Source organism: Cheilinus undulatus, linkage group 22 (genome assembly GCF_018320785.1).
Source record: "Cheilinus undulatus linkage group 22, ASM1832078v1, whole genome shotgun sequence".
Taxonomy (NCBI): Eukaryota; Metazoa; Chordata; class Actinopteri; order Labriformes; family Labridae; genus Cheilinus; species Cheilinus undulatus.
In genome coordinates, this window is record NC_054886.1 from 11,873,867 (window position 1) to 12,017,533 (window position 143,667).

The window sequence follows — 143,667 nt, forward strand, 5'->3', positions numbered from 1 at the left end:
AGGGGGTGGAGATGCATGTCTGAGACAGATAGGTATAAAAAAGATAATTATCACAAAAATATTCATTTTTGTACACACAGATGGGATGCAGTTCATCTGTAAAGAAATATGTGAGCTTTTTTTTTTTTTTAATTGATGTCAGCAGGTCAGAACAAAGGGTTAATAGATTCTCTTTAAAAAAAAATAAAGATTTTCTAAAGGTATTATTCCCAGTGTTTGGTAAACTGAAGGGAAGATGAGCTCCAAAAGATGTCAGATGACTTTCAGAATAATACAACATTCAGCATGATTCACAACCTCCCTCTAGTGTTCAACACAGCTGCTGCAGCATCAACCTTTTCAATGGGGAAAATGTACTTAATTTAATTTAGTATATAATTAGTTAATCTCTAAAACCAACAACACATTCAAAGAAAGTGATGCATTATTCAGATGCAAAAAAGGATACTCCACTGTCAGTTTTCTCTTGCACAGATATTTCCTTTTGTGTTTCAGCCAGAATCAAGGATCATCCCTTTTAATGCTGCTGCAGACATCTGCTCAATCACTCTAGAAGTCCTACCAACTCCTGAAACTGCACTGAAACTTAAATTACCTCATCTCAGCAAGACTGCAGAATACTTCACTTCCACTAAGAAAGACAACACTCATATTAAAATTCTTTCTGTATTAGCAGAAATATACTTTTGAAACTTTTAAAACTGTTTCATGTGATCAAACTGACTCTGCATAGACTTTAAAACTCAAAGAACTGTGATGTAAATCAACCTTATGCAGACGTTTCCTCTGTTTTTAAAGCTACACACTTAACAAACAGCAGTTTATGGTTGTTTAAAGATAAAACGTCTCACCTGTTGGCTGAAGATCTTGCAGGGATTTGAGCTGCTGGATTTCTGTGTCTCTCAGCCTGGACAACAAGCAGTGAATGGAACCAATCTGTCCTTGTTGTTGTTTTTAGGAGGCCATTAGGGCGGACGGACACTCTGACATCATCGCAATTACAATGAAAAACCATTAGAGACCCCAAGCCAGAAATAATGGAGACTCCCTGGAAAAAACGGATGCTTGTCTATGTTTTCTTAAACTCAGTCTGTATCTGTGTGTGTGCTCTCAGTGATGTGAGGATTGCCAGTGCTCCACCTGATACTTACTTTAACAAACTGTTGCTGGGTAATTAACTAACACACTTTAATCACAGATAAGGTAAATTGGTCTTTTTTTTTCTTTTTGCACAAGTCCAAATCTGTTCCACTTTAAAGAAACATTATGTTGAATTTCTGAACTGAAATTTCTATATTAATTTTAAAAATGACCATTCCTATATTATGTACTTTTTTCAGTTGAGGTCTTACAGTGTCTAAATACTTCCTGAAGTTTTCAAAGATGGAAAAAGTCTAAATATTAATAATTAAATATTAATAATTGTAATGGTACCAGTGCTGAACTGGGAAGAAAATTTGGCCTTTGCATTTTTAATGCATGCCAACCTTTTACTTCTGGTCAAACATAACTACTCTGTTGCTTTGGCTCCTTTAAAAGTGCTACCAAATTATTCCCCCAAACTATTACAAAGTTGAGTAGTAAATGCCATAAACAAATAAAATTAGGAGCTTTCACTCGATTTTCTCTGACTCTTTTGTTGTCAGAGGTTGACATAGTGGACATATCTCACTCAAGTCCATGAATATAAGAAGTAAGCAAACATTAAAACAACAAAATAAAATCATACCCGCCCTAGAGTGCATAGACCCACTGGGAAAATGCCCCATAAACCAGATTACCAGTCCAGATCTGAATGGGGCCTATTTAAGCTGCCATAGGTTGCGAGTTCATTCACCCAAACTCACCTCTATACGATGGAAACCCCTGACATAAGGCATTTCCTGCAAATTAAGACCAGCACTGCTCAGCGCCACCCACCGCCTTGGCCTCCTTCCCCATTCTACCTCTTGTTTTGAAGTGAGGATTCTGTTCAATAAAACTGGCTCCTCGTAAGTGGTCTCAGAATGCACTCATGTGTAGAGATTTACATTTGTATTTGCATTCTGGGGCCGCTTCCAGCATGAATATGGAAGTGCCTTTTTGTTGGAAATTTATGAATGAAAACAAAATGTGGGTTTTCTATTTGGTAAAAACACCTTACAAAGTAGGGATGCGCACAGTTAAACGGTTAAATTCCTTTGTCAAATTAGCCAACGCCAGATCTATGAGTTGGTTGAACTAATTACCGATCATTTTTTTTGTAAACATGGGCTTGAAATCCCGGTCTATATTGCTCTTTTAAACTGTGATGAAACTCCCGCCACTAGAGGCCGCTGTAGCTGCAGTTAATGGGTGCTGCCTTCCTGTCCGAACTTTCCCACTTAAATATGAAAGCTCAGCGGTAGCTTAGTGGTTAGCATGTAGTGGGAACGCTGCTGTATGACTGTTTATTAAGTAGTAAATGGGAATAAATTGGTGTGTAGGCTGTCGAGGGTTGGACTCACGTATAACCACTCAACTGAAGTGAAAAGACGCCACATATCAAAGCACGTTATTAATCTGCAAAGAGTAACGAAGGCTGATGGAGCTAGCTTGTAATGTTAGCCATGCTGTAGAGCAGTGGTTCTCAACCTTTTTTCCTTTGAGCCCCCCTACTTGTATCTAAGAAAACTAGAGCCCCCGCCAGAACCCACATGAAAAAAAAATAGATACTTTGTAGCAAAATTAACATAAATTTTAATTATTTTTCTGTGTAAAACCAAACAAAGTATCCCTAAACACAAATTATTTTACCCAATAACCATTGTATTAATTATTTGTGTTATACCTTGATTTTTGTTCATATGTGCAAATCTAATTTTAACAACCTCAGGGCAGACAGAGCCTCACCGCCCCCCTGAGATCTCTGGCGGCCTCTTAGGGGAGTCCCAGAACTATAGCCTCAGGGGAACCAAGGCTATAGAGGGAATATCAGGCTCACCACACCTGCTAACACAATGACCCTATGATGAATTTGACTGTTTTCTAAGTATTTTCTACTCTTTAGACCAGTCGGTTAAACGAAATTTAAAAAGCGTTTAGACGCTTAGGAACATCCTTACAACAAAGTAAAGTTTTATCAGAGTCCTCAATTCAAAACCAGACTTAAACAGCATGGCTGGTTGGAGCTGTTCTGTACGCATGATACTGTGCTATTGTTTTGGTTGACAGCCCCCTGGTGGTGGAATTTTACATACAGTCATTTAAATGAAATGCACTATACCTTTAAACCAAAGTTTCAATTATTATTGTACATCAACATAGTCAGAAAAATAAGATTTGACACAAAAACTGCACAGACTCACAGAGTGTTTTCTCAAAGTGAAGTTTCATTTTTAGCACATAGTTTTTTCTCCATTCTACACCCCCTGTAATGTTACGTACAGTAGTAAGCCTCTCTACATTCAAACCCCCCCCACCGCTGTGTTGGTCCCCAAAATATACATCTTCTTTTCCTCTGCATCGTCTTAGTCATCTTCTCTAAGGTATTTCTTCAACACAACAAACACAGACCATTGGGCAGACAGTGCAAATCTAGAAATTCAGTGAAATTGCTACGTAATGCAGTTGTAGGTTTCGGTAACATTATATTCTCACTCTGTTACTGTTGCTCTGACTTATTGCCATTCTATCATGTCTAACTCTATGCCTTTTCTTTCCTCTATCTTTCTCCTCCTCTGTTCTTTACCTTTACCCACTGCTGTCATTCAGTCCATTCACACCACCTCTCAGATTTAAAGCATCTGTTTAAATTCGGCGTTGTAAAAACGACCACAGAGTGGAAATGTGACAGTGAATGAAACCAGCGTTTGATGGCTGTCTGTGAGGTGATACCGGAGCTCTCTACGGACACTCTCTCTTCTCTCGCTTCCTGTTTCGAAGCAGTTCAACAAAGTACAGCAGATTTCATAAAAGAGGAATAATCAGTACATTTGCTTGAACAGTGGGAGTTGGGGTTCTGGTTTTCTCGAGTCAGCTGACCAACTGACGGTAACAATCAAGAGGGTTTGTGAGAAAACTAGCCAAAAGGAAAAAAAAAATCATGATAAGCTGAGTTTTATGACAGCGAGGTCAGGTTTTGTTTATTTTCAGTAGTGTTAGCCTTTTTCTTTAAAGTGTGTTTTGCCTGAATCAAAAAGTGTTTGAAATCCAACCAAATGATGGAGATAGTGTGTGCTGGGGCATACATAAAAGACAGGCATTTAAATTTATCTTTAAAATTACACATATGATGGTGGTTCCCAACCTAAAGTAATAAAAGTATTACATTTTCTTATTTCCCTCTATTTTTCACATTTTAATTAAATTTCTTGTTACATTTTTGCCTCTGAAATTCTCACAGTTTAAGAAAGGTAAAAACTCTTTGGTTTTTGTAGTGAGGAGATAGTCATTAGTTCTAAGGGATCCAAGTCAAAAGGCCTTCATTTTTCAACATTTCCCAGACCTTTCAGTTGTCTTATTTACCAAAATAATTTTAAATGGTTGCAAAGGAGATTGAAAACAGACCTAACCGACAGAGTCTTTTTTTTAAGATTTATTTTTGGCCCTTTTTTAGATAGAGGAGGACAGTGGATAGACTCGGAAACAGGGATGAGAGAGTCGGGGAGAGACATGTGGCAAAGGGCCACAGGCTGGATTCGAACCCGGGGCCGCCCTCACACATGGGTGGCACCTTGAACCACTCGATCATCTGCATGCCCACCGTCAGCATCATTTGAGAAGAACGAGGCTGTAGCTTCATGTGGGGTTTTGTTGTACTTGGAGAGGGTAGCAATGGCTGCTGCCGGTGTAGTGATAGGCTTGGATCATCCAAACTCATCATTGAAGTTGAATGTAGCTTTAGTTTTATCAAAATTGGGCCACGTGTCTTTATTAGGATCAAAGAGCCACACGCCAAAGCTTTTCTTGACAAACTCTGCTGTTCATAAACTACGGAGGTGTCTGTCTGTCGCACTCAGGATACTATCAGAGCTTGCTCTGATTGGCCTGTAATGAATGTGGTCTGTCCAATCATCTCCTGAGAATTTTTTAAAAAGGCCTGCTCTTCCCAAATGCTTTGAATGGGAGTTTTCCTATTTACGTGAATAATGTGAAATATATCCCATGCAATGGCGTGTAAAGTTAAATATTCACTGTCCTATGTGAATTAAGGCATAAAAGCCACAAACAGTAAAAAGTGCCAATTTTTCACCTGTATCTTACTCTACATGAAATAAATTAAAAGCTGTAGTGTCAGAACAGATAGATAAGGTGAAACAGCAGCTTTAAAGCGTTAGACTAAATGTAAAATCCCTAAAATACTTCTAACTTGGACAGGGCACAGAAAGGATGGCTCTGTATACAAGGCTTACTAAAAGCTAAAACAACTGAATACCAGTCTAAACTCGACTGGTTTTAAACTCTTTTTGACTCAGGCGTGATTTGAAGTGAGCGTTGAAAACTGCTGGTTTGAAGGGTTTTGGATGTTTGGTTACGAGGCAGGTAGCTCTGCGTGTCATTGTCAAAAGAAAAGAAGAAAACAATCGATTCATCTGATGATACATTCGGATTCAAACCCTGTCCCTCAGGAAGGAGAGAAGGAGAGAGAGAGAAAAAGGAACAAAGAGAGACCCACAGTCTCTCGTTCTCTATCACTCTGTCTACACACGTCTCCTGCTCACTGATTCACGCACTGGATACACACCAAAACACACACTCACGCACGCACACACAACCTGACCATCATCTTCAAATAAGGTTACATTTCCTGATCAAATAGAAAATAAATAGCATCAGTATCAGTTTTCCACAAAATGAACAAGATCATACAAAAAGAACAAGAAAAAACAACATAATTACAAAACAAAAGTCATTTTTCATCAAATAAATGTACACAGAAAGTACCTTTAAGACAATGTGAATATCAAGGACGCAACAGGAGTAAAAACAAGAGTGGGGGGTAAACATTTGAGTGTGACACCCACTTCCTGTTTAACCCCCTAAAACCACAAAGATTATCCTGAAAGAATGAAAATATTGCTAAAATAATTTTTTTCAGTTTTTTCCCCCTCTCTGTGTTCCATCACTTTACCGTAATGATCAGACAAGAATAAACTGATTTTTGTTGGTTCACACCGAAAAAAAGTTTTCATCATCATAGTCGCCTTCTAGCAGCATCAGGTCTGCTGAGCCTAAAGGAACAGACGCCTCAGGTTCAGAAATCCAACTGGATCACTGGGTTTTTCTTTTAGTCTGAAACACTCGTGGTGCGCTTTTTTGTCCCTTAGCAACCTTTGTGTTGACTTTTACAAGTCTGTTGGATACATTTTTGGTTTAAGTTCGAAGTTTTACTTCTACTCCTAAGGAAATTTGTCAAACATTTAGGCAAAAAAAAAAAATCTCAGGATCAAAATGAAAGGTAACCTGTGGAGTTTATGATCAGTGGCACTGTAAGCAATGTTTACATGAGTGGGTATCTTATGCAATCATAATTGACACTTTACATTTATAACAACAATATGATTCAAATCATCCTGTAAGTTCTACACTATCAACATAAGAGCTTATGGTGGCAGTAATGTGCATAGAACTTATAAATACCCAAAAAGGCTATAAAGAAGAAGAATGCTAAGAAAGGGAACAAGTATGTAAACTGTGCAAGGCTTTAAAAGTTTAAAAAATGGCTTAACAAAAACATCTTAAGAAAGGAAATACTTTCAGAATATCTTTCAAAGACACATAATGCATTCTGGCCATAGACTGTGTATTAAGATAGACAGAGCAAGAGCTGTCTGGAGATGAAGCCAAAATATTTAGAACTCTGCCTAGTGACTGGCTGCAGTACAGGTCATAAACCTCGCCTCTGACAAGTTGGGCTGTATAAAGTACTTGGTTATAGTAGTGACATTAGCCTGCAGTGATTTTAGTGTGTGTTGCCCCTTTAAGCATGACATGCTTTGGGAAGCTAGGCTATACAGCGCTACAGACAGGTACAGCTGCTCTGCAAAATTAAGCAAGTTTTAGGTAAGGGGGGGGGGGGGGGGGGGGTTGTTTGATTGTGCGCTATATTGAAATTTTTTTAAATGTTTATTTTTTACTCTTAAAGCCTCTTGGCTTCAGCTACCGGTTATGTGCTCTTCTGCCTCAGCATACCTGCACAGCCGTTTGGGTCTGCTAGCTTTGTTGGAGAAAACAACAGCAAATGGCGCTTAAATAATGAGCAGTTTCAATTCAAGTGTGACAAACACAGAGACTCTCTGGGTGGAAGATAAAATTGTAAAAAAATTAAAAATGAACATTTGATATAGCCTACAACTGAGCCGATTTTTAACTAAAATTAGCTAAATTTCACAGAGCAGTTGTACTCATATGTACTGTTTGATGGCCTAACTTCCCCAAGTGTGTCAGGTATAAATGGGCAACACTCACTTTAATTGCTGGAGGCTAATACCACTACCCAGGGGCGGAGCTAGGGATTTAGGGCCCCCAGAAAGAATATTACACAGGGCCCCCCTTAACAAATGTTGCATCATTTTTACAAATATGTATGCATTTTTTTGTATTTTTGAACCATAATTTCCCAGTTTATGAGCAATATTTTACTATGGTCAAATTCAATTTACTTGTTTTATTTTGCACCACTGGACTACACCATTTGGACATTTTAAAGGGAGGAGCAGGGACCCCAGTGTTGTATTTTACTCTATCTGATACAAATTTCAGTTTGTTGAGCGGTTCATTTAGTCATTTTTAAGGGCCCCTCCCTACTGTGGGCCTGGGTAATCAATAACCCACCCCCCCGTGCCATGCCCATGCCACTACCATTTCCAAGTACCTTATACAACCTAGCTTAAAAAATACAGCAATGCCCCTTTAATGGATAGAGAATACAGTCAAATAGAGTTTTATTAATTTAGATTGTGTTGTAAAAATCTTAATCATGCTGATCGAAGTGTTAATTTTTTATTTTTTAAAATGCAAAAAAGGGAAAATATTTATCATCATGAGGAACAGCTTTATGAATGAATGCTGACCTTTGTACTGAAAAACCTAAAGAAAACAGACAATAGAGTCCTTGGACTCCCCACAAAGGTAAATGTGTGCTCCAAACCAATGCAAGGAACCTGTTTTGCTGTGGACCGTACCAAACTGAGGGATCTTGGACATTTAATTGGTAATTTAGTCTTAAGTTTGGCTCCACTAGCCCGCCTTCTGTGCATGTCTTCACTCTGAGCTCTCACGTCAGTGCCTATAACGAGGCCTGACTTTAACAAAGAAAGGAGATGAAATGTGTCACCCATATTATTATATGGTCGTGGTTTCAGCAAGTAAAAAATAACGGTGTATCTCCACAGGACTCACCAAGAAACGTTTAAACATGGAATGTTTTTGGACTTCACTGGAATTTCCTTCACATACCCCGCACCACAAAGATCCAGAATTCCAAAAGAAAAGAAAAACTGCAAATCCAGTTCATTCTTCCCCTCTTTAAGGTCTGTTAAAGGGGAACGCCGCTGAATTCCAGCATTCACATTATGGCCTCATACAGTTAACATGTGGCGTGAATTTGAGCTGGCCTTCCCCTTTATGGTTTCTGCTACACTAGTGTTTCTCCCATAATACACTACAGAAATATCCAGAGACATATGTATATATATAAAAACATTATCATCATCATCATCATCATTATCATCATCATCATCAGTAGTACTTAGAGTAGAGTAGAGTAGTAGTAGTAGAGTAACAAGTAAGAAGAAGGAACAGTATTGTACTTATATCATTATCATCACTTTTTCAGTGGTTGTTTAACCTTGAGGGACTTTAGGCTCATCCTTTGGTGGAACCCGACAGAATGGGAGAGGAGTTAGCGCCAGAACCAGCTGTGTGTGTATTTTGTGTGTCACTGGATGTGTTTGTGTGTGTGAGTGTGTCTCTTTGTCAAAAAGAAACGTGGGATTTGTATGACCTGGATACTCTTTCTCTTGTTAGCTCTGTCATCTCATATTTACATTAAATATGTACCTGCTGTTTGTGTGCATGTGAGGGTCAGTGTGTCTGGTTTATGTGGCAATAGTTTTGGGACATTTGTGTGAAATTGCTTCCTTTGTTTATTAATGGATTGTGCTATCCACGCATGACATAAGCATCTCTGACCAAAAGATAAATACGAGGCCACAGTACAGACTCTGACTCCATTTGTTAAATATCAAGACAAGTTAGACACATGTTGAACTTGGATTGTGTTGCACCAAAAAGAGATTTTATATCTCTTATTTTCAAGCTGATTTGAAGTGGCCAGCTACCAGTTTTGGGTACTGACCTGCAGTTTAATAAACCAGTTGTTATTTCATATGGCAATCTGCACTTTTGGACAATATTCATCTGCAGATCTGCAAAATAATGTGTGTACAGCAAAAAGTGAACCAGTTTCACACAACTATGTCAGAAAAAAAGGGTTTTTACCTTGGATCACTGAGACTGTGCTTTTTTTTTTTACACCTTCTCGATGATACAAGATAAAAAGAACAGCTGTGTACCTTTTTTATCTGAACACTCCCAACACTTCACCATCGACCTCATGTCTTCTCCCTGTCCCCTAACCCCTGTGTTATCCCATCTCTGTGGAGCAACACCTAGGTGGCGCTCTCCCCTGCTCCAGAGGAGGCCCCGCTGGGCTTTGGCTCAGGCTGGTCGGAGTGAGCCGTCTGTGGGGATGAGGGAGTGGGCGGATCCCCTCTCTCGCCTCGTTCCTGTAGGTTGCGCTGGTTTCTTGCAGCCTCGGTGAGCATCTGCATCCGGCGCTCCTGGTGCTCCTCAAGGCCTCGCCACAGCTCTGCCCGCTCCCTCTCTCGCTTCATCTCCCTGGAGAGGCAGAGAACAACGGAAAGAAGATTGTTATTTTACAAGGAAGACAACAAACTTCTAGGCACATTAATGAAGACAAAATGACCTTGCTTGCTTATTTATAATCATAACTGATTAGACAAAATAATCATAAAGTCATACATATAAGACTAAGAGATACATGGGAGCAAAATATTAAGCCATGCATACATTGCTGAGTGAAATTGTGAGTCAGCTTGTACCATAAATAGGTCATAGGAGTGTATCTCTCCCATTGCTCTTAAAAGTGTTTTGAAAATTCAAAACAGCAGACACAACTGTTAGTACAACCCCTGTTTATAATGTACTAAAATAAACCATTCTGCTAAATCTGAATTTTTCAATTTCCTCTAAGGAACGAAGGTTATTTTTTGATCACGAGGCAAGGCCACTGACATGACTTTAACTCTCTAACAATTAAGTTCAGTGGAAAAATAATCCAGAAACATGACCATCAGAACATTCCCCGTATGATCAGACGTATAAATAATGCACAGTCATTTATCTGTGCTACTAATTCCACAAGGCTCCCTACTTGGGCCCTTTTCAATAGCACGTATGTCATTGATCTCATGGCTCAGACCAGTTGTTCTCAACTGGTGGGTTGGGACCCAAATATGGGTCGCGAAGACCTTTTCAGTGGGTCATGGATGTGAGGAAAAATGTGCCAAATTGTCTGAGACTCTATAAAACATGCATATTTTGTCCTATTATATTGTTTTGTTAAAAAAATTAAAAATTTGGGTTGCAATTCTCCTTGAGGAGGTGATGGTGGGTCCCGTGACTCAACAAGTTGAGAACCACTGGTTTAGACCAGGAATGGGCAACTTTGGGAACCGTTATAATGTCATAAACAAAATCGTTAATGGTTCCTTTGGTATGTTTTACTCACATACTAGTTTTTTATATACATATGCATTTAATGTTTCATGTAAGAGATGTTTACAACAACAAGTAAAACCAGTTGTATCTGTAATCTTCAATTTTCCTTGAGATAAACAAAGTTTCTGTCTGTCTCTCTCTTGACTGGTTCAGTCACACTGAGTGTTATATATTAAAGGTTGTGTGTTCATGCACAACTACTATAAGTTTCCAATAAGTGACATCTTTAGTTCCCTACAGATACTGATTAAATGCTTTTGCTAAGGCGTCAGAAAATTATTAGCTTAAAAGTTGAACAATGCACTACCTTGAAATTTTTGGTTAAATTCAGGGGTGGAAAGAAACGAATTACATTTACTCAAATTGCTGTAATTGACTCGATTTTTGTGTACTTGTACTTTTTTGAGTAGTTTTTAAAAACACTGTTTTTACTTTTACAGTATATCTCGGGGGAAGTGCTGTACTTCACTACAATTTAAAAAGCATGAAGTACTGAGTAAAAAATAAACACTAAAAGCCAAAATTAGAAGGTTCAAGCTTTCTGTCCACAACAAGAAAATGGTCAGTAGTTTGATTTTCACAGCATTTGACTGTCAGTAGCACATAAAAAGAAAATGAATCCAGGTTTCATGCCAAAATCGCAGTTGCATTTCACTTTTAGGTTTAGTCACACCTCATAATAAACAAGATGGATATCCCTGTGTTTTTGTTGTTATTGCACATAAAGGAAAGATCTTATTTCAGTGTACAAGCTCCGTTGGTATCAAAAGTAGACACTCAGTATTCAGCAGTTTAAAAAACTTTAAATGACTTACTTTTTACTTTTACTTGAGTAGATTTACTTTTACTTGTACTTGAGTAACACTGCGTGTCACGTGCACGCATGTTTGAATGGCACAAAATATTTTGTGAAGGCAGAGAGGATGTCCAAGACAAGATTCACATTCTGGGTGCCCATGCCCATCAAAAACTTCTGAAAACACTCAACAAGTCAAACAAACCTTTCAAAATGATCGACTCAGCATAAAAATAGTGGCAGAAATGCCCTCCATTGATAAACAGACAGTTTGGCAAATGGCAATAGTGTGTCAAAGTTGTTCTAAAACTTTTGACTCCTGATCTAAAGAAAAAACACAGGCAAATTTGTGCAGATATTTTGGATTAAACTAGAGGAAACCGATTTTTTTAGAAAGCTAATCATTTGCTGATGCCTTGGCAAAATCATGTGCATTTCATCAGTTGCAAGCAGTGACCTAAACTTACAGCAGTTGTGTGTAAATGCACAACCTTTAATAAATAACCAAAGATAATCATTGAAATGTTTCTGTTTTTCATTGCAGATTTGATCATGCTTTCCTCATTTTTGCAATTTCTTGGTATTTGAAATTAACTTAAAGGCCACGTGTGGCCCCGGGCTGCCAGTTACCCACCACCGATTTCAAAAGATAACATCTTACTGAACACTATGGCTAGTCAGACCTCTCAGAAACACTTAAAAACACACTGACAAAACAATATCTGCCCTGAAACATTTCAGCATAAAGACTGCAGTATCTGTGGTCATGGGATTGGCTGATGAGCAGCTTTTCCTGGGCCACAGGAAAAGAGGCGAGGGGACATTTGTTTATTGACTCTGTTACTACAGAAGAGGCATCCCTACAGGTTTAGTGCAGTTCCGGGAGCTGGTGATGACTGTGGCGTGATGATTCAAAAATACCTCAATGATTAAAGTATACAGTAACTTCCTCTGCCCAGTGGTGGGTGTATGGCTTCTGCCTAAGTAAACACAACACTGCAACTCCACTGTGCAACCCAAATCAAACTCCTGGTCTTAAGATGCTTCTATATGGCTTTACATTTTTAAAAGCAGCATCAGAATGGTTAAAGACATGCATTAAACTACTCTACCTGCATTTTTTGTGCTGGTGTATGTCTTAATCACACAAGACAGACTTCATATACACTCACTGATCATTTCATTAGGTATACCTCTTTACGACTGCTCATTAACATAAAATCAGCCATTCAGGCGTGCAGACATGGCTTTAAACATGGCACAGATGTTGGCCCATAGTTTTTCCTGAGTATTTCTGATCCACTAGGATTTTCACCACCTCTAGGATTTACACAGAATGTTAGAAAAAGAGAATATTTCCAGTAATGTCTAGGCTGCTAATAGAGAGGCAACAAAAACTTGAAATAACCACTCGTTACAGTGAAGTTGTGGAGTTTAACACATCTACGGCAGCAACCACAGCGCTTTCAGCTAAGAGCAGATAAAAAAGGATACAGTTCGCACCGGCTCACCAAAATTGGACAGCAGAAGATTGAAAAAAGGCTGCCTGGTCTCAATTTCTGCTGCAGTATTCAAATTTCAAAGTCAGAATTTCGCATGAACAACAGAAAAGCTTCCCACTCCCCCAACAAAAACAGCCTGTCACAACAGAATCTAAATTTATAATTGCAATTCTGGTGCTTAGCTTGAAGTATGTCTACATGCCTAAATGAGCTGGTCGCTGCCATGTGATTGGCTGGTTAGATATTTGAGCTAATAAGCATTTGAAGAGCTATACCTTATAAAATTGATGAGAGTATACAAGTCAGTCATTTTTTAATGCTGTTTCCCCTGCCAACCATGAATTCACAGTCATGGGACTGATTAAGAAAGAAAATAAAAATATTCAACTTCTGCTTCAACTTAATTAAAAAATACCCACTATTATAAGACTGAAGCTGTATTATAAAGAGTATGTGCTCTTCAACAGATGACTTAAGCAATAATTCCAACATGAAATACAAAGTGATGCATAATGGAACAAATTCAGTTGAAAACATGACTTAAGAGTCCTCTATTACTTCCTCTTGTTGTCATTGATGTATCCAGTGACACAAATAAACACATACAAAAAGAGAGTGAGTCATACTCACTTCTGTTTCTCCACTTTGTAGGAGGCAGTGAGGTCATCAAACAACTTGCTGTTCATCTCCATGAAGGTCTTCAGCACGTTGTAGATCAGGGACACGATGGTCCTGCAGGGCCAGAATGAGAGGATAATGAACTTTGATGTTTAGTCCAGGGCCAAGAGGTGAACGTCAAAGAATAAAAGTCAGTTTTGGGAGGGTTAATTCACTGGAAACTTCATGTGATGCCTGAATAATTACACTTGGGTCATTCACGGGTAAGCAGCCACTGTTAAACTAAACGGTAAGAAATATGGTTCAGTATGAGAGGAGGAAGGACTGCGGTTACCTGACCCCGACCCAGTAAAAAGGGTTTAAAAGGCTTTAAAATTAAAAATTTACTTTTAACCTCTTTAAAGCCTGATACCTCAAATAATAGCCAGAAAATTCTAAATTCTATTTTTTTGGAAATGTGGAAATGAGATGTTTATTAAACTGAAATCCAGAAAAAGTAATAAGGCCATACAATTTCACATATACATTTTTTGTACCACATTTGATATATTAGGAATTGTTTGAAACTGAGAATCCACCAGAGGGCATTTTTATAATTTATATGATTGGATACACTTTTTTGGGGGGGGAATTGTTCATCATTTTGATTAAAGAGAGGTATCAAAAAAGTGTATATCAAATATTAAAGGGTTAAAAATAGTAAAACTTTGTACATCTTAAAAGTATTATTGTTGGTTATAAGATGCAGATGCAGAATCTACCTCCCACAGTGCCAAAATTGAGTGACTAAAAGACTGAAACAAGAGTACATTATGGAGAAAATGGCTGCACAAGGGATATCTTTCTACATAGATGGGCACCTCTGACTCTGTACTTGGCTGAATAGAGAAATATCTTTCATTTTTGTTATCATGATTATAGATTTTATTCACATTTGCTACTTATCTAGATATTAATTTTCTTTCTGAGACCAAAAAGTTAACAATAATTGAAAATGTTGGTGTTGGAAGAGCTCCTTTTGTCAAGGAAGGTTCAATACAGTATGTAATAAATTTTCAACTTTAATTCTAAATGAAACTAGTTAAAAAATAGTAAAACGTCCCATTCATCATGTCATTTGCTTGTAAAGACATCTGCTTAAATTTCATTCTGTTTGCCAACAAGCTAAAATTTACTCACATGAAGTCTACTGTTTATATATCTCAATTACATTTATTCAGTGGCTAAACAACAGGTGGAGTTATGAATCAAGATTAGATGGAGGACATATGACTAGCTTATGAAACAAAATTTTGACTGATGCCTTCGCCTGCTGACAGTAAAGTTTATTTTGTCATAAATAGAGCCCCCAGTATGGTATGTTCAATACGATCGGAAGAGTTTGATATTAAAGTATTTATTATCCAAAAAGTAACAGAGCTGACTTAAGCTGACCTGAACAGTTATAAATCTGCAGCTCATGAGTCTCTTAAGTGAGCAGTTTTGGCTCTTTAAGGTTGACCTGAAAAATAAAAAACTTCCTTAAAACTCTTAGAAAGGTAACAACTGTCATCAGTAGAGATTCATTGCAAGTCACATCAATAAATTTAATGATTTGGCTTTAATTGCCAAACTTAATGATTTTTTTAAATCTGTATATTATTACTGTTGGGTGAAAATAATGTGGTTAAGAGAAAGAGAACAGAGGAGGTCCAGTGGCAGTCTCTTCAGTAAGTTCATTCATTGAGCTGAGCTGTCTTGTGTTGAAACTGAAGCTTCTTATCTCGTCGTTTTAACAGTTTTCTTCAGTGGCTTCCTGCTGATGCTCTTCCACACTTGTATTTTATGACGATTATTGTGATATGGGCCATCATCGGTGAGCCTAACACACACGGATCATATGCTGAGATAACATAATCGCTTGTGACACTTGTCCAAACGTGGGTGTTATATTTATTCACTCTTTCATTTTATTTCATTTCAGCCATGGATCAGTTCATCTATGGTTTTACCTTTCATCCCTGGTTTTGGATTGAGGCTCTCACAAAAGTATTTTCAAGACAATATGGCTCTTGCACAGAATAAGGCTGAGCACCAATGGACTAGAAACTTAAATCAAAATGTGTTACACATCAGTTGTATAGATTTGCGTGTTTATGGGTGAGCCACTGACTGGTTCCAGTGCTCCTTGGAGACTCTGTAGAGGGTGGCGAATACGAGCGGCAGGATGACTTGACAGTTCTCCTCGATCAGGCTGAGGATGTATTCGTTGTTCCAGAAGTAAAGAGCCCGCTCCGCTACCTGAAACAATCACAGAGAAACATGTGTTCCTTTTGGAAATCATGCATCTCACAGACTTTTCTGTGACTCCATTACTGCACTGATTTATATGTCTTCAAGTCAGGTACTGTTATCAAGATTATTGTTTCAACAACTATGTATTCCACAATGAGGTTTAGGCCTCCTTTTTTCTAATTATTCAGTTTTTAAGTGTTAATCAAACGTTCCTTTGTTTGTCTGAGAGAGGTGCTGTTTACCTGGAAGTGAGGGCTGGAGATGCACGCTGCAATCTGTTTGAAGAGAGGCTCCTGGACGCGGATGAACTGAGACGGCTCGATAACATCCAGGATCTCCTCAATCTCCCCAAGGAACATAACCTTTAAAACACAGACACAACAAAGCACATACTTTTGTAATTTATACATAGGGTTGGACCATGAAAGACTACTTTCTGGAGGAGAGATTTTAAAATGGGTTACAAAAATAGAAGTTCTTCAAGAACAACAGAATTTTAAGTAATCATCTGTAGCACTGCCAAATATTTCAGCTGATTTTTATAAGTGAATGAAACCTCAGCGTGAGAGCAGCCTCACCTCTTTCTGCGTGCAAGTTTTTGGCCAGTACTTGAGCAGGCCTCTGATAATCTGCAGAGAAAATAAGCAGTGCATTAATATCAGTGTACACTACAGCCATTAGTTCAGCAGGGTAGCTGGCTAGCATCCATTTATGCCATCTTCATTAGCCCCTTTTATACTCTGCCTCATGCATTAAAAACTACGTTATTAGATTGGTACTGAGTCTTATTTCTACTGTACTGATACTTAACACAGGCACACTGTTTCAACCTCAGACCACCAATTTAAATAAATATACGTTGGCACATGCTGAGGAGGGAGTTCATGTTTTTTTTTTAATTGGTGCTACAACCAACCAATTTTTAAACACAAGGTAAATACAAATTCCACCACCAGGGGGCTTTCAACCAAAACAACAACAAATTATAAGGAGTACAGTCCAGGGCTGCCCAGCTCCAATGTTTACTTCTTGTACCTCAGAACAACACCGTTATTTTTTCATTCATAATTCTCATAATGAGGGAGGAATGCCCCAAAAAATGGCTCTTCCTGATTGCGCTGGAAGCAGTCTCAGAATGTGCATGTGTGCTGGGAGAGACTTTAGCAAGCATTTGAAACTGGAGGTACCTTTTTCAGTGCATTTCATGAGATACTTATGGATTAAAACAAAATGTCTAATCTCTGTGAAGTAAACTCCCCTCATGAGATGCTCAGAAACTTAGCTGCCTTATGTGTGATTGGATTCACTTTCTTAGGAAGCCTCCATTAAAAGACACATCCCAAAACCTTTCTAAAGATTAAGAATTTCTCTGTCTTTGAAAATTTTAGGAAATTTTTGAGATACCGTTAGACCTCTGTTGAAAAAATGTGTAACATAAGGAAGGTCAATTTTTAAATTAATATAGATATTTTAGTGCAGAAATTCTACATACTGTATCCTAAAGAAATGCCAGCTTTTTAAGCAGAATCACAGAAATGATGGCAAACAAACATTTCAAGAACATCATCCTTCAAATCTAATGAGCAAATGTGTGATTATAATAGATTAAAAAACTCTTACATATTCAGTCACTGTAGCATCTTTCTCCATAAACTGCACCACACAGTAGGCCAGCTGCAAGGACAGAAGAGATGAGGTTAGAACACACACACACACCATCACAAAAATCACACACATTCCCTGAAGCTGTCAAGGAGACAAGAGGGATCTTAGCGCTTATCCCTCAGGATTACACACTGTTAAAGATCGGAAAGACAAGTTTTCCAAGGGGGTGTGTGTGTGTCAGAACTGTGTATGTGTCTACTTCTACATCAGCTCTTTCTCCTCTTATAAGATCTGCAATCATTGGTTATTATTCAGGAAGTGTGTGCGTTCATGCATGTGTGCATGTGTGTGTTTTTGCGGTTGCCCCCTCCAACCAGGCCAGTTACCTTGGCAAGTGGGCACCGTGGCGACGGTGACTGTGTGTGCGTGTGTTTACTTCGGAAGGAGTGATGTCACACATGAGAAGTCCCTGAAGGCAATGTGAGATAGAGTTTAGACCTCTTGTCTCTGACTCTGCTGCTTTCCTCTTTGGTCCTAATTTATGCCTTTTGTTTAACTTAGGAATGCACATTTTCTGGCTCTAAATTTAACAAGTTCCAATGTCATAAAAAAAAGCACAACCCCAATTCCAAAAAAGTTGAAGCTCTGTGCAAAATGTAAATAAAAGGAAAGCAATTACATGCAAATCTAAAAAAAAAAATCCATTCTATTCACAACAGAACATGAACAATTAGTAGATTCTTAAACTGAGCATTTTACCAGCTCTAAAAGATAGCTAATTTTTAATTTGATGGCAGCAACACATCTCAAAAAAGTAGGGACAGGGCAATAAAAGGCTGGAAAAGTAAGTGATACTAATAAAAAAACAGCTGGAGGAGCATTTGCAACTACTTAGGTTAAGTGGCAACAGGTCAGTAACATTACTGGGTATAAAAGGAGCATTTTAGAGAGGCGGAGTTTCTCAGAGGTAGAGATGGGCAGAGGTTCACCAATCTGTGAACTGCATCTAAAAGTTAAGGAACAATTTTGGAAAAAAGTTCCTCAGTTTCAAATTGTAAAGACTTTAAACATCCCACCAACTACAGTCCATAACATCATCAAAAGATTTAAAGAATCTGGAGAAATCTCTGTGTTGAAGGGAGAAGTCTAAAGGCCAATATTGGATGCTTTGGGCCCTCATTGCATTTAAAACAGGCATGATTCTGTACAGGAAATCACTGCATGGGTTCAGGAACACTTCCAGGAATTATCACTGTCAACACTGCTCACAAATGCAACACAAAGCTGCATCATGCAAAGAGTTATATGTAAAGACAATCCAGAGATGTGCTGTTTCCTCTCATTTAAAGCTCATTTAAATGGACTGTGGCAAAATGGAAAACTGTTCTGTGGTTGGACGAATCAAAAATTGAAATTATTTTTGGAAACCACAGACACCGTGCCCTGCAGACTAAAGAGGAGAGGGATAATCTAGCTTGTTATCAGCTCTCAGTTCAAGTCTGAACAGCCTGGGCAGCTGGAATGCTACATCAAACAAGAATGGGACAACATTCTTCTCCAACACTCCTCATGTCTCCTCACTTCCCAGATATTTACAAAGTGCTGTTAAAACAAGAGAGGATGCTACACAATGGTTAACACGGCCTGTCCCTACTTTTTTGAGACGTGTTGCTGCCGTCAAATTCAAAATGAGATCATATTTGCCATGAAACGGAACAATTTTCTGGTTTTCATCATCTGATGTGTTATTCATGTTCTACTGTGAATAAAATATGAGTTTAAGAGATTTGCAAATCGCTGCATTCTATTTTTTTACACTTTACAAGGCGCTCCAACTTTTTTGGAATTGGGATTGTATACTACATATTCTGGTTGGACAGAGTTTGCAGAGAAATGACAGTATGTAGAAGTTGTGTACTGTCAGACTGTTGATGTGTGTTTTTAATCCCTCTGTAGGACAGTCTGCCTCTCATTCTCTTTGTAGTATTCTCCTTTGTCTCAGCTGTGACCTGAGGCTCCATTGTCTGTCTCTGTGTCTGTCTGGCTTTCACATCTTCCACAACTATCATCTTTTTTTCCCCTTTCTACTTTCTTTTCATTGTTGTGCGCCACCTTTTTTTTCTCCTCTCATTTCATCCCTGACTGTCCCGTCCCTTACTCGCACCACAACATAGTTACAGAAGGCTAAAAAAAGGGATGGCAAGCTTGAAAAGCAGGAAAAGAGAAGGATTAAAACAAAGGTGCTGATGGGTCTAACTATTTAAAGCATTAGAGAGGGATTAGAGAAACTGCTTGGGGTAAATATAGCGTTGGATTCTGTTGTCAGGCCAGGCTTTGTGGGTGCAGGAGGCCGTTGTTAGGCTAAGGATTATGGACACTGAAAACTTTAAGGCTGGGATTTTACCAATATTGATTCGTCAAGGTGACATGTCGAAACAGGGTCTATTTTTGGGGATGAAGTCACTCACTGCTGCTTTCTTGACTTTGAATTTGTCACAACCTGCACATGAAAAAGCAGCCTTTCAAGATTTCCCACCTCTTTTTACAACTTTTTTAAAAGAGATAATGTTTCTTAAAATCTGAAAAAATCATGCTGAATTATTCAAAGAGTTACAGTTTTAAGTTTCTCAGCTGCAGCCTTTTGCGGGGGTCCTAGCATACCACTGATTAATGCAGTGCTAACTTCATATTAGTTGTTTATTTGAGCGCTCTTAGCTCTGTAAAGCTGGCTTATAATGAGAGATATGAGAATACTTTTTAGCCTTTAGGTCCACAAATCAAAATATCTGCCTCTTTTAGGTTATTAAGTTAAGACCTGGCAAGCTAGCAAGCATGGCAGTTAGCTTCCACCTGGAAATCTGTAGCTTGTTAGCCTAGCTTGGTGGGCTTAACATTGATAATTGCTACGATATGTATGCTTAGTTATGCTATCTGACAGTACTACCTATTTAGAAACGAATATTTGTGTTCGTTTCATATTCTACAAACAAGTTATTTCAAGCTAGCATTAAGCTAGCTGTCTGCTTTGGAGTTAGCCTTGCAAAGCAGAAGGATTGGCCAGATTCCATGTCTGTCATCTTGCAGACTTCTGTCGGTGTAGCGTTTAGCTCTGATGTAGCTATAGTGCAGCGGCAGTGTTATCAGAACTGGACCAGGTCTCTTTAATAAATTAAGAGGTAAAACAGCACTGAAAGTTTTGCATGACAGAAAAGATGCTTTCGTTTTCCCCCTTACCTGCTTCAGCATGTATCTGTGATAGTTAAAGGTGGGGTTCACTTGCACAGTGGCCGGCATACAATGGCTGCTGCCAGTGTAGCATTTAGCTTGATCATAGCTATAGTATAACAGCAGTTTTATCCGATCTGGGCCACATATCTTCATTAAAACAACAGCAAAGAGCTGAAAGCTTCTCTTGGTTCTCTTGGTTTTATCCACCAACAAGCTCATCTGTTCATTAACAGCGGCAGATCCTGCCTGACTATCTCGTTTTGTCTTGTCGCTCTGATAGGCCTGTAATGATTGTGACAGACAAAGCAGTCATCCAATCACCTTTTGAGATTTTTTGTTAAAGGCCCTGCCCTTCCCAAATGCTTTGCATGGTAGATTTTCCAGATTAATGTTAAATATATCCATGCAAACGGTAAAGGAAACAGTCTATCTGGTGTGTCAGCTTACCTTGACCCCAGACCCCATTTGAGGCTGATCTAAACAGCATTCAAAAAGGTATTTATATCCTGGAGAGTGCAAATTTAGAGAGGACTATAACAGCAGAAAAATATTTATAACTAAAAAGAGATAAAATTGCAAAAGTACTGCGATTGCTTTTTGAAACCATACTGTGAAACTATCATGGTGGCTACACAATATATCCCTGACAGCTGTTACTGCAATTTGGTTACGTAAATATAAATGAGAAAACCCTTCACCATTTACAGGAAGAGTGATTCATCTGTATCTCATCATATAAGAAACCTTTAAGATGAATAAAAAGTGCTGCGAATGCTTTATATTTTAATATTTAGATCCAGAAGTGGGTCACTCCTTCGCAGATACGCCCACTGAGTGCAAAACTGCTGTCCACCAGCACTGTATCCCCTGTGACCCTGTCAGACTCAGTGTGTGTTTTAGTGTGTGAATAATGTATGTGTGTGAACCACAGGGAGGGAAACGGGGAGGAGAAATGTAGGGCACGGTGGTGCTAAGGCCCAGAACACACATTTACTCAAACACTAATACTCACATTCATATACATGGGGTTATATGATGGAGAATGAGTTCTATCTTGTTTTTAATCAGTCATTGCCCAAAAAATGCATGCACGAAAGAGTGGCTGCCATATGTGTCAACAAATCCTGCAAAAACTCAGACAGACATATAACCAGATCAGAGAAACCACACACTAGTCTGTTATTTAAAGGTGAGTCCATCTTTCAGCCATATTACCAGTGACTCAACTGCGCCCCCTAGTGGTGCATTTTATACACTGCAATCCCTTACTACTACTTTCATTTGAAAGATTTTTTTTTTAGAGTACATTAATAACTTTAAATATATCCTTAATTTGACATAGTCAAGCTAATTTAGACATTGCTATCCACAAGACCACAGACATTATGAGAAAATATTTTGGTGATACTGTCAGTATGATTGCTCCTTGAGTTTAGCACAGACTAGAACATGCAGAGGCAGCATGCAGAAGGTGAACTGTCCTCAGTTTGATTTTATTTAAGTTAAGGGAGTATGGTCTCCAAAGCTGACAGTAAAGCACATCTAACTCACTGGAAGAACTGCAGAACCATAAATTATTTGGTGTTTCATAGGTGCACTTAAATATAAATGTACAGTAGTTTCACAGGAGTTTGTAAATGCCTAGAAAACACACAAACCCGCCCAAAAATCAAGACATACTTCCAAAGGTAATTTTTTTTTTGTAATTGGATTTGTTAAGGTTAAAAATTGCGTCATAATGCCGGGAATTTTGGCTTACATAATAGCATCCATGATCAATGTTTACCCCTATAATCGATGAAATATATGTCTATGTAGGCACAAAATCAAGCCTTAACATCAAATTTTGGTGGTTTATAAATGAAAAGCAGTGCCAGTTGGCAGCATATTTAAAGCAAATAAGGTATTTGAAATTTATTTCTTAAAGTCTGATGGCTCTGCTCAGTTCATTCATTAATAGATATATTTTTATCTTTAAGGACGACAACTTTCCTGATTGTTTTACCTGCTAATATGGATGTCCCTGAAATGCTATACATATTTTCCTACCATTACAACTGGCTTTGTAGCCTTTTTTATTGTTGCTGCTTTGTCTCTTTGTCTCCATCCATTCATCTTTTTCTACACTCTCAACACAGTTTTGGCGGATGGCTGTTCAACATTAGTCTGTTTGAGGTCTTCACCTGTTAAAAGGAGGTTTTCCCTTCTACCGTAAGTCTACCAAATGTTTCTTAGGGCTGGGCTCATGATGGATTAATGTTGGATCTTCATAAATAATATAAGGAACACTGTCTAGACCTGCTCTTTTTGTGAAGTATCATGAGATAACATTTGTTATGAACTGGAGCTGCACAAATAAAGACTAATTGAAGATTGATGTATCACCTTCTGTCCTCATGTTTGTACGCTGAATACAAACCTGTACCTATTCTCCCAACCAGTTTTCCTAGTTTGCCTTTCTGAGTTATTTCTTCCCAGCTATTTTCTGGAGCTGGCTGACTCTACTTGATTCCTTGTTTTTGGGTTTATGTTCAGTAATGTGTAGTAAAGTGTGATTTGCAACTGAAAGACTCTGGGCCTCATTCACCAATATCTGCCATCTTCTTTGTATTTAGGAGGATCCTAAGAGGCAAATTCATTAATCTCTTTTTAACCCCCTGAACTGCTCTCATCTGTGTTCTTATATTGTCGAATTAGCAAAGAAAAACCCTGCAGTAAGAACATGAGACTGCAGGAGTGTATGCGTGAGCAAGAGACACACAGGAACTTAAGTAAAGTAGAGAGACATCAGGAAGTAATTAAAATCTAAAAACAACTGGGCACCAATAACTGTCATTAAAAAGTTCTGTAGTAAGTGAAGAACTGCTTAAAATTAAACTAAAACAGGCCAATCCATATACTCTGATATTTCATAGCCCCAGTTGTGGATTAAAAATATACAACAGAAAAAGACAGATGAGACATCACATCACTCATTCAAACAGCGACGACAATCAGTGAAAACATTATTCTTTCAAACATATTTTTTCTGCTAGTTTGTGGTCCAGTGTGTCACAATAGGAGCTTGAATGAAGATGTGCCTCTGATGGGAAAATCAGTGAGCTATGCCACCTTATGGTAAAACCTCACAATTAAAGTTTACACAATAGTGTGACAAACATGATGGAAAAAATGGCAAAAAAAAAAAAAAAACCTCAACAAGAAAGGAGTTTCAAAAATATGACAGCAGAGGGAACAGAAAAAAAACTGAAAAAATTTCTGAAGACAATGGTGTAAAAAATGACTAAAAAGTGATGAAAACAGCGATGAAAATAAAGACAAAAACCTTTAAAAATGCCCCCAAAAAATAGTGAAAAAATAGCTGAAAAAAAAGATGAAAAAAGGTGGAAAAAAATTCTGAAAAACAACAAAAAATTGTGGGAGAAAAATATGAACAAAATTGATTTAAAAAATGATTTTAAAAATCACAAAAGAAATTATGAAAGAAAGCATGAAAAAATAAGAAAAAAGTGAAAAAATGAAGAAAAAAATTACAAAACTAATGCAAAAACAAAGACAAAAAAATGAATAAAAAATGGCAAAAAGATGAAAAAAATGAAGGAAAAATGTTGATAAAATGACAAAACAAAGACAAAAAAATGATGCAAAAAAACTGAATAAAAGAATGACAAAAAGATGAAAAAACTGAATAAAAGAAGCTGAAACTTTTAGAACAAGATGTGTGACAGATTAAGTCATATCCTTAAATCTGAGGGAGAAAAATCACTAGAATCAGAAGAGACATGATGATTTAAACTTATATGAAGTTTCAGAAACATGCATGATGGTGCATTCATTCTAAAGTTGGCACTGAGAAACAGTGGAACATGTTTAGATTTACTAAAGTATTTAAATGTCTCTGTGGAGGTGGGTCATCATTGATTTGAATAAGTATTGCCAAAGTGTTTAGATTATTTCATAATTTTACATCCTGCATGTTATACTCCTATAATTAACATAAAGTTGACAACATTTAATGCATTTATTTACTTTATGTAATAATAGAAACATGCTAAATCATTTAAAATTAATCACATTTTCCCCTGGTACGGGCTATCAGCACTCGCAGTGGTAGGGTTTTTATATTTTTCTCTTATCTACAGACAAACCCCTGACAAGAAAACTGTAGAGAACGAGCGGATCTTCTTAAAAACTGTTATTAAGAACACATTGGTGAAATGATTGGTGAATGAGGCCACATGTTCTTTCTTTTGAACTGCACCTGGTAACCACGTTACATCTCTGTGTTAGTGTCTCTTGTCTCGGCCACGTTCTTTTTCATCAACATTTCAGCGTTCCAGTGTGTGGAATAATGTCACTCACCTGCGCGTGGAAGATGGAAAGAGACTTTGCCGTGTGTAACGGGATAAGAACTCGAACCAGGAACTGCTTGTGTTCAGCCTTCAGGGGCAGGGCGAAACCATTAATGATGCTGGAGGGAAAAAAAAAGAAGATTTTTAGAGTTCCACTTTGGTACTTCACTCTCCAAATCTGGGCAGAGAACTATTTACCTATCAGTCTAGCTCTGCTGTACAAAGAAAAACTCATTCTGTTTTTACTTCTTCTAGAAAAAGTCTTTAGAAAAGTTTTACCCTGCCACTCTGTTGATTTAAGTTGCCAAATGCTGGAAAATTATAAGCAATAATTAGATTACCTGCTTCCAGCTAAACATCTTTTTTTTGTTTTGTTTTTTTTACCCAGTAAGTATTCATGAAAACAACCTAAAAAGGGAAAATTACAAAATTTAATAGTGCTACATTTTTGAGACCATGTAAATTTAATGCACAATTTACTCACTGATACTGAGGATAAACAAGAATACTTAATTTTTACATTATAGTTCTGTAAATTATTTTGAAAGGTTGTTTTATAACTCTTAGATGTTCCCCAACACTCTTCTTGACAATGCACAGTACATAGTCAACAGCTCACTGCTCATGAAGATTTTAGACTATTGTGGATAGTCTGATTTGCAAAGGTTCCTGAGCCTTCATTCTCTCACTCTGGTTCAGTTCACACAACCACAATCATGGGGAAGACTGCTGACTTGATAATAATTGGCACCCTTCACAATGAGGGTAAGCCACAGAAGGTCACTGCTGAGAGGGCAGGTTGTTCTCAGAGGCTGTATCAACGCATGGAAAGTTGACTGGAAGGTGCACAAACAACAGGAATGAGCTCAACGTTCAGACGACTTCCAAACAAAGCAGATTCAAGAACCTACGGCAACTTTTCACAGAGCTGGCTGAGGCTGGAGTCAGTGTATCAAGAGCTAACACACATAGATGTAACCAGGAAATAGGCTTGTAGTGTCATGTTCCCAGCCAGTCCTAACCCTCAGACAGCATTATAAGAGTCACACCTCGGCTAAGGAGACAAGAACTGGACTGTTGCTCAGTGGTCAAAAGTCTTGTTTTCAGAGGAAAGTAAAGTTTGATTTCGTTTGTAAAATCAAGATCCCAGAGTCTGGAGGAAGACCTGAGATGTTTAGAATCCAATGTGTTTGAAGTCTAGTGTGAAGTTTCCACAGTCAGTGATGGTTTGGGGTGTCATGTTATCTGCTGGTGTTGGTCCACTATGCTTTATCAAGTCCAGAGTCAACGATGTCAACTGTCTACCAGGAGATTTAGAGCACTTCATGTTTCTATCTGCAAAGCGTCTTTATGGAGCTTCTGATTTCCTTTCCTACGGGACTCGGCACCTGCCAACAGTGAAGCCACAACTACCAGGAAACTAGTTTGCTGACCATGGGACTACTACGTTTGATTGGCCAGCCAACTGGTCTGAGCTGAACCCCATAGAGAATCTCTGGGCTGTTGTCAAGAGGAATATGAGAGACTCAACAATACAGACAAGCTGAAGGCTGCTATCAGAGCAACCTGGGCTTCATAAACCCGCAGCAGTGCCATGGACTGATTGGCTCCAAATCACAGATGCACTAACTTGCATTCCAACTGAGTGCTTAAAGCATAAATGAGAATAATTTTCCAGATGGTCAACATTTTTGCATCATAAATCCTTTTTTGACAGATGTTTTGTGATATTCTAATATTTTGAGCTTTCTGCGAGCTGTAAGATGCAATCATCAAGATTAAAGCAAAAAGATGCTGAAATATTTCACTTTCACAAGATTCAGCTAGAATATACAGTACTGTGTAGAAGTTTTAGGCATGTAGAGCGCTAACGGTTCTTCACAGGTCCTGATGTTCCACAACCCCGGGCTGAAGAGAGGAGGGAGGGCAGCCAGAGTCAGTGTCGACACATTTGACATGTACGTGTGCTGCTCAGCAGCCAAGGTCGAGCTTAACAGTATTTCTTTTCTCTGGGCCTTTGCACCCCTGGTAATACGCCCAGCAACCATTAACAGTTTTCAGGTGCTAAGAACATACACATGACAACCTGGGGGTTGTGACAACCCTCCTACCTGGCCTAACAGTACCCTGGGCTATGTTTAGGCACCACATCTACTCATAACTCCACCCTAAAGCTGTGTTTTTTTGTTTTGTTTTGTTTTGTTTTGATCAGATTATTTTCCCACGCCCTTAGTAATGTCAAAGACATCCAGAGCATGACCTGGGTTGTGTCAAGCCTCCTTCCTGCCCGATGGGTCCCTCAGGTGGGTGTACTCGCCATTGCACGGCTTACTTCAGCCTCAAATTTCAGCCCAAACATGCCTAAAACTTCTGCACAATACTGTATAGAAAGTGCCAAGTCTTGAATTAAATCCCGGGGAAACCTCTTCTTTGAAATTCTAATATTTTTAGATGCACTTGTATGTTAAAGAACCAACAAACTGGCTCAAATATTGCCAAACTATTAAAAAATGACATCATATTGTAAAATGATATCGAGTTCTTGTATTGGCAATGTTTTATGAGTGTAAGTGTGAGTCTTTAGGCTTGGCATCTGCACCCAACACTGGTATCAGTATTAGTGCATCCATATAATTAAGATAGCCTGGTTTGTTCAAAAACTGAACTTTAAACGTGATTAAGTCTGGATAAATGTTTGAATATATGATACTAAAATAATTACAGTCACCAGATAAGCATTTAGCATGTTTACTATATCTATGCTCTGAGATGTTCAGCAACACTGCAGTTCAGAAACCTTACCAATAAATCAATTACTCTGAAATCATTACAGATTTCCAAAGATTTTGAATGAATAAAGATGCTGCTTGACACTCGGTATGTTAAATAAGAAATGCTCTTATTTTGTCAAGGTCATTGTCATTTTTCTCCACTTAGGAGATAAATGATGAGCAGATATTTTTTCTATAAAGTAAATCTTAATCTTGCTGATCCACATTAAATCCTGCAAATCTCAAAACCTCTGCTAGAATCTTCTTGATCCACTCGCTGCCTTCTTGAGATAGCAGGGCTGATGTATTCTTTTTGCTCACAACTGATCTTTCTTTGAAATTTATTTTCTCTATAGCAGTCCAAGTGAAAAACACCAGATTGAGAGGGAAGTTTTGGCCTGAATTATTTATCAAATCTACAATTCACATGAAGCATACACATTTGTCTGCTAGGCAGGATCTATTCTTGTCCTCTGTCCATTTCCAAGTGACTGGACAAATGTGTGGTCTGCTCTGCTCACTACTACACTGACACAGAAGGGAGAGTATGAGCAGCTGTAGCGTGGGAACTAAACTTTGAAACATTTATTTAGCAGCACTCTGACCCGTTTGTCAGTTCTCATGAACTACTTATCCGTCTACGTCAGTCAGTCTACCTGTCCGTCTGTTTGCCTTCATTTCTGATCCGCTGCTTACTCAAACATTCCCTCAGAAGAATCTCCCTCCTGCTGTTTCTCTGATCTCCCTCTCACCCCTAATTCTGAATCTTTTTGCTCTCTTTCTCTCTCCATACAATGCATACTCCCTCGCTCATCTCTCTCTTCCTGTCTCCTTGTGTGGGAGGAGCTAAAAATACCTCTGTTACCACCAACATGAATACAAACCTCTCTCTCCTCTTCTGCTCTCCCTCCTCCTTCCTCCACTTCTGACTCACTGTTCACTCACTCAACGTTTCTCCATCTATGTGTTTATCTCTCTCATTCCTCCATTTCTCCCTCCTTTCTCACCTTGGATTCTTCTTTTCCCACCTACATTTTATTTCTCTTCATTTACAAAGAGTCTTAACCCTGGACGTCAGTGTCCAGTTTTTAAATTTACTTTCTGAACAGGTGAGATTGTGGTTGTTATTTATAAAGTTTTAAAGGTTTTTTTTACGTACACCATTCTGCAATGTACTAGAGCTAGACTCTGTCTACATCTTTGTGAGTAACTGTGGTGTAATTAAATGGGTAAAAGTTTGTATTACTTGTTAACTAACAAACCAAAATTAACCTGAAACATGGATAGGCCAGATTTTTCACCCATCATCAGGCAGATCCATCAGGCAAAGCTCAGGTCTAAAACGACTGTGCCCCGCCTGAAGAGGGAATGGACCAATCAGCATCATTTGAGAAGAATGGGGCGGTAGTTACCGGCAAAGTTTAGTTGTACTGAGAGCAGATAGCAATGGCTGCCACCAGTGTAGTGAAAGTCTTTAATGTGGCTGTAGTATAGCTGCAGTATTATCAGAGCTGGGCCACATTTCTTTATCAAAATTCTCTCAGCAGAGGTTATGTTTTTGCCCTTCTCCCAGCAGCTCTCGACATGAGTTAGGTTCATCAACAAACTCCAATACACTGATAATAATCATCAGCAGTGCCTGTCTGTCAAGCTCGGGTTACTAATGGAGCTGGGCGTGCAAACTACCTCATTTTGTCTTGCTGCTATAATTTTCCCATCATACATGCGGTAGACAGAGGTCCAATCCCATCCAAAGATTAAAAAAAAAACGTCCTACCCTTCCCAATTATTGTACATTTCTGTACTTCTATAGCACCCTCAAGTGGACACAAAAGGAATGACAGTATTTTCAAACTCAGCAGGCTTTATTATCGCTGAGGTTGCTATTTGTTTGTGTATTTTTCAAGCATCAATCTCCGGTCCTGAAAAATGAAGCTATTGCAGAAGTGCAAAACTTTGCAATACAGCGAGTGTCCGACAGAGGCAGGCTGCTGAAACACCGGAAGTTACATACACAACACATGTTAAAGAGATGTTTTGTACACTAGAAATAAACAGGCTTACAGTCTGGTTAGAAAAAACAACCCAGTCTCATTAGCTAGTGTTGTCATATCCTCACACTGTAGGAGGGGGGGTTGAACTTTTTTGTACCACAATCGTTTTGTTTAGGAAAAACCTCACTGTGCACTGATCGGCGCGTCTCATTTGATTGATAGATAGCTTGACACTACCACGAGAAGGCTAGCTTTAGTGATAGCTAACCTGACAGGAAGTCCAGCACAGTGGGCGGGCTCTTGTCTGCCGTTAGGTTGAAGTTAAGATGATACGGCGATTTCAATACGGAAGCCGTCATGGTTTGGTTTGAATGAAAGAATGAAAAGTAGACAGCAAGTCTTTTGCTCTATTTAGCTTCATAAGGCCACTTGCTGCCTTTAGTCCTATTTTGGCTTGGCACTAGAACGGCAAAACTACATGGATTTTTTTTCTTTGAGACAACTTAAGCATAGTGGTTCTCAATGTGGGGGTCAGGAACCCCTTGGGGGTTGCAAGGGGGTACTGAGGGGGTTGCCAGACACCTTGCAAAAAAAAAATGTAATAATTCAAATAGTACATTTTAGCCATTTAAAAAAAAAAAAAGTAAACAATTGGTCAAATGTAAAAAAAAAAAACATGATCACTGGGTGAGATTTATGTGTAAATCAAAGTAATGTTTAAAAAAAACATAAAAAGTAAGCCTGCACATGACAGGTACTGACAGGGTCCCCCGTTTCTGGCACCTTTATTTTGTGGGTCACTGTTTGAGAACCGTTGTTCTACCCAACAGCGAGCTACAGGTGTTTACACAGGCTCAATGCTAAGCTATCAAGTTATCTCACAACAGTCTAGCCGACATGTTCATGTGTTCATTAAATATTACACGAACAAAAATGTCTCACTTTAAACAGAGCAAGGCTGTTTTTTCAGTGCAGTTTTTCCTCGCTGTAATGCTAGCCATGTTTTGACTGAGTAAGAGGTTGATATTTATTTTAAATCCCTCAAACAAGTGAGCGATGGTATATATTAAACTATAGGGTAGCTGGGGAAAACAAACTCAGCAATTTCAGCTATCTTCCATGCATTCATCCTACTTTTTTTGCTCCTATTGATTTGTTTAAGCGCACAGGCAGAAGCTGAGACGTGGTTGTTTTTCATATTGCCTCTCTTCCTTACAGTCCCTTTATTTCCATCTCCCCTATATTTGTAACTGACTACATCTACAAAACAAGGGACTTCCAAACCTCTTAATCATCTTTTATTTATGACTTTATTCCTCCTCTTGTTTATTTCCATCTTTTCTTAACATATTTTCCTCCCTGCAATATATTTAATTTGCACACTGTCTTGCTTGCTAGCTACTCAGAGTTTTTTTTACCTGATAAGAAAGAGGGAAATATAATACAAATGCATACTGTTGTTTGAGTTGAGCAGCTGCAGACATGCTTCTGCTTTCTCACTATTTCTTTAGTGATATATTTCTTAAGAAGTCTGCTGCAGTGAGCAGAGCTGCTCTAAAGAGTGCATGAGTGATTACATACCTGCCGAGGATTTCCAGAAGCTCTGCAACTCCATTGAAGTGCTCAGTTTCATATATGAACCTGAATGTCAGGTAGAGCAGAGGGAGAGAGACTTAAAATCAATTATTAAAATGATTAAAAAATAATGATGATTAATCAGTACACTACGTAAAGCGTGTTTTTATATAACATAAGCAAGTAAAATAGAAATGCAATTCTAGAACAAACAGAAACATTCTGTTTTTCTCCTGTAAAATCATGAATGCATTAAAACTCCCAGCAGGAGTTGATGATTCATCAATATAATAATGCATCATCTATGAAATCCTATACTGTTACCTCAGTTATGATTTATGCTAATCCTGTTTAGCTCACACAAAAATAAGAAATCTGTGTTGGTTGACGCAGAAATTTGATGATACTGGCAATACTGCAACAAATCAACATCAAAAATACATCTAAAAGAAGATGAAACACAATGGCGTAAATCACAGCAGTCTTGTTGTTCGGAGCTGTTTGACAAATCATTTGAGGGGATTTGTGTCACTGCACAATGAATTAGCTCACAGGACGCAGCATGGCTGATTCAGTCAGTGTCATGACTACAAATGAGCACAGTCATGTTGGAGCATGCCTCGTCTCTTTTCTCACATTTTTAGAGCCAGAAAAAATTACATGAAACATTTTGTGCTTCCTGAAATGTGCCATTCAGAGATATCACTACTTCTCAGCGCAGCTTCTCATCTCTCATCCTCGTCTGCTTTGTTGCCAGTGCCGTATTTATATTTTTACAGGCTGTAATTACAAGCAGCTGCTAATGTCAGCCTCCCAGGTGTACTTCAGAGTTGGTAAAAACACTACAACAGAATGAATAAATACATGGAAACAAAGCCAACACCAACAGCAGTTAAAAATAAATGATATCAACACATATTTTGGCACAGCTAAAGAAATACGAATGTTGCAGGTAGTTAATTTTTCCTGACTTTTCATGAAATGTATGTAAAATCAAGGCTAAAGGCTTTCTACTTCCTCTTTTGTGCTGCACTGTCATGATGTATTTGTTTAAAAGATGCACCACACTAAGAAAGCATTGCATTAGAGAGACAATAAACTCAGCTCTTCTCCTTTCAGATGCTCTTTGTTTGCTAATGCTTCACTTATTGACTTTTAAACGCTAAAAATAGCACCTTTAAATCCCAAGCAATGGACTGATAGAAAGGCAGCCTGTACCTGAGGAAGATGTTGTTAATCTGTTTGCGGATGTAAGCTCGGAGGCCCAGTAGTTTTCCATAGACACGGTGCAGGATGGTCTTTAGGTACTCCCTCTCCCTGGGGTCCTCACTGTCGAACAGCTCCAGGAGCTACACAAGCACATGATAATTACAGACACAAATGCAGAATACAGGCTTGTGAGAAGCTCTCATAAATATTTCCAAACACTGAGACTCTTGACTGAAATCAGATAACAACCAAATGTTAAGATTGTAGATATTTTCTACTTTTTTTTTGTCCTGGCTCAGCAAGATTAATTTCACCTCTTTTATTTCACTACAACATCTAGGCTCAGTCCCATTTCTTAACTTTACTCCTACCCCTAAATTTTGAGTACCCCTGTGGTAAAAATCTCTCCAAAGAACTGGGACCACTGTCAAGTTTCTAACACATCAAAAGCATTTACATAAAAAAGCACTTAGTTGTAGGAATTCATCTAAAGGAGACCCCTGAAAAATGCCAAATTTGACCATTTTCAACAAAAATTGAAATTGGTGGACTTCCTGTTGGTTTTATAAAATGGGCCCAAGAGTATTTTGCTGGTCCTGCCATGTTATGTTAACTTGCCAAATTTTGCAATCATAGGTACATCTTACCTTTTGCCATGCTGACTCAAATACCTCAAATAATCCCAGTAATTTCTTAAGTGGGACCATTTCTACCAATATCAATGGCAGTACACGCATTTTAAGCCCTTCTTAAAAACCACTTCCTGTTCAAAATGAAGAAATATGTCATCACAGCGACAGCTTTAGTTGCAGACCTGTGGGGATTTACATAAGTAGGCATGACAACAATGCATTTCTACTAAGACTGATGTTTTTAAAATACTTTCTCAAAATCTTTACTTTAAGTTATTTTAGTTTGCTGGTGTAAATTTCAAATCTTATTTAGCCATCTTGCAGATGAGTCACAAAGCATTCTTGGAGAAAATCTTGGTTTTCATGAATCTGAATTTAAAGGGCCATGCATCCCTAGCACTTTAACCTCCATTCTAACAAGAATCACCCCTACAAGTGAATGTGCAAAAAGTCTAACTAGATGCAAGTGGCGTTTTCGGATTTAGCCTTAAGTTGTTTTCATTGTGCTCCCACCCAGGAGATGAAGTTTAGGAGTGCTTCAGCATGATCCTCATTAGTTTCTTCCTTACTTTATTCACACTTTTGCTGTTGTCAGGATTTTCGAAGGAGCTAAATGCTTAGGATTTGGAAAGCTGACACTTTCAGGAGGAAAATTACCTGCAGGACAAACTTCTGGTCGACGTAGCGTTTGGCCATGGAGGGCTGGAAGTCTGGGCTCTCCAGGAAACGCAGAAAGAACTCGTACACCAGCTAGAAGAGACACAACCAGAAAATAGTCAGGTACTGTCAGATAGGGCAGTGGCAGTGTTGATAATTTTGGAGTACGATGACCACATCACACCTCTCCAGTAGACAGTCAGGCTAATGATACTAAAGGTAGGGCCTTGTTTCCCAGGTTTTCACAAAGTACAAAAATCAGTTTGAAGGAAGCACAGGAGTTTGCTTCACTCTTTTTGAGCAAAACTGTGGTTAAAAACAATCCGATTTGTAAATGTGGTTGATTTAGCCCTGCTTTGTGTAACTTTTGCAGCCAGAGTGACAGCTAAAGCTAATAATAATTTAGTCTAGCTTAAAAAACTAGAGTGCTCGTTCCAAACAATTTTCAGACAGATTTAAAGGATTTATTATAATATTAACCTGAGAGGTTTTTGGCTTTGAAAGAGAAGAAATACTTTTTCTTCCTGGTTCTGCAATGCCAGCTATAATGACAAGATTTAGGTTGTGGTCGTTATTAATTGCATGTCTTATCTAGCTATCCTTAGTTGAGCAAAGCGCATTTTTCACAGTTATGAACTTTCTCATGCAGCTATAAGCAGGATGATTTCAGACGGTCACAAACACAACAAAATAAACCAAATTAGCAGGGAAAAGCCATCTAATGACTTGTACTTGGAACATTCAGGTTTCACTATTTTGGTCAGTAACATCCTAGCATCCAAATGCATTTAAAAATCTTAAAGATTTTTTTAACTATTCAGCTATTTCCAAAATTACTGTTCATAAATATATCACGTTATGCATCACCAGGAAGCTCTAGTCTCAGGATTCTGACCATCAGTTCCTGGCACCCACAATGCATTTTTCAAGCTACAAACATCAAAAATATCAAACAGAAATAACTTAGGTTCTTGATTGATGATTCTCTGATTTTTAAGCTTCATAAGGAGCAACTTTTATGCCACCGATTGATTATGGTGATGTTCTGTGTATGCATGTATCTTCTCACTGCCTTAAATCTTTAGATACAGTGTACCATGGGGCACTGAGGTTAAAACAAATCTAAAATCATCATTGTACTCCGTATAGAGTTGGTTGGCCTTCTTTGACCACATGTCAACTAAATAAGTGACATATCCTATTTATATAGCTTTATTAAACCTGCTTCCATCATACTAGTGTGATTTTTTTCATGGAAAGTTCTGAAAGCTACAGTATTTGCTCTGTGACTCAGTCATAGGTTTTACTTTTGTTCTCTGTGCCCAGCATCTATCTTGAGATGGGTAAAAGGAGTTTCAGGTACGCTGCTCCTGCAACCTGGAATCTCCTGTAGGAAAATGCATGCATTGGGGTCTCTTTAAATTGTTTTACAAGAATATTGAAGGCATTGGAGGAAGATCCTCCAGGTTGTAGATGTTTTGACTGATGACTATCTGACCTGTGACTCAGGAATGGCCAATCTCTCTCTCTGCTCTGCACTCATCCTATGTCGGGTGAAATAATCTGAGGGTCTGATCAGATGCTGTGGACAACAGGTTATCATTTTAAAGCCATAAATAGTCATGCTGAATGAATGTTTCTAATAAATATTCCAGTCTTGTAAATTTAGCATCAGTGGGTATTAAAAACATTAAAAATGCAAAAAAAAAAAAAAGCCTCCTGATACAAGGACAGCATGACTGACCTGTTTAGATTACTTAACATTTACAAATAAATCCTCTGTCTAAAGTGTAGCTAATTAAAACATAGTCTGTGTGAGGGTGTATATGAACATCCAGGGAATCATGTCTGGCCTTCGGCTTTCTGTCCTTGAAAAATGTCAGCCCCCAGGAAAAACTAACTGAGGACCCCTGCTCTAGTAGATGCGATCCTTAATCTCAACCAGGCTTTCCTTGGTAAATAAATCTAAATAAACAAACAAACAAAAATAAAGTGACAGCTCACCAGATGCTCTCATCATCATAAAATTGATCAAAACAGTCCTGCTGCATCAGAAAGAGTACAATCTACAATCTAAATCCACTTAAGTTTTTAGTCCAAAACCAGGATTATATCCATAAAGATCCATGGACTGGTTTTGTATCATTTCAAATATGCAGTTTTTGTTCTCAATAGTGCAGTATATTTGCTGCGATAATGTCTTACTCTCTAGAAAATGATTGGCAATAGAAAAACGCCTGCAAACAGTAATCCTTTTTGGAGTTTGAAAACGCCTGGACTTTTCCTCAGAAAAACAGGCGTAAAATACTCATTTTCTCGGGCCTCTGTTTCACAATACAAATTAAAATGGGGAAAAAAAATAATTCAATTTTTGTTGTATTACTCAGTAGCAGAAGCAGCTGCTGTTAGTGTTACCTTTGTAAAGACACCTTGTCTGTGCTTGCACTCCAAATGGTTCACACAGCATTCCATTATTTGGCTGTTCGTGTTTTTTTTTACTTATTTTACCCATAATTCTAAAGGGTTAAGGCAAAAATTTCAAGTCTTATTAGGAGATTCAATCATCTTGGGTATGATTCAGGGTGATAAAACAGATATACTTTTGCTTTAAGCAGCAGATTTAACTGACCTAAAGGGCCTGTGACTCAGGTATGGTATGCCTATGTGGAGATAATGCTGAACGCTGCATTAACAGCAACACCAGGTGGGAGTTGTGTGCATAATAATCTGGTCTGCCATCCCAAAGTATGATGTATATAATAGATACAGCAGAGCTCATTTCTCATGGCTATTACAGACACTGAACTATGTTTCACTTTAATAATGTAAGTACATAGCAACTTCGAAGTCCCAAAAAGCTTCTTAAGGAGACACCAAAGTCAACACAATTTTCCTCTTAAAGTTCACCTCTGCAGAAAATGTACAATCCACACAGCTATAATTCCACTAACGTACGTTTAGTTTAGGTAATGTACCTGCAGATGTGGCCAGGAGGCTTCAAGTGTCGGCTCATCTTCCTCTGGGTCAAACTCCGGGTTCTCGCTGGGCGGGAGAGTCCGGAAGATATTTACAGAGATCTAAAAAACACACATATAAAATGAGAAGGGTAAGAAAGAAAGGCTACCAGGTGGAGGAAAAGATGATGACCAGTAAGGGTTAATGAGGGATGTGGATGAAGGTAGAAAGCAGGAAGGGATGAGACACAAGTAGGAAAAAGAAATGGTATGCAGTACATTCTGTTAAATGTGGAAATTTCCTCAAAAGTTCCCAAAATGGAGATAAAAACACTTGAATAGAAGTATTTTTGAAAAGAACTTGATATTTAATGATTCATAGCAAGATTTCACCATGCTGATATTTTAACATGATGCCTATAGCTACACCTAATCAGGATAAATCCAAGCTCAGCTGGGAGGTTATAACACAGTTCAAGGTACTGATTTCAAGAGTCTTCTAAAAAATGGAAATAATTAAAATGTGTTGAATTAAAAAAGGTCTAACCATAGTTTCTTCTAGTGTTAGCCATATTCAATGCCGTTAGCAGACTGGCCTTAGAGAGGAACTAATAAGCCATGCAACATGACTGCTTGCTAAATCATGATTTATTCAACGAATGCATTTCCACTTGCCATTTAGTGCATAAACTCAGTTGCAAAAAGCAAATGTAGTGAGTTCCTGGGCCTTTATTCAGCATTATTTTCTCCCTCATTTTTCTATCTGTAGTCTCAACTGCTTGCATGAGTAAAACTTCTCACTGCAAGAGGACAATGCTCATTTGGCATGGAAATGTAGAAGTAATGAGGTTTTCAAAAGGTTCAAAATGTTTTAACACCCACTTAGTGTACAGTCATTCTACAACAGAAAAAGTGCCTGGCATAGAAGTGTCAAAAAGTCTGCGAGGCACTTTTAAATGTTTGATTTGTTCTGTCTCCTCGCTCTGTTAAAGCTTTTGAAACATCTGAGGTACACACTGCACATTTTTACACATTAGAGTGGTTGAAAAATATCAGAAATGTAGGTCAACAGTTGAGAAACTGCTTTAAGATACAGTCTTCTGGATATTTATCCCAAAGAATACACTTCTGCATCTGCATATGCAGCTATCTTCCCTTTTTGCTTATATCTTTCATTCCTCATTCTTTTACTCGTCATCTTTTATATCTTTACTACTCATGGGCACCCTACCACCTTTTTTTAATCCTCCATTATTGGCATGCAAGCAATATTGATCGAGATCCAGGGATTTTACTCTTACTGACTTAGTGTCTATGGCAGTTTTTTGTTGATCTAGAGCCTTGCTAGAACTGGCTCAGTCCTGGTTTTAAGCCTATAGCATCACAACTAACTAAGGGCTGGTCCTGACCTGAGAGATCCATAACTATAGTATCATAGTATTTCACAAATTGTTTTGTTGCTCATATCAGTTCACACATGCATGAGCAAAAACACACAGACATGCACAAGTCCAGGGGGAGGGAGACATTTGTGTATGAACATTTTTGAGTCTTAAAGTAAAAACTATTGAAAGAGTGCAGACTACAATCTATTTTGAGGCAATATCCATATTAATCCATGAATTATTGACTCACTCTATAACGTAATAAATTATTATATCATTAGGAGAAAAATATCTGCTTGTTCATAATGTTATAACAGACACAAAATGTAACAGCAGCATTTTGTTACATTATCAAACAAATATTATATTATGAGTTTTTGTTACATTTTTTTGTTACATTATGTGTGGTTGTTACATTATCAGCTGTTACAGGGCCTTTGTTAGAAAGGAGACCACGAACCTGACAGTTCTGGGCTAGAGTGGCTAGACTGAAGCTTCTCCTCAGTGTGAAATGCATGAAAAGCTTCTTTACTTCCACATGGAGCCACTCTGCCATAAGCCCAGATCGGTGGAGGGCTGCTGTGATGGTTGTCCCTCTTGAACTTTGTCCTATCAACACACAGGATCTCTGGTGCTCAGTCGGAGTGACCATTGGTCATCTCTCTTAGTGAGGCCGGCCACACACTACGGGATTTTAAGCCTGATTTTAGCCAAAATTTGCCTCCCCCGACGATTGTGGGGGCGTATCCCGAGTGGCACCTTGTCGCAAATGATAATTTCTAAATAATCTGCATGTGTGTGGTGTCAACACGATTATTTTACTGCACCAAATCATGACCAGCTGGGTCATACGAACTTTCAATGTTCACAACTATAACCAAACTGTAGCTTCACTCCAGCCAGGATTTCATCCTGAGTCTTTCCCTAGTTTTATGATTTTGGCTGTACCTGTAACTCATGCCAGGACAGCCTGTTGTGGAGGGACAGCAAGAGGATAAATTGACAGACATCCGTGGTTTTTTCTGAAGTCAGATGATCACGTGAGGTCTCTGGCAGGTCTGCAGGTGTGTGATCTCCAGTGATCTGACAATCTGGCTGACTTGTCTAGTGTGTGCGCTCAGAGGATTAAAGATGAAAAATTGTTTGTAATTGTCCTTACGTCGGTGGTCTCCCACATTCTTAAAATCATTTCAGGTTTCAAAATCCTCTAGTGTGTGGCCGGCCCTTGTCTTCCATAATTTCAGATTTAATCTTTTTAGCATGATAATAGCAAAAAGGTTATAATAGTTTTGGATTTTTAATTAGTTTTCATTTTATTTAGTTTTTACCTTTTGTTTTAAATTGCAGTTTAGTTTCTATTAGATTTTACTGCTGGTTTGTTAGTTTAGTTAAGTTTTTATTTTGCAAAAATTCCTTGTTCTAGTTTAGTTCAAGTGTTAGTTTTAGGTTGTTTTTTTTCAGCAATACGGTATACTTGTCAGGGGCCTGATTCAAAAGGGCTCTTCCCTTTCCTTTCACGTATTTAATTCGGATGTTTGTCTAACACTTAAGACCTAAAATTAACTATTGTGTTAAGTCTTCTTTAATCAAATCAGGCCGCTTTACTCTCTCCAGGTTTAGGTTTACATGTCAGTTAGCACCATCATAACTAGACTTTTGGCTTGGTTCAATGTAAATATTTTATTTGGAGGATATATCTATTATTTGTGAAGCTGACGACACTGATGTTAGTGCAATATTCACAACCTTTGAATGTGGGGACACATGACTATGATAGGTTTCAGTCTGAGTATTTTAACTCAGTCCATGTTTTTATGTTTTAATTGTGTTCTTGTTTTCTTCACACTGAATCACATAGCAACTTCAGCTCTAACCTACACACTAAGCCACACTTCTTGTCCTTTTCTTTCTTTCATCCTCTGTCTTATCAGCACATTCACATCCTCTATGTATAGAGACTCCATAACATAAGCTTTATTCCCTACTTACTTTAATTCCTGTCCTCTGGCTCTCTCTTATATATCTCTTTGGACCTCTGGTGCTCACTCGTGCCGTCCACTCATTTTCCATCACTTTATCTTTCTTCTCCACCCCTCTGTTCCTCGCCATCTGTGCAGCCTAGTGCTATTTAGCACCCTTTGCTCGCTCTCTTTTCCTCAAACTCCACTTATATATCCATTGCTCTCTTCCTTCCTCCTTTTCTCATGTTTGAAGACTCCCAAGCTTTTCAGTTGTCACCATCTGTCTTTGTCCCTTGTTTCTTTGCTTATTTTCCTGTTGTGTGCAATGCTCCAGGTGTTTGATTCCCATGTGGAAATATGTATACTTCCTTCGCTTACCCCCTATGGCACACAAGGGCGTAGCGGCTCAGTGCTCTCGTTTTCCCGTGTAACTTACATTTCCTGTTGTTACTTTTTATTCTTTTTTATTGTATTCTATGCGGATTGTTTGTCATTGTCTAGTTTTCAATCTTGTGCTTAAATATTTGGCCATTGGATACTCAAACAACCATTCATCTATCACTTTGACCCTTAACCCCCCTCCTACCATCTTTATAGCCTCTGGGTACAGCGGCTCTATGAGGACTCCTCTGCTCGTGGCCACACTCTCCACCAGCTCGTTGAGCGCCGCACGTTTGATCTCCTTCCCCTTCAGGTCAGCCACGCAGTCCAGGAAATCAAACAGCACACAGCACTGCTGCAGCTTCTTACAGAACAGGTCGTGTAACTCTGCCACCGGGGCATCTGCATGATTGAGAGGTGGGCAGAAAGAAAAGAGAAGAAGAAGAGAAATGTTAGACACCAAGGCTAAAGGACAAAAAGGTGACGCTGCTGAGCCAAGCCAAATGGATTTCCTGAAAGATGCTTTGTGTTTGGTGGTGAAGCGTTTGACAAAGTAGGAGTGCTGCAGTATACAGCCATGGATTCTACAGGCCAGATCTTCTCTCAAAGGTAATGAGGGAAAAAGAGCAGGCTATTACTCCACACACACATTTGTACACACCCACACACACACACACACACACACACAGGCTTGAATCCATACACGCAACTCCGCACACAACTTCCTCCAGAGGGCTGTGTTGTATCTCAGTCCTATTACCTGTCAGAATCGTTCTCCAGTCCTGTTTGTCACAATGAAACAAGCTGCTGCCGGCCGTCAGATTAAAACCCTGTATTTCCAAAAACACCACTTTTCACAAATGTAGCAAAAGTAGCTGATACCCACAGAGTACTTAACATATGCAGAGCTCTTTAAATTGATTCAGCAGACCTTGGGGTGTGTTAGACTTAATAGCTAAGCCTGCAAAGTATAAAAACGAAGAAAAAAAAAAGTAAAAAGATGATAAAAAGATTTAGAGGGACTGACAGCAGCCAAATGGGAACGCTTGGTACTCAAACAACCATGATTGATGACTATGCTGCTTACTATAGCTGCAAAATATGTATATAGTTTAGAAAATGTTAGTAAAATGCCTGAAAGTTTTTAATCCAAGTAGGGTTATACCAGTCTGTGTTTAGATAAATGACAAAAAAATGGCTTATTGTATTAGATAATGTTCACTTTTCAGGGTTTAATGAAGTTTAGAACGCAATAAAAAAGATAATCACACTCTTAAATCTTTGTTTTTGCATTCATGAAAGGTTACACAAAATTTTGAATTTAGGTTTAAGAATTTCTACTTCTGGGGTTCGGAAAACCAGGAGGCAGAAACCAAATATCCCTAAAAGCACATTATGAACCCAGAAGTCTATGTCAAAACCTGGAAGTCAGATTTTTCAACCCAGGAAGGAAACTTTCAAAACCTACAGAGAAATTTCAAACCAGGAAATGTACATTTTTAGCCCTGTAAGTAAGTTTTGCAGACCTGGAAGTCAGTTTTGAAAACCTGGAGGTAGAAACCCTAACCTTGCTGAACCCGGGAATAAGTTCTCCAAATCAGGAACAAGACTAACCAAACCTGGTCTTTAAACTTCTACAGCAGGGTTCCCATACCAAAACAGGGAGTATGTTTTCCAGACCCCAAAGAAATGTTCCTAAAGCAAGGAGCCTTGAAGAGTAACTCTTGAAATCCTAAAAGAAGAAATTCTGCCAACAAGATGTAAGATTTTCAAATGCAGCTATAGAAACTGTGCACATTTAAGGGGAAACACTTAACCTGGAAGTATACATTCTAAATCCAGAAGTAGTTTTCCAAAACCCAAAGTACAAATTCTTAACCCAAAATGAAGTTTTCCAAACTGGTATTAGTAATACTAATCCTAGGGATAAGCCCCAAAACTAGGGAGTAAGTTTTCCCACTTTTGAAAAACTGGACACCTAAATTTCAAGCCCTGACTTAGAAGTTCAAGCCCAAGTAGTAGGAATTCAAAACTTGGGAGGCAAGAACTTCAAACCTGAGGATAACTTTTAAAAACTTGGAAGTTTAAACCATACCTGGAAGGTGAAACTCCGAACATAAAAGTACCTTCCAAACCAGGGAGTGGAAATTCCATATCTTGGGATTTTACTCAAACCACTCCTATAAAACTCTGAAGAGAACACCTTCTGACACCTTGCCCACAACTGAAAGAAGCACCCTTGGTCCCTGGTGGAGGGTGTGAGTACTGCAACAAACATTGGGACAAACTGCCCTCAGGCCCATGGTAACAGTAATACAGCTGTGGTATTTTGCCACTTAAATGTATAACATTAAGCAGACTTATTACAATCATTTCAAAATATGGGAAAAAAACACCACATTTTTGTATCAGCATCTTGTGGTTTCAGTTTTTTAAAAATAGAAAATTCATCATCTCTGTAGCAGGTTATTTAGAAGTGAACACGGGTAGAACGGGCTGGATAGAGGACACATCTGACAATTTGAAATTATCTTTGAAAATTAAATTATGAGCACATGAAACTTTACGATAGTACTATTTAAAAGGTTAAAGAGTTAAGTTTAAGGATTACCAGCATTATTACAACTCATTTTGGGATAATGATATATGTTATAATTTCAGATAGTCTATCTGATAGTTGCTGAAAGCATCAAATAAAATTTCACCAGAGTCAGAAGGGATTCCCCCTCTGGGGAGAACTGATGTTAACAGTTGTTCTTGCATTTCATATGAAATTAAGTGTCACATTTTCTAACATACTGTCATTATCTTTCTCCTGCTCATACTCTACTGCAGGAGTCATCAACTGCATTTGTACAAGGGACAGCTTTTTCCTAAATGGGCACTTAAGGGGCCAAACTTTTAAATAAAAAAAGAATTTTCTAAAATTGTCTTATTATTATTACTTTTTATTATTATTATTATTATTTGCAGATTTTTATTTTCTTTTGAATGTATGCAATTTTTGGGCTCTAAGAGTGAGATCAGTCGCTATATCACAACCAGCCACAAGGGGGTGACTGAGATATTTTAGCTGAAAATTTCTGTGGTTGTCAGGTTGTCTATAACTTAGTTTGAAAACCCAAGAAGGAAAATTGCCTTCCCAAAATGCCTGAAGCCAGAAGTTTACATTGACAATGGCAGTTTTTTTGAAGAATGAATTGATAAATTTGTGTTTAACATGCATTATATTTGCTAATAATGGCTGGCAGGTGGATTTCTGAAAAATGGATGAAACATAAAGTCATTCATGATTGAATCGTTTCAATCTCAATTATTTTTGGAGTCGTTTTAATAACTGCAGGGAATAGAGAAAAAATTTTAACATAATTACGACAACATTTTTTTCTCCTTTGTACATTTTGAATTTGATAAGGTTCTCAGGGCTGAATGGGGAGGTATGGGGGGCCTGATGTAGCCCCCGGGCTGCCGGTTGATGATCACTGCTATACAGGATGAAAAGAGAAATCAATTGTCTGAGTGAATTGAAAAAAAAAAAGCAGATGATCTACAGCAATTAGTATCAAACTGAAACTGTCTTATACACAACACTGTGAAGTCTGTGGCACCTCAAAGAGAGAGAGGGCCTCAGCCTGGCCCATAAACAGGCCCGTCTAATTGACTAGTTATTCAGAGTTCTTTGACTCAGGAAAACAATACCGCTCTAGAAATGGCAAATGCAGTCTAGACTAGCCATAGGAAAGCGGATGATCCATTCTCCAACACACACTCACACATACACACTCACAGTGGGAGCAGATTAGATTTAACCCTTCTTAACCCCCAAGGTGGGAAAACAGGAGGGTAAAGGGGGGCAGACTGAAGCTCTTCCAGCAGCAGGACTCCTCACCTCTTTGGGACACACCAGGACCATCTGCTCCATTTGGCACTGAGCTTCACAACAATAGACAAGGACTGGCCTTTACTTCATGTGTCAAGAAACAAGATACAAACTCTAATAAGACTGGAGTGGCTGTGATTCCATTAAATACGACAAGATTTGACTTGATAGGAAAGAGATCTGTCTCACTAAAAGCCTGATGAAAAAAAAAACAAACAAGTGGCTTTTTGATTAAATTAATCTTACAGAACTCTAAGTAACTGAGACAGCCTTGTGTATTTGAGATTTAACCACAGCATAAATAAACAAGAATTTTCTGAACATTTCCTTGCTACATATGCAGATGATGGTGTGCGATTTATGTATCATCAAAATACCATGGATTGTTTTCCTTCATCTTTTTTCCATCTACATTCATGAAATGACATTTTCTTTGGGATTTTTTTTCAACCTTTTCCCTTTGCTCATTTTACATCCAGCGCTGGCACGTATGAGCTTGTCCATTGAGCAATACTGAGCGGTCAATTTGTTCTTGAGTCGCAGCCATTTCTCAGAGGCTCGCCAAATGTGTAAAAGGGAACGTTCAGACACTTTTCACATAACCCACCCAGAAAAACAAGTGTGAAAAGTTGAGTTACTTCTCATGACTTAGTTTTGAAAACAAATGTTTGGCTGGCATACAGACATAAGGATAGGTTCAACTGATTTTTAACATTATAATCCTCTGAATGCACACTAGACAACTTGGCCAGACAGCAAGTCCAAAGTCACAGTGGAGATTCCATAGACATGAGATCTCACAGAAACTTGTGTGATCAAATGTAACTTCAGAATGAAAACAAATGGGGAGTTGAGAAGCATTGCCAGATGGCTGTACTGTCATGAGTTCTGTTTTGCAAATTACAAAAACAAGGACAAAAAATTCAGCGTTTATGTTTACTGCCATCTTTGTCAGATGCAAAAGTATGCAACATCAGGTTGGTGACACTTCCCATTCAACCCGCTATCACTAACTATTGCAGGCATTCCAAAAAAGGCAGCCTGTCCTGGAAATGTAAATACACCATATGGACAAAAGTCCACCTACAAGTACTGTGGTTACATTGTATTCAAATTTACTTTAATATGGAGTTGGCTCTCTTTTGCAGCTTTAAGAGCTTCCACTCTTCTTGGAAGGCTTTCCACCAGATTTTGGAGGGTTTTTGTAGGAATTTGCACCCATTCCTTCTGCAGAGCATTACTGAGGTCAGGCGAGAAGGCCTTGCTCACAATCGTCATCCTAGCTTGGGGTTGAGGTCAGAGCTCTGTGCAGGCCAGTCAAGTTCTTCCAACTCATTGAACCATGTCTTTATACTCTTTGCTTTTTGCACTTGGGCAGTCACGTTGGTATGGAAAAGGGTCTTGCTTTAACTGTTGCCACAAAGTTGAAAGTATAGCATTGTCCAAGATGTCTTGGTATTCTGAAACACTAAGACTGCCATTCTCTAGAGATAAGGGGCCTAAACCAAACCCTGAAAAACAGCCCTATACATTATCCCTCCTCCACCAAACTTCACAGTTGGCACAGCGCAGTCAGGCACGTAACGTTGTCCCAGCAATCGCTAAAACCATTCCACAATCCATGTAGCTCCCACCACAGTTTTTGTGTTTGCATTAATGCCAGTTGAAGTTGGGAACCCTTCAGCTATGGAATCGTCAGTGTTGGCGCCTTTTACGCACCATGCATATTTGCAGTCGTTGACCCTGCTTTGCGATTTTTTGTGCTCTTCATGGCTAAGTTGCTGTTGTTCCTAAACACTACCAATTTCCATAATATCACTTACAGTTGACTTTGGAATATCCAGCAGGGATTCAATTTTACAAACCGTCTTTATTTAGGTGGCATCCTATCAGAGTATCAATAAGCTCTTCAGAACGACCAGTTTTGTTAAAAAATGTTTTCAAATGGGGACTGATGATTTTATACACCTGTGGTAACAGGTATTATTAAAATACCTAAATTCAATAGTTAACAGATGTGGCCAAATACTTTTATCTATATCAGTGGTTCTCAGCTGGTGGGTTGGAGGCCAAAAGTGGGCCATGAAGCTCTTTCTAGTGGGTCGTGAATGTGTGTGGCAGGGATAAAAAATGTGAAAAGACTCATCTAAAGAGGCCATAAGTGGACATACATTACATTTCATAAATGTGTTTTTTTTTTTTAGGTTTTCCTATAATTAAGAGTAAAATTCAGTATTTTTTCTACTTATTTATCTCCCTTTTGTTGGGACATAAAACTGGTTTACCAACTTCCATGCTGTCTCGGGAAAATTGAATAAAATAAGATGTATGCATGCAAATCCTTTAATAATCAGCTTTTCAAACGTGTTTGTTTTTTCCCATTTCTTCATTCACTAAGTTTTTATATTTAGGTCCAAACATTAACATTTTTAGGAATGTTCTTTTGTCTTCATGGTGTAATGGTAGCCAAGAATACTGATTAACCAGTGACAACTAATTAATCAACATTCATGAAATAAACTAAGAATTAAAAAAATGAGTCATGAGGATGCTAAAAACCTGATCTGGAGAGAAAAAACAATTTTCAAAATCACATTCTTGATGATAATTTGAATCTATCAATTTGTCTGACTGTCCATCTGTCCGTCCATCCGCCCGTCTGTCCATCTATCTATCTATCTATCTATCTATCTATCTATCTATCTATCTATCTATCTATTTTTTCTGTTATTCCCTCTCTCTTAAATTCTCTGTCTTCTCCCTCCCTCCATTCTTGTTCTGCCTCTGTAGACAGACTGTGAAGGTGAAATCTAATCCATTTTTAATGGAAAGTAATTGTACGAAGAGGTGCCGTGCTGGGACTGAGCAAAAGAAAAAAATATAGAGCAGAATGAGGTGAAGAGATGAAGGGAGAGAAAAGGCATGTATGTACATTCTGGAGACAGAGAGGAGGAGAGGAGGTGAGAAAAAGAGAGGGAAGATGAAGAGACTGAAGAGACTTGGTGAGTCGTATGAGAGAAAGTGTGGGAGAGAGTGAAGAAAAAGAAAATGATGGAGTAAAAAAAAAAGTGGGAGAGCATTAGAAAGAGCCACTGCACATTTTAAGGCAAGGCGCCAGTTTACCTAACTATAAGCAGGCAGAAAAAGTTGAATCCCAGTTTCTTTGTAGCTGTGCTGTTATTAGGTCAATGCAGGTCGGTTCAGACTCATTCATGTCAGAACAGTGATTAGAAGATCACAATCACAGTAAGTGAGTCATTTGTGCTGAGCTATTTTCATGTTCCTGACATTCAAATCAGTATCTGTGTGAGTAACAAGCTTGGCTGTGAATATATAAACTTCAATGAAGCATTAGTGAGTTAATTTTTATGTTGCTGTTTCTTCCTTGAGATGAGCTCATAGTTTAAATAGTAGACCATTACAGAAGTAGCATTACCAAATAATACAAGCACATCAGTGCTAATGTAAAATGCCCAAAGCTTTCCTTGTACATAGAGATACACTTGTTTAGGTGATGGATCTCATGGCCGTGCTTTTAGTGAAAGAGGTCACTCATCAGGATATACTCACAAAAATGACTCACTCCATGAAGCACTTCATTTAATATGATTTGAAGGCCCATAAACATATTTGATCATAAACCATATTTCCTACAAGGAGCATTGAATAGTACAAATGAGGGCTGGGATTCCTAGTAATGTTACATGAAAGACTTACAGAAACCAGTGCTGAGTCAGAGATGTGATTCAAAATCTGGATGCAGTTATCGTATATGTAGGAACATTTATACCAGGCGTCATCAACTACATTTACACAAGGGCCAGCTTAGCAGATACTGTGGGGGGCAGGCCCTTAAATGACCTAAATAAGAGAAATATTTCTGTCTAAATCAGTTTTACTCAACCAAAGAGCCAAATTGTTGAAAAATACCTTTGCAAGCGCCACAATCAAAGTGGTGAAAAGCGGCAAAAACGGGTTAAAGTGGCAATAGAAATAAGTCAAAGGTGGCAAAAAAAATTGTCAGAAATGGGTGAAAGGGACAAAGTGGGCAAAAAATGAAAAAAATGGGGAGGAAGAAGTGTTAAAAAGAGTGAGAAGTGACTAAAATGGACGAAAAGCACCAAAGAGTGGCAAAAATGTGAATAAAAAAAAGTGGCATTCATCGGCAAAAGGTTGCCCTAAATAGGCAAAAAGTGGCAAAAATGGCCAAAAAAGGGCTTAAAGCAGTAAAAAATTATTAAAAGTGGAAAAAATGGAAAAAAGGGGCAAAAAATTGCAAATAAGGGTAATGGAAATATATGGACAAAAAAAAATGTTGGCATATAAAGCCAACTCTTTTTTAATTCTTTATTTTTATGTCTATTATTTTTTAGTCTTATTGTTTTATCTAATTAATCAGATTTATTTCATTATACATTGATTATTTGTGGAATTATTTAATATGCAAATTTATATTATGTGTAAATATTTAATGCATTTTTATTTTTTACACTGCTTTGGCAGTAACTGATCTGTTCATGCCAGTAAAGCAAATTGAAATTGAAATTGAATTGAAATAAAGCCAACTGTGTATGTGTGGGAAACAAACTGATTATTGTGACTTGCAGTGGATAAGGTTTTCTGGGGTAATAATATTTCAAATTAAGACATAAAAGAGCTACAAATTATCACAAAAGAACCACACGTTGAGTATCATTGGTCTAAATAATTTTATTTTCTTTGAAATGTACCAATTTTTAGCCTTTAGCAGTGAACTCAGTCCCTGTTACTGATATTGAAGCCAGACACAAGGGGGGGAATTGAGATATTTAAGCCAACTATTTCTAAGATTGCCATGTAGTTTGATGTGAATATGCTGCATCCTGATTGGTGGAAAAAAAAGAACACATTAAGAAAACGTTGTTCTGATTATCAGGCAGTAAAAAATAAACTCTCAACACCCCTGAATTGTTTAATTTACACAGAAATCTGCTGCTTCAAGAATGGACTTAAGAGGATTTAAGAGATTGAAACTATTTTTCAAAAAGTTTCAATCTCACTTATTTTTGGACTAACTTAAATATCTGTACGGATTAAAAAAGGAGAAAAGGAAAAAGATAAACTAAATCCAGCAATATATATTTTTACTCAGCACATTTTCTAAATTTAATCGAGCTTTTGGGGCCAGATGGGAAGTTTTGGGGGGCCAGATGATGATCCAACCTAAAGAGGCCACACATTAACTTGTTTATTTGTGAACCCCATTATTCTACACATTAAATCTCTCACTGGGTATAAATGCACACCAACGTGGCTCCTCATCAGCCCTGAAGACCATAAAAAAAAATCTCTTGAGTGTTTGGAACAATAATGTGAGAAACCTCAGGAGAGCGGACTCTAAGAGAGACTCAGTGGAGGGTTCATGGTGCAATAAGAGCAGTAGATGGTACAACAGCAATCACAGAAAATTAAAGAGAAAGCTGTACCAACATAATATCTACTGAAGTCAGCAGTCTCATTTTGAAAAAGTGTAACAACAAAAAAAAAAGGATCGATAGAGAGAGGAATTTGTCTCCATAACCATGAATCAAACGAGCTTAGCAGCCTATTCTTCTTTTAGAATCTCAGATATTCAACACGAATCACAACACGATGAATACAAAACACCAGATTCTGGCTGATAAATGTCGTCAGAGATAATAGTGGCAGAGAAACTCAACACTGCATTGTTAAGTTCATGCTTTGTTCCATGCTAACTGTGGTTACCTTTGTCAATGATTCTTTAATGTGATAAATTATCTCCCAAATGGTTAACGGATTGAATGAAGCTGGTTTAAATGTCTTAAGCTGTTTAATTTAATAGTTACTAAACTAAGACGCTCATTGAGACAGAGTCAGTTTAAGCTCTGCTTAAAAAAAGGTAAGAAGCAAGTGGTGCGACAGCCTTTTTACTTTTAAGGACTATTTAAAACAAAAGTTAAGGATCAAGTTCTTTAAGGTTTGATGAGTGTGTGACAATAGAAACATTAACACCAAAAAAATCTGCATTTATTTAATTACAAATGGCACAGAGACATGATAGTAAATGTTAAAACTTTGTTTTTCTCTGCACACATTATGAATTACATGCTTGCAACTCAATACAAAACAGTTGGGACAGGGGCAGGAAAGACTTGGAGCATTCCATGGGTAAGCAGGTTAACTAGTAACAGGTGGCAGCACCTTCATTAGGTACAAAAGGAGCACTCCTGAAAGACACAGCCATTCACAATCAATAACTTTGTGAGAGACTGCATGGGCAAACGGTCCAACAGTTCGTGAATAATACTCCTCAATGTGCGAGTAATTTAGAGACTTTCCCCTCTACTGTTCATAATACCATCAAAAGATTCAGAGAATCTGGAGAAATCTCTGCACATAAGAGGCAAAGCAAAAAAAAAACCCAAAACTTAAAGGTCCTGTAAAGTAAAATCCAAACTTTGTGTCTTAACACCCTAGATATGTTGGAATATGATCGCTGTAAACATGTGAAAACACTGAGGTCTACATGTGTCTGAATTTTGGATTTAGACTGTAATCATAAAACCCTGGCTGGGTTTAATGTGAGTTTAATGTGTACAATGATATAAAATCACAGAGCAGTTCATCTCAGTACATCATAAGTTCATCGTAAGGTCAAGGGGCAGGATAATGGCGTGAGAGCTTTCCTCCATTCAGAATGTAGAATTTTTGAAACCTGAGAGGATCATATTTCTCCTGAGTGGGCGTGGCTTCAGCTATTTAACCGACACGCCCACACCATCCACCACCACGCCATTTTTCATGATTTTGAAGCTTAATTTTATAAACTTAGAGATGTTTTATCTGACTGAAATCTGACCTGAGGGTTTATAACACAGTGACCTGTCATACAACAAACCTAAATGCAGATTTATTATCACTTTAATTTATTATCTTTAATACCTGGGATTTTGATTTCTTAAGTGGCACTGAAAGTTGAATCATTTTGGGGTAGATATTACAACATGGACTTGGAAACACTTCAGAAAACCACTCTGAGTTAACATAGTGCATCACTGCATCTACTAATGTAAGTTAAGACTGCAAAGCATGCAAAGCAAAGGCCAAATTATCAACAACATCCATGAGAGCAGCTGAATTCTCTGAGCTTGAGCTTATCAAAGACAGATGAGATAAGTGTGCTGTCGTCTGATGAGTCCACATTTCAAACTGTTTTGAGAAATAATTAAAAAATAGCCGTCAAGATTGATAACAATGCAAAGCTCAAAAGCAGGCATATGTGATTGTGTGGGGTGTATTAGTGCACACAGCTTGGGTAACTTGCACAGCTGGGAAGGTACCATGAATAACGAGAGGCACATACAGGTGTAGGAGCAACTTATGCTTCTAGTCAGACAATATCTCTTTCCGGGAAGACAGCCCCACATTCTGCATGAGTTTCAGGCTTCACAGGGAAGAGTGTGTAGACTTGTGTGCATGCAGTCCAGACCTGTCTCCCATTTAAAACATATGGTAGATTATGTAGCACAAAATATCCAAAGAGAACCTGAATTATTGAGGAACTTCATGTGCATCAAGTAGTGTCTGCAGTCCTCAGATGCTTCCAGAGTGTTTCAAGAAGAAAATATGATGTATCACAGTGATAAACAGAAACAGAACATGCTGCAGCCATCAAATTCAGAATGCATATGTATGTCTAGAAATCAATTAAAAAGACAGTCATAACATTCAAAGCAACTGAATATGGGTTGAAATGATTTGTAAAATCACTGTATTCTGTGTATTTGATGTCCCAAGTTTTTTGGAATGGGGTTTGTAAAAACAGTACAAGAAAAAGTACCAAAAAGAAAGTAAAAAGGAAATGATCCATTAGGTAAGATGACTTTTAATGCTTAAATTAGCCTAATGCTATACAGATGGTATATTTTGAATCTTTTTTATAAAACCTAACCTTTATGTGGAGAACATTTAAAGAGAACAAAATACAAATGAGAGAATAAAGTGTGTTTTTCAGGGATTATTGTCTCTTATGTTGCAATCTGCACATGGAAAAGACCAATTAAAAACAATAGTAATGTGCTGCTTTTATGTGTTTTTATAGTTTCTGGGGGGGAAATGAAATTGTGCTGAGAATATTTCTAAGAAGAATCTGTAAAGAGAAATGTTTCCCTTTGATTTGCTGGCATAAGATAAATATGGAATACCTACAGATGCATCCTTGAAATGCAAGAAGGATGGAGAGGCTGCTATAAAAAGATGACATGGAGCAGAGAGCGGGAATATACAGCCTGTGACACTGAAAAGATGGTGGCAGCAAAAGGAGGAAGAGGAGAGGGGGAAGAATTTGTTAAAAAAGACCAGCACCACACAAGACCGAGCAGTGCCAAGCCCCCCTACAGCAGCATCAACACAAATTCACAGCTGCACACATCTAAATATAGTCCTCCTGCTGAAGAGAGACACAGAGAGGAGCGGAGGAAGAATCTGGGGAGGGAAGAGAACGGAGAGGGGAGCAATATAGGGTTAACAGATGACATCATCCCCTTCGTTCTCCTGCCTCCCTCTTATCTTTCCATCGCAAGGTACCTCCCTTCTTTTGCCCCCTCCATCTTCACCCTCCTCTCCAATCTCTCCAAGCCATTTTTTTCCCTCCTCAAATGAGCAAGTGCAGCTCTCGTCTTTAAATAACAGTTATTCTGTTTGGGGCTGAGTGTGTGACAGAGAGAGACAGCTTCTGTTTTAGCTACCATGCAAACCGCCTCTGCATCTCTGTCATTGCATGCACACACACACACACACACTTGTGCTCAATGCACAGATACGGTGACGCAGAGAGGAAAAAAGAATGGGGAGGGAGGGGAGAGAGAGAGAGAAAGGCAGAGGGAGATAGAGGCAGGAAAGCAGGAAAAAGACTTAGTTATAAATAGTGGAAGGAAGCAACAGTAATCAAAAGTGAGACTCCATGCAGTGTGGAAGTCAGGACAGTATAAATATCACCTTAAGGGGTTTAGGTGACGTGCTTTAAGTCCATCTCTAAATAATCTAATCCTCCAGATAAAACACATCCACAACATGACACACTGTCTGAGAAACAGGTGTAACCTTTATCTCGCCTGTAAACAGCATCATGAAAAATGATGTTATCACATGTGACAGACAACATCCTGCTCACGTTGTTCCATCTTTAGATTTTTCAAGAATGCTGAACAGAAAACAGCTATTTACCTGCCAAGAAAGAACAGGACAAATCATTCTGCTGCTACAGAGCAGGAAATACTCAGAATTCATCATTTGGTGGTGGTACCAAGAATAGGTGACGTCCCTGGCAGGGTATTAGCATCTGTCATGTAAACAGAGTTGTATGTGCAGCCTGTGACTGATAATCAGGCAGATCCTAATAAAGAAAAATAGCACAATGTTGGCTCTGTAATTCCTTTGCATAGATAGCTGTATGAGATTTGAATTGGCACCTGCTTTCTAAAGTCTCCTCAGTATCTTCTGGGTAAAAAAATAATGGTTAGGTATACAGAGTATACCCGTGTGTTACCCCTGACACTGTAAGAGAATAGCTAACTCAAAATGCATAATTATGTTTTTGTCTCAGACAAAAGTCTGCGAGCCAGTGGTGATTGTAAAATCTGCTCTTCTTTGGCCAGTCAGCGAATAGTTTACTTTATAGAACTGACTGTTCCCTACAGGATTCTGTGGAGGAAGCACATGAAAGGAAAAAGCTTAGATTTGCAGATTTAGGGGCAGAGGCTCAACAAGCTAGGGTTTGTCTGGTAGAAGTGGGATGTAGCGGTTTAATGCATGGTCTGCAGTTTCTCCACTTACAGATGGGAGTGCAGGGACAGAGTTTGTGAAAGAGGAGGAGATGCCAGATGAAGCAGTTCAGACCAATCAGTGGATTTGGATGTCAACTGGGATGCAAAATACATTTTGACTGAAACCCCACCATTCTTCTCTTCTCTTGTACTCTTTCTTTGTTCTTTTTCTCTTCCCTCATGAAAATGAGGGAGTAGGGGGATGTAGAGCCTCAGCTCACTCAGTGCTGGCCCCAATCAGAGCACCTCACCTCACCTCTGTCTCCTCCACTCTCTATCTCCCTCTCTTTACACTTTTCTCTTTCTATTCTCTCTTTTGTTCTTTTGCACTGGAATGTGTGATGTTTGCACCAGGAGTAGCATAGTTGTATTTCTGTGGCAACTGTGAGTCATATTTGTGTAGATAGCACCAGCATTGTCACTACCTGGAGCAGGCCTGCCCACAGAGCTGGCTGGGGCCCTGAAAACCCCAGTGAACGGGCCTGCCCCAGTTGTGTTTATTGTTGATATCAGTGCATGTGTTGGATCAGTAGCATTGGTGCTAGCATCATGGCTACTTTGGAGCTGAAAAGTGTGTCAAACTATTCTTGCTTTGAGATGAAATTCTTTATTGAAGCTATTTATCCGTCTCACCACTTTCTCACCCAATTTTTTGCCACCCTTGTTGCCATTTTTATCCTATTTGTGCTGCTTTCATGCTTTTCTTTCCATATTTAACCTATATTTGCAGCTTTCCACCAACCTCTCCAAATTTTGACTCATTTTTGTTGCCTTTTGCCCATTTTAGACATTGTTTTGCCTGTTTTCCTCTCTTATGCCACTTTAGACCCATTTTTTTTTACATTTTTTACCTGTTTTTTTCCTCTTGTTCTGCCACTTTAAACCCATTTTTGACATTTTTGCCAATTTTCCCTCCTTTTTTGCCACTTTAAACCCATTTTTGCAGATTTTGTTCCCATCTTGGAAACTTACTAATTTTTCTCACTTCTTGTTGCTGCTTTTTGCCCATTTTAACCACTTCTCACCCATTTTTACCTCCTTTTTTGCCATATTTAACCTATTTTTGTAGCTTTTTGCCCATTCTGCCACCTCTCAAAATTTGTATTTATTTTTGTGGGCTTCTGCAAATTTTTGACATTTTTAATTTATTTTTTCCTCTTTTTTTTGCTACTTGAAACCCATTTTTGACATTTTTTGCCCATCTTGGCAACTTTTACCCCATTTTGCCACTTTTACCCCATTTTTTTGCCCCTTTTGAACACATCATGGCTTATCTCTAAAGTCTGACATTATTTTCCTATTATTTTGTTCAGTGTGCCCATCCACAATTTAAACATTACCAATAATATATTTAAATATTTTTGTTCTTTTGATAAGAGTGGTTATCATAGGTTAAATTTACATGATTGCCATGATTTCGCTTCATCTAAGGAGGCTGGCTCTAGCACATTGGGTCACTGTTCACCCTTTGGAGGTGTCATGGGACTACCTGAATAAAACACCAGTGAAGAGGAGTTTCACTTCACAACCCTGGTGAAGTGCTGGCTTCTTGCTGCCCATCAGCCTCCTCAGTTGACTTATGGGGGACATTACGAAGGGCTTAACTGGGTTTAGGGATTTCTTCACTGAGTGCTTATCCCTGTAGATGGGCACAAGTATCTTCTGTTTACTTTAAATCTGGCTGTTTATTTGACTGCTGACTCTGTTTTCCTAAAGCAGAGGCTTCAAGTGGTAATGTGCCAACACTAAAGGCCCATTTTAAGTTGAAATAAATATGCAGGATGGTCTTAGATGTCTTTGTAAATAACAGAGGCTGTCTATCCTTTGCTAAACGGATGAAAGTATGGGGATAAATTAGGAGCGACCCACTTCTCCAGGCACCGTTACAACTGTCCCATAATGCATGACTGACTAACTGAACTACACTTTACTTAATTACTTAAAAAATAAAAATAACCCTACCTGTAATCCTTTTTAAATGTTAAATATCACATTCTAACTGTGTTAGTGAAAGTTGTTGAATTACCTTTACAGACTAATGGTTGGGCTAGCATGATGATAAAGTCAAGTTGTGCAGAGATGGTCAGTTTTTAAGTGTTGGACCACTATACTTAACATTAGACCAGTAAGTGTACATACTGTGTCTGTGTATACAGTAGTAGTGTGTGATATATGGTTTTGAACACAGCCTCATTTTTTTCTTCCATGAGGTGTCTTATCATCATGACATCTCACAACCTCACTGGTCTTTATGCCACTATGAACCTTGCAAAAAATAGTTAGAAACAAGCTTAAAGTTATGTACACTGTTGAGCATTTATCTAAAACACAAGAAGTTTCATCCTTCCATTTTCCTCTGCTTATCCATGGCCAGGTCACAGTGGCAGCAGGCGAAACAAGTCAACCCAGACATCTCTCTCCACAGAGACATTTTCCAGCTCTTTCTGAGGCTTTCCCAGGCCAGATTGGATATATAACCTCTCTAGGAAATCCTTGGTCTACCCTGGGGTTTTCTCCAAGTTGGACTGGCCTGGAAGACCTCCACAGGGAGGAGATCAGGAGGCATCATAACCAGATGCCCAAAACCATATCAGCTGGCTCCTTTCATGATGAGGGAGCGGCAGCTCTACTTCAAGCTTCCTCCAGATGTCTGAGCTCCACACCCTATCTCTGAGGCAGAGCTCAACCATCCTCCTAAAGTTTCTCATGTCGACTGCTTAAACCCACATTTTTAGTCTTTCTGTCATTACTCAGAGTTCATGGCCACAGGTGAGGGTGGGAACAAAAATCAGAGAGCTTTGACAACTTTGCCTTAAATTTCAGCTTCCTCTTCCTCACAATGCTATCTTACAACATGTGCAATACTACCAATTCATCTGTCAGTCTCACGGTCCATTCTACCCTCATTAATGAACAAGACCCAAACACACTTGAACTCCATCACTTGGGGCACCTGGAGGGAGCAATCCATAATTTCCAGCAGGGAACCCTGGTCACAGACTTGGAGGTTCTGAACCTCCCAGATCGCTATGCACTCAAATACAAACCACCCCAGTGCATGCTGGAGTACCTAGGCTACAGAAGCCAATGGAACCACATCATCTGCAAAAAGCAGAGATGAATTTCTGAGGTCACCCAAAACCAAAGGACCTGGCAGAGACCAACATGTACTGGGAACATGTCAGACTTTATGCCAAGGATGCAAACACAGCTCTGACTATACAGGGACCTGATGGCCCACCGCAGCAGCCCTGGGATCCCCCACATGTCTCCCTGTGTGACACGATCGTAAGCCTTCTCAGTTTGTGCCAGAGCAGCGCTAAACAGCCAACATAATAAGCAGCTAGCTTAAACTGGTGCCTATATGCCCCTTCAGAAATAAGGGGGCAAGAGAACACAGCTAAAAGAAGACTACGTACGAGAAGTAACGTTAGTTCCACCAAAATAAATTGACTACCACAGTTTAAAGGTGCAGTATGTAAAATTTTGGGAATATTAGCAATATCTAACAGATTTTAGATTGCGATGCTGGAAAGCGGATTTCAAAAATGGGTTTATGCTATTTGCTTCTTTCTGTGGTAGTGTAGAAAGGTGCAAGATTTAAAAAAGATGGCGGACTCCATGGAGGGGACCCTCCACGTATGAATAAAATGCTTATTCAAAAATAAAACAGTTTTATATATTCAGGTGATTAAACTCTAATGTTGATAGGCATAATTATTTATTCTAGTGTGTTCTGTTATAGCTATTAGGTTAAATACTACACACTGCACCTTTATATGCAATGCACACAGACTAGTTTATTAAACTGCAGTTTGCCCCTTAAAGGGATATATTTTTCTCGCCATTTCAACAGGGCTTATTACTGCTAGCGTTCATGCTGATTAGCGCTTGTCTTTATAATTATAGGTGACATCAGAGAGTATGGTGTAGACCTGCCCTCTTTGTGCAGTGTCTTGAAATAACTTTGATTATGAATTGGTGCTATACAAGTAAATGACTGAAGGAGGCTGGATGAAAAATGACAAGAAAAATCCACATTAAAGTCCAAATTCATTTGTTATGCATGTTTAATCTGCACAAGAGAGAAGCTGAATTAGCAAATACTTGCAACATTATTTAAACTTCTGTTTTCTCAAAATCCCTGTAGATGGAGAACTGTTCTTAATGTTAGACTTTAAGCTACTAAGAAATTGACAAATTAGCCTATCTGTCCTTCTTTAATTCCTATTCTCTAATCTACAATTTGCAGCATAAGACCAGACTTAATAGGAAAAAGCCTCTGAAAGATTGCACATTTTCAATGAGGGGAATTTCTTTGACAACCAAGACAAAGATTAAAGTAAATTATTTTAATCAAACTTTCTATTTCTGTCTGAATGAATAAAAACAGCTTTGCATTTTGCCATCAGGTGATTTAAAGCCATGGCACAAAGTCTACATGAGCTATATTCAGTGGAAGCATAGAGAGAAAAATCTCATTTTCTCTTTAACAAAGGCAGTTAGAGGAGGGTAAGTCATGGCAAAAGATTAAGTGGTGCGCTAAGCCCATCTTTAAATAATCCAATGTTACTAATAATATACATTTCCAGCACACAGCACAATGAACAGAGAGCCTGGGAGTTACAGGCTGAGGTTCATGTCTGCATGCTTTCCTGCGTGTAGTTCTTAGGTGCTTACTCTGCCTATAATCAGCTGAATCTCTATCAATAAATAGACTTCACAAAGACATGAGTCATGAAAAGTCTCCTCTTTCATGTGCAAGTCTCTGTTCTCTGACCGCTGAATGACTTTCAGGATTTTTAGAGATTGAAAGTCTTCTCGTGCAATATCTGCTGTGCAGATGTAAACACAAATTGAACACAGTAAGTAAACAAATATTGAAGACAGTTATCCCAGCTTTAGACATCCTCAGCATTTGATTAGCAGCTTTGTAACCCTCACTTGTAGAATAATAATCTGTTGGTTTGGTGTGCAGCGTTTATATCATGCACGGTGCTTTTCACACTGCTGTGTCACACACAAGGAAATGTGATAAATGAAAAGATAAATCTCACATTTTCTTGTCCTTGTCTAAGAATGTTTTGGAAAGCAGGCAACGAATCAGTGCAAATATTTGCACATATTTCCTGCTCCTTCATGTCCCACCTGAGATAAATCTCCCTTAATAATCGCCTTCACGAAGCTCAACATGTCACCTTTCCATGTCTAATATTTGATTTTCTTTGCTTGTTTAGCTACGCACTGCCGTTCAAGCAGGAGAGCACATTAAATAATGACTCCTATAGTGACCCGTATGGCAATCGAAGCAGAAAGCTTATTTGCTCAAGCATTAGCGTATTCCTTTTAGAATCACCTCTTTCTCTGGTGACACAGCAGTGTTTGTGGTTATTGCACCGCTAGCCATTTCATTACATCCCCTTCCCTGCAATATCCTCTGCCTTCTTTAAAATCTTTTATCTCACTGCCCCTCCTCCTTCACCTGTCAGCTAATGTTCAGTCATTTCCTCTTTCCTCATTCACTCCATTTCTTTCATTACCCCCTCACTTTCTACCCGACTCTCCCTTTTAATTGATCTGAGACGGTCATAGAGCAGAAACTACTCCATGCCTTCTGTAACCCAATACCAGGCTCATCCAGCTGGCCTCTCCCTTACTGCACACACACACACACACACACACACACACAGTCATATAATCTCCCACATACAATCTCTGTGAGGAGGTTACTGTTTTACAGTAAACAGCCAAGTCAAAGCAGAGCCTGCCACACAGTTGTTAACATGATGTGGACAAAAACACGTCAAACAAAAAATAAGATGCAAGTGCAATATTTACTCTCATGCTGGTTATTTAGGGAACTACGTCATCAGGTTGGGTTATATTGGCAATATATCATATTCAACAACTTTTGGCACAATAGATATGACATCCAAGCAAGAAAATGCACCCTAAATAATCCATGCAATTTGTCTAAAGCTAGCTTTTAAACACTTTATCTGTTGTATTCCAAACATAACCCAACAGCTGATTTGTTTTCAGTCCACACTCTTGACTAATGTCTGCTGTCTCTATTTGCAAACATTTAAAACAGTGGTCCTCAAACTTCATTTTTTTGCTCAGGGCACACCTTAGGTTGAGCCAAAATCTCAAGGCACACCATATTTATATCAATACAAAATACAATCCTTAAATAATGTTATAGCCAAGGCCGCCCACAAAGGGGGGGGGGGAGGGAGAGCTTTCGGGGGCCAAGCCAACTGGGGGATCATGGAGCAAAATCATGGTGCATTGTTAAATTTAGCTGTGATAGTCAATCTATTTAACCAGAATACTAAATGCTTTTATCAAAGCAACAAAAAATAGTTTTATTTACTTATGCTTTGGTATGATTTAGCCTTCTTAAAAATGCAATCCCCTTAAAACAGAATTACCTTTTTATTGGTAATATTAATAATGTTGATGGGCACATTGAACTAAATGATTTAACAAAAATAAGTTAAAAATGGTAAAAAAAAAAAAAATTAAAAAAAGGTCAAAAATTGGCAAAAAAAATAGCAAATGTGGGTTTAAATGGGAAAAAATGGTTAAAGTGGCTAAAATGTGTGTGTGTGTGTGTTGGGGGGGTTCAAAGTGGCAAAAAAGTGGCAGAAATGAACAAAAATATGATAGCTTTCCATCATTTTCAGCTCCAAAATGAGATAACTGTTAGCCAGGATGCTACCACCAATACTACTGGTCTACCACTCAAACACGGATAAAATTAAAAAACATAACTGGGGGGGGGGGGCAGCCAACTCTGTGGGCAGGCCTGGTTACAGTACTTGTCATAAGGTTGTTGTTATAATGTATGGTTGTACAAATTCCCAAGGCACACCTAGACTTGTGTCAAGGGACACTGTCAACATAACTGTTTTACGTTGGCTCAGCACAATTACTTATTGCTGAAAGAACACAACTAAATTAGGTGGAAAAAGCTTCCATAAGTTTATTACGTCCAGCCAACAAGTTACTTTTAGAGAGCACTTTTAACTGAGCATTGATGCTGGTTTGGTAAGGCATTGATATTTCATTTATCTTAAAACAAGCACTTGAGAGGACAGCTAATGTCTGTTGACACCGCTAGCATTAGAAATTGGTAATTCTTTGAGCTATTTTAACGTTTTAGGAATTTTAAGTTTTCCTTACACCCTACTGTATGTTTTTTGTCTTCCAGCCTTGAAAGAGGGTCTGGGTCTGGGCTTGATTTGATATTGCTTTTGTGGTCATTTCTCTTTTTTGTAAAAGTATGAATACCTCAGCCTTGACAAATCTGAGTTCATTTTAAGAAAAAAAAAAAGGTAGGATTATAAAAGCTATTTACTCCATCCCTGTTCAAACATAAAGTGTCCTTTTCAACACTAGACAGAGTCCCAAAAAAATCTTTCTGGATCTTGCAAAACATGAAGCTCCACGGTTCCATGACTTGTTAAGTAAAGTACAAACTAGGGACAGTGGCCAAGCAAACTACAGTTTTTGCAAGGCAGAGTTCATATTGACACCTATTTTTAATTTTAATCTCAGTCTTAGTCTTTAGATTAAATGCATAGTAGTTTGAGTCACATTTTAGTCATTTTTCTACCCTTTTTAGTTTTAATGTAGTTTTAGTTAACGAAAACTCCAAAGCATTTTAGTCTGGTTTTAGTCCATAAAAAGTCCTTACATTTTAGTCTTTACTTTTAGTCCAAGCATCTATTCTGATCATCCTGATTCTGGTACCATATCATGGTAGTGTGTTCTATGCACTCTGCCAAACCTGAGGTCCCTGCTTTCTGCAGGCTTAGAAGCAGAATAGCTACAGTTGCATTGTATTTTGACAGATTTACCCACAGTGGGGAAATATCATGGATTTTGACTGTCGGACATTAACTAAAATACATTTTAGTCTCATTTTAGTCATCTTGATGAAACCTAGTTTAAATTTTAGTCTCATTTTAGTCATCTTGACTAAATTACATTTTAGTCTCGTTTTAGTCATCTGGACAAAAATTAATTACATTTTAGTCTCATTTTAGTCATCTTGATGAAACATAGTTTACATTTTAATCTCATTTTAGTCTCATTTTAGTCATCTTGACAAAACATAGTTTACATTTTAGTCTCATTTTAGTCATCTTGACGAAACATAGTTTACATTTTAGTCTTATTTTTATACTCATTTTAGTTATCTTGACAAAAACTAAATTACATTTTAGTCTTGTTTTAGTCATCTTGACAAAACTAAATTACATTTTAGTCTTGTTTTAGTCATCTTGACAAAAACTAAATTACATTTTAGTCTTGTTTTAGTCATCTTGACAAAAACTAAATTACATTTTAGTCTCATTTTAGTCATCTTGACAAAACTATATTACATTTTAGTCTCGTTTTAGTCATCTTGACAAAAACTAAATTACATTTTAGTCTCATTTTAGTCATCTTGACAAAACTAAATTTCATTTTAGTCTTGTTTTAGTCATCTTGACAAAACCTAGTTTACATTTTAGTCTCATTTTAGTCATCTTGACAAAACTAAATTACATTTTAGTCTCGTTTTAGTCATCTTGACAAAACCTAGTTTAAATTTTAGTCTCATTTTGGTCTCATTTTAGTCATCTTGACAAAACTTAAACTATTTTTTAGTCTCGTTTTAGTCATCAAAGCTCTATTTTTAGCTTGTTTTAGCTAGTCTGTCTCATAGAAAAAAGGCTGTCGCTGAACATTTTTAGTTATTTTATCGACGAAATTGACACTGTTATAAGGCAGTGATTTTTCACATTTCATTAGAATTAATGTGACAAAGAAAGGCAGTTAGTAAACTTTCTAAGGTCAGAACAGCTGGTTTCTGTGTGTTTTCTTGTCTGTCTGTCCATCAGTTGCTTAAATCCATCCACAACTTCCTGCCTCTACCTCTATCTTAACCTTTTCTCCTATTCCCACAGTACAGCCATGGAGTCTGGTTCCGCTTTTGAGGTTTCCACCTGTAAAAAAGAAAGTCTCTGTTTGTCACTGTTACAGTACACCTGCTCATGGTTGATAAATGTTGGCTGTCTATGAACAATATCACAAAGTATTGATAGAATTGATTCTTCCTGTAGAAAACTTTAGTTGTGAGTTTGTCCTATCTAGAAAAAACTGACAGACTGTATGAAATAAATAAAAGGGACGTCATTAAGGTCATGTATCTCTGCTTCAACAGTGATGAGCATGGCATTATGAATACCAGCTGTGAGCAGCTCAAATGTTAGTCAAGTCGTGCTGAGACTTTCTCCTTCTTCCTCTGTTGTTTGAAACTAGTTAACACAAACTACGACCTGCATGGTTAAACAGCAAAACCCAGCAACCCCAGGATACAGCTACCACTGCATGAAACGGGACATTAAAATACCAATCTTCTGTGTATATAGGTCAGGTATTTCAGAATTAAGCCATGCTCTGTCGAACCAATTGGACATCACCGCTCCAGATTTGCTCCTGTAAACTGTGCAGGAACGAAGGCCATCCCTTCCACAGTTCAACGCCTGTAGGCTCGTAAGAAACTTGGCGGAGAGTATCATCGATGCCAGCCGCTGTTTAATCCCACAGCGTTTACCTCTGTGTTATCTGTGATGTTGAGATGGATGTGGAGGTGTTGTAGCTTGAATGTGTGGTTGGGATCGTAGCATATGTTTATCCTTTCCACTTCTGCCATGAGGTTAACTTTGATGTTTATGTTTGAAAATCTCACCCACAGAGTCAGCAGGAGAAAAGGTTACAAAGTGAAGACAGTTTTATTGAAGTTTAATCGTCTAAGAATGAATTCAGCCGTAGTAAATGATGTAGGTATGTAACTTTTAAAAGACATGGTGCTTTTAATTAAAGAAGTAGGTGAAATATCTTAGCTTCAAGCATTGTAAAGAAAAAAATCAATCAGTTCTGTCTTTTTTGCCCTTAAACACTAATTCTTACAGGCTTGGAGTGTATTTGTACCTTTATAAAGCTGGTGCAGCATGTCTCCAAAATGATATGTTCTCTCTATTATATTTTTTGAGGTTGTCTTTTAAGATTTATAACAGAAATGTGTAACAGCATGTTTTCCCTCTAATCCCTTCATTGTTTGTTGTGAAAATGTCCCATTTCTGAAAGCATTATGAAACACAAACAGCAGTGTATTTTTGTCCTTCACAGACAGCGGTGAGAAGATTTTAAATGCATCATTTCATGAAAACTGAAGGCTTGAAAAAGCACCTTTGACATGTTTAACAGCATCTTAGTGAGCTGATAGCACCATTAGACAAGTGTTAGCTGCAACACTGCGAGACACCAGGTTGCGAAAGATCAACTGCTCGCTGGCATATCGTTATCTTAACAGGTGGCAGATGCAAATAAAAGGATACTTAACATTACTTTACCTAAAATGTCAGTATTTATCTGTTTTGACACTCACCATCTGTTTCTCAGTGCAACAAACCTTGATTCAATTACAATGCAGCTTATTATATATCTGCAGGGTGCTCTAAGGCTTTTTTATTTATGCAAAAGCGGAGCTGCATGATGTGTTTCAGCCAGGTAACACTCTCTAAGCTCACACCATCCTTTGGGGTCTGACAGTTATTCAAAGCCACTCAGCGGCCCTTTGAAAAGCCACTCATGCTGGTTGCCACTGATGGGAACGTCAAGGACAGAAACCATAATGCATGGCTATTTGGTTACAAGGATATTTCCTTTGCATGGTTAAAATAGAAATTAGACATGCTGGTGCTACTTTGCATGCTGAAGGGTATTTACACTATAGCTTCTGCTTTTTGTTAGTGTTTCCTATTAATGTTTTTATAAAAGACCCTGTAAAGTGATAATAAACCTTTATTTTAGGTTTGTTTATGACAGGCCACAGTGTTATGAACCCCCAGGTCAAAATTCAGTCATGAAAAACTTCTAAAGTTTATAAAATTAAGCTTCAAAATCATGAAAAATGAGGCAGTAAATTCTGCTCTAGTATGGTGTGGGCATGTCAGTTGAATGAGCTGAAGCCACGCCCACTCAGGAGAAACATGATGCTCTCAAATTTGAAAAAAATGCTACATTCTGAATGGAGAAAAGTGCTCACGCCATTAGCTTGGCCCTTGGCCTTATGTTGGCCTTATGTTTAGAGCACAGCTGACTGGCTCTGTGCCAAAGAAGAGACAAAGTCTGTTTTCTGGCTCAAATCTCTGTTATGAGGCTTAAAATGATCCATAGGCCACAGTGGCTGATAGATTTAGCAAATTTACCTCACAATGAACAAAAAACAGCATTTAACTGACTGTTAACTTTCAATGAAGGCAGTGGCAACAGCAACAGATTGTACTGAGATTAACTGCTCTGTGATTTTATATCATAGTGCTAGAGGGGCGGGGTTATTCCTCATTGTGAGCTGGTGACATCACCACCCCACATATTGGCCCCGCCCAAATTAAACCCAGCCAGGACAGGGGAGAACAACTTTCTAATGGTCTAAATCCAAAATTCAGTCACATGTAGATCTCTGTTTTTACATGTTTACAGCAACTACATTCCAACATATCTAGTGTGTTAAGACACAAATTTTGGATTTCATTTTACAGGGTCTTTAAATTTGTTGAACTGATTTAAAGATTCAGAACATGGATAAGCTGACAGGAGCAGAGTGTGTTTGATTTATTTCAAAAGCACAATTAGACCTGATGCTTTTTTGCAGCTGTGCTGCTTTCACTTTGGTGTGGGAGATAATAATAAACAGCTACCTATCAATTTTTGATGAGAGTGAACCCAACAACACAGCTGACTATGAGAAACAGCTACTAGAAAATAGACAATTTATACACAGGCCTTATCCGATGCTATTTTCCTGATCATATAGCTAGCTTAGCTTACTAAAATATTTTCTTTTAACCACATTGACAAAATCAGATTTCATATGATTAGTATTAGAATGATCATCTTGTGACCATCAAAACCAGACACTGCTTGCCCTCTGGGCAAATATGAACTAGTAGTTTGAAAAGACGTTTTTATATCAAACAGGTACTCACCATACCAGCAGGGGTGGAAAGTAACTAATTACCTGTACTTTAATTACTATAATTGAGCAGTTTTTTTGGGTACTTGTACTTTTTTGAGTACATTGTAAAATCAGTGCTTTTACTTCTACTTAAGTAAGTTTTAACCAGAGGAGCTGTAATTTTACTTAAGTACAACATCCTTGTATGTTTTCCACTTCTGTTGACTATACTGCAAATTCAAATCTAGGGGGATATGTGGGCGGAGCTCCCCATCATGCCCTTTGGCAGAGTGTTTATATGTTTTTTAGATGCATTTAGTGGTGTTTGCATGTTTCCTGTTGTACAGTGATCACTGCTGGGGTTCTTTTGGTCAAGTTTCTGATGGACTGTTGTTGTTTTTGTTGTTAGACATATTTGCACCATGAGTGAAGTTATCCACTGAGTTACAGTTTGTGCCAGTGACTGTAGGTGTTCCTAGACTATATTATTCATCGATATGCATTGCCTTGTCAGGTCAGCTCAAGCCCATGAACCATTAACTGTGTCTGAAATGCAACATGAGATGAGTGAATCAGTTTAGTAGCGATGGACAGCAGAATGTACCACCGGGCTGAGCAGAACAGAAAGTCTGTTTTTGTGTGATTTTGCTCTGAGCTCCTGCTGTGATAGCTGCTGGTGACAACTATATTCCTTGAGATCTCAAGATAGACCAGAAAGTGTCCCATGATCACCCTGCATGCTTACACAACCACAAAACACACATTCAGGCCTTGGTAAAGTCTTGCACAGCAGGGCCTCCATAAGAATCCATCTTCACTGCTCATAATATCAACACTGACTCACTGCAGAGTATAGCTCACAGATGTCAGACCTCTTTCTAACCTGAATCCTTGATCATGGTTGTCTGCAGTGTTATCAAATCTCCATCAGTAGTCACAATGCTATGCTTAGCTGGAATATCTTTAGTAATAGTGATGCTCTGTCTTGCATAGATGCATTTTATCCTACTCTGTTTGAATACAGTGATGCTACCACTACATGGTTTCCATGGTAATTATCTTGTTTCCATCTGTCGTCACAAGATGATGAGATTTCTGCCTGTGGTTACAGATGTCATATACAGTGCTGGGAGAAAGTATCTGCCGCCTTCCTGGTGTCTTATTTTTTGCATATTTGTCACGCTTTAACGCTTAAGATCATTAAAAATGTTAATGCAAGGCAAAGATTACCTGAGTAAATACAAAAAGCAGGTTTTAGATGATGATTTCATTTATAAAAGGAAAAAAGACACTCAAACCTATCTGAAAAAGTAATGCCACCCCTTGTTAATTTGTGAATTAACTCTGATAAACCACATTTTTGGAAGTTCAGCCACACCCAGGCCTGATTACTGCCAGACCCATCAAACCACTTCAATAGAACTGTCTGACAAAGTGAAGTAGGTGAAAAGAGCTCAAAAAGCATGCCAAGATCTAAAGAAATAGAAGAACAGATGAGAAACAAAGTCATGGAGTCACAAATCCACTTCTTAGGCATCTGGACTCCAGTGAACCAAGGTGAGAGCCATCATCCACAAATGGAGAAAACTTGGAACAGCGGCGAACCTTCCCAGGAGTGGCTTGCCTATCAAAATTACTTCAAGAGCGCATTGATGGTGGTCCTACAAGAATCCCGAATAACATCTAAAGACCTGCAGGCCTCACTTTGCTTGGTTAAAGTAAGTGTTCATGACTCAATAGCAAGAAAGAGACAGGGAAGAATGTCATCCATGGGAGAGCCTAAAGGTGAAAATCACAGCTGACCAAAAGGCTTGATGATCTCTTGATGTTTTTGAAGGTGTGCATCCCGTTAAATCTGGGATAAAACAAACACAGAGTTGGTAGTGTGATAGTCTGGGCTGCTTTGCTGCTTGAGGACCTGGACGACTTGCAGTAATTGAAGGAACCATGAATTCTGCTGTCAGAAAATCCCAGAGGGCCATCAGTTTGTGACCTCAACCTGAAGCGCTCTCGGCTTATGCAGAAGGAAAATAATCTGCAACCTATCAGTAAGTTAATTTTTGAACGGCTTAAAAAAAAATGAAATGTGGGTTTTGGAGTGGCCCAGTCAAAGTCCAGGCTTAAATCCAACTGAGATGCTTTAGCATGACTTTAAGCAAGTCATTTATGCCTGAAAAGCCTCCAATGAAAACAATTCTGTAAAAAGGAGTAGGACAAAATTCCTCAAGACACAGTGCTAGTCATCACAAATGCTTGCTTGCAGTTCTTGCCACCAAGGATGGCACAACCAGTTAAAAGGTTTAGAGGGCAAGAACTTTTTTACATAAGGCAAGGTAGGTTTGGATGGTTGTTCCCTTAATTAATGAAATCATTATTCAAAAGCTGCATGTTGTATTTACTCAGGTCATCTTTGTCTTACATACTGTACTATTTTTTAATGATCTGAAACATTTAAACGTGACAAATATGCAAAAAAAAGAAAAAAAAAATCAGGTCAGGGAAAATACTTTTTCACAGCACTGTATGTTAAGCAGGTGCTTTTCTCAGATAAAGTAACACTGGTATTTTTCACCTCGATGACTCACCCTGGCTCTAAGTCAAATGAAAACGCAAGCCTTGTGTTCTTAAAAACTGATCACTTTGATTTTGTTGCAAGCTGAGCGCATGTGTGTTTTCAACACACACATAAAAGTCAACCCTCGTCTCTCCCAGTAAAAGGAAAAAGGAAAGCCTTCGAATCAAGAGACATTTGAAACCAAGCATATCTCAAGGTCAAAGGCAGGAGTGCGGTGCCGCCTTGTTGTGTGGTTGCAGGATCATCAATAATCATTAACAGATAGAGAAACTTGAAATAATCTTCTTTTGGTTAAATAGAAAATCAACCAACCACCTTTGTGAACCCGTCTTTGGCGTGTGGACAGCACATAAATCTTAATAAGTTTATTTATCTGCTGACTACATGTGTGGCAGGAATGTGACCTTTGTCTGGTTAGCCTGCCAGCAACAGCACAACACCCGTGACCGGGAAGCCTGACTGGTGTCTGCGTCCTCGAGGGAGAGCATCACAGCTGGGGAGGAGTGCTGGGCCAACAGACTGCTCTCTGGTTAGAGAGAGCTGCAGTGTAATTGAAGACATGGAGAAGGACGACTGGGAGAAAGCAAAGGACCAACTCGATAATAAACACTGTTAAATCTGAAAAAAAAAATGTTTGGTATCAGGAGCTATGTTTGTACCTGGCTGATGAATTAATGCAATAATACAAAAACAAGATTTAATTAAAAAGGGTATTTATTTAAACTGTGTTAGAGATACTTTCAATATTTTAAGATGGATTTTGGAAACAGAATACACATGCCAGCCGGTTACTTAGGCTACTTTCCACAGCCATTAACTCCAAGCACCATCTTTACTGGACAACATCCTCAAATATTTTTTTATCTTATTTAACAATTAAAATATAGAGATGCAGAGCGGAGGGAAATGCTTCCCCTGTGTTTATGAACATTTTTGATTCCAATCTGGCAGCTCTGTATCTGTGCAATTGCGGGAATAAAATGTTTTAATTCTCCTAGGTCCCACAGAAACTCCAAGTTTATCAAGCCCTCAGTGTGACTTACTCATCATCTCATTTGGGGACCTGTCTGAAAATATTCAGCAGTACTTACATCAAAGCTCCATCTTTTTACAGTCACATTGAAGAGGAAAAAAAAGGAGAGCACTTGAAATAGAGAAGCTCATAATGGAAATGTCAGTGATCTACAGTACCCCAGCTTTTTACAAGATAAACAGCCATTCTCTGGAAGAAGCAATGAGGCAGTTTAGTGAAGAAAACCTCTGTAACAAAACAGGCATTTACTAAAATACAGCTACATCTGTAAGAGAGACCTTGAGGGAAAATCTCACCACTGATTCTAATTTTCTGTGCCATACTTTATCTTGTTAGAGATATAAACTGTCTTTTGCAACATGGTGCAATCTGTTTTAAATCAATTCCAAAAGCACAGTGGCAAGAAAGGTTGACACATGTGTTTACTACGACCACCTGAGTATATTGTAAATGGGATAATAGGGACTGTGCACCCTTCACCTTCACGGTTTGATTTATAGGCTACCTTGACTACACCTATTGGTTGGTTTAGTGCTCTAGATTGGTGTATTGTTTACAACAATTTATCTTTTTGTCAACCTATCAGTTTAAACTAAGAAAAACCTTAAATATTCTCCACTGAAGCCTCACTATTTCTTTTGTCCCTGAATCACATTTCTCTGTAAGACTGTAGCCTTATATAATATCCCGTTTGATATGATGCAAACCCCTGTAATGAGGCTCTTGGAGTTCAGAAATCAGGGTCAGGTGGAGAGCATCGGCCCTGAAACTGGAAGGAAAGTCAATACATGGTTTGATAATATATCAGCCAGGTGGGTAACTCAGGCTGACCACACCGCCTCTCCTTTACATAACATTTTCAAGGATATCATGCTAGCTCACAGACGGGGACCATTTTAAAATATTGGGAAAATTCCTAACTACTGATAATACATTTATACAGAACGGCCTGCAAAATTTAAAAAGTCAACATTTTAAAATAATTTTAATGAACACTGAACACCCACTCAAATACCCTGATCTCTGCTGTTTGCAATGCTACAAGTGTTGGTGTTTAACTTTGAACCCGCTATAAGAGCTGAAAAATGTTCCAAAGAGATTCAGAGGCATTTAGGGCTCAATTTAACCAGGGAATTAACCAATAAAATGACTTCCCAGCTTCCACCCTTATGTGATCATATACAACAGGGGTGTTCAAACTGAGGCCAGGGGCCCAAACGTGGCCCACGGTCCATTTTTGATTGGCCCCGCAGCAGATTCTAAACATTAAATGGAATACAGCCCACATTTGAAAATGAAGCATGTGCTTCACGGTATTGTACATCTTGGTTTCAGTACAAGGCAGTGCTATCATGCTATTTCTGTAAACAAACATTTTGACAAGAAGAATTTATTGATTTGAGTTTTTTGTGACTAAATGAGGACAACACTGTAAATGGACAACATGGCATCCAAAATAATAACAATACTTTCACTTATAACACCCTGATGGATTACAAAGGCTAATAGCAGTACTGATGGTGTTTTAGGGGCAGAACTAGTAGTAGCCAGGTCTCCCTGAAAACTGACTGACCTCCTGAAAATCCCTAAAATGACTGGCTATTTGCCTTGTCAGCTATTAACTAGCCATTTAGGTATACCCAATCACTAAGCCTATATACTGCCTGGACCAAAAAAAAGGCGCCACCTGGATTTAATTAAGCAAATAGGTATGAGTCTCTTATTGGATAATTATTTCCTAAAACAACCATGTCGAAAGACACATCCTGTGGTCGTGGAAAAGATGTTAGTCTGTTTAAGAAGGGTCAAATCATTGGCATGCAAAAAAGGCTTCAGTTTGCTAGGAAGCATAAAGTTTGGACTCTGGAGGAATGGAAGAAGGTGATGTGGTCTGATGAGTCCAGATTTACCCTGTTCCAGAGTGATGGGCGCATCAGGGTAAGAAGAGAGGCAGGTGAAGTGATGCACCCATCATGCCTAGTGCCTATAGCACAAGCCTGTAGGGGCAGTGCTGTGATCTGGGGTTGCTGCAGTTGGTCAGGTCTAGGTTCTGCAACATTATGTGCCCAAAGAATGAGGTCAGCTGACTACCTCAATATACTGAATTACCAGGTTATTCCATCAATGGATTTTTCCTTCCCTAATGGCACGGGCATATTCCAAGATGACAATGCCAGGATTCATCGGGCTCAAATCATGAAAGAGTGGTTCAGGGAGCATGAGACATCATTTTCACACATGGATTGGCCACCACAGAGTCCAGACCTTAACCCCACTGAGAATCTTTGGGATGTGCTGGAGAAGGCTTTGCGCAGTGGTCAGACCCTCCCATCATCAATACCAGATCTTGGTGAAAAATTAATGCAACACTGGATGGAAATAAATCTTGTGACATTGCAGAAGCTTATCGAAACGCTGCCACAGCGAATGCGTGTTTGTAGTCAAAGCTAAAGGCGGTCCAACGAAATATTAGAGTGTGTGACCTTTTTTTGGTGGTGACTTTTTTTGGCCAGGCAGTGTACATATATATATTTATATATATATACATTTTGTATGCAGCCTTCAGTGGAAAAAGTTTGGAAACCCCTGATGTACAATTAAACTGCCAATTACAAAATACATATTATTTTTCAAGGCTGAAATATTCTATACTTCTGCTGATGTGCAGAGATGCAAGATCTAAAGTATTATAATAAACTAAGGCTATGATTCAGTAACTCTACCGCTTCAAGGATACATATCTTTATGTTTTAACTACTTAAATTGGCTCCAAATATAAAGATTTTTCCTTTTTTTTTTGACTGATTTTCAAATCATTCATGATCCTTTTTATTAATGTTATCCATTCACTCTTGTCAAACCATTGTGGGTGTGTTTGATTTGTACAAATAATGCAATGAACAACCAAACTGACCTACAAAATCAAACGTTCATCACTAGGAACTATTTATTGCCAAGTGTTTCAGGGTGGATTTAGGCTTAAACACTGCTATTTTTTTCTGTTACATTCCTTGTGTGTCATGTGTCACATTCAGCCTGAAACTGGCACAGAAATGTACTGAAAGTAAAAGAGAGAAACTGTTGTTAACTGAAGAAGGAGTTCAAATTAACAATAGGAACGGGATCCTCTAGTGGGTTAACACCCACAAGTCTGTCTACACTTGGCCTACATACTGCCCGTTAAAGACTTCCCCGCACCAGGCTTTTCTCCTGCGCCGGTGCTGCAGAATCTTACTATCAATTCCTCCTGGGGATCCAGAAACAGTGCCGCAGCGGTGCAGCAGCCATGTGATATCTGGGACTTCTGTCTGGTGAGTCTACAGCATGTATGCACAGAGAAGTATAAACCAAACAGCTGCAATGAAAACCCTCCATCACCATGCTGAGCACACCCCTCATCTAAAGACCTGAGAGGAAGTTACAGCAGAGTAAATGAGATAGAAAAACACACAAGAGTATACGCACAGCTTCACACACTTTGTACCATCTCTAAAAGCAGAGAGGTCTTTGCTTCATAGAGGGTTAATGGAAAGAGATTGCAGGCTACATGAGAAAGTGAGTAACCTCATAAAGAGGGGTCAGAGGCATATACAAGGACTTACAATGTGCCCTTGCGTTGCACACATGGATAAGAAAGAAAGAAGATAACAAGGTGAGGAAGAGGTCCAGGTGCATATAGAGCCATTCACAGAAAGCAAAGATAGAAAAGGTAAGAGAGCATGGAAGGATGGAGGTGTTGTTTACTGTGGAAACCAAAGGAAAATGTACAAAAATATTGATCAAGGTATCTCTGATGTATATTCACTGTCTTGCAAGAACATATGTTTGAAGGGTTACAGCAAATGTGCAACGCATGCTAAATAAAGCAGCACATGAGAATGGAATGAACTGAATGAGAAGTGTAAGTCAAACTGAATAGTGCCCATAAAAAAGTTTGCTATCATTAGCTAACTTTAGCCGCTGTGTGCAACTAGCCGTGCAAGGCCAAGTAAGGTTGTGAGGATGCTCTAAAAACATTGGAGTGAATTAGTAAATCAGTTTAATTTAGCATTTGTTACAGACAGAATGGTGGATTTTATTACTCAGATATTTTACAAATAGGCTACAGGGTAAAAGTCTTTTAAACACATATTTGTTGTGCCAGTATAGGCTATTTGTTGCTTATTTTTTCTCATTAATCAAAAGATAATTCATTTTAATTCCAGCTGTTTGCACACTCCAAAGCTTGTGCATGTATGAAATACTGTCACACTAAACTATGCCTAAATATACATGCAGGAAACACATCCAGGATAATAGTACCAAATGAAAGCAAAGGGTATGCCTTTGTTCATCCTGAGCAGATATTAAACAGGCTCACATAAACAAGAGTAGTCACAGTGTAGTATCAGCAGCTGTGGGGTTTCATCTATACCAAAAGGAAACCATAAACTTCAGCTTGAACCACCTTGGTGAGGGATGTCTCACCAATGTGTATGTCAGCATCTTTAAAAAGACATACATTTAAGACTGACAGCTCTTCCAGTCAAATAGACAAGAAGATGTTTGATGGTTCAGTGTTAATTAAGCGTGTAAGAGATGTAAATCAACTAAATGACTCAGAGCAGATAAATTTGAATATGTGGACAACTTTGTATCAGCTGAAAGAACACTAACTTTCCACATAACACACCAGATAGACTGTTTCTTAAACCCACTGTGTGAGATATATTTATATATTTCACATTCATTAGGGAAACCTCCCATAGAAAGTGTTTGGAAAGGGCAGGACTTTTCAAATAAATCTCAGAAGTTAACTAGACAAACGTTCTGCCAATGGGCCAATCAGAGCAACAAGACAAAATGAGGCAGCTCTGGTAAGTAGCTTAACAGGCAGGTACTGTTGTTGTTCACAAAGATCGGAGCTTGCTGGTGGATAAAACTCATGCCGAGGCAATAACATCCTCTCTGCTAAGATAAGCTTTCAGAGTGGTTCTTTGCTCCTGTTTCAATTAAAAAAATGCTACCAAGATCTGATAAAACTGTCGCACCTACATCTGAGCTTAGCGCTCCACTGCAGTAGTCACTGCCACAATAGAAATACAACTAAACCTGCCGGTGACTATTGCAAACTCATGCTGAAGCAGGTCAGGAGAAGAGGGAAAACTTTGTTCCTGCCAGGTAATGCTTTTAGTGCGGTTCTTTGCTCTTGTTTGGATAAAGCTACATCCAAGCTAAAAGCAGGTCAGAAGAAGAGCAAAACATCTTTTCAGCAATGAAAAGCTTTGCTGTAAGTGTGGTTTTTCATCTGTTTTTCAACAACAAAAAAATGCTGTCCAGTTCTGATAAAACTGCCACTATGCTATGGTTACATCCAGGCTGATCGCTACACCTGTGGTAGCCACTGCTTCCAGCTTCTAGAATCAAACCCCCCGCCTGTAGCTACCGCCTCTTCTCCTCAAATGATGCTGATAGGTCCAGTCTGTTTCAGACCTGGGAAAGCATTTCAGATCGTAGCTTTGCGAGATGGATCTGCCTGATGACGGACATGGAATCTGGCTAATCTGTCGGCTTTGCAAACTTACAAAAGAACTAGATGAAAATGAAAAACAGACTTGGTGGGACATAATTCTTTAAAACCTGTACTTGAAAACACTACTGGCAGGATGATTTTTGTTTCCTCGGAAAACACTACTCACACATGCGACCAACCATTTAAGTTTATGTTATTTGTTTGTAACAGTTTTATCCAAAGCTCTCTGGCCTTTAAGGCAACCCCTGTTTCCTTTCGAAAACAAATCAAAGCCATTCCTATCACCTCCATCATACTTAGAGGACAAAAGGACAATATGTATCAGAGAACACCAATCAATATGAAATACACACATCAATACACACCCTCCCCAGTACACATCTATAAGTGTGTTATGTAAAGAGGCATAAAAGTGTTCCATCCCAGTTTCTGCTGACTTCTCATAGTAGGCCTGTCATGATAGTGTAGTTATACCTGTCTGTATAGGCAGCTTAAGTAGCCCACAGCAGTTACTCACCTTTGAGCAAGGGCAGCGGTGTGAGCTCCACCTGGGAGCTCTGGTAACGGAACTGAGACGAGCTGTGGGACCTCCTCTGCCGGGCTCTGCGCATCGACCTCCGCGGGAAGCCGTCCACCTTCTCTGCGGACGGCACCGAGAAGCTTGTGGTCGGCGAGGACGGGCTGGACGGAGGCAGCTTGGTCGTCTCCATGATGGTGGTGGGTGCGTGCGTGCTTGTGCGCGTGAAGAGGGCCGCGAAGAGGTGCTTAAGAGGTTGAATGGAGGAGAGGATGGAAGAGTGGGTGGCTTTCTGAATCACAGATGGGTTATCAGTTGATCAGAATGGGTAAACGCTTCGGATTGTTGGTAAAGGAGGAAGAAGAGGATGAGGAGGGTGGAGGATAAAAAAGGGAGAGAAGGTGGAGAGGTAAGGAAAGATATTTTCTTGTTGTCCAGTCCCGTGCTGTGCGCCTCGCTGTCTCTATCTATCAGAGCCGGACTGGGAATTGCAGCAGCAGCAGCATCAGCAGCATCCCTGGTTCTTCAGCTTTTCAGACACAGATGAAAAATGGCTTGTGTACCATCCCCGTGGAGGAGTAGCCTGTGCAGCTAGGCTACCAGAGGATGCTCAGACAGGCGCGTCTCCTCATACATACACGCCTCTCTGCTGCTGTATGGCGTCACACACACACACTTAGTCATGGGCCTAAATTTGGATATTTATTTCTATAATTGATCACGGGGCTCCTTATGTAAAGAAATCAATGCAACCGAGCGCCGATTAACCCGCTATTCTTTATCCACACAGAAACAAACAAACGGATCCCAGGGCAGTTCCCCCTCGATGATGCTCCTTATCAATAAAATCACTGATCGGTCCTGGCGGTAGATGATGATATCATAAAATCATCAATCTGGGCCCACCTCGGCTGCCGCATCACTGTTGTCCTTCTCGCTCGTTGTAACGGTTCCTCCTTCGACCGTTAAAACGGCCGCACCTGCTTCTTTTTTTTTTCTCTGAGGTGGGTAATGTTGTTCTCGTCGCGGTTTGTGCTCAACCTCCTCTTCCTGCCGTCCTCCGACCGTATCAGGGCGGGGAAACGTACGCTCCCTCACCGCGCCGACATGTGCAGGTCCTCCACCAGCGGCCGATGCAACACCGAGCCCCGCCGCTACCTCCGCGGTGAGAGGAGAAGAAGAGAGGAAAATAAAACCAATAAACTGTCCCTCCAGAAAGCAGCAACCTGGACTTAAAAAAACCGAAGGCCTATGTTATACAATAGCACAACGTCTGTGTCTGTCAGACTGACGCGGTTTGCTTCTGTCCCCCTTCTCGGATCCCGTTATCCGGTCGTACAGCGCCTCACCGAGGTTGGTCAAATCAGACGTGGTGAGGCAGGGCTGTACAGGATTTGAGAGATTCCGCCCTTCAAAATAAAATAAGATGAACGCCAGTAAGATGGCTAAGAAGCTTTAATTTTGAATTGCGATTCATCTCAAGTACGAAAGTAGCTCCGTAGCTCAAGTGTGCTCTTATACAATTAGTTGTCTGCATTTGAACCCAGGTAAGCTAACATCATAGATATGTTTGTATTTTCTAACAACTCACTCAATATTCGGTGGTATTTCCTCGGACAACTCGATTAAGTTCAGCCTTTTTTACCTCCCAACCCGGCATTCTCTTTCCTTTGGTTTTGCTACTCTGGGTTGAACTCAAGCAGCAACTTCCGGTCCTAAAACAAAGCCAATGCGGAAGTCCAAAAAATTGAAATACGGAGAGTGTCCATTTGAGGTTGGCTGCAGGAACACCGGAAGTCCCGAGCTCAACACGTGTTAAAAAGTCGTTTTTTTTTACACCAGAAATAAACTGGTTTGCAGCCTGGTTCAAAAAACCAAACGTCTTGTGTTTAAAGATCTTCAGCATAAAGACTATTTCAATATTGTTACATAGTGGGTTTACGTTTTTTTTCTGCACAAAGCAAACGTTGTTGAGGACGAGTCTTGAGTTTTCAAGAAATACAGGTCAGAATATGTACAGTTAAGAGGGAGTCATTTGTCCCCAAAGGGTGCCAAAATGCACAAACCATAAGTTCCTCACTGGAGCTTCAAACCTTCCAGACCGGCATGCAAGAAGCAACGCAGTTAATAAAAATGTGTATACCACTGAGGCTATCTGTGCCTTTGTAGCTTTTCTAGCAAACCTTAGAACTAGGGTGACTTTTTTGGGACTTCGAGGATTAAATCCAAACGGGTATATTTGACATGGAATTACTTTTTTACAGTCGTTTAATCCATTTTCCCCCCTGCTGGTTCGAAAGCTAATGACTGTATTGTGACTGCTTTGTGAGTGGCTGTCAACCAATGGCAGGTTGTTCCTTCGTCACATCATGCTGTGTCAAACAGATAGTCTGATAATGGGGGTCGAGTCAATATTTTTCTTTAAAAGCCCTAATTTTACACAAGAAGTTTCAGATAATAAATGTGCCCAATTTACACCATGTTCCCAAGAGTTTGGATCAAAATGGCGGTTGGCAGTGTTGAACTTATGGCAATCCATCACTGAATGATCCAGATTTTAAGAGCATGTCCTGTCTCTCTTCTGCTAGCCTCTTTAAAAAGGAAAAAGACCCCCCCTTTTTTAAAGCAGTTTCAATGATTGACCAATGAGAGTGGCGGACAATTTTTACATAGGCTACCTGTTTCAGTTGAGGTCTCAAATGATGCCAGCGCCTCAATAAAGGTTTTATTTTGAAATCTTTAACCGGATGCTTGCTTATCTTACGCTGTCTTGTCGCTGGTACCTCAGCTTAGCGGTGGTGCAAGGAGAGAGAGGAAAGAGGCACCTCACTGCGGATGACGCTATAGGACGGATTTATTTATTTATTTACATATATTTATGTGGCATGTCTAAGCCCTTTAAATCCGGTTAATTTTAAACAGATGCACCATTAGTGTCTCGCGCTGCTCCTAATTCACCACCTTTGACAAACCTCTGGCTGTGAAATATTCATCCCTTTTCTCCCCTTATCAGTGTTAGAGTCTGACTCTCCCCGTCCCCCTCCCTTTCCCCATTTTCCTCGCTTCCTTTTTGGGGGTGAGTGCGCGCATGTGCGTGTGTTGTTTATTCGTGTACTCGGGGTTGTAGTTGGCTTAGAGGATCAAGTCCAATCCATTGTTCCTCTCTGCACTAAGCCACTTGTTCTCTCTCTTTACCCCCTCTCTAACACGCGCATTCAAAAGCGCAGTTATTCACGCGCTTTCATCTCCTTCTCAAAGTCACACCTTGGCTGGTAGAGAATGTGTATTGTTAGCTTGTTTTCACTGCTAGGTTTGAACCCTCCTTTATGTCCTTCTCACATTATAATCTTAGATCCAGTACAAGGGCGAGCGTAGTAGCACGCGCCTGCGCCCCATTTTCTCCTATAGTCCTTCGTCTCTGTGTTGTGTCGCAGATGAGTTCAGCCGGTTGCCTTCTGGGAAAAACACCGGGGGACCGGTGAGTGGCTGGGTCCCTGCTGGTCTGGTTCATATTTGCTAGCAGGAGAGGCTTTTAACAGGCAGTTGGTCTGTTCAACTTGTGATAGTTTGCACTGTTGTTATAGTTTGGTATCAAAAGTCTGCATGCAACTTTCTACAATGTTAGACTGTAAAAGCAGGCTAATAAAATAAAAAAAAGAAAATAACTCTAGTCAAGTGCAACTCTATGGTCTGTTAGAAAAATTTGTAAAATGTAGGCTACTATGTCACAGTGCCTATAAAGATTGATGTGTTCCCCCTTTAACAAATCAATCATGGTCAATATAATTTGGGCTTTTTGACCAAAGAATTAACAAATAACGTTATGTAATGTCAAAATAAATAGATTTCTACAAAGTAATGTCAAGTGAATAAAAATATGTAATGTATGAAAAAGTGACTGCATCATCTTCAAGTCAGTATTACAGTATATAGATGCACCTCTGTCTGCAGTCACAGCACTGGGCTTTGACTCGACCACCCCAGAACATCCGCCTTGTTTCCTTTAAACCATCTCTGTGTCGCTTTTGCTGTATGCTTCTGGTCATTGTCTTGCTGGAAAATAAATCTCTCCCAAGCTATAGTTCTCTTTCAGACTGAATAAAATTGTACTTAATGATTTTCTTATTTTGCCACATTCATTTTACCCTCTTCCTTTACAGGCTTTCCAGGGCTAGCTGCCAAGATGCATCCCCACAGCATGATGCTGCCACCGGCTTGCTTCATGGAATTTTTTTTTTTTTCTTCAACACTCTTTTTAATTTGATTTTTGGCACTTGATTTAACAAAAATTTCACATTTGTTACAGAGAATGTGTGCATTCTGACATTGGCAAACCATATCACTGATAGGAATAACAAAGGCAGTAACAATAGTTATAATGAAAGATAATCTGATTAAAGACAAACCAACATAAAACTAAATAATAATAATAATAATAATAATAATAATAATAATAATAATAATAGTAATAATAATTATAATAATAGTAAACAGATGATTAAACAAAGGAAAAAATGATATAAAAATAAAAGGTATCATAATAACAATAACAAAAAAATTGAGATATAGACATACACAAATATATATCCATACACATAGACACATACATTTGTACAGAGATATGTGAATAAAATTTAACAAAACAATAAATAAATAAATAAATACAAAAATAAAAAAATTTTAAAAAATTGAAAAAAGATAAATAGATAAATTAAATGAATAGATAAACACGGCCTAGCAATGTTACCGAACAAAAAAAAAAAAAATCAAATAATAAACAGAGGAGAGGTTCATTATTAACCATATCAGTCATCAGGATAAATGTACCAATATACTACAAATATGTATAGAAAACGTACAAAATAGAAAATGTCAATTTGTATATTAGAAAAAGGACTTTTATGGAATAAAAATAAGAATACGCATATGCTGAATCCAAGATTGGTATTCAGTAATGTACCAATATGTGCCAAAATACAAAAGGATATGTGTAGATACACATTAACCAAAACATACTAGTAGAAGCAACAACAGAACACAGTCTTCCTAAAGGCACCACAGTAGATAATACTGAAAAAAGGCTCCAGGCACCCAGAGGGCTTAAACACAAGAGGTGCAATAATGTACTCCTACCTACCCCCTTAAATAAATGTGTATGAAAACATATATCGCTGTCTGCATGTGTAGTTACTGACAAAACAAAAGGGCAGGAAAGAGAAAGGCAATACTGGCGACTTCACTAAGGGCGACCACCTCTATGGTATACATTGAAACTGCAAGGTATTAACAAGATCAAAGAATGGCTGCCAGATTCTGAAAAATTTAGGGGTAGACCCTCGCAGTGTGTGTTTTATCTTCTCTAGCCTACTAAAGTGGAGAGCATCTCCGACCCAAGCTCCATGCAACGGTGGAGATGATAACTTCCAACAGAGTAATATCCAGCGCCTGGCTACAAAGTAAGAGAAGTTACAAAGTTGGCTTTAAATTTTGGCAGGCCTGTTGCAGGTGGTGGTATCCCAAAAAGAGCTGTTAATGTCGATGGATTCAGAGGCACCTGAAGCACCTTTGTTAAAGTATTGAAAACCTGTGACCAATAATTCTGAAGAGATGGACAGGACCAAAACATATGAATTAGTGAAGACAGTGTTTGTTTACATCTCTCACAGGCAGGGCTGACATCAGGGTAGATTTGAGAGAGTCTGAGTTTAGTCCAGTAAACCCGATGGACGATTTTACATTGAATTAAACCGTGTTTTGCACACAAAGAAGACGAGTGAACACGGTGAAGGATTTGAACCCACAGATCTTCACTAATTCCCTCACCAATATCCTGCTCCCACAACAATTCAAGAGCTGTTAATGAAGAATTTTGAAGCAAAAAGATTCTCTGATACAAACTTGAGATAACACCTTTTGATGGAGGGGGAGGGAGCAAAAGGGTGTCGATCGTATGAAGTGAGGGTTGGGAAGGGAACTGCGGAGATGTGTCACGTATAAAGCTGCGGATCTGCAGATATCTGAAAAAATGACTTTTTGGGATGCTAAACTTCGAAGATATTTGTTGGAAGGAAGCAAAAGTGCCGTTGATATAAAGGTCATTAAATGATTTTATGCCATGATTGCACCAGACAGAGAATGCTCCATCCACAACGGAAGGCCGAAAGATAGGATTTCTGAATATGGGAGCTTGTAATGAAAAGGTTAACAACCCAAAGTGGCGTCTGAATTGATTCCAAATTTGTAAACTTGACTTGACTAAAAAATTTTTACAGAATTCCGAGGGGGGTGGCCCCCCAGGGGTGTAAACCAGCGCAGCTAAGGAAGATGGCATACTGGAGGCCGCTTCTAATCCTAACCAAGCTAAGGCATCGCGCAAGGCATCTGCCTGTAGCCAGTACTGAAATTTACGGATATTGGCCGGCCAGTAGTAAAAGGTAAAGTTGGGTAGGGCCATACCCCCCAACTTCTTTGGTCTCTGTAAAAAAGTTTTGCAAATTCTTGGGACCTTTTTACCCCAAATGAAATCTGCAATGATTCCATCAAGTTTCCAAAAAAAGATTTAGGAATAAAGACAGGGACACATTGAAAAATAAAGGAAAACTTGGGCAAAACATTCATTTTATAGTTTTAATACGACCAGCAACAGATAAATGGAGCAAGGACCACCTCTCTAAGTCCTGCCATACTTTAGCGAGAAGAGGAGTGAAATTACACTTGAATAGGGTCTCAAATTTATCAGTGACTCGAACTCCCAAGTACATGAAGTTATCTAAAACTACCCTAAATGGTAGCGTATGCAGCGGGAATTTCTGGGCAGCAGAATTTAAGGGGAAGAGTTCACTTTGGTCAAAATTCAGTTTATAGCTAGAAATTCGACCAAATAGTCTTAGAGTTGAGATCAAAGAAGGAACAGATACACTTGGCCTGGAGATATAAAGGAGCAAATCGTCCGCGTAAAGTGATGTCCTCTGTTTGATGCCATGTCTCATCACTCCAAAGATGCGAGAGTTAGAACGAAGTGCAATGGCAAGGGGCTCGATGGCAACAGCAAAGAGCAATGGGGACAACGGGCACCCCTGTCTTGTGCCCCTGGAGAGATAGAAATAGTCGAGTAGTTATTGTTTGTTTTGACAGAGGCGAGCGGGGAGGTATGCTTCACGGAAATTTCTGAGAAATTTCAATCAGGATCAAAGGAGTGGCCCAACCACAAACATACAAAGATCAACAGTCTTTGAAATTGTCTATAAGAAACATTTTGCGGTATTGATGCCCTGTGAATCAGTGTTAACTTTTACAGTGATCTGTAATTTTAGTCTTGGGGAGAAATGTTCATTTGTTTTAGTAACTTTCTACCCTTTATATTTAAGTTGAGCCAAAGTAAACTAAAAGTACTATTTCGTCCAGTTTTATTTTGTGAAAAACAATGACATTTTAGTCAAAAATTTGCTCTCCTTTTCTAATTTAGGATCAAATCATAGTTCTGTGTTCTATGCACAAACCTGGCAGAGGAGCTACAGGTACACTGTGTTTTGATGGCCACAGTGGATAAATGTCATGGATTTAAATGTCTTTTGTAAGTTTTTGTCATCAAAGATCTATTTTTAGCTACTTTTAGTCTGGTCCCTTGGAAATAAGTTTGTCGACTAATACTTTTAGTCAGCGAAATTCACAATGCTATCAACAATTAGAATAAAATCTATTAAGGAGCACTACTTTATAACCCACATTGAAAAATCACTAGTGGACACAAAACACTAAAGCTAAAAGTTTGTGTGGGTTGCATAAGTAGTTATAAACCTGGCTCAGAGAGTCTGCACTCTGCTCCAGTGTAAAAAATGTATCAAGTTGAGCATAAGCCTTATGAAATATAAATGATATGCATCAGTTGTGTACAGTGTGTGTGCATGAGTAAAATGTTGGTGGTGCAAAAACAGAAAATCACCACACAGCCTTGGCTGGAGTGAAGACTCAGCAACCATATATATATATATATATATGTGAGTCCTACATCACATCTGGGTACCTTATAATTCCAACCACCTCTTTGCAATAAGGTGGCATCAACAATTTACAAAAAGGTAAGCCTGAAGGTAGTAGTAATAAAATATTACAGGGCTAAAGAGAGACTAAGATGTAGTTGCAAATCCATACAATATTGAAGATGACAGAATAGGTCCTATATTTAGTAGATATGGATCCCAACTCTTATAAAAATGATCTACAGAGGAGTGGAGCATATATGTAAAATATTAATTAGAATACATTCCATAATTAAGTTGTGCCAAAACTTCTTAGTGGGAAAGTGTCAGAAAAGTAGAGTACCCTTCCTTGCTGCAAAGGTTAGGAGAGAAAGTAGACTCCTATGGTTGGCTTTTATGATGTGAATATCTGGGGGACCAAGAAGTAGGCATGTAAGGTTTAAATAAAGTGGAATACCAAAAATAGATATTTCATACACAATATGCAACTCAACAATGAAAGTAATCACCACTTTCAGAATTACATTTACTGCAAAATGGATATGAAAATGCCTTTAAATTACCCTAAAGAGTCAAACCACCAAAGACCTTCAGACACAACTAGTCACCATTTGTTTAGGATATTCATCATTGCACTGTTTTTTCTTTTGCCTGGTGAGTGAAATGAGTTTAATTTCATATAGCGTATGAGTGTAATTTTACGAAAGCAAATGAAGAAGGCTTTACTGAAATGTCTTTATTTGCAAGATATGATAAAACATAAATACACTGCCTAAATCAAATGCACAGGATATACAAACATATCAATAACTACCACAAACATAAAATTTCACACAAAATAATGATCTTTTGCCTTAAGTGAGGTCTCATTTGTTCCCTATACCTCAACATATTAAGCGTGAATATACAATCAACACAAAAGTCCTCTGAAAAACACATTTCTGTGCAAAACAACTGTGGATCAGAAGCCCAGCTACATATCTACGAAATCTTGATTCAGTAATTATTCAATTAGCTATCTATGTGTAAGCTTATGCATTACATGCAGCAGTCGCTCCAATACAACAATCTCTCCTACTGTCAGTTTAGGCTCCATAATCATCCCTTACAAACCAGATCCTCATCTGGATCTTTTCCATGTCTTTCTTTAGGACCTGTGCAGCCATCTGCCTAACACAGGTCCTTAAAACTGATCGCTCAAAGTCAAGTTTTACAGTCTTGTTGCAACATTATACAAAAACAGGGCTATTTTACTAATAAGCGTATCTGTTTAGGTCACACAGGAACCATAGGTAAGTGTCTTTAAGTATGTAACATACATTGTGCATTAAAAAATGGCAAGATTAACAACTAGGAGGCCCCACAGTCTTTAGCACTAATTTTCACACACACCACAATACCCTTGATGGGCAACAGTAAGCTATGCCTTAGCTGTATTCTACCTGTTTTTAAAGAATCTGTTTATGGTTACCAAAAATAGATATCATAGAAAATTAATAAAGATAGACAAAGTATCTCCATGTATCAGAGGACACATTTTTATTTGTCCCTTTGCTGTATCTCAGGGATTAATGAGTGCAGTACTCACTTTTGTGTGGTTGTTAATGCATCCTTTCAAGTTTTCTTGTTAAAATATCTATTTTAGAGCAAGTAGAGCTGGTATCATTCTGTTTCTTTAAGTGAAGAAGAAAGGTAGATAAAGATAGTACTGTGCAGATCCTTTAGGCATGTTCAGGCCAAAATCAAGGCTGAAGTAAGGTGTAGATGTAGCAAGTCAGCCACCTGAGGGCACAATCAGGGGGGAGGAGGATTAACACAACCCGCCGTGCACTCCGGATGTCCTGGCATATCACCATGGCATGGGAAGATAATGTCTAGAAAAAAATACAGTGCACACCTTTAGGGCAGAGTACGGAATGGTTGTGGTGAACAAGTAAGACTTAGGGTGGTGGTTCCCAACCTTTTTTTCCTTTGAGCCCCCCCTATTTTGGAAAATTTTGGACTGATGTGCAAGAAAAACTGATGCACTGCAGTCAAAAATTAACTTCAATTTGAATTATATTTACTATTCAAATCCAAGCAAAATAGCCACAACCCCAAATGTTCTTACCAAAAGACCTCTGTATAAACAATTATTAAGTGTTTTATTGTGTTTTTAGTTAATATTCGCAAATCTTACTTTAACAGCCTCAAAGCAAACAGAGCCTTGCAGCCCCACCTGAATTCCACGGCCCCAGGTTGGGCACCAAGGGTACCAGCCTAGGGTACCAGGCGAGTAGTAGGGTTGCAACGAGCCCCTGGTCATGCTGTGGATGTCCCAAAGAGGGAAAATTGCCAGCTGTTTCTGGGCGTATTAGCTGGGGTGAAAAATCCTGGACAAAAGAGATGCAGTCAAGCTTGACCGTGGCTGCCAAATGGCGCATTTGTTGACATGCATGGAGCTTGACTTGACTTGACTCTGGCCACCCACCTCTACACCCTCCAGCCCTTCAGGCCCCATGATAAATCCTTGCTGCCCTACCTGCCTAAAATGTATGCACATGACTGTATTTTTTTTATTTACTGCAGGGAAAAAAAAAAAGAATCAGATCAAAAACTGAATCAACAAATGGACTGAACTTCTGTCTTGATTGAAAAAATAATAAATTCATTTTAGTAGCTGTAAAATATGCAAGAGCATTTTCAGTTGTGCAATCCAGCACAAGGTGAAAAGAATAGCAGAAAAGAGGAATAGTAGGCATATGGTCACTCATACTGTTCACTCAGAGATGCCAAAATAGAAGTCTGTCCTAAAGACATTTCCTTGAAGTTGCAGGGAAGTGAGTACTCCACCCTGACTGAAATTACAAGTTATGTTTTTCAATTGTTGAGTCAGTTATTTAGATCTTCAATTCTGAACAAATGAAAGTATAATGCCTAAAATGTTCAAACTCAAAAGCTTGCTTGCTGCAGGATTTTATCCCATGTATGTTTCACATTTCATCTTCATGGTCAGTAAACAAGGGCAGAAGCTCAGTGATTAGCAAAGTTACAAATTTTAGCAGCTGAAGGATTGAAAAATATTAACTTCTTAGGGCAGTGGTTCTCAACTGGTGGGTCGCGAATATCTGCCCGGGGAAAAAATGTGACAAAAACTTTATCTACAGAAGCTCTAAGTGGGCATACAGTAGTTTCATGCATGTATTTCTTAGGTTTTTCTATGATTAGAAGTAAAATTTAGTATTTTTTTCAAGATTTCTATCTATTTATCTCCCTTTTGTTGGGAAATAAAGCTGGTTTACCCAAGTTAACAGGGAAATTCTTCGAGAACTTTCCAAACTTCCATGCAATCTGGAGAAAATGGAGTAAAATAATATGTACATTTGCAAATCTTTCTGTAATAATGTGCTTCTCTAACATGTTTGTTTTGTCTGTTTTTCTATTTAGGGTCCAAACGTGAACATTTGTTTTGTAGCCAAGAATACTTATTAACCAACATTCATGAAATAAATGATTTTTGGGGGGGGGTTTGGGTCGTTCTTTCTCTTAAGGAGGAGGTGGTGGGTCCCAATGCCTGACCAGTTGAAAACCACTGCATTAGGGGGATAGCATCAGCGCAGAGGCATCCCTAAAAAGGCAAAGTTATCAGTCATATGAGCAACTATGCATTGGTTTGGCACTGAACATGTCCAGTTTTTCATACAGATGTAAGACAGAAAAGTGTATCAGCTTTCAGTGCCATAATTCCAAAGATGCTGATGTAGCAGCTAAGTTCAGTGTTTCCAAACAGGCTGTTGCTCCTTTAGGAAAGACAAAAACATCCATGGTCATCGGACTTGTCTCTGTATCATCTTGGCTGAGAACTAACAAGTTTGTTAATCCAGTCAAGATAAATATTTAAATATAATATATGTGAATTGAAAACCAATCCTGCCACAGTGGATTTGGTCATCCTTGCTATATGAAATGTAGTGCTGCTGAATATGTTCACTGTTGTATCATTAGTGATGAACGATAAGCATTTTTTTAACCGATAACCGATAATTTCCTACTCCTGATGGCCGATATTCGATAAGAACCGATCATTTTTTTCAACTGTTGTTTTAACAAAAGAAGTTAATTTTATGTATTTATGCACATCTGGGGGTAAGAAGGGGTTAAAGTTTAGTGAGCAAAGATATTTATAACTAATTCTAACTAGTATCACCTGTGTTTTTCAAAAAACAATTCTGACTTTGTAACTGTTATCATAGTTAACTTTTTTTAGTTAAACATTTGTGTACCAAGTACAACATACACAAACAACTGAAAGGTTTTCCCTTGAAATGAATTAAAGTATCTTGTCAAGTGGTCAAATCTGACATTTCAAATCAACTAAACAAGAATTCAGCTGACTTATGTCAAATCAGACATAAAATCAAATGATAGCAGGCTGTCATGCTTAACAAACAGAGATGCTTGGGGGTCTCTTTTTTTACTGTTTAAGTCAGAATTAAAGAGAGCTGATGTTTTACATAAAGATTAAAAATATTCACTGAAATAAGTCATATCAGAGACAGGTTCAAATGTTACACGGTAGTCTGTGGCTAAACTTCTGATCCTAACGTTGATCAGACTGAATGAAACCACATCAAACAGAGCAGGCAGGGATACGTCTATGAAAGCAGCGGTGGATCAGAAGACTGTCAGACTGATTTTGTTATTGTTAACCTTTCGCCTTTTGCTTGGTCCTAATGCCCACAGCTGAGGCTAGCAGTTACTGCCGCGTCGTTTTAACGCCGTTAGAATGAAGACTTTTAAATGACTTCTTGCCACTCTTTGGGACCTTTAAAGGTCAAATTCTACAAACTGTCGTGTTATCCTCCCCATAAATACTGAATAACTCCACTGTGTTGTTAAGCCTGATTTATGCTTCTGCATTGCGTTGACGGCACCGTCGTTGACCATTCGAAGTTCTGCGTTGAGGGAACGTTTCACTCTGCAATTCACCACCATGCCACTAGGGGGAGGGTGGCTGTGTGTGTGTGTGTGTGTGTGTGGTTTCAGAGGGGTCACATCTGAATCCTTGTTTATCTTCCGGTCACATGCTCCCAGTCCACCTCGGTCACAATGGCGACCAAGGTGGAGCAGGTATGTTTAGAGTTGTAGCTCATCAATATCGATGAACAAATTCTTTTGTTGCAAATGTTGAAGCGCAGGCAACAGGGAAGACGTTTGCGGAGGTGGTCTGTACGACCACTAAACGAGTCGAGGCTGAGAACAGGTGAATGACGTTTTGAGCGGACTAATCACAGCCCTTGCGGTCCGCAGCGCCGCGATGCATAGTTAGGATTTTTTGGAGGTGCACGTCAGACTACAGCGTAGGGGTCCACATCAATGCAGAGGGCTACACATAGCTACGCCGTCGACATGACGCAGAAGCATAAAGGCTTAAGCCTCTTAGCACTGAGGCTGCTTCCTCTTTTTCTCTGGTGCTTAATAGCGGGTCTCGTACTGCGGTGCCACCTACTGTTTTGCAATGTGTAGTCTCGTGAGAAAGCAAACAAACGCCTTTATTATTGGTGGATTTTATCGGTTAATATTTCATTATGGGGATCATAAAAATCTGTTAAATATATGCAATATCAGCTGATAATTTATCGGAACAGATAATTATCGTGCATCCCTAGTATCCATTCGTTTTTTTCCAGGAACTCAGAAAGAGAATCCATTGTAGGATCCCCTGAATGTTGAAGTGGGAGTGGGGCATCAGAGGGAGGACCTTCAAAGCTGTTGGAGGTAGTCTGGGAGGCATTTACAGGGGCTGGGTTAGTGAGCAGGGAAAGTAGCGGCATAGAAGTGGTTGTATTGTGTTGACTATAGCTCGCCTGTACGGGAAAAGATGGCTGAGGGGAAACCGAGTGGGACTGAAGAGCAGGATTTTGTGGCGTTGATAATGAAAGACAACACACTGGACTTGGGTTGACTGAATTTTCTTTGAAGCTTCCTGGATGAAGCTGTGGCACTGAAGAGGAATAAGGTGGCAATGCATTCAATGAAGGGGATGCAAAGGAGGCTTGAAAGGCACCCACCGTATGAGTAGAGGAACATGCCTTTTCTGATAATGGAGAACTTTCATGGATTGTGCTTGGCTGATCAGGTGTCCTGATGTAACTAGAGGGCACTGAGCTTGAAATGAGGCTGGTGCAGACTGGCATAGATTTTGTCATCCTTGGTGGAGTTAAGGATGGAGGATCTTTGCAAAACAAAGAGTGAGGAGAAGGGACAGTAGAGAAAGGCGCAGAGGAAGGGTTAGTAACAGAGCTGGAGGGAGTGAAAAGCTGAGCAGATGATTCTAATGATGTAGCCGGTGGAGCAGAAGTTGAAGAAGTGAGATGAGAGCTTTCTGCACAGTCAAGGCCAAGCCTGGCGGTCAAGGAGGTAGAGGATGAGGGGGCAGTAGCTTGAGTGGAGCTTGAGTGCTGAAGAGAGCTGGAGGGGGTTCGACAGTCACCAGAAGAGGAGACTGAGAGGTAGCTTGTCGAGGTGGCTGCAGAGGCTCTGAGGGTGCAGGAAGCCTCGTGACACTCCAGAACCGTGGTATAGTGGTGGAATTCTTTCTTTAATGAGGCAATCTCCTTCTGAAGCGCTGAATTTGATCGCTCCAGACTTTGCAGCTCCTGGAAAGAAGAGAGAAAGAACAGGGGTTCAGAGTTAGCATGGTTGAAAAAGAGAGAGGTAAACATAAGGGGGTCAGATATGCTCACATGAGTCAGGTTTATCTTTATTATCCCTAAGAGTGGCCATCTTCAGCCATAAAAACTGATTAAAGACATATATCATCACCAGGCCTCACTTGTGTTTAATGAAACACTATCCAAGCAGTTGATAATGACACTCCTTTTAGACTCTTCTCGGGGGCTGTAATAGAGGATGGATGATGAGTTAGATCCTCAAAGGAGAACTGAAATATTGCTCTTTCAGGACAGTACTGCAAGCTCAGCATGGACAGAGAGGGTAGGTGGTGGAGAGCATTAGAGGCGACACCCTGCTGATCAGAGCAGAGTTTGCATGTTTAATTTGAAAAATAAAGAATCTAACTTGAGCTTTAAACCCTCATAAACACTGTGCTCTAAGGACTTGTACATTTTTTTTTCCTGTGTGAGAAGCTTTTGGGTTTGTGTTCACTTTGGTGCTCCATGTAGACATAACAATATCTCTTACTTTTTCCCCAAGATGTTGTACTTTGTACAAAAAAAGTAGGGTTCTATCGCGAAAACATCTAACCTTGTGGTAAAAATTATCTAGAATGGTGAATCCTGGCAGTGGAGAATGTAAGATGATACTACTAATAATAAATGAAGCATGTTTCTATGGCTTTGTTTTTAATATCCTCCTCTGAAATCTAACTTTAACAAAGCAGAAATTTACAATAACCCAAAAAGCCTAGTTTACTGTCTCATCAACAATAGGTATAATCTGAAAACCCTTTTTCTAGCAACAATGACCTTGTGCTACCAGCCCAAATAGGAAATGTGTTTTCCTGTCAGTAGGGCTACACAAAGATACTATAAACAGTGACAGAGGTCACAGAGTCTCGGTCAAAGCACAAGTTCTTTGCACTTGTGTTTCACATGTGCTGATCCTGTAAACTAACTGCTGACTCTGCTGACCGAGTTGTCGTGTCGTGTATCGTGTGTTGTGGCCACAAAGCTTCAGAATCACCCTGAACACCAGTGAGCAGAACAGTAAGAGAGGAAAAAGAAAGTGAAAGTCTGGACTCTTTCCATTGAAGACACACCCACCAGTTCAACACCCCTTCATCCAACTGATTATAAGAGTGGGGTTTGAAAAGAACAGCACAGCAAATTACTCTCAAAAGAAACATGTTCAACTGTGAGATTCTCAAGGTTTGAATGTCATAACGAGAGTGATGCAACATATTTGATGGATGTGAAAATTGAGACATAGTCATGGCTTAGAGTTGTACATGAGTTTACCTGTTACTTTAGCTACAAGCAGGCGACACTTAAAATTTTAAACTGTGTGTTTACCTGTGTAAACATTTCAACTGTAATTGGCCAGATACCATGTCTATTATCAGGCACATCCATCTTCCAAAGCTCCAATCTGAATGCAGGTCTGACAACAGACGCTTGAGGAGAATGAGGGAGTAGGTACAAGTGGAGTGTAGTTAGACTGGAAGTCATTAGCAATGGCTTCCACCTGTGTGGCGTTTAGCGTGGATGTAACTATACTGTAGCTGCAGTTTTATGAGAACTGGACCATATTTCTTTATTAAATAAGCAAATAAGCTTTTCATGACAGAAAAGATGTGTTCGCACTTTTTTCTGACCTGCTTTGGCATGAGTTTGCAATAACTACAGGCGGGGTATAGTAGCACTGTAAGCCGGTATGTACAATGGCTACCACCAGTGTAGCGATTAGCTTGGATGTAGTTACAGTATTGCAGCAATTTTATAAGAACTGGGCTACATTTCTTTAGCTACACTAGAGCAAAGAGCAACACTGAACATTTCTCTTGAAGGACATGTTTTTGCACTTCTATCAGCATGAGTTTTATCCATCAACAAGTTCCATCATTCATAAACTTTGGTAGCGCCTGCCTGTCGAGCTCAGGATACTCCCAAGAGACTCAGGTAGAGTAGGTCGCCCTGCAATTAAAAGGTTATGAGTCTGTTCCCCAGATTCTGCCTTCACATGTGTCCTTGAGCAAGACTAAGCAAGCTAATACCAATGACCAATTCTCCATAGAAACTTCTGTAATCTGTATGTGAATGTGTAGGAACGACCTGCAGTGTAAAAGCGCTTTGAGTAGTCAGATGACTAGAAAAGCGTTACACAAGCTCAAGCCCATTTACCAGAGTTGTGCTTGCCTGCTACCTCATTTTGTCTTGTCTGACTGGCCTGTTGTGAATGTAACAGACACAACAGTCGTCCAATCACCTTTCGAGAAGTTTTTAAAAGTCCTGCCCTTCCCAAACACATTGTAAGGGAGATTTTTCTAAGGAAAGTGAAATATATCCTAAGCAGTGGATTCATGGAACTGTGTACCAGGCATGTCCGGTTACCTAATCTAACCTTTCGTGGAAATTTGAACTTCCTAAATTTCAGGATTACTAATTGTCTTGTGTAATTGTCAGAGAATGAGCGTGGTGAAAGAGCATCTCAGAGAGGTTTCCTAATTATGATGCTTTTAAACCAAAAATCAAAGAAATAAAAAGAATCGATGTCAATCTTACAGTACCTTGAGTTTTGACAGATTTGGCAAAAACTGGTATTTCCTTCAATGCCCTGTGGGCATGGAACAATCTTACAGAAGATCTTACTTTAGACCAGGGTTAGGGTTTGACCACTGATATCGCTCCACAAACGTATGAGACTTTAAGAGAATGTGGTGACAGGGACCTGTGCATAGTATCTGAAAATGCCCTTTGTGTTTAATCCTTGTTTTAAAATAGTGATATTGCCATTCTGTGTCTCTTAGATTGGTTTTATAATGATTCTGTATGGCCTAGCCTTGCATGAAATTGATCCTGAAGTTCTTGCTATATAAAAGGAAAATAAAAAAATAGTGAAAAGTAGAAATTAGGGCTGAAAATGGTAGATGTACTTGAACTTGTGCTGCATATTTCTATTACTCTGACCACACTTACCCATTTACACACTGATGGAGAATTCAATTTATATAGTGGCCATCAAAATTCCATTCATACACATCCAAACGTTAATAGGCCTGTCCACAGATACACTGACACGTGACTGCAGGAGATGGGGATTGAAGCCCCAACCAAAGTTGTCTTTAGTTTTAATAAGTTTCAGTTTGGCTTGCCAAATTTATTGAGTGATAATCAGGATAAAAAAGTATAAATAGGAGATAAAAAGTAAAAATTAAATAGAAAGGGAAAACAGTCAGAAATGAGGCCAGTTCATAAGATTAATTTCTTAAATATGAGCCAAAAATCACTAACACATGATAAAACTATAAAATTAAATTAAAAAGTAAGAACTGAAAGGTAAAATTCATGTAAGTGAGATTAAGATCATCATGTAGAAATAAGATAACTATTATGAGAGAAAGAGGGTTTTTTTCTTATTTTATTGAATTTTATAAGAATAAGCTAAAGACAGCTTTCATAAAGCCTGTAGGAAACTGTAATCACTGTTCTCACCTAACTCTGAACAAGAACCCTAATAATTAAGTATCCCTTAATGCCAAGCTATTTTTAGCTTTCCTGAGAAAAATTGTTCACAGAAAACTGCTGTGGATAAAACTCTATCTGTGTTTGGTTATATCTTGTTTAAAGGCTGAACTTCAATCATCCTATTGTGCCCTTTATAAGTCTTTATTGAGTGTGTTCAATTTGCCAGCACTCTTGGGAGATGTTTTAAAATTGAAAATGAAATTGAAATGTATTCACAGTTCACATAAAGAGTGTAAGACAGGACAGGTTAAGCTTTATAAAAAAAAACTCTCCATGGAAAACCACATGTGGAATTTGACTCTGGGGGAAAAAGGGCAAAGAGGTGTGGCTGTGTGTGGGAAAGGATGGGCTAAAGGGGAGGGCAGTGAGGGGGATAGCCTTTCTCCTAAAGCAGAGGACTTACAAGAAACGCTCAGAGCACGCAGTCAGATTACACAAGACACATGCAACACATCCAGCAGCCTGTGTGGGTGTGTGTTACAGTATGCTGTAGTAGAGACAAGACACAAGCAAAGGAGGGAATGAAGATAAGGAGACCGAACCTCGTGAAGTTCGTCGGCTCTCTCTGTTTGCTTTCTGCGACTCTTCCTTGCAGCGTCTCTGTTCTTCTCTTGCCTTCTTGCCCCTCTGTTTCCCACCAGTTGTCCTTCTCCTTCTCTCTCCTGTGCAAACCAAAAAGACAGTCAGCCACATTCACATGCAGGGCTTTAACACACCTCTATGTTTAGTGAGTGAACACCCTCACACCTCAACTTTTGATTTCACTGGAGAAATCATTTTCAGGTTTAACTTGATTACAATGGGATCTCTTGATGACTAATAATGTTCTTAGCATTTTAATTACTCACAGGGGTCATGAGATAGCTAAATCTATCACATGAAATTACATGTGCACTCCCAATTAAAGCAGGAAGTTGGTGTTGGGTGTTTAAGCGCGTGATATTGAAATCAGGAGAAGAGCCAGAGTAAAGTAAACACAAATCTGAGAAGCAAGTTTGGATTTAAAGTTGTCTTTTCAACTTCTCTGGTAAGACCTTTAAAGCTTTAAATATGTCTGCATCAAACATCTCTATCTTAAGCTTTTATTTATATAATATTGTCTGAATTAAACAATTTTCCTAACTGAACTCTACATTTGTATTATTCCACTTCTATCCGAAGTAACTTCCAGTGAAGGCATTCTAAAAGAAAAGGAGTGAACTGTCTTTAAATCATGAGTTCATCCCTTCAACTGTTGCTGGGGAGAAATATCAGTCACTTTTTCCCCTTAATTATAGCGCTCGCACAGATTTCCCTGGAAGTTTTGAATCACAGCAAGACTACTCCTTAACTCCTCACAGGGTGTGAATTACATAAAGAAACATGAATGGGAGTAAACTGTCCCAAAAAAACTGAGCTGACAGCAGGATACAGAATAGGGATCAAGTCAGACAGCACTGAAAAGATGCCATGTTTTATCCTGATAAAACAAGTGTAATCTGGGATAGTAAACTTTAAGCAAATTTTAACACCCTAGTTTAACACCCTGGTTCAATTCTAAGCAGTTGTTGCCTATTTGGCATTAAATCAATAAAGGAGGTGAGATTAAAAATATCACAGGTGCTGGGACACAAGATAAATGTTGGCTAAGGGGGTAGATCAACACCCACAGGTAACGCTGATTAGACTTTTTTAAAAGTAATGCAAGTAGGTTGTGTTGATTTGAATGATATTTTACGACAATAATAGCTAACCAACTTTTGTAATAAAGAACTTCTGTGTAAAACCGTTTGTCAAAATTACATAAATATTGATGAATGAATCATATGAGGTCTCGCTGTCAACTTAGTTGGTTTTTCTACACAAATTTACAGAAAAGTATATCTCAATAGTATTGTTTAACCACTTAACCTTTCACCCTGCTTTTTAAACAACTGCTGTATCAAAACATTTGAAATCTATGATTGATTCATGTTATGCTCTATTATTATTACTGATTGAAAAAGTTTTCTCACCGATCCAGCGTTGCTGCTGTGATTCTCCTCAGCAGACATGGACTCGGGACTGCTGGTCATGTACCCGGCATCCATGAATAACGGGGACATTTCGTCCTAAGCAGCAGACTTGGTTCGCTGGCGGATCTTCACACAGCATGGATCATACATGCACCGTGCCTTTAGATACAATCGATGCCATTCAAATCCAGAAGTTGTCGCACTGTCAGCACATCTCTCTGTAACTTAGAGTAAACTGTAAGTGGCTTGAGTGGGAAAGCAAAAAAATGCAGATCGCCTGCAGGGTAATGCAAACGAAAGTACAGTTGTTGCTTGGTAACTTGTTGAGTCTGTAAATGTGTAACGCGGAATGAGGCGCTCAACAGGTGGGTCTGATAGCTTTTGAATGGGGGGGGTTGACACCAGGATGTCGATGATGCAACATGATGCTGGGGCTACTTTCAGTTTCTCTTTCTTTTAAAATGACCCATTGCTAAGCAAGAGCGGCGAAAGCTGTGCTGCATTCATTGGAGTAGGTAACAACGGGTTTCCTACTCTGTGCAACCTCAAGTAGAAATGTTTGAATATGAAACAGGTTATCTTTTACTCACCGATATCATTTTGGAGCCTTCTTGAGCCAACAAAACGAGAAAACTGCGCACAAAACACCCGGACTACGTTGCTGGCGTTTCTTCGGTTTAGCTGTTTTGAAAGAGAATTTCGACTCAATGTGATTTTTCGTTGTTTACAGTCGGTAATTTTCTGCTTTTGATAATCCAACGTAAAGGCACGTTAAACACTTCTTGTTGTATTCTAGAGCAATTTTGTCTTCTTCGGTGAATGGTCAACCCCAGTCTGTATCGCAACCTTGTGTTTTCGATAGCACGTGAACGCAACACAACAAATGAATGGGAAAGTATGTATGGGGGCAGGAAATCTTTGGGACCCGACAACCATAGAAAGAAGTTCCTCTTCGCGTGAAGGGAATTTCTCAAGGGTGTCAGGAAATTTACGACCAAGCCCCCCTGACAGCTTTTACTGGTTTTCAGCAAGAAATTATGAAATATCTGGTGAAGTTTCTTGGACGAGCATCTCTCCTTTTATAGAAAGTAAAATCATACCAATGACTAAACTAATTAACCAAATTAATGGTTTAGGCTATGGACTGCACTCTAAAAGAAGATTTTTCCCTTAGTTTTATAAGGACAAATCTACTTGATTTTACCCACTTTCTCATGTTTTGAACCTTTCTTCATAACAGATAAATAAAATAAATGTGGGTGAATTCAAATGAAACACAGAACAAGTTGGATTTCATACAGGCTTCAGTAGGTGACAGCAATTCTTTTGTGGTCAGCAGGTATAATCAAGGAAGAAGAGCACCAGTACTGGTGCCAAGGTGGTTTACATAGCAGTACGAAATATTATTGGTTCAATTCCTGATCAGTCCTGAACAGCTCTTAGTGGGTGCCTTTGGGCAAGGGGACGTCCTTACTGCCAACCTGTCGACGTCTCAAGTGTATGTGAAGACAAAATTATCTGCTAACTGAATTCGATGGACAGTTGTCATCTCATTTAAATACGTAAAATTAACAGTAAACCCACATGATAATCTTTAAACGTTTTACTAAACATTTCAGCTTTTTTTTCCACACTGAATATGCTGAGAAAAAAAGTGCTTGTAATATTCGTGGCACAGAGGGAATGATAGTCTAAACGTCTTTAAGGTCAAGTTTACAAGGCCATTAGATTAACATATTAAACTGAATTCTGAAGGTTTTCGAAACATATATACAGTATATGCTTGTTAAATGTAATTAATCCAGTTTGTTTTTCCCTGAATGTTTCTCCACCATGCATATTAAATGCCTAAGTAGTGCCCGTTTTTATTTCTAGTTCCGGTTATTTCGAAACTTTCTAGGAATGATGCAAAAAAAGTACCCAAGTCAATGAAGTCCATTGTTATTTTTCTTAATTGGCACATGAGGGCGCCAAAGCTACATAGAGGAGCAGAGCATCCACACTACGACCACACCTTAACATGCTGACTGACCAATTAGAGGGCTCAAATCTTTCCCTCAACCAATCAACGTGTCCTTCATGAAACGGTCCAATTGCTAACAAGGATGGGCGGGATTATGTATAGCTTCTTCCTGGTTCATAATGCCGCTTCTGGATGATAAAACGACCTCGTACTAAAGTATTACTCTACAATAAGCCTACTTTGTCAAACTAAAGTTACTCAGGACTCCATCACCATGGGCTTGCTGACGATTTTGAAGAAGATGAAGCAGAAGGAGCGGGAAATGCGACTGCTAATGCTGTATCCTTGCTGTTATAGTGTATTAACTAGCTTAGCTGGAGAGGTAGCATGAGTAAAATAAGAGCTGTAAACAATAAGTGATAGGATGTCTAATGTTAGGTATCGGTTGTTTGGTTGTGAAGTTGTTTTGCGCATTTGGTGCATTATCATGCTTTGCTGACTATTTAACGCTATACCTAGTTAACTAAATGACTGTAACTGTCCTAAAGAAAACAGGCTATTTTATGGGTTGTTAATCTTTAACTCTGGTCTGTAGAGGTCTGGATAACGCGGGGAAGACGACCATCCTGAAAAAGTTCAATGGAGAGGATGTTAGCACCATTTCACCAACACTGGGCTTCAATATTAAAACCTTGGAGCACAGAGGGTAACACACTCCTGTCAGTTTTGACCACAAGTGCCGATAAGAATTTGCAATTTACTTCACACACATTTTGTATTCACGTCCAAGCTTTTTATGACTAGGTAGAGCCTCTGACACAGTAGCAGTGAATGAAATGTATCCCTTACTGCAGTGGCATACTGGGACACTGACTGACCAAAGTAATCTTAAATGTTATCACTATTACCGGCGCTTTTTTTACTCACTAGTTAAAACGGATGCTTTAACACCTCTCATTTTGTTTCCCTGTCTTTCTTCAAGGTTCAAATTGAACATTTGGGATGTAGGAGGTCAGAAGTCACTGCGCTCCTACTGGAGGAACTACTTTGAGAGTACAGATGGTCTGGTGTGGGTTGTGGACAGCGCTGACCGACTGAGACTGGAGGACTGCAGACATGAGCTGAGTTCACTGCTGCAGGAGGAGGTACAGTACAATCAGAGCTATGGACAAGCACATAATATGATCAGTGTTTGATTTCGGCCTGTTGTCAGATTGCTCCATTTTCTCTCTTTTAAGCAATAGTCATAATAAATCTGAAATTAGCATTGTTTTCTTCTCTTTAAACAGATCTGACAAAGCTCAAAGTTAAAGCTTTTGCACATCTGCATCATCATTTTATCATATCAGCAAACTTAAGACTTATTTATTACAAGTTAATAATGACATTTCAGGCTCATCCTGCTTGAGCAAACCACAGTGAGGCAGAAAAAAACAATGGTCTACTGTTAAACTGCTTCTCCAGGGATGTTATGGACCAGGAAATTATTTCACTGCCACGTAGAACAAGAAGTATTGACTGGAGGTCTTTTACACTTCAATAAATTTGCATCTCCTAACATGGGGCAATATGCTGTTTGAGTGGTACTCAACCTTGCCCTTCCCAAGAGCCAAATAGACAGAAAAAAATGTGCAACTAACATAGAGTACAGATCAAATGTCTTCAAACCAAACAATATTTCTTTAAATACCTGAATGATTATTTTTATGATACATTAATAGATTACTGTGTGGTAAAATGGCATGCATTAAATACAAATGTATAGGTGGCAGAAGAAGAAATAATTCCCAATAAGGAGCGTACATTTAAAAAATATATATAAGTTTAACATGAAACCAATATCAATCAGTAAACTAAGAAGAGAGAGGAACCTCCAGCAGACATTAATCTCTCTTGCACTGTTCCTCTCACATGTGATGGTGATAATATAGACAAAAATAAACACTGGCAATTCTATTAGAGCAGCACGACTGAGTGTAGACTATGTGTGGGAGACAGATTGATTGAAGTGATGTGCAGTTGATAATTTCTAAAGACAGAAAGCACTATACATGCTCAACTCCATCGATTTACCACGTGCCAATATGATAAGACAACAATAATGCTGATTTACAGCAGTGGAGCAGTCTTCATCGTCTTTAATGTTTGAAGCTTCAGTGTAAAATATGTATTTACTGTCTAACTTTAATATCAACTTTAGTAATTAAATGCGTTTGGTACTCCATGCAGATGTTAGCCGGTGCAACTCTTCTGGTGTTTGCCAACAAACAGGATTTACCAGGAGCATTGTCAAAAGAGGCAATAAGAGAGGTACGTATAAAATCCACATTACAGTGACATTTTACCTGCATTGAGAGATCATTTTAAGATCAGTGATTTGCTTTTAAAAATTGTTCATAACTCTATAACTTATCCGTGTTCCCTGCAGGCGTTGGCCCTAGATCAGATCAAAACTCATCACTGGTGCATCATTGGTTGCAGTGCAGTAACAGGAGAGAATTTGTTAGCTGGAGTGGACTGGCTATTAGAGGATATCGCTGCAAGGATCTTTACCACTGACTGAGAGTATGATTTTTTTTTTTTTTTTTTAAACCTCCATATGGGAAACACAGACAAGTTAACAGCATCATTGGATTCTGAAGATTAAGCCTTTTTTTTTTTGTTGGATGACCAGCTCCGATATTGGTGCTGCCTGTCTGTGACTGCAGATTCCACCTGGATTTTTATGTGCTAAAATGTCTCAATAGGGCATAAAGCAGGAAAAGCCTTTAAATGTGAAAACTTTGCTCAGTTGAGTAAATGAACACATTAAAACAGTAGGTTGCTTTCACGTAGTATACACATACACATAGTAATGATCTAACTTGATTGCAGTTTTTGTTTACTTTAAAAACTTTTGTTGCAGCAGACCATTGGTTGATTTGTGCCTCTTTTCTTAAAGCATGTCTGTAATAAATGTAAATATATTCTGAATTGAGGTTTCCTTATTTCAGTTAACAGGTCATGCAAACACTTTCTGAAACATGTTCTAGCTGCACAGTTGTGACAGGACATGCATCAGCTGTCTCACTTGACCCAAACAAACCAAAATCACAGTAAACTTCGATGTTATAAGTTTGAGGCAATTTTGTCAATGTTTAATTTTATACTTTAATTTTTAAGAAATTCATGCATTACTGCTTAAAGACATTGCCAATTGCAGCATCCCTGAAGACTGAATCACTTTAAAAAAAAAAAAAAAAAGATAGGAAAATAAGTTGGCTGAAAAAAAGGCAATTTGCCTTATTGTAAATTCAATCATCACTTTAACAAATTTAAGTACAAAAGTTCCCTGTTTTTATCACTGTAAAGTCAGCAATTTCATTCTCCAGAATGAATTGTGCTGTGCAACTAAGCCAAAGGAAATTTAATTTATCTATCACAATTTAAATTCATCTGTGTGCACTAAGCTGTACACCACCTCAACATTAGGGACGACTTAAATATTGGCATTTTAGTCATAATTTCACAGGCATATTCCCTCATTTAAATTACTTCAGCTCAGGGTTGCTCACCAAAACCTGAAAATCATGTCAGTTAACTGAAACCAGATAAAAATTTTGCTTAAAAAAGGTGTATGTGCTTATAAAACCATACTGACTGACACCTACACCCAAGCCTGGGACATGTAAAATGGCCTGACTTTGATTGGTTAAAACTTCACACAGTAATAGCTTTACTTCTGGAGTTATATTCAAACACCATCTTTGATATAACAAGAGCAGCTCATTTAAACAGGTTTTAAATGTATGATGTGCAATAAGCCTCAACATGTAACCAAAATGAACAAAAAAAAAAAAACAAAATAAAAAATAAACTTAAAGAATGCATTTTTGCAAAGTAAAAAAAAAAAAAAGTTAAATGGATGGTTGCAAATATTCCTCTACAACATGCTTAGAGTTTCTCCTAGGTGTAGGATGCAGTTAACCCAGGTATGTGATGAGAATGACCCACAAAATTAAATTCAGGACAGAACACGTAGTTTTGTACTTTATGCTTTATTTACAATTACAATTACCCTGTCAAAACATACAACAGGTTAAGTTGATAAAGGTTTCAAATTTGGGAATGTTAAGTGCTGTGATGCCAACTTGTTCCACCATGGAAGTCACAAATCCAATGATCTTGAAATACTTGTCCCTCCAACTGCTACCTGATGAGTAGTTTTCCAGGAACTGCAGCTTTCCCAGCAGGAAAAGATGTCAAGTCAACCTTTAATCTAAAGAGAAAAAACGTCATTAAAGTAGGTATAGAAACTGTAAAGTTAATGCAAGGTGCAAGATTAGTTTTTATCAGAGGGGATACCAATCAGTCATGAATCATCAGACTGGGGCGGTAATAAGAACCTCATCACTTAAAAAAAAAAAAAAAAAAAGCTAACAATTAAAGGTCTTTCTTACCAAACATCTCAGATGAGTTGTGGAGAGCCAACTGAAAAAAGGGCAAACATTTTAGGATTCTGACCAGTGTAAATGTACACTTAAGCTTCAGTGTGTTGTCTTGTCAGAGGGGATACCAATCAGTCATGAACCTTCAGACTGGGGCGGTAATAAGAAACTCATCACTTCTGAAGTGTACGGATTGAACAGCAGCAATCTCAAATTTACAGATTCTAAACCTCAGTAACAGATACTCACCAAGAAAGGGCAGGCTTGAGGGACTTTATGAATCTGCAAAACACAGGTGGGGTTTACAAGATTAATTCTATTACCACCTTCAATTCATGCAACTGCAATTCAGTTAAGCACAGTTTGGTGACACTGGGATTTGGTCAGATCTGTTTCTCAGTCATGCCCCCAACTAGCTCTCCTCTATTAGAACTCCAGTAGGTCACCTTACACCTGATCAGAGCTTCAGGGTCCTCAGTGCCAGTCTGGGTCAACAAGAGGGTAGGGGTAAACTAGAGGGGGGCAGTGGCCCTCAATGAATACCACGACTGGATGACAAGAAATCATCATTTTTAAAATCCCAGCATCAAAGATAAATCTACAGCAATTACGATTAATCTTCATTTACCCGTAGAAGTCAGGTCAGTATGCCAGAGCAATCAAGTTTAACCTATTAAAAAAAAGAAAGTCAGCCAGTTAGTTAACCCAGTTTGATCAGTATGATTGAACAGTTTAATTCTGAGACATCAGAGGGGATACCAATCAGTCATGAATTCTCAGACTGGGGCGGTAATAAGAAGTTCATCATTTATTTAAGGACAGCCAGAAAGTAAACAGCTACAGAAGCCCTAAAAGGCCAGATATCATTCACTTCATTTTCCTGCGATACTTGGTCCTTTTATATTACCTCATAAAATCATCTCACGACGACTCAATTTTTGTTATACAAGGAGTTGATTTATCCCTTTATCACAGGAAAACTGAGTAAATTATATTTGAATTCATGGCCCTTGAGAGCTTCCATAGACAGCAGAGCCCAGATACTAACCTCAAATTCCCATTACAGGGGGGTGAAAACCTTTTGGATGGAATCTCATGTCAGGGTTGTAAGACTCTCCTGGAGTTCTGTTTGAGAAAGCTGACATCCTTCGTCTTCTTGGTGGTGAAGCCGGACCATTCATGGGTATCTTTCTCCCTTAAACACCAAAATACGAGGAATTGTTTAGTCACTCAATTCATGGCTAGAGTTGGAACTTTGAATGCCATTAGCATTCATAGAAATCAGATTTGACTCATTTCTGTAGATGGCACCAATAAAATGACTGAACAGACTAGGTGAGAATTCTAATGCAGCCGTTTCCATTCAGACTGTTGTTCCCAACAGGTCTTCCCCTTCTTGCCAAGGTAATGCCAGTGGGTTCACCTTTTCAGGTTCTGGCATTAACACAAGGCGTAAGACGCGTGCGAGTGTCATCAAGGAAATGTGCAGCATAGACTAATAATGCTAACATCTTTGGCATCTGCTGTGCCCTACAATTTAACCCAGGTGCAGCTCACCTTGACAAACATCTTGTCCTAAAGATGGTAGATTCATCTATTGAAACGTCCCAAAGCCAGGAACCTGTAACAGACAAAGGGTTTACGTCTTAAATGTGAAAGGATTCAAATGTTTGATCAATAGTGGGCCAACACTGACGTCAGATATTCCATTTCTCAACAGCAGTTCAGACGAACGAGATTCCAAATATATCTCATCATTTTCAGCAGGTTTGAGAAAGAACAGTGCTGCTTTATAAAACACTTACCTTTCTCAAAGGACACCATAGCTCTTCTGCTGAAGAAGTCAAACCTGAGAAGAAAAATTGTCTCTTAATCCCATGTTGAAGATCTGAAAGAATTCATTTTATAATTAAAACTGAAGTTTAAATATAACTGGAATTAAACAATTATGCAGTCACTCAGATGTTCGTGTCGTTTCACATTGGTTCAAAGTGAGCTAAGTATCATCATCACTGGAACTGCATTACTCAAAGAACATGTGGGATAAAAATCTTACCATGAGACTTCCACTACTGCCTTCTTCAGTGTTCATCCAAAAGGCTCTAAAAGAGGAAAACAAAACTTAAGTAAAGCTCAATAACAGTCTTGAATGGCACACATATTTCCATGTTTGATCAGGGCTTTGGTGACAAACTGCCATGGGACGTAAGTCGTCCAGTTGTTTGATGGGTATTACCCCATTTCATCCTTTCAAACAGCCAGAAACATCCTGCATTCGTTCCATTATGAACGTAAATTATAAATCAAAACCCAGGATTAACTATCACTCAAATTCAAGACACATTTCTGGCAATTTATAATCCCAAAGCTCTTTTGAAACACTCACATGTGCAGAAGTCCACATGGCATCCCTCATGCTTCCAACCGATCGCCCAACTGGAAAAAAAGAAGCAAAATGCTTAGTAAAATTGAATAATTAAAAAGTGTATTATGCACACTCAATTGAGGGTAGTCAGATTAAAGGTTGGCATCACTTGAGTCAGGCATATGCTTGTCATTAATTGTAATCATCACATTAATATCCCACTACTGGTTTAAATGTAGGCTACCAATGATGAGGTACTCACCTGGGCACACAGTAGCAGCATGGGTGATTCAGATCAGTTTGCAATGTAGACTACCCTACAAAGAGAAAGTGTTACTACCTTTAAACTCAATGCCTAAATGTGGTCAGCCATAGAGGGGCTCATCAGATTAAATACTGAACATCACAGGAGTCAGGCATATGCTTGTCTTTTTAAAAAATTCATCAGATGTGGCCCTTCAAACTGTTTTCAGCCTCAACCTGGAGAACTCACCTGCTAAGGGTCACTTTATTTCTCATCTTTGCCCAGCCTTTGAAGCCCTGAAAGACAAAAAGCCGACATTTAGCAACAGAACTTTAAACGTACACAGCTAGATTTACTCACATAGCTCACTAGCCTAACTGTATTATGAGTTAAGATTTTTTTTAAACAATGTCTTGATTTAGGCAACGTGCTACTCAGAATCTGGTAAAGAGGTTTCTTCAAAGGCAATTCAGTAAGAGAGAGTTCAGAGATTCATCACTGCAGCACTGAGCTCCTTTGTGGTGAATTAATGCGCCACTGCATCAAAACTAAAATGTCGTGCAGTTCAATGCTTACCGTGATCAGAGGCCTGCACCCCAAGCTTCTCGCACCTGAAAGAGAAGAGAGGAAATAATTACGTTTGTGCAGGACATTTTAAATTCTAAGAGCAAGAACTACATGCTACTCAGAGATTTGAGAGATCAAGTTTCCTCAATAGATTGTTTCAGTGAGAGAGTTCAAATTGGGGCATCATTGTAGCAGGAGCCTCCTTTAAACATGTGAGGGTTTTTGTGCATTCCAAGCATAATATTCATTTCGTCAAACACGGTGGTAAAACTTGAGAAACTACCTGTTAGAGGTGCATCTTCACAACCCGCCTGCATCATCTAAAAGGGAGAAACAAACCAGATTAGTGCGTTAGCAGCACGCTAGGCTGACTTCATCTTAGCCGGCTAACACGTGACCGCTCCACGCACCGAGATCTAAACGGCACGAGCAGTTTTAAGAGTAGTTCAGGCATTTAAAGCGTCTCGCATCAGAAAAATAAATTGCAATCACAGTCATTCAGTACAGGTCTGTGAAAATTCTCATCACTGAGAGACGCTGCTTGCAGCCACGCGAAAATGGCTGCGGCCACTGCTTAAGTTGTGTTACACACAAACTCAACGTAGGAGAGACTTAAAATACTGGGCGCAAAATTGAGAAAACACGCATTAGATTTAGTCAAAGTAAATAAAACAGTCAAACATCAGTGTTTTACAAGTAGATGGTTAAGGATTGCAACCATCGTTGTTCAATGCTGCCCTGCACATAAGCCGCTAGCCAAAATGCTACTATAGCTTTACAAGGATGTAGAAGTCCAAACTCCGAAATGAGGCTGAGTATCTTAAGAAGATGTCTATCAAATGGTACAATTACATTCAATTTAAATACTAAAATACGTTCTTGGAGGCATCGGGATTGAGTTAATGTATCTCACCATGATCAGATCTGAGGAGGAAGTGGAAGAATAAGTGGGTTCCTCCGACTTTTATCTTCCGCCAACATGGCTCCTCCCCCCCAGACAAATCATATTCACCGGGAAACAACGGCTTTATTTTTTATCTAAACTAAATGAAAATAAATGTCACAAGAAAATTGTTTTACACAGGACAACTCTGCGCCTGTGGTACTAAAACTTTATTCTTTCACTCTGAAAAATAACTTTCGAGATGTTAGCAGACTTGTTGAAAACCTACGTCATTTCCGTTGAAAATGAAACAGTACCTCTAACAACCACGCGGTGGCAGCAATGTGAATGGAAATAAGTTTTGTGTCAGAGCACCAGACTGATGGTCGGATTTGTTCTCCTAGTTTAGCCACCCGTTCGCGATTGACAGCCATTTTAGTACAAATACGACAAAACATCCGCATTGATTAAATAGATCTATATTCAAATATATTTCTGACGGGTTTCTGGTCATTTAAAGTATTAAATCATAGATACAAGTAAGATTTCATTTTTTCAGATTGTTTTAAAATGCAAAATACACCCATGCTACCACCTAGTACATGTTATCACAAACTACACAGCCCCTGTGTCTGTATGTTTATGCTTCACTAAAAATAAATGCTGCAATTAATTAAGAATTTGTTAAATTGCCTATAAAAAGTATTCACCCCCTTGGATGTTTTAGTCTTTTAGTAAATTTATAAATCCAATAATGGTTTGATTCAGCAGAGGTCCAACCAGTTGGTGCTAGTAGTCTCACACTTAGTGAATTGGGGATCATTTGAGTCCAGTGAATGTGTCTAAAGTAATTGTAATATAAAGACACCTTGTTTGTCAGTATTCCTGGCTACCATTACACCATAAAGACAAAAGAATACTCAGAGCAACTCAGAGAAAAGGTTGTTGGACAGTTTAAGTTAGAGAACTGGTACAAAAAAATTCCAAGGAACTCAAAATCCCTCAGAGTTCAGTTAATCAATCATCAAGAAATGAAAGGAATATGACACATGAGCCCAGATCAGACTGTCCTCCCACCCACAAACCAAATAAGTGCAAGAAGACTAGTGAGAGAGGCCACCAAGACACCTATGACTACTTTGAAGGAGCAGCTGAGATGGGAGAGATTCTGTATACAACAACTGTTGTTCGGGTTCTTCAAAAGTCAAAGCTTCATGGGAGAGTGGCAAAGACAAAGCCTCTGTTGAAGAAAACTCTTTAAAACTCAACTAGAGTTCACCAAAAGGCATGCTGACTCCATGGTCATGTGGAAAAATGTTCTTTGGTCAGATGAGACCAAAATGGTGTTTTTGGGCTATCAGACAAGACACTGTGCTTGGTGGACACCAAAAACTACACATTACCACAAACACACCATCCTTCTTACTGTGTAGCGTGGTGATGGCAGCATCATGCTGGTCATGGAAGGCTTGTAACATTTGAATGTAAAATGAATGTGGCAAAATATGGGAAAACACTAAAGGACAATCTTATTCAGTCTGCAAGAGAACTATGGCATGGGAGAAGATTTATTTTCCAGCAAGACAATGGCCTGAGGCATACAGCAAAAGTGAGACAGAAAGGCAACAAGTTGAATGTTTTGGAGTGGCTTTGTCAAAGCCCAGACCCCAGACCAATAGAGACTTTGTGGCTGGAGTTGAAAAAGGCTGTTCATGCCTAATCCTGTGCAACCTGACAGAGCTTAAGCAGTTTTGCTAAAAAGAATGGAGTAAAATTGCAGAGTACAGATGTGCAAGTGTGACTGAGACCTATCCACACAGACCCTAACCTTGCAAAGCAGATGGATTTGCCCGTTTCAGTATGTCTCACTGGGGAATCCATCTTGCAAAGCTCCCATCGGAACAGTTTGGGCCCAGTTAGAAAGTGGCAGGACCAATCAGCGACAAGCGGTGCGGCAGAGTCGTAACGTAAGCGAAATGCGACAAGAGGTCAGTGTACTTATTGCGGAAAACATTTGCATGGATGCTGCTAAAGCATCAATTTTATCTGAACTTGACGACATTTCTTTATTAAAAGAAGAACAAAAAGCAGCAGTGAGTTGTTTTGTTTTCAAAAACTTGAAAGTCGTGTACTGACATGCCTACAGTCGCCATGGTTTGCCTTATGCAGTTCTCTATGGAGTTTACTCCTCTGTAGCTCCCCTCTTTAGCGGCTAAACGTCACCTGTTGTGTTGCTCTGATTGGCCCGTAAAGATGTGTCCGACAGAACATTCATCCAATCACCCTCCAAGTTTTTTTTTCAAAGGCTCTGCCCTTTCCAAAACACTGTCTATGAGAGGTTTACCAGATAGATGGGTGAAACACATCGATCTGGCGTGTTAGGTTACACAGACTCAGTGATTGAAGCCAAAGGTCCAGCTGCTAAATACTGACTAAATGTAGCTATATTAGCTTTAGATTTAGCTACATTGGCTTCATAGCTACTTTTCTACATAAATAATGTAGCTTTGTAAGCTTTAGCCTTAGCTTCACTGGATGCATTAGAGTTTTTTCAGGAAGGACAAATATTTTTTCTGTAAGCTGCTACATTAGCTACATGGCTTCTTCTGTACATAAATAACTTAGCTTTGTTAGCATTAGCCATAGCTTCATTGGCTGTGTTAGTTTTTTTCAGGGAGGACAAGAACTTTTCTTTAAGCAGCTACATTAGCTACATAGCAACTTTTTTTTTTTACATAAATAGCATAGCTTTGAGGGCTTTAGCCTTAGCTTCACAGGCTGCATTAGAGTTTTTTAAGGTAGGACAAACATTTTTCCTGTAGCTACATAGCTACTTATTTACATAAATAACATTGCTTTGTTAGCTATATTTCTGTAATCCAAAACAAATCACTGCTACATGTCAACATCTTTGTTTTTCCTTGTCTTCATTACAGAGAATGGATTTCCTGGAGAACCTCTGCTGCGATTAGTACACGGCCTACTGAAGGGTACCTTTATTTTGTAAATTTGATTCTTTATGAATCACCATATGATAATGCAGACACTGGCCTATAAACATCTAGAAAGATATTGTTACTCTGGAGCTAAATAATGACACAACCAGTACAATAAATTAAGTCTTTATTTACTCAATAAGGTGCTTCTTGTAATACATAACTTCAGAAGCTTTAATTATCATACAAAAGTATTTTATCACAATTTCTTAAAAAATCAACCATTTTTTTACAACAAAAACAAGTCTCCCCCACTAAGTATTGCTTTCACAGTTTGCCAAGCGCACTTCTGGTAACAAAATAAACAAAAACAAAGTGGTTTACAGGAAGTTACAGCAGGTCTCTTTTAAGCATTTCAACATCAATCTTAACAAGGATAGCTGTTAAATGAAATGAAACCTCTCTTAAATACATTTTATTGTCTTCTTGTCCCTGTTGCATTGATGCTTACGTTAGTTCTTAAATACTAAATATATTATGTGCAGCTCCAGCAGTGATTTCAACACAGTGGGTTTTACCACTGATTTATAAACAGGCAATAACTCTTATCTCTCTCTTAAAGCACACACAAACTTATGGTTGCTTGCCTTGTCTCCTCGGGTTATAAACCTTCACCAGAACACTGTGAGAGAGAAACGTTATCTCAGCTCAGAGAAGCTTTTGTGTATTTCCATCCAAACACTGATGGAAAAGGTCATGATAAGGTGGGTTATACTTGTAAGAACTTCAGTGTCTTCCCAAGTATTAACATACAAATGTGTACTGTGCTGATCACAGACACAGGTTCCTCCTGTCATTAACTACAACTGATTACTAATTAGCTACCAAACAGCAGTATCCAGCATTGATCAACATGGCATAAGTCCACTTATCAGTCATAGCTATACGGTTGGAAAATTCCATTCCTTTGGTTACACATCAACACGTTGCTTGGGTCATAGTGCTAAACCACGGGAGGAAAAGATTATTGTACTCCAAGCTCTTATTAGTGGACCAGATTTAAGATGTTAAGCTTTTAAGACATTCTTGCAACGCCGACAAAAAGCATGAAATCAGCAACACAGTCGGAGGGAGCCAGCTGAACTCAGTCATATGAAGACCACAACTTTGTCTATTTGAGTCCCTTTGACGTCATAAAATCAACAGCTTGGCTACAGTAAAAAAATACTTGCACCATTAATGTGCACCATGATAAAAATAAAGCAGTAAACTTCATGAGTAATTAAGACTCAGTAACTGACATGAATAATCATTAAGGCCTTATGACTCAAGAATGTGACATAAATGTCCCCGATGATGGCTTAGTAAACGTCACACATGCCTGATTGGACATCACAATTTAGCTAAAACTATTTTGTCATAAATTGGATATGCAAAATACTAAACTAAGGTTCCTGATATTGTTCATGTCACTCTCCAACTCTATCGAAACTCAGCCAACACAGAGCTGTGCTGTTCTTTCTTTTTTGATGCAGGTGAAGATGACGGCTGTGAGGATGATGTCATGGGTGTGAGAGTGACGCTGTAGAGGTTGGTAATGAAGGCCTCCCAGCCACGGCGAAAGGCTCGGTCCAGGGCCTGAGGGGAACAAGAGGATAGCAAGGTTAGTGATTCAGGGTTGACTTTAATATGATCCCTACAGGTAAAGTGACATAACATCAAGTAACCTATTTAAGTAGACACATATGGACACTTCAGGAATTTCCAACATGTGTTTGCTTTTCTGTCATTCTTTGGTTTTCCATGCTCTAAAGTTGTAGATATAGATATGGATATAGTATGGAACAAGCTAACCAAAGAAAAGCCAAAGCACACAAATATTTAGAGAGAATCACCACTTGTATGACTAAGGACTTCCTGCTTTTTAAAAAGGCTGCTGTAGCACTTGACCCATATTTTAAAACAATGTCCACCCCTTGAATCATGTGAGCAGAAATAGAGTTTTCTGACATGTGGAAGTTGAATTCTCATGAGTGTAATTGCATTGGCATGACATTAAGTTTGACTACGGGTTCTTGCTGGGCAGGAAAATAATAGTGAGTAGTACATAATAGTCATAGAAATGAGGCATATATGTCAACAGCTGCCCTAGTCGCTTCATGTCACTGTAACTGGAGACAGAACTGGATACAGACCTACAGTAGAATTTCTTTGAGCTGATTACTAACAGTGACACAGTCAATGAACTTACTGACTCATAATGATGGTGCTAAAATAGTGATGTTAAGGAAGCACAAGGGAAAAAGTCAGCCACACCAAAGTCATCTACTCAGGGAGCCACTCACGCCAAGAGAGGTCTGGCCACAGACTGCAGATCTCAGATGCCCCCCTCTTGACCACTACTCTGAAACCCTGCCTCTTTAAGAATGCTGGGACATTGTTGTTCAACAAAAATCATAAATAAAGTCTGACACTTACTTTCACGAAATCACCACAAAACAAACATTACGGACCAAGCAACATTTCATAAACAAAGCAGAAAAAGGTCAGTGTCTAATATGGGATTAAATTATGCATAGAATAAACGGAGGCTTGCTTTAGCTTTGCTAGCTTTAACTAAAGCTACCATAGCTCTTATAGCTATGTAGTAAACGTTACTAAATAATCCCATTAACGTTGCCAGATTTAGCTAAAGCCAATGAAGCTAAAGCATAACTACTTCTAAAATTGGTTTAGCTTTCCCGGATGCAGCATAATCTAATATGTTCAATGCAGCTTAGTTTGCCTTGGCTTTAGCTAAGTTAGTGTTAGCTAGGTTACCAACATAGCTTATGTAGCTTTGTAAGCTTTAGATTGAGCTACGTCAGCTAAGTAGCTATGTTACCTTTGTAGATAAGGTAGTTGAGGTTATCATTAGCTTTAGATTTAGCTACATTAGCGTCATGGCTACTTTTTTACATAATAATGTAGCGTCTTTAGCTTAAGCCTTAGCTTCACTGGCTGTGTTAGGGTATTTTCCTGGGAAGACAAGCCTTTTTTCCTGTAAGCAGCTACATTAGCTACACAGCTACTTTTCTACATAAATAACATAGCTTCATTAGCTTTAGGCTTAGCTTCATTGGCTGCGTTAGAGTTTTTCAGGGAGGACAAGAATTTTTCTGTGAGGTACATTAGCTACATAGCTACTTTTCTATATGATAATGTAGCTTTGTTAGCTTTAGTTTTAGCTTCATTGGCTGAGAAGCTAAGACAAGTATTATGTTGAAAGTTAATGTTCAAAGTATAAGCTTGTATCTGTTCTGACAGAGACGGTGTCTCACTGTAATGGTCTATAAGTGGGATTGTCTGTGATCTGCAGTCTGCGGCCTGATTGTGTTGGCTAAAGTCTGCTAAACAACCAACCAAGGGTCACTGCTAACTCTAAAGCCATGCAGCAATGGCCAAAGGTGCGGAGAATGCTGGTCTTTTTACTTTTGGTTTTATTTTACACCAATTTTAACTCATCATAAGGCTCCAAGACATAACTCTAATCTTCAGTTGTAACTTCAAGAGCTTACTGAAGCTATAAACTTTGAATAAGTTTGATTAAGCTGTGCTGATTTGAGGAGAAGTTGATCTTCAGAGCAACTGTCATTAAAACATTAATAGTGGTCTCGGTAGGTTGTACAAAATTACAAGGCTTTCAGTAAGAAGACCATGTTTGATGCTGACTACTCTGCTGCCCTAGATGATTTTATTTGGCAAAGAGCTAGAGTAGTAACATGATCAATATATTATACAGGTTTACAGCTGAAATAGTTGAATCTGTCCTCTATCTAAGAGGAGGTCAGACTCTGAGGCCTTCGGGTGGAGCTGATTGGCTAACAGCAGTGGAATGTTTTTATGGTGTGGTTTTAGTAGGCGGGTCAACTCTGGCATACTTCGTTCCACTGATCAAAGAACACGATATAGGAGCTAAAGGAATGTCACCTCTGTTCACGTGTTCTGATGGGAGCAGAAAATCTCAAGAAGCCTGTGGATCATGTGAACATACATATGGGGCTTTTACTCCACTGCTGGTTTACTGTTAAATCTTGTTAGTCAAACCTCTGTTCTAGTTCCTCTTTTTTATTTAATGTGACGTAAAGGAAAATCACAGGAAGTTATCTAATGGTTTGGTGACATGCACCAATGGCTGCAGTACCTTGACCCTGGTGGAAGTCTGTAATTAAGAAGATAGTTTCCATGGTGATTAATAGCCCAGTGTGCAGAATGTGAAGGATGATGTGAGAGAACTTTACCCCTCTGTTCTCCAAACTCTGTCGACTCTGTCGGTTATGTAACCTTGAGGGGCTTAAAGTTTAACCAAGTTGGTCAAAGCTTAATGGAATTTATGTTAATGTGAGAGACATGGAGCAGAATTTAGTGTTGTCTAAAAGAAACAAAAGAAAAACTCTCATTTCCTTTTTGTTTCCTCTTACCTTGCGGTAGTTCTTCACTGAGTTCCTCTTCACCATCTTCATCCCTTCTTCTTGCTCTCTCTTCATCTTCCTCTCCTCCTCTCCCTCTTCTTCTCTCCCCCTCTTCTTATCTCTGATCAGGACCTGGTCGTCTGCATCCTCTCGTGCTGGGAAGTGAACAAGTGTTGGTTCCTTCCCTCTTCTGTCGTTCTCTTTGTCTTCATCCATCTTCTTCTCCATCTCTATCTCGATCATCACCCTGGTGTGCTCAAGGACCTGAGGGTCAGATGGACTCTCTCTGCCCAGGCTCGGCCTTTCATCTCGGGCTGGGTCCTCCTCCATTTTTCCCTCTTTCTGCTTCCTCCTGGAGCTCCTTCTCCACCTGCTGCTACGACGGCCGGTGTTCCTCTGGAGGAGAGTCTCTCCGTCATCTTCCATCATCCCCTCACTGAAGTGAAATGCGTCAGATTCGTCCTTCTGATCCATCACAGAGATGTCCTTTCTGACTGTTTCTTCTGTTCCGTTCCATTTCAATTCCACTTCCTCTCCCCTCATCTCGTCCTCTTCTCCTGCAACCTCGGGCTCATCCAGGCGCCCATAGAAGCCGTTTGATTTATCCAGAAACTTCGGCGCCCTGATGGAGCTCCGCACAGAACTTTTCCTAGAGCTCTTGCCGATTGTCATCTTTTCTCTTTTGCTTCTTGCTTGTCTTGTATTTTTGTTACCTCTGAAAGATAAGGATTTTTAGAGATTAGAGTTTAATACTGTTACATAACCCATCTCTAAACCTCAACCTCTTTGGGTCTCCTGCTGTTACACAGTCAGTCCTAATCATTTAATAGGAGCTCACAGAGATTTACCAAAGATGAGCCCAAGTGGCAAAAAGTGGCAGACTTAATAAAACAGAAACAACACAGCAGAGGTCATGCTTTAGATTCAACCACAATGTGATTGTGCTGCAGGTCAAAGTCAGTGTTATCAGGGTTTGTGATGATAAGAGACGCAATGTTCTGAACTGAACACAAACACAGACATGCATGCACAGACTCAGACTTTGACACTGATTTAACCAGTTGGATCCTGTACAGTAGCCAGAATTGATGACTTAATATTGACTCTTTATCAGCCAGAATAATTTGAGAGAGGCACTATTGCGACAGGTTGGTTTTAGCCATGAAGTCATTCAACCTCTAACTGAGTTCCCTTTGGTCTTTCCTTGCATTATTGGAACTTCAATCAAATTAAAAACCCATTGACCTTTATTTTTTGCACCTATGACATTTATTTTTGACATCTGATAGTTTATAAGTTAACAAAACCTTAGACACAGCTGTGGTCTTTTAAGGTTACTATAGTTCACTAAAACTATATAACTCAAACTAGAAATTGAATAAAAATAAGCTTTCAAAAAAAAACATGATTGCAAAACTAACCAACACTAGAAACAAAATATCCTCAGTTTTAAAGATTTATTTAGGGCTTTTATTGATAGAGAAGGACAGTGGGTAGAGTGGGAAAGGGCCACAGGCCAGATTTAACAAGGATATCTGCGTGTATGGGACACATCTTAAACCACTAGGCCAGGGGTGTCAAAACCTTTTTCATTCGGGGCCACATACAGAGATACATAAGGATGGTGGGGCCACTTTCATATACCTCACCTTGAGGATATTAAACTTACTAAAACCGGTCTAATGTAGTTTAAGATATTCTTTGTGATTGGGCATGCTAAAATGGCTAATGATGTACAAGGCACATAACTAATCATTTTAAGGAGTTTGAGGTGACCAATCAGATTTCTGGGGGCTCTGGTCAGCTATTGATACCACTGGCTCTGACCCTGTCTTGTCATTGGTGCTGCTATTTGCTGTCATGATCTATCAGGGTGTTGTAAATCAATATATTGTTATTATTTTGGTTGCCGATATATTTACCATTTACAGTGCTGTCTCAGTTTAGTCATGAAACAAACATGAACAAATTCATCTTGTCAAAATGTTTGTTCACAGAATTAGCATGGTAGCACTGCTTGTGAGGAAACTAAGAAGAATAATGTAGTCTATTACAAGCTTCATGCTCTAATGTGGACCATATTTCATTTCATTTCAGGGCCAGTCAAAAATGGCTCGCGGGCCGCATTTGGTCCCCGGGCCATAGTTTGAGCACCCCTGCACAATGCCATCTGTGCCTCAAGCTTCAGTTTTTGACACCAGGGAGTGACTGACCAGGCTAGGGAAGTGTAAAATGACCTGATTTGATCGAGGAAGACTTCATACAGTAGTTAATTTTAGGTCCTAAGTTGTATTTAAACATCAAGTTTTAATAACTAAAATGAAAAGTGAAGAGTGGCCTGTTAAAATGGGTTTTGATCCTGACAAGTATCCCCTATTGCTGAAAAATGTATACAAATAAAACTAATAAAACGTAATAAAAAAGCGTTTTTGTAAAATAAAAACTCAACTAACAAACCAGCAGAAACTATTAAAAACTAAACTGAAATATAAACCAAAAAGTAAAACCTAAAACAATGAATGCATAAACTAGTGAAAAATACAAAACTATTCCAACCTTCACCTAAAAAAAGGAAGTATTCTCGTTTTTTGTTGTGCTGGTTAGATAAGGAAACCAGGAGATAGTCCAGTTATCCTTTTATCTGAGCTTCCATCACCTGCCCCACTTGTGTGTAAGTTTAAGTCTTTTTTGGTATGTCACGTATACAAATTAGCCGTTTTTAACTTGAAAATTAACAAATGGTTGAATTATTGTGTGCAAGAATGAATATTGTTGAAATTTAATCAGAAGTAACTCAAGCAGTCTTTTAGCTGAGCTCAGCAGGATCAGAACTTCACTTAGCCTTGGGGGAAATGTAGGCCTTCAGTTTGCTCTTATATGAACAATATCCATGAAGAAAAACTGCTGTAGGAAATATATATATATAGCATGTTCATTATAAATGTCACACATCTATTCTACAACATACATAACATATACAACACAAATCACTGCCGTCGGGCCAAAACCTCATACCCCCAAAATCATCACTTTTCCCCTGAATCAGGGGTCACACTTGACACATATGTGCCAAAGCTTACACATGAACACTTTTAGATGTGTTTGTTTCACTAATGCTAAGTCAAATGAGTGCAAACAATAAGTTCCTGTTTCAGGTGGTTTATTTCATGAACTATTTATTCACAATCTACAAGCAAAATCTACACTGCTCACTGTGTAGGTCGAGTCCTGTTTGCAGTGAATGTTAGGTGAGAATTGTTCAACCTTAGCTGACTAAAAGGATTCATTAGTGCAGTGTGAAAAGAAAAGTACAACCAGAGGCCACTAAGAACCACCAACATGAGTCGTGCCTAAAGAAAAAAAACTGTTTCCATAGTTTAAGCTTAGAGAAAAAAGCCAAGTAGTGTCTGAAGTTGTCGAGGATGCAGGGTTGAGTTCATAGTATTGTGTCCTACTTAATAATCTTTTAATAACAGTATGGATGAGTGAATGATTTTGGATACAACCTCTGCTCTTTCCACCTGCTCATCTATCACATTATCTACATTATATTCATGTTTTTGATAGCATTATAGTCAGTACGGTTTCAGATAGTAAGCTTAGAAGTGCCATGGTAGTTGTTTGTTAGCTTCAGCAGTCTTGTTGCAAAGTGAAACTTAAAACAGGGTTTAAATGGACTCTTGTCTTAAATGTCAGCTGAATGATAGCGCCATAAAATCTGACAAAGGCCTCACCATGTCTTTGGGTGTATAAATTACATGACTGGCTTATGGCAGTCACTAAGATAACTGAGCTCTCTACAGTAATAAACTCATAAAAAGGCAAATGCCTTACATAATGGGTCAAAAATTGCAGTTAGGGCCACTTACAGCTATCTAAATGGAAGAAAGCTAATTAGAATTAAATGAAGGTGGTAGTGACTAAGAAGCAGGGGGAAGACAGACCAGAGAATGTGTTCAAAATCCAGTAACACCATAAGGATGATAAAGAAAAGCTAATACAATTATTATAGAAAAAAGAAAAATAATGCAAAACATGGAAGGAAATACAGTATTATGATATTTAAAACAAAAAAGAGTTGTAAGTTTACCTCAATTCTCGCTCTTGTCCTCCTTTCCTTCTGCGTCTGTGTGTGGGAGCCGGTGAGCAATGTCTCCAGTGAGTGACTGAGTGTGTGTGTGTGTTAGTGAATGACTTAGCCGGGAGCTCAGGATACTTCCCTCACACACAGCGTCATACTCCCACCCTGCCCCAACCTGCAGCTCTGTCGTCACCAAAGCAAACACACACACACGCAGAGAGGGCACACACCTACACACAGCACAGCGCTCTCACTGTGAAGGACCCTTTGTCTCTCTCTCTCCTTACTCTCTTGAGCAGTACTTAGCCACACATTCCTTGTCTTTACATCCTTTAACACACACTGACTTGAAAATCAGTTATATAAATATGAGACACTTTGACTAATGCTATACCAGGCAAAGATCCTGTTCTGTTATCACTGGTTAACAATCATTAACTATGAAAAGCTGTGGGACTTTTACTTCCTATATATAACCCCCAAAACTTAAAGTTCAACCACCTTTAATATACGAGACAGCTACGACAAACTGAAACTGGAGTTGTCATTAAGGAATAAGACACTTGAGCTGTTAGGTTCATCTAAGGTCCTTTAGTTTGAGTCATTTTTATACTCAGTGTGAGTTTTCCACCTCTAGCCTTACCTTCTTTAAAAGTTGATGAGACCACTTTGAGGAAAGTCTTCTCTGCAAGGTCTTGCTGTTCCTAAAGTCAGAGAGAAGCAGTTTAAAAAGTTTTGAGCTCAGACATCTGGAGAGAGCTTGAAGGTGAGTCGCTGCTCAGGAGCCAGTTGATGTGGTTCAGGCATCTGATTAGGATACCTCCTGCATCCAACTAGAGTGGACCCAGGGGTAGACCTGGGACTTGTTGGAGGGATTATATATCTCATCTGACCTGGGAACCGCCGGAGAACAGTGGATTGCTTCCTCCAGTTGGGGATTGAGTCTTTGCCCCAAATGAAGGAGTTCAAGTATCTTAGTGTCTTGTTCATCAGCAGTACTACAGGCGTTATGCTGGACAATTGTGGTGAAGAGGGAGCTGTTTAATTAATAAAAAGTTTAATATTTTTTAAGTTGGCATGGTAAACGCATACTTAACCTTCCTATCTTGATTTAAAACTACACAGGACATCTGTTTCCTTCATGTGTTTTTGGCCAATCATGGCATAGCATGATGTTTTAGCTACATACTCTTGGAGATTTCATGACGTCAAACTCAATGATAGACATCATAAGGACTCCAAAAATATGTAGCCAAAATATTTCAATCATTCCCTCATGGCTGGCTGCAGAACAGGTGATAGGGACTGACCTCAAAAGGATAAAGTTCCGTTAACGTTGGATGGATATAACAATATTTTAAGAAGAACATGTTAATGATGCCAAAATGTTGATTTTATAGTAGTTTATTTTAATGTCTGGCCCACACGGCATCTGTTAAGAAAAAGCTGGCCCTTGTGCAAATGGAGCACACGGCTATTGTACTCAAGTAACCGCACAGTTACTCTAGTTAAAATTTACTTAAAGACCCTGGAAAGTTAAGTCAAAAGTTTTGTCTTAACACTCTAGATATGTTGGAATATGGTTGCTGTAAACATGTGAAAACACTGAGATCTACATGTGACTAGATTTTGGATTTAGACCATTAGAAAGTTTTGCACCTCTTTCCCGGCTGGTTTCATGTGGGGAATAACCCCACCCCTTTAACACTACCATATAAAATCACAGAGCAGTTCATCTCAGTGCAGTCTGTTGTTAGCTGATGTCACTGCCTTTATTGAAGTTAACAGTTGTTAACTGCTGTTTTTCTGTTCATTGTGAGGTGAATTTGCCAAACTTGACAGCCACAGTAGCCTTTAGATCATTAAAAGTATCATAACAGAGATCTGAGCCAGAAAACTGATTATGCTTCCTCGCTGGTACAGAGCCAGGCAGTTGCGCTCTGATTATAAGGTCAACATAAGGTCAAGGGGAGGGCTAATGGCATGAGTGCTTTTCTCCATTCACACTGTAGCATTTTTTTTTATTTGAGAGGATTGTAATTCTCCTGAATGGGCGTGCCTTCAGCTCATTCAACAGACACACCCACACCGTCCTAGAGCAGATTTTACTGCCTCATTTTTCATGATTTTGGAGTTTGATTTTATAAACTTAGAGATGTTTTATTTGACTGAAATTTGACCTGGGGGGTCATAACACAGTGACCTGTCATACAACAAACCTAAATACAGATTTATTTTCACTTTACAAGGTCTTTTAGAGGACCTTAAATCAGAGGCATGAACTCTAAGCCAGTGGATAACTTCAACCATGGGGCAAATTTATCCCGCATCAGAAAACAAGCACAACTAAATGCATATAAACCACAACTAAACCAATGGCATGACAGGGAACCCATGAACCCATTTTCTTGCTATGTGCTCAAATAGTCAACAGAGGTGGAAAAAGTAAAAGAGTACTGTACTCAAGTAAAAGTACAGGTATCCCGGTTAAAACTTACTCAAGTAGAAGTAAAAGTACTGGTTTCAAAATGTTCTCAAAAAAGTTTGAGTACCCCCCAAAAAACCTGCTCAGTACAGTGACTTGAGTAAAGTATAAGAGTTACTTTCCAAACCTGGTTAATACTGATGGCCACTCTACATAGCAGCCTTCACCATCAGTGTGAATGGGTTGGTGTGACCAGCGGGGTAAAAAGCACTTTGAAAAGTCAGACAAATACAAAGCCCTATGCAAGCTCAAGTCTATTTATGATTCAAACCCTGTTTCATGGTCTTATATAATGAGTCATTTATAGATGCATTTGCTAACAGCTGGATTTTTGATGTGGCAATGTAAGAGTTAAAAACAAATACTGAGGTTCGGTATAAATGTGCAATAAAATATAAAAAGTTATGAAGAATTGTGACTAAGATATGTGCCTAAGTGAGGCACTCTTCAGTTGAAATTTAACCCATTAATAGCCCAAACTATATATAGGCTACTTGCAGGGGAAAAATGCAATTGTGCCTGAAACCGTATTTTACTTTGAAAGGGATCATTAATAATGAATTAAATTAATTAAGAATAAAACTGTTATTTAACATATAGAGTTCTTTAATAATGAGCACCATGTACAAACACCTCTGTGTCAAAAACTCTTTACTGATAAGCTAATATATCCTGATGGAAAGAATGTGAGTGTGCAGATAAGATGGATGAGCTCAGTCACTCAACATTATCTTTCTGTATGGATGGTAAACACCGTGTCTGGGTGGGACAGGGAGTGCAAGCTTCTCTGTTGTCTCACAAGTCAGAACTCACCTTCCTGTCCATGCTTCGCCACTGTGAGGGTACACCAACATGAAGAACACATGTGGAGTGAGATAAGTGTTATTTAAGGGTGAAAGCATGACAGTGTTGATGATTATAGTTTAAAGCCACGGCAATAAAAAGTACTCTCTACTGTGACAAGTAGTCTAGTCTAGGTTGTGTGTATATGTGTCAGTGAATGAATCACTGCGGATCAAAGATGGCGTGTCTCACGCTGACTTCAGTTCCTCTTACTCACCTCCCAGTGCACCTTCATCTAACAGGGCTTAGAGAGTGTTTGTTGCTCTTTGGGGTAGACTCTTAATGTAAGATTTGATAGCCCTCCATATATGGTCACAAAACAGACAACTTCCTTGCAGGATGGGCGGGACAACTGCCAATCACCCAGCCTGTAAAAACAGCAGCTGTTTTGAGGTTAGAGAACCCTCACCTATAACTGATGGCAGTGCTGGACGCTGGGAGTTGGTTGCCATGGTCACTGACAAGCCAGGACAGGTTGGGGTTTTAGATCTGTCACTATACGATTAGTCTGGATTTTGATGAAGTGATACTGGAGGAAGTAGTCAAGAGACAGACATGTGATAAACATTGCAGACAGAGTGTATGACAAGTCTGCAAAATGTGACACTGCTAAGTATAACCTGACACAGTCAGAGAACAGATGTGATGCTGGCTCATACAAATAAAGCACTGAGTCAGCTTTTCTGAACTGTGCAGGTGTAAATGTAAAAATGCTGCATTGAAAAAAGAAAATTTGACGGAAAAAAATTAAAACTATATGCAACAAACAACAAGAAAGTCATATTTCTTCTGCTGTAGTTAGGAATTAATTTTCAAGGATGTGATCACAATAAACCAAATAAGACTGATATCCATCATCTTCTACTTGACCTTTCTGAATCTTACAATTATTTAAAAAAATGTATTCCATTTTAGTCACTTTTAAACTTTATAGCTTGTCTAATTTGTGCTGAAAGCATTTTAGTCAGTAAAAAGTCCTCATATTTTAGCCTTTACTTTTAGTCAACGCATTTATTTTCTTTGAACTAATTTAAACTTTTTTAAAAAACTTTTTTGTCTCTTTTTTGTCCAAAAAAAAAAATTAGATTGACCATACTGTAATTATAATTATGTGATCAGCAGGGTTTGTTAGTTTGTTAGCAACATAAGGCAGAAAGTTATGAATGGATTTTGATGAAATTTTCAAGAAAAATGTCAGAAATGATATAAGGAAGAACTGATTAGATTTTGGGAGTGATCCAGATCACCGTCTGGATCCAGGAATTTTTTTAAGGATTCTTTACTATTGGGAGATGGGGCTAATGTAGGAGGTCTGCCTGCTTTTCTAGTTAATTTATAAAATCAATTAAAGGGTAAAACATCCAAGGGAGTGAAAACTGTTTTATACTTTATTTATCTTAACCCCTTAAAGCCTGTTGTATCAGATTTGATACATACTTTTATGATACCTTTATCTATCAATATGATCAATAAATTACAAAAAAAAATTCTGAATACAATCTGATAAATGATAAAAATGCCCTCAAGTGGATTATCAGTTACCAAAAACACCTAATGTATCAAATGAGCTACAAAAAAATATGTTAAATTTTATGCAAATTTGGATCTTTTCGCATTTCTGTAGATTAAATAATAAATTAGTCCCCCAAAAAATCAAATTTCTGGCTATAAATTGTGTTTTCAGGCTTAAAGGGGTTAAATTTAGCAAAATCAAGAAGCCAGATTCAGTGTTTCTAAAATTGCTAAAGTTAATTTGTTTAAAAGCAATTTTAAACCAGTCTGCCTGCATCACTAAAAAGCTGAAACCAATATTCACATTTATAGGTGGCACTGCCATGATGTGAGGCACTCACGTAAAAAGTAACTCCACAAACAATTACTAATACAAATTAAGCTTTGAGCGCTAAAGGGAGTTCCTTCATTTGAAGCAGGCAATGGTGTAGCAGCAATGATGTAGAACCCTGTGTTTGAAAAGAAGATTAAAGAAGACCAACACCCTAAGAAAAAACAGTTTTCATTATGTAGGTTTATTGTCAAGGCCCAGGATAGACATGATCACATCATACATTGTAGGAACAATATTACAGTACTAAATACCGTACATTATATACCAGTGAAGAATTGACTTACAGGCACTAATTACTAAGCAGGCACTATATGTTTTTACAGTATCATACACCAGTAGCAGAGGAGCGCATGTCTTTATTCTTTCAATATTGTAGATAATAAACTCTGGTTTACTCACTTTATATTCAAAACTCTTTTAAATGTATAGTTAAAACACAGCTACTGTAAAGTACCAGGAATCTCCTGCCTGTTAAGGCAAATTCAAGTCTTTTTCTTGCCATTAAAGTGTGTGTATATGTAGCATATGGAGCTTGGTTTTGTATTTGCTTATTGCATAAGGACTTGATATGAGCTTATGTAGCGCTGTTCCCTTAGTACAGGATTTATAATGGCTTTCAAAATCAAGCCCTATGTTTTTAAAAGCATCACTAAAACTATACACAACTAAATGCTGGGTATGACTATTTGTTGTGCTATGACACTATCGAAAACCAGCGTTTAAGCTCTAAGATTAATGCTAAAGATACACTGGGTGTGGAGCCATTGCATCTATGTATTTGTTATGTCTGTATTGCAGCAAACTGTTGTCCAGTTGCACAAGTTGTGTCTGCAACACAGGTGTATGACAGTGTTCCTAGTGCGAGGCAACAACTATGGAGTATTTTCCTGTAGGGAGCTCTCTGGTATTTTTCTGTTGATTGCTTTGCACCTTTCATCTACCTTTCAGCAAGATACTTACTCTGATAACAAAAGCCAACATCTGGATTAGTGGAGAGATTACTAGCTTGCCCATGATGATGTCTATATGGCTAACTTATCATAAAAAATAGAAGCCGTGCAGGAATAAATGCTTGGTTGCAACTGTATCTCCAGAAGAAAAGTACAGAGTAGATTTAACCAGAAGAGAAGGAGCTGGTATCACACTAAATATCTGAGTGGAATGAGTTAAACAGCAGGATTTCCATAGAGAACAGGCAAACATGTAAAAATCTACCAAACAGGACATCAGTAATATAAATGCATCATGCCGCCTTCTTTGAGCCAAAGGATATCCGTGGTGTAACAGAATAGATCTGCACAATTTAACACTGGTGCCCCCATCAGGCAACTGTTTCAACTCCAGAGCCCATAAACAAAAACAACTTATTTACTCAGTGAAATAAAAAATAGAACACACATCAATATACAGCCAGCAGAGCTGAAACAACAAGCACACTCACGCAGTATATACACACACACATACATTTACTATTTGACACAAAAAACAGAGTCTTGTTTAACCCTGTTCAATATTTTTCTGTTTTACATTATTTACAATGCAGAGTTACATATGCAGCATTAAACAGCAGCGTACGCTTTAAGATGTGTGTGTGAGGGAGTGACAACGTGTACCAGTGATTCTCAGACCTCAATAGCAGGGTCCGAACCAAGTCCCTGAGCCTGCAGAGCTTCTTCCCTTTTCATCTTCGGTTTCTCTGTCCGCGTGTGCCACACCAGCACCTACGAAAGACGGGCAAAATTAGGGTATAAAATGAGCTTTAGCATGTTTACTCTACATAGTACTTAATACATAATAAACGTCTCATCAGAACTTTTTCCACTAAAATATTTCCTTTGAGTAACAGCAAATATCAAACATATGCAAAATACACTTTTTCAGGCTTTTTTTAACAAAAAATATGTGCCCCTGGCCTGTCCACAATCCCCCCAGGAATCAGAAAAATTCACCTCCACCTTTCAGAAAATGTGTGCTAAAACAAGCTGTTCTCAGATTTTCCCCTCATGATGTCATGTGGAGAGTTAGCTCCACCTGCAGGTTCAGCTAGCCCCACCCCCACTTGGAAGAAAGTTCCGCCCTCCTCTCCTGATCCTCCTCGCAGCTGCCAGCTGAGAGGAGGATCCACATCCATTAAGCCACATCCATTTCCTGGGAGGGGCGGAGTCAGACAGTTCATTCAAGTTTAAAGCCACAGACACAGCAACAGCTCATTCTGAGCAGGGCTGAAACAGAGGGGTTTTTAGACATGCAAAAATCCAATACTGGAGCGTTTTTTTCAGCAACAAACTTCACAGGCATGTTCTGGGGACCTCTGAGGCTAATATAAACTTGTCTTTAAAGGGGTAAAATATGTGACCTTTAACCTAAAGAAGCTTGTTTCCTCCCTCACTAACATACTAACACAAGTAGACTAGACTCTCTTACTTTAGAGCAGTTGTCTGCTTTGGGTTCCAGTTCATCCATGGTAACCAACCCCTGAAGGAAGCTGCTCTCCAGGAAGCCCATTGGCGCCTCTCCATCGAAGCAAGCCTCCGGATTGGCCAGGACCAGTTTGAGGGACACAGCGAAGCCAGCCATGTCCATTGGGAAGGGGCGACTGGGACGCCAGCCGGTATGGAAGCGAACCACCTTAGAGTATAATTAAAAAAGGTGTATCTCAGGTGAAGTGGTTCTGTTTAGAGATTAAAAGCAAGCACAACCTTGTGTGTTGAAAAATGAAGCCAATAACGTGTTGTTCCTCTAGTGTCCACATGAGGGTGGCTGCTGAAGCACCAGAAGTCAACAAAATAATGCAGCTGTCTATAAATCATTTTCTAATTACTATGTGGTTTTGTCCAGGTTAATAACACCCTCTCTGACTCAAAAACCCTCTGCCACTGTGTTGCATTTAAAGTGTTTAGAAGACTGGAAAGGTGCTATACAAGTACATATAAAATACCAACCTTTCCTCCTTCAACCACAGGCCTCTCATATTTCATTCCTCCAACCAGCCCCACCGGCCACACAGATACTCGCAGGGTGTTCCTCATCTGAAACAAGACCACTGCAGTAAGAAACCAAGCCGCACTCTCTCCTGTACACCAAACCACTACTGAGTAACATGAAAACACATTGCTCGACCCACCTCTTCAAATATCTGCAGGCTGTACGTGTTATCGTCATCTGCAAAGTAAACTACTCCTTCCTGGTTGTCTCCTCCTGGCTGAGCCCTTCTGTCCTCTCTGAGCCACCGTAGACCTTCGTTCCTCTGCTCAACTCCACGCGGCTTCAACCAGCTTGGGTCACCCTGGTGGAAAGATTGAGCATTAAAAGTAAAAGTTTAAAAGCAAGCTTTAGATCACTCGAAGGAAAATTGCAGGAAGCTTATCATTTAGATAAAATTTACAAAATAAAACCTGTATGACTAAGTGAAGTAGGCTAAAAGAGTTCAAAAAGCAACACATCATGCCACAATCTAAAGAAATTCAAGCACAGATGAGAAACAAAGTTGCATGGAAAGGGGTACAAAGGCATTTGCTGGGACATCAGCAAACCAAGTTGAGTGCTATTATCCACAAATGGAGAAAACTTGGAACAGTGGTGAACCTTCCCAGGAGTTCCTAGCACACCAGATTTACTCCAAGAGCACATCAACGACTCATCCAGGAGGTCAGAAAGAACCTAGAGCAACACCTAAAGACCTGCAGGCCACCTTTGACTCAGATCAGACATTAGCGACTTGCCGTAATTGAATAAACCATGAACTCTGCTCTCTAGAAGGAGAATGTTCAGCCATGAGTTCATGACCTTAAATTATGCAGCAAGACAATAATCCCAAACACACCAGCAAGTCCAGACTTAAATCAGAATTAAGATGCTGTGGCATAACCTTAAACAGGCACTTCATGCCTGAAACTCTCCAATGAGGCTAGATTTAAAAACTGTGCAAAAAGTGTGGTATAAATTCCTCCACAGGGATGTGAAAGATTCTTTGACAGTTATCACAACTGCTTGCTTGCATACATAGGGACAGGTTGGTTTGGATGGCTTTTTCCCTTAATAAATAAATGAAGGAATAAAGGAATAAGTATTAAAATTTGTTTGATGATCTGAAACATTTAAGTGATAAATACATGAAAAAAGAACTCTGGAAGGGGGTAAATACTTTTTCATAGCACTGTATATATTTGACTCAACAAATCCTGATGTTTATGCCCACCTCCTGCAGTTTGCGATCCTTAGCAGTGGGCATATGTAAATGTGTGTAAGTCAGGCCACTCTTCACCAACAGGTCAGTCACAAGTGGTGTTTTATGTGGCGAGTCCTCCACCACAATCCAGTGGAGCTGAGAGACATGGAGGAAGGTCTGAGCAATTCGAGTCAACTCAGCCTTCTGCACCAGCCTGGAAAGGAAAAAACAGAAATCACCAACTGTACGTTCATGAATGAAAGGCACATAAAAAGTTAAGAGAGGAAGACTAGACTACCTTGCATATGTTGGGGTGATCACAAAGATGGTGGGCTGGGAGGGCTTTGCTGGCTTATTCTGGGGTTGCTTGGTCGCTTCTGACTTCCTCATCTGCTCCTGAAGACGATGCAGCTCCCCCCGCAACCGGGATATGGTACGGTCTTTGGGCATGTCATGCTCTGTGCAGTCACAGCGCTGACCTACAAAATGTTAGGGATGAAACAAACGATAAGTTGGAAGCACAAAAGTAAGAGAGGATTTCCAAGCTCGTATAACTGTATTACTAACACAATTGTTGCTTTTAGCTGCTTGACTATTAAGCCTACCCTAATAATAAAAACATGATTCTAAATGTATTAAGTTTCTAGCAGCTTTGCCAAATAGTCCCTCTTTTATCCCTATCCCACTACAGCTTCAGAAGAGTGCCCCAGAGTGAATTAAACCTTGATCATGACAAATAAATTAATGCCAAAGTAACACTAGCAGACTATTTTGTTTTAGTTTACTCAAAGTTGGAACTGTTGTCATGATAACTAGATAGTGTGTGCATGTGTCCTCATGTAAATATTGCACCATTTTAGCACCATCTATCTTCAGAAGATGGTAATAATTTTCTTTCATTTCGCTTTGGATGTCACTAAAGACCAGCTGTTTAGTGATCTGGATGTTTTTTTGCACTGACACATATTTGGAGGAGACCAATTTTTACTGAATGCATCAACAGTACCGGCCACTGAGATGCTGTTGGTTCTGTAGCTCAGTGAGGTGCATTTTTACATGCTTTGATAACTGTATCTTTAGACTGGTTTACCTGAGTGCTGAAGGCTAAAGTGCTGCAAAATCCATCAGGAGTTGTAACCGGTCTTTACCTCTGTTATACAATAATTCAATTATAGTTTTCAATGAAATCTTTAAAGTGTGGGTCCCAGTGTAGCTCAGTTGAAAGAGCAGGTGCCCATATACTGAGGCGACAATCCTTGGTGCACTGGTTGAAGGTCCAGTTTGGTGTTTCTAGTCTCTCTACAGCTTTCCTAACAAGTAAAGACTACAACACCAAAATAACAGAAAAAAATCTTAGAGTATAGATCACTAGGCAGGCAAACTTATGCCCCTGCTACAGTGCTGTGAAAAAGTATTCGTCACGCTCAAATGTTTCAGAACATCAAACAGATTTAATAAACATTAGTAAAGATAACCTGAGTAAATAGAAAATGTAGTTTTTAAATGAGGATTTTATCTATCAAGGGAAAGGCCATCCAAACATACTTGCCACGTTGGTTTGAATGATCTCTTTCCCTTTATTAATGAAATCAAGGTTCGAAAATCTGCATTTTTTTTCTCAGGTTATCTTTGTTTTGTATTCAGATTTGTTTGATGATCTGAAACACTTAAGTGTGACAAATATACAAAGAAAGAAATCAGGAAGGGGGCAAATATTTTTTAACAGCTCTGTAAGTGGACAGATTACATCAGAATAAAAATCACTTACCAAGCTGCATCAGTGCATAGACAAGGCCCATCAGGGAGACCATGAAATAAAGCACAAACACAGTTTTCAGCTTCAGCTTCATCCTCGTTGCCATGGTACCCTTGCCAGCTGGGAAACAAGAAGTGAGGTAAAATCATAATTCGTCACACAGCATCACCTGCTGTATCTTATTTGTTTTTATCACTCTCATTTGTACTTGTTGTCTAGAGGAAGAGAGATTGTAACGCCGTGAGTCATAAGGTATCCTAGCGTTCAAATGTGCCCAAATTCACTTTCTCAGCTAGCAATCCACATTAGCAAGGGCTTTCCACGTTTCGTCTTCGCATTCCTGCGCAGCCTCGAGTTTTCTGAGGTCAACAGCAGACCGTTAACTAGAGAAAGGTTTGTGTACGCTTTGCCTTGTGGAGTAGTATCAGTAAGCACTTAATGACAAATCAGTGCAAGCTAGGCTACGCTAGGTAAACAATTTTGATTTCACATGAAACAGCTCGATCAGAATCTCCAAACGCTTACCAAAGGCGGGAAATCGTGGAAGACAAGAAGGTCGGAGTTGAAAAATGAGCTTAAAGATTCATGACATCTTGGAAAGATGTGAGCAAAGGCACCTTAGTGCATCAGAGCATCCATTCATTCCGCTCAGATTGAACATTTTTTTGCAGCAACGTACCAACAACTTCCGGTTTTGATGCAACACCATAAATGTTCCCCCTAGGAATCGTGAAAACATAGAAGGGTCCACGGGAATCCTTCGCGAACGCTTTTATCCGGGTTTCTTTGGGAAATGGTCACAGTAGTGTCAGCATAACAAAAACAAGAGTGATGTTACTGTCCAGTTCCAAAGGGCCAAATTGTTATATATTGTGGGATATTCTCAGTTTAACCATTTTGATAACTCATAACTGAATTAAAGAAAAAAAAAAATTCAAGCTGCTTTTTCAATGCAGTGAACATGATCATTCAGATGTTACTTATTTCAATATATTTTACTTTTATTTTTTTTTTTACAAGTACATTTAGTGATGCACATAAACTTTTTACAGGAAGAACTGCAGCCAATTTTATTTTCTCATTACTTTCAAATAATTAAACGTAAACCAGGAATTAAAGATATTAAAAGAAATATTTCTATTTTAATGCCAGATTTTGTCATGTTTTTTAGTTCATAATATATTGGTTTTAGAAATTGAAATAAGGGTGCAGCATGTGGCTCCTGGGCCACCAGGTGTCCACCCTTGATGGAGATAATAAAACAGAAAGGCCACATTTGCGCTGCATGTTATATTTTGTTTTCCAATCAACACATATCAAGCCCATAGTTTCACCAAGGGCTTTCAAAATTAATCACATTAATCAAGATTAACTTCGATCCACCATTAGTGCTCTAATAGTTTAAATCCTGATTAATCGCATGCTCTATTTTTGCCTTCAACGAACTTTAGCTCAGCCTTTGTAATGTCTCCCTGCAGCCACGGTGATGTAAAATAAGTTCACTGCTGATCCTCAGTGTCTCTTTTTGATTTTAAAAACAAAAAGCTCAGTTAACAAGTCAGAAGTCAACTGAACCATGTGTTATCAAACATTACCTTTTTAGAACATAAGTTCCTTTTTCTGTGGTCAAATTCATGCTAAAAGTTTCAATTAACCTATAAAAGCAGGTCAGTATTGAAACTTTAAGACAATAGAAGAATCTAAAATGACAAATAGACAGCAATTTTGCAATTTAACTACAATTAACTAATCCTGGGATTAAAAATTTGTAATCTTTTGACAGCCCTAGGTTCACCATTTTGATATTTTCAACCTCTGTCTTAACAAAATATTTCTATTAAAGTTTTAAGTCTCGTTACTAACCAAAGTCTGTAATGGTAACATGTTGAATTACTACTTCTTTAATCATTATAGAGCAGTGGTTCTCAACTGGTCAAGCCCCAGGAACCACCATCAACTTCCCAGTGAAAAACTGCGACCCAAAGTTTTGATCTTTTCTGACCAATCAGGTTTATCCAATGAAAAATATCCCAGTTTGAACCACAAAAATGCAAAACATGTCACAAATCAAAGATGAGAGGTTTGTTTTGTTGACATTTTTGACGCAATTTTATTCCCAGGAACACATTCACAACCCACTGAGAAGGGTTCTTTTCAAAGGGTGCTTTTTCAGAGCACTCTCTATATTATCAAATATGACATTTTTCAGGGCAGGAAACCATATTTGATACTTTCCTGTTTGATGTTTTGAAAGGAAAGAAAAAACTGCATCTCTTGAAAAGTCAAACAACTTTCCTTTATTTGTTACATACAAATAAAACACTGACAAGGCATAATGACTCAGTTTTCCCTTTCATTGTCGTTAATGGACAGGACTGTAACACTCACTCTCAAACATGGAGGTTTCTCTTTTTTTTCCAACATCCTGTTTTAAAAAAAGTATTTCACCTGTAAAGGCCAAGAAATGAAAATGAAGATGGATCCACAACAGATTATATTTATATATATATTTACAAAGAGAAAAGTCTGTAAGGGTATGAAACCATTTTCTAAAATAAAGCACTCATTGACCTAAAATAAACTGGTTGAATTGTGGCTCATTTTCAAACTAAAATTTTCTTCACAAGGGCAGTTTTACTGCCAAGGAGCCTTTTTTAAGACAGCCCATCTGTCTGGTATGAATGAACACCTAAGCAGTTATCTAGGGTCAGCATTAGCAGTCTATGTTTTTTTTAAAGGAAACTTAAGATGGTATAATCATCGTTCAAAGCAATGTATAAAAATCAATCCACTTAAGCGGAATTAAAGAAAATGCTCCCAAATTAGTTTTTTTTTTGTACTAAAGCATACAGAAAACTGACCCTAGATAAGAGCTTTGGCTACTCCAACCCAGTATAACTCTGACAACATGGCTGCCAAATGTAACAGATGAGGTTTGATTACGTTTGATTAACCTGAGAGAGAGACTGTCAGTCGGTTGATATTCTACCATTATGTACAACATCCTCTTTTTATAGTAACCTATGTAGTACAAAAATGATTAACCATATTTATCAGAAGGTAATCTAACACTAAAACAAGCAATACGATGTTTAACTGTTTTTGCTGTTCATGATCAAATGAGCAAGAGACCCCGATAAGTCGTCTCCATTCGCTGAATAAATTTCAACTCCACTCGGTCTGAAAACGATCCAACACGTCACCCCAGACCTGGACTTAGTCACCTGAAAGGCCTTTTCCTGTGGCACATATCAATTTATGATATAAAGATGATTTCAGATTTAGAGTTTCTAAGAAAACGTCTTCACATTTAAGTCTCTCCTGTTTCACATTCTGTCACCTGGCGTTTATCAGTATTAAATCTCAAGCTCAAAGTGCCTTAAAAACCTTTCAAAGCACACCAACTGAACCCCCTTTCAGTCAGGTATGAATACGGATCTCCTCACATCCAGTCCACAGGTAAAATCTGTACAATATGAAAAGAGTTCTGGAGCTAAAGGGGTTAATGGTGGTTTATAGATGACCCAGACACTCCCATTTAAAAGTGTCCAAAAAACCCAAATGGTTTTTGTGTGGAGGTTACAGCAGCTGTTTTTAGGCTGAATGGTATTTAAAGTTCTAGGACGACCTACAAAGATCTCAGCAGTGGATGTACAAAATCTTACAGCACTGAGTTTGTTGCAAGATGCATCAGCACTTCTCTGATATTAAATACAAACCCCCTCACATACAGAAGCTCCAGTTTAGAATGATTTTGAGAGATCTGTATGAAATACTGAACTTTTGATTTCTTATTTCACAAGAATTAACATACAATGAGTACTGGAGCACTGCTCTTCTGTAATCCTGATCTGATTACAAATTTACTTAAAAATATTGACTTTTCTCATGCAAACTGATGCTGGGAAAACAGTTGAAAAAAGAATAACAACCATAAAACACTCGCAGTGCTCTACAATCAATCTACCATTCATGCATTCAATCCATGTTCCTTCCCCCAAGTTAAAAGCATTCACCAGCTTCAAACGCTCAGAAAACTAAGAGGTCACTTGAACCAATCTTAATCCATGTTAAATCAATATGATTTGCTCATGCTAACAAAATGAGTAAGGTAAGGGATCGAAGATGTTTAAGTATTTTTTAAATACAGCAAAATCTAGCATTAACATCAACTTGTTTATCTAAGTACCTCTTGGAAATGGGCGAACAAAGAGGCAAGCAGGAGTGATGAAATTTTACAAGGATGAAAAAGACAAAACAGACCTGCTGAGACAGGTCAGCGCTTTTAGGACAAGGAGGGAGAATAGAGGCACAAAGAACAGATGAATGAAGGAGGTACAATCTTACAAAACTGGAGCCCGGGACCACAAAGGTGCTGGGAATAAAGGCTCAAAATCTAGGCAACCCCATGCTTTCTCTGAAGCAGATGTCCCCGACATGCACCTCTGATGGCTGACATTTAAAGCACGTTAAACATCTGATTCAAGACAGCCACATTGGGATTATTATCAGGGTTGGAGGAAAATTTATGGAAACAAACAGGATTTTAATATTTCACTAAATTCAACTGTAGAAAGCTTTAGCATCGTTTAAAAAAGGCAATCTTGGGCATCTTGTCTGAAAAGTTATCAGCAGTTTAAAGCAAATGTGAATCTACATATTAAGATGTCACCTGGTCCTTACAGCAAACTTTAATCTTGCAACAGTAGTAAATGTTATGGTTCTGAACAGTGCAGTTACTGCTAGCTGCAATGAAGTTGTTAGAAAACCTGCAAGCCACACAAAGCTTACAACTCTAACAGCTGATATTACATCACAGCGAGGCTTCACAGGCTGGTTTTCTGGAACCCTAATACTATTTCATACAGGCAAATCCAGGGACAGTAAAACAAACTAGTAGTCTCAGTGAGAGGTCCCATAGAAAACAAGGGCTTCAAAACAGAACTTTTTTATCTCGTCTGCATTAACAGTTATTTAATTGAGGGCATGGTTTAAGTAAAATTACTGTAAAATTCAAACTTAGATTTGAGAAAATTTTGACAGTAGGTGATGGAATTCGGTGTTCTAGCAGCCAATTTAGCCCCAAACTTTGTAAGGTGTTGCACAATGATCCACACAGATATAACATGTTAATGAGATGAGAGCAGGCTAGGATGAGGTTCACTGTAATGAAATGGTAGAAAATGTCTGCACTGCATTAGCTTGATGCTGACTTCACTACTGATTTCATTATCTAGGATAAGAGGAGAAAAGATGGCTGACATTAAACCGAGAAGTAGGGGAAAACGAAGCTATGTGTGAAAGCTCACACTGCATAATGCCTTTAAAGCAGGAATACACAAAAGTAAACATAAATCTCACTCCATACTGAGACAACATCTGTAGCCAGGTGTTCCGCCATCTGTTCGTTTTTGACGGCGCACTGCAGCGTTCAACTTAAAAACGTCTGCAGAGTAGCAGGCAGCTCAAGCTTTCACACACAGCCACCGAGAAAAGTTGCTGGCTTTAAACCAATCGTAAAAGGTGCGAGGCTGAAGCGGATCAGTGGCAGCAGCCCCCGCAGTGCCCGCCGCCGTGGGTGTGTCCAGCCGAGGCCTCGCCGTGTTTGGTCCGCCGGCTCAGGATCTCGTAAGAGCAGTCGTCGCCACAGCAACCGGACATGCTTGGTGAAGTTTCATCTATCTCAAATCTAAACAGAAGAAAAAGAGACGGTTAAGGCTGAAATACTGTCCCTGTTGGCCAGTTTTCAAAAGGAAGTATTATTTGACATTCATATCACTTGGGCAACCAATGACCCCTGAAATCTGGTCCACATTGTAGCTATTTTTGAGGCGTTGGTAGTCTAGAGTAGGGGGTTCACAAGTCTAGGAGTGCTGTACAATCATGTGTGATTACTATGCTTACTAGGGGTGTGACAAGACACTTATCTCACAAGACAAGATGAGAGTTGGGCCCACGAGACACAAGATGAAATTTTACACTTTATTTGATTTTGGAAAAAAAATACATGGTGGATAATATGTCCTTTATAGAACTTAAAGTCATAATTATAAAGCATTCAGGTCTATTCAAAAATGTTTAAACTAACTTCTCTTGTACTGAATAGGCTATCAATGCTTACACAGTTTGTCTAACTCTGACTCAAACTGTACATTTCAATGCTCTTCACATCAAACCTTTCATTTTAATAGTCTACCACAACTTTATTTTACTACACTATGCACTCATTGCTACAATTACAACAATAATAATAAAGGCATTTAGATTATTTTGAAAGTATTTTTAAAACAGTTTGTAACAGACCTAAATATAAAGAGCTGCATCAATAAAATCAAACTATTTCTCATCCTCTTTAAGGACATCTATTTAAAACACTCAAAAGAAATATTTCTGTCAATAACACGTTTGCTGTCATTTAGAGAAATGGATTATTTTATCGTTTTGTGGTCTTTTTTTCTCACATGTGCCTTGACAGTGTTGGACACGATATACAGATAAGCGTGTGTGATAATGTGTGTGTGTGGGTGAGCGAGTGTGTGTCTCTGCTCTTCCTGCTGTCAAACAACAAACAGGGCATGTCTAACTGGAGCTATAACTTTGCTTTTTGGAGCTAACGGTGGACTCTATGGGGCTCAAACAAAGTTTATTTTGCTAAGTTTATTGCTGCAGTAGGCTTATACAACCTCACGTTGTGCTACTCATATTAAGTTCCTGACTGATGATACGAACAGCCAACAGCTGATGGATGTGTGACTGACAGACTGAGAAGAGAAGTAGACATGACGAAGAGCGACTGAATCAAAGTTATGAAGTCAAAGATGCCCACTATCAGCGAGTCTGTGCGCCTACATGAACTAAATAACCGCTGAATTCTCCTCGCGGAGGTTTCCATCAGCAGAATGTCAGAAATTATGAAATTCTAAGTAGCGCATGCGGAAGAGGGGTTGGGGGTTGGAGCAGTGATCTGGATGGGTCACAGATCAGCTCTGCTAATTCATGAGCTGTCAAACCAACAATTTTAAAGTGACTATGGGATCTTTGTGATCTTTTTTAACTTCCAGTTTGGTATTGTTTTCTATCAGGAGAGCGGCTGCTCCTGATGTCTGGGCAATATTGATCTCACAAGATGGATTTTTCCTCGACGAGAAATCTCATGGCATTTTGATCTCAAGAGATCTCATGGTACGAGATCTCGTCACACCCCTAATGACTACACAACTATGGAAAAACTGGACAACCTCTTAGAAAATGACAATCTATTATTTGCCACTTTTCATTAATTTGCACAATTTGCCACCTCACACCAAATTTGCAAAATTTTAACCTGTTTTCATAATTTTTTCTGGCAATTTTTGACAATTTAAATACATTATTGCCACTTTAATCCCATTTCTTCCACCTCTTAATCAGTTTAACTCACTTCTGCCACGTTATGCCTATCTTTCTACCTCAGTTAACCACTTTTACCAGTTAAAACCACTTTTCCCCCCAAGTTTTAATCCAATTTCACCGCTTTTCTGCCCATTTCTTCCACTTTTAAGACATTTCTGTCATTTTCAAACCCTTTCCACCACTTTCCCCACCTATTGTTGCCTCTGTTGACCCATTACTGCCACTTTTAATCCATTTTCACCACATTTTATAGCCTTTTTTGCCATTTTAACCATATTTAATACTTTGGCATGCCCTTTTCTTGCTGCCACTAATTTCTGCCACTTTCTGCCCCAGTTAACCAACTTTTGCCTGTTAAAACCACTTGTTCCCAATTTTTAATCAAATTTCACCACTTTTTATGCCCATGTCTGCCACTCTCAATCCATTTCTGCTACTTTTAAAATCCTATTTCACCCCCTTTTCCACAATTTTTGTTTGGGGGTCACGTCCTGAAAAGTCTGAGAACCCCTGGCCTCGAGGTTATGACTGTGCCTCATGTACAGAGGCTCAAGGTCTTAAAGCAAGCAGTCCAGGTAACAATTCAGCCTTTAGCTCTTTTCCCATTCTCACTCCCAGGTTTCCAACTTAATCCACCATCCCATCTCTCCAATGAAAGGCATAAAAAGCCTAAAAATATATTGGAAACCACCAAACTGTATGTGACAAAATCTAAAAAGTTGTTTTTAGCAGCTCTCCTGAAAACAGACAATTTTTCCACTAAATGTGTGACCTTTAGCGCACTATACCATTGAAAACTGATGATTAACTAATTCAAAAGCCTCTAGAAGACAAAGTGCATTTATTTATTTATTTATTTTTAATTAACCTGCCCTTTAAAGGTATGACCCGGATTACTGAGGTTTCACTGCTTATCCTTCATACTGTGCTAAGCATCTTAAAACCCACAATACTTTGCTGCTACCTCTGCCTTATACAAGAGTCATGCTAACATTTTGTGGATTCCAAGGAGAAAAACAACATGTCTGAAATTGCTACCTAAGAAACCGATTTATGCAGACTTATTATGAAGGAAGGAAAACTTTCCAAAGCTCTGTTCTCCTGAATGCTTTGCAGAAAAGTGATTGGTTATGACAGCAGAATGATAACTCTCACCTGGTGAGACCAATGCTAAGACGCTAACATTAGCAAGCAGACACAAATATCAACAACTGAATCATTCTATGTTTTGCTAACCTGACCCAGAAAACCCTCAATATAGAGCGTTTGGGAAAGGGCAGAGCCTTTGAAAAAAAAAAAAAAAACCCTCGGAGGGTGATGTCTGTCTGTCATATCTTTATGGGCCAATCAGAGCAACAAAACACGCCATAACGGCACCGACCTCTTGTTGCTGCTTGCTTACGTCCCGACTCCGCCGTGACCGAAAGTACTGCCCCTTGTAGCTGATTGGTCCACTCACTTTCTAACCGTGCCCAAATGGTTGAGATGGGGGCTTTGCAAGATGGATTCGCCAGTGAGAAACAAGGATACGGGCGTATCCATCTGCTTTGCAAGGTTAATGTTTTGCTGAATCAACCCAGAAATGGTATGCTATGTTCTATTTATTTCAAATGTATTTCTGTCCACTGGAGTTTTCCCAGCCTGCTTTAAATCTGCCATTGTTAAACCCTTGTTAGAGAAACCTGGTTTGGATGCTGACTCTCTAATTACAGGCTTGTCTCAAACCTTTCCTTTTGTCAAAAGTTTTTGAGGGAGCAGCCTCAAATCAGCTTTTGAATTATTTGTCACTTAATAATCTTTTTAAGCCACTTCAGTCAGCTTTAAGGGTGAATCAATCCACAGAAACAGCGCTGACAAAGGTGGTGAATGATGATTTGTTACTGGCTGTTGACTCAGAGGCATCATCTGCTTTATTGGGCAGACTTGAAAATTATTTTGGCATCTCAGGCCAGCTGCTCCAGTGGTTGAGGTGTTATCTGTCATAGAGATCTCAAAGTGTTTGGTTTTTTTAACATGTTCTCTGAGTCCTGTGCTGTTAGGTATGGGGTACCACAGGGGTCTGTACTGGGTCCATTGTTGTTTTCTCTCTATCTGACACCTTTTAGTCGAATTTTGGTATCTCTTTTCATTGTTATACAGATGATTTATAGCTATACATGCCTTCAGTCCTTCAAAGCGGATCTCTGAAGACCCACTTGTTCACTGTTGCATATGAATCTTACATTTTTTTGTCAGTTTTACTGATGTCCTTTTTATTGTTTCAGTATGTTTCTATATGATTGTTGATTCTCTAACTCAGTGTTACTCAACCCTGCTCAACCAAAGAGCCATAAAAATACCTTTGCAAGAGCCACAATCAAAGTGGTGAAAAGGTGCAAAAATGGGTAAAAGTGACAAAAAAATAAGTTACAGGTGGCAAAAATTCAAAAAAAGGTAAAAAAAAATGGCAAAAAAAGAGTGAAAAATGGACGAAAGCAAGCAAAAAGCAGCAAAAAGGTGGCCAAAATGGGCACAGGAGTGGCAAAAACGTGGGGAAAAGTGCCATTTAAGGCAGCTTAAATGAGTGGTAAGTGGCAAAAGGGGAAAATATGCAAAAAAATCAGGATAAATCTGGTGAAAAAGGACAAAAATGAGATATATGGGGAAAAAGTGGCAAAAATGGGAAAAAGGGGCATAAATTTCAAATGGGGCAATGAAAAAATACAGACAAAAACAAGTGGTTGCAATTAAAGTCAGAAACAACCTAATTAATGTGACTTGCAATGGATGATGTCTGAGGTCAAAGTTTCACTTTTTGTTTGGTTCTCTGGGGGAATAATATTTCAAATTAAGACACAAAAGAGCCACATGAGCCACATGTTGAGTATCACTGCTCTAATCTTTTATTGTCAGGTGTTTTTATTTCTATTCTTTGACTGAAAGTGCTTTATAAATAAATGTATTATTATTAATGTATTACTGAACTAGTGACTCCTTGTAGAGTCCAGCTTTGGAACCGCTGTTCTACAGAAAATAAATACAGATATTCTATCATAGTGCATAGTTGGATATAAGATTTAACCCAAAATGGGAAGTAATGCTCAACAAAATGGTCAAAACCACCTAAAATCTGTCAGACTTAAATGTTAGGTAAATGATAGCATTCCTGTCTCTCCATTGACACAGAACTTCCACATATCTGAAAGAAATACCCTTTGAATACTTACTGTAAAGCTTCTCTGAAGAACTGGTAAGCCCCATGGTTGTGTTTGAAAACAGTCAGCATCACTTTCTTCATCTGTGTACTGAAAAAAGAGCCAAACTGTTTGAGAAACGTGGGACACGTTTTCCTTGACTGTTACCTGTGACACTTTTTTGTAAGTAAAACTGGTCATGATTGCATCTAGTAACACATTTCTTTCTACAATTTGAGACTTTGTCTGTCTATAATCGTGGATTTTGTTATTGAGTTTTTATTTTTCTTGGAGAATAAATTCTCTGAGTGAACTTCATCAGCCTAAAAAGACATTTGGTGTTTCCAGTTATAGCAGCAGTAACTTTAAAGGGAAAGATCCACCAGCTGCGCTTAGAACTTTTCACTTACTTCTCTTTCATTTTGAAATAAATCAACTTTATTCTGAAATGAAGAGTGATAAAATTGATTCACAAGTTGATGGGATCAGCAGTCTTAAATAAAGCTCAAAATCAGAATGAAACCTTGTATTACAGCTATTAGCAAAATTTAAAAGCATTAAAGACACTGTGCAGGAGTTGGTCTGCTATTTTTGGTCATTAAAAACAAGACATGACGAGGTATTTAATGTGTAGAACTTCTTTTTCATGGCCATGATATTAACTGATATCAATATTTTCTATTATCATATTTAAGTAAAAAAAAAAAAATATATATTATTTTCAAACAGCTTAGGAGACACAAATATGATTCAATCTGTAGATTTTACCTGTTAGCTATGAGCTGTAGTATCTGAATGAGGAACTTCCCGAGCCCTTTCCTCCGCACTCTGCTTTCTAGTTGTACCTCATAGCTGAAAAAGACAGGACAAGTCAGCTCTGAGTGGACTTACCAGTCCTCCATCCCTTCTTAAAATAAAAGCTGCTGCTGAAACTTAAATGTACATCTCATGGATCGGTACTGTACCAATATAAAACTTCTTCCCCACACTCCACATCAAATCGGAAGTGAGAGAAAGCCACAGGAGCAGAGTCACCGTCGCGGGCCAGCAGATACCACGCCCTCTCATCGTTCATCTCCTCCCTTTTTTCTCTCTCCTTCCAGCCCCATTCGCTCTGCTCGTACCTGAAGCCAAGCAACAAGAAAACTTAAATGTGACGACACCACTTTCTCCCCCCTCATTTATGCCTGCTCTGCCAAACACCAGCTGAAAAAAGGATGCATTTTTCTAAACTGAGGACTGTCTTTTCTTTTGGCTGAATTGGCAACGTTAGCTTAATTAAACACTACTCCTACCGAGAAGAAGGAAGAAGACAAATTGCTGTAATTTTTCTGCCTCCATCACCAATCCTTCTGCAGTTTCTCTGTTCCTTTTCCTCCGCCTGTAGTCCAATTTATACTCATAAAACACTCTGATCCACAGCTTACTCCATAGCTGTTTGATGTTACTCTCCCATTGTCCTGCACACAAAGACTTTCTGGCTTGTCTGCACTTCTTCCAGAGCTGTAATCTGCCATTCATATCTTTCTGAGTCTCTGTGTTCCTCCCTTACGGTTAAAACTACAGGAAGAGGAAGAAACAGGCGTCTTACAATGTCTGCATGTTGGCTCTAGTGAGTTCGAAGGCCCACTCCACAGACAGTGGGTTGAGCGAGGTCACTCTCTTACACTCTATCTGCAGGTTCAGCCTGTTCAGAAGCAGAAAAATAACATGGTCAGAAACACCAAGAATTGTGAAATTAAGACAAAAAATACGGACATATATATGAGTATCAGACCATCTCCGCTCTCCGTGGAGAAAATTTATTTCAGGAAATACTGAACATACGTACCCATTTCTGTCGTACTTTTTGAAGGCTGGAAAAGCAGCCAGTGGGTCATCAAGCTGTTAGGACAAGGGGAAAATTAGCTTAGGAGACTTGAAAACATAAAATGCATCTCACTGTTTAGCTCATTCCCCCCTCTTAAACTCTGCCTTCTTAATTTTTCAGAGACAGTGCACAGGTATTCTTTAAATATAAATAGTAATTCAATTTTTTAATGTGCTTTCGGTGACAGAAAATTTTACTTTTGTTAAGTTGAAGTACACAGATGCTCTAATAGCTGCTCTTTGGGGTTAATTTAGCATTATTAATGCTCAATATGAACAAAACCATAATCAATACAATGGCGAGCAGAATAGCTCATATTGTCATCAGATCCATCTTTGCACTGCTATAATTTTGTTTTAAACCTGTAAATGCAGATAAATTTCTACAAAGACAGAAAAAAAATCCTCCTCATCAGTGTACCCCTCAGACTCACCTAGAGGCTCCTGGGCCTGAATGAGCCAAATGGGACCCATACAGAGAGGAAAATGGTAGAACTATTAGAGTTAAAGCCCCAGTGGTCACTCAGGATAATTGCCCACAAAATAATCTCTTCCTTGCCCCCCCTGTGCTTTCTCAAATTACACATCCCCTTCTTCTTCGAGCACAGATAATGAGACATTGGGCCCCTGGGCATGGACAGAGCCGTGCTGCTGTATCGAGGGGAAACATAATATAAATAAATACCAGCTCAGACTGGGGATCAACAGATACTCTATTTTTAGTGATGATAATGAAAAACAAAATCAGGAAGGGAACCCCAAACACTCAAAAGTCATCTGACTTTTCATTTGACAAATGGCACTCTTGTTTAGGGCTCTTCTGACCACGTGGGCCCTCTGGGCCTGTGCCAGTCTGGTCCCTATTTAAGGCTAAAGAAAACCTTTAAGATAAAGTCATAACATTTTTAAGCAGTGAATAAACTGTTTGTTCATTTGAAAGGATAGCCTGAGTCAAGATTCCCTTCTGCTGGCAACAGAATAAATAAATATGCATGTTACTTTAAAAGAATTTCTTGCATTCCTTCTCTGTTGGCAGATGAAAGCGCTGGGAGAGAAAACAACAAAGAGAGACCCATTTTGGGACAAACTGACACAGAAAAGTATCAAGTACAGGCAGGCCTATGAGGAGCTTGTTGAGCTTGAGGCTAATGATTGTGCTTTGCTTTCCTTCAGGCTTCAATAATGTTTACTAATGCTCGAGCCCACCTTCAAACTACTAAAGCTGAAAAATTTAAACTCTGATTAATTATACATTTACAAACATATGGCATGCATTTGACTTTTCTTTTCATGTGAATACCAATTAGGGGTTCATTTAGGGAAAGGAAGCAAGCTTTTTGTATCATAGGGTGGGCTCATGACTCTTACTATAAATATGATTAAAAACAAGAGTTCACAATGAGGCTTTTCAGAGCTGTTCCCACTGCAGTCTGAATCCAGGAAAGCCTGAAACAGCATAAACGGTGGATGCTTGTATGTGAAGCACTTGATAGTCTTAACGCTGCATTTATTTTTAACATAAATGCAACACCATTATGAAGTGGCACACCTGCAAACTTCTGCACGTGTTCAGTCCTCAACCTCTAGTTTTGGTGTTACTTATCCACTGAAAAAAGACACAGATCTTTGTCAATCTGCGACCAAAAATACCTTATTTGCTGCGTCAACTTTTGCACAGACTGCATCCATGGCTGCCCTCTCTTCCAGACGCCGGGCTTTCTTCTCCTTTGCTCTGTTGGACTTTCTCTGGAGACAAGAAAAGGATAAATGAAAGCATGAAAGGAGAGTGAGACATAGCATGAAATAAATAGGCTGATAAAAAAGTGACAGGGAAAACATATTATTATGCGTTTATTGAAATCTTATATCAGAATACATAATTTCTTCCTTATGTCTTGTTATTCTACTTTTTTAATCAGACTAGCATGGACAATTAACTATTTGTTTTAAATTTAAAAAGGGCTGAAAAAAACAGAAACTATGTCTGAACTTTATAATCCTCCCCCAAACTGTCCAGCCAGTAATCATTGAATTATTTGTGATTCT

General features: G+C 38.8%; 7 protein-coding genes, 1 long non-coding RNA gene and 7 other non-coding genes across 16 annotated transcripts in view; 1 reads left to right on the forward strand and 14 right to left on the reverse strand.

The window, feature by feature from the left end:
- LOC121504226 (glycoprotein hormone beta-5-like) overlaps positions 1–17 on the reverse strand; it is a 1,548-nt gene extending 1,531 nt beyond the window's left edge. Inside the window, exon 1 of the mRNA XM_041778909.1 lies at positions 1–17. This exon is cut by the window's left edge and continues 184 nt beyond it. Coding sequence (XP_041634843.1) covers positions 1–17 — 17 coding nt within the window.
- A 7,678-nt stretch (positions 18–7,695) lies between these two features.
- Positions 7,696–77,334, reverse strand: ppp2r5b (protein phosphatase 2, regulatory subunit B', beta). The gene is made up of 13 exons (XM_041780218.1): positions 76,016–77,334; positions 40,864–41,060; positions 36,953–37,054; positions 33,978–34,070; positions 32,698–32,828; positions 31,486–31,545; positions 25,150–25,258; positions 17,575–17,628; positions 16,533–16,583; positions 16,197–16,316; positions 15,833–15,960; positions 13,693–13,794; positions 7,696–9,861 (listed from the first exon to the last, which is right to left on the reverse strand). Exons 1-13 carry the CDS (start codon positions 76,206–76,208, stop codon positions 9,633–9,635), a joined length of 1,569 nt encoding a protein of 522 aa, XP_041636152.1. The 5' UTR covers positions 76,209–77,334; the 3' UTR covers positions 7,696–9,632.
- Positions 77,335–84,814: 7,480 nt separating this feature from the next.
- batf2 (basic leucine zipper ATF-like transcription factor 2) lies at positions 84,815–96,504 on the reverse strand. 2 transcript variants are annotated; one of them, XM_041778898.1, is made up of 4 exons: positions 96,173–96,504; positions 94,721–94,840; positions 90,045–90,632; positions 84,815–85,868 (listed from the first exon to the last, which is right to left on the reverse strand). In XM_041778898.1, the coding sequence occupies exons 1-4, from the start codon at positions 96,260–96,262 to the stop codon at positions 85,737–85,739; spliced, it is 930 nt and encodes a 309-aa protein (XP_041634832.1). In that variant the 5' UTR covers positions 96,263–96,504; the 3' UTR covers positions 84,815–85,736. The 2 variants fall into 2 exon arrangements, with proteins under 2 accessions (XP_041634832.1, XP_041634831.1); XM_041778897.1 differs by having other exon boundaries at positions 85,748–90,632.
- Positions 96,505–98,313: 1,809 nt separating this feature from the next.
- On the forward strand, positions 98,314–101,070 carry arl2 (ADP-ribosylation factor-like 2). The gene is made up of 5 exons (XM_041780182.1): positions 98,314–98,474; positions 98,731–98,841; positions 99,118–99,280; positions 100,365–100,445; positions 100,564–101,070. The coding sequence occupies exons 1-5, from the start codon at positions 98,410–98,412 to the stop codon at positions 100,696–100,698; spliced, it is 555 nt and encodes a 184-aa protein (XP_041636116.1). The 5' UTR covers positions 98,314–98,409; the 3' UTR covers positions 100,699–101,070.
- A 1,083-nt stretch (positions 101,071–102,153) lies between these two features.
- Positions 102,154–106,722, reverse strand: LOC121505057. Its single transcript, XR_005991514.1, has 14 exons — positions 106,652–106,722; positions 106,022–106,058; positions 105,748–105,782; positions 105,421–105,467; positions 105,190–105,244; positions 104,949–104,998; positions 104,619–104,664; positions 104,368–104,411; positions 104,120–104,183; positions 103,611–103,757; positions 103,191–103,232; positions 102,812–102,844; positions 102,575–102,605; positions 102,154–102,393 (listed from the first exon to the last, which is right to left on the reverse strand). It is a non-coding gene; the product is annotated as an uncharacterized LOC121505057 (long non-coding RNA).
- Positions 102,461–102,535, reverse strand: LOC121505109. Its single transcript, XR_005991532.1, has one exon. It is a non-coding gene; the product is annotated as a small nucleolar RNA SNORD31 (small nucleolar RNA).
- LOC121505110 lies at positions 102,672–102,746 on the reverse strand. The gene has a single exon (XR_005991533.1). It is a non-coding gene; the product is annotated as a small nucleolar RNA SNORD31 (small nucleolar RNA).
- On the reverse strand, positions 103,303–103,377 carry LOC121505111. Its single transcript, XR_005991534.1, has one exon. It is a non-coding gene; the product is annotated as a small nucleolar RNA SNORD31 (small nucleolar RNA).
- Positions 103,919–104,044, reverse strand: LOC121505112. Its single transcript, XR_005991535.1, has one exon. It is a non-coding gene; the product is annotated as a small nucleolar RNA SNORD22 (small nucleolar RNA).
- LOC121505108 lies at positions 104,255–104,324 on the reverse strand. Its single transcript, XR_005991531.1, has one exon. It is a non-coding gene; the product is annotated as a small nucleolar RNA SNORD30 (small nucleolar RNA).
- Positions 104,516–104,580, reverse strand: LOC121505106. The gene has a single exon (XR_005991529.1). It is a non-coding gene; the product is annotated as a small nucleolar RNA SNORD29 (small nucleolar RNA).
- LOC121505107 lies at positions 105,601–105,675 on the reverse strand. Its single transcript, XR_005991530.1, has one exon. It is a non-coding gene; the product is annotated as a small nucleolar RNA SNORD26 (small nucleolar RNA).
- Positions 106,723–109,727: 3,005 nt separating the features above from the next.
- sb:cb1058 (uncharacterized protein LOC394209 homolog) lies at positions 109,728–118,189 on the reverse strand. Its single transcript, XM_041778910.1, has 3 exons — positions 118,099–118,189; positions 114,018–114,723; positions 109,728–111,195 (listed from the first exon to the last, which is right to left on the reverse strand). Exons 2-3 carry the CDS (start codon positions 114,678–114,680, stop codon positions 111,040–111,042), a joined length of 819 nt encoding a protein of 272 aa, XP_041634844.1. The 5' UTR covers positions 114,681–114,723; positions 118,099–118,189; the 3' UTR covers positions 109,728–111,039.
- Positions 118,190–123,444: 5,255 nt separating this feature from the next.
- Positions 123,445–129,857, reverse strand: b3gat3 (beta-1,3-glucuronyltransferase 3 (glucuronosyltransferase I)). Its single transcript, XM_041778861.1, has 8 exons — positions 129,713–129,857; positions 129,200–129,307; positions 127,730–127,910; positions 127,462–127,645; positions 126,388–126,549; positions 126,206–126,292; positions 125,688–125,891; positions 123,445–124,984 (listed from the first exon to the last, which is right to left on the reverse strand). Exons 2-8 carry the CDS (start codon positions 129,291–129,293, stop codon positions 124,886–124,888), a joined length of 1,011 nt encoding a protein of 336 aa, XP_041634795.1. The 5' UTR covers positions 129,294–129,307; positions 129,713–129,857; the 3' UTR covers positions 123,445–124,885.
- Positions 129,858–131,461: 1,604 nt separating this feature from the next.
- naa40 (N-alpha-acetyltransferase 40, NatD catalytic subunit) overlaps positions 131,462–143,667 on the reverse strand; it is a 14,526-nt gene continuing 2,320 nt past the window's right edge. The window contains exons 2-8 of the mRNA XM_041779825.1: positions 143,272–143,367; positions 141,584–141,636; positions 141,344–141,439; positions 140,718–140,876; positions 140,521–140,604; positions 139,786–139,863; positions 131,462–134,876 (exon numbers count right to left, since the gene is read on the reverse strand). Coding sequence (XP_041635759.1) covers positions 134,729–134,876; positions 139,786–139,863; positions 140,521–140,604; positions 140,718–140,876; positions 141,344–141,439; positions 141,584–141,636; positions 143,272–143,367 — 714 coding nt within the window. The 3' untranslated portion in view covers positions 131,462–134,728. The remainder of the gene's footprint in view (positions 134,877–139,785; positions 139,864–140,520; positions 140,605–140,717; positions 140,877–141,343; positions 141,440–141,583; positions 141,637–143,271; positions 143,368–143,667) is intronic.

Coding starts and splice junctions, on each gene's coding strand:
- ppp2r5b (XM_041780218.1), bottom strand. CDS start 76,208: ATGGAGACGACCAAGCTGCCTCCGTCCAGCCCGTCCTCGCCGACCACA. Junction 37,055..40,863: donor ACCCAGAGGCTATAAAGATG/GTAGGAGGGGGG, acceptor TGTGTTTTTTAG/ATCTCTGTAAATATCTTCCG. Junction 31,546..32,697: donor ATTAACAACATCTTCCTCAG/GTACAGGCTGCC, acceptor CCTGACATTCAG/GTTCATATATGAAACTGAGC.
- batf2 (XM_041778897.1), bottom strand. CDS start 96,262: ATGTCCCCGTTATTCATGGATGCCGGGTACATGACCAGCAGTCCCGAG. Junction 94,841..96,172: donor ACAGCAGCAACGCTGGATCG/GTGAGAAAACTT, acceptor TGGTTTGCACAG/GAGAGAGAAGGAGAAGGACA. Junction 90,633..94,720: donor GAGCCGACGAACTTCACGAG/GTTCGGTCTCCT, acceptor TCTTCTTTCCAG/GAGCTGCAAAGTCTGGAGCG.
- arl2 (XM_041780182.1), top strand. CDS start 98,410: ATGGGCTTGCTGACGATTTTGAAGAAGATGAAGCAGAAGGAGCGGGAA. Junction 98,475..98,730: donor GAAATGCGACTGCTAATGCT/GTATCCTTGCTG, acceptor TCTGGTCTGTAG/AGGTCTGGATAACGCGGGGA. Junction 98,842..99,117: donor AAAACCTTGGAGCACAGAGG/GTAACACACTCC, acceptor TCTTTCTTCAAG/GTTCAAATTGAACATTTGGG.
- sb:cb1058 (XM_041778910.1), bottom strand. CDS start 114,680: ATGACAATCGGCAAGAGCTCTAGGAAAAGTTCTGTGCGGAGCTCCATC. Junction 111,196..114,017: donor CAGTGAAGAACTACCGCAAG/GTAAGAGGAAAC, acceptor TGTTCCCCTCAG/GCCCTGGACCGAGCCTTTCG.
- b3gat3 (XM_041778861.1), bottom strand. CDS start 129,293: ATGGCAACGAGGATGAAGCTGAAGCTGAAAACTGTGTTTGTGCTTTAT. Junction 126,293..126,387: donor GCCTGCAGATATTTGAAGAG/GTGGGTCGAGCA, acceptor GTCTTGTTTCAG/ATGAGGAACACCCTGCGAGT. Junction 124,985..125,687: donor AAGCAGACAACTGCTCTAAA/GTAAGAGAGTCT, acceptor CGTCTTTCGTAG/GTGCTGGTGTGGCACACGCG.